General features: G+C 36.4%; 1 pseudogene; it reads left to right on the forward strand.

Annotated features, from left to right (window-relative positions):
- Positions 1-36,911: 36,911 nt before the first annotated feature.
- LOC110341023 lies at positions 36,912-118,035 on the forward strand (annotated as a pseudogene).
- The last annotated feature ends 26,144 nt before the right edge of the window (positions 118,036-144,179 follow it).

Here is a 144,179-nt window from a genome sequence, read left to right on the forward strand (position 1 = left end):
TCAATGCAATCTACCATATAAACAAGCTGAAAAACAAAAATCACATGATCATCTCACTAGATGCTGAAAAAGCCTTTGACAAAATCCAACACCCCTTCATGATAAAGGTCTTGGAGAGATATGGGATAACAGGAACTTACCTAAACATAATAAAAGCTATATACAGCAAGCCAACAGCCAGCATCAAACTAAATGTACAGAAACTCAACGTGATTATGCTAAAATCAGGAAGAAGATAAGGCTGTACACTCTCTCCATACCTTTTCAATATTGTACTTGAAGTTCTAGCTAGAGCCACATGACAACAAAAGGAGATCAAGTGGATATAAATTGGGAAGGAAGCAGTCAAACTTTCACTATTTTCAGATGATATGATAGTTTATATAAGTGACCCAAAGATCTCTACCAGGGAAGTTACAGCTGATTAACTCCTTCAGCAAAGTTGTAGGCTACAAGATCAACTCAAGAAAATCAGTAGCCCTACTATATACAGACGATAAAAGGGCTGGGAAAGAAATCAGAGAAACATCAGGCTTTACAATTATGACAAACAACATAAAATACATTGGGGTAACGCTAACCAAACAAGTGAAAGACCTATATCACAAGAACTTGGAGTCTTTAGAGAAAGAAATTAAAGAAGCCCTCAGAAATGGAAAGATCTCCCATGCTCTTGTATAGATAGGATCAATGTAGTAAAAATGGCAATCCTGCCAAAAGCAATCTACAGATTCAATGCAATCCCCATTAAAATACCAGCACAATTCTTCACAGAACTTGAAAGAACAATAAACAATTTTGTATGGAAAAACTAAAGTCCCAGGATAGGCAAAACAACCTTACTCAACAATGCAACATCTGGAGGCATCACCATCCCTGACCTCAAGCTCTATTATAGAGCTATAGTTCTGAAAACAGTTTGGTATTGGCACAAAAATAGACAGGTGGAACAATGGAATCAAATTGAACACCCTGATATTAACCCATACATTTATGAACATCTGATTTTCGACAAAGAAGCTAAAAATATACAATGGAAAAAATAAAGCATCTTTTTTTGTTATTTTTCGTGGTGGGGTTTCTCTTTATTGTTTTGGAGGCTGGCCTCAAACTCACAGAGATCAGCCTGCCGCCTCTGTCTCCCGAGTGCTGGGATTAAATGCGTGTGGCACCAATGCCCAGCAAGAAAGCATCTTTGATAAATGGTGCTGGCATAACTGGATACTGGCATGTAGAAGAATGCAGATAGATCCATGTCTATTGCCATGAACAAAACTTAAGTCCAAATGGATCAAAAACCTCAACATAAATCCAGCCACACTGAACCTCTTAGAAGAGAAAGTGGATGTTACCCTTGAATGAATTGGTACAGGAGACAGCTTCCTGAACATAAAACCAGCAGCACAAATAGTGAGATCAACAATTAATAAATGGGACCTCCTGAAACTGAGAAGCTTCTGTAAGGCAAAGGACACAGTCGCCAAGGATTTTACATTGCTTTTCAACTCTTAAAGCATATTGCATTTTCCCAGTGCAGCAGACTGAGGGACAGATCCTTTGCCTGTGAACCAATGTGGACTGCTCAGCATCCACATCCAGGCAGAGGTACAGTAATGAGAATTAGATAGTTAAAATAACACCTTTGGGCAAAACGTATTCTTTATAACAATAAATCTCAGCTTGAAGCCATGAAAATAAAAAATAAAGAAGAGAGGAACTGGAACTTAAGATGAAAAGGTAAAATTGTAAAACTTGCTATGTGATAAAATTAAAGAATATGGAAAACACTTCTCTTAGTCCTGGGTAGAGGGATGTGCTGTGGTTGAGTAAATAGCCCAGGTACTATGTACAGTAATCTGTTATAGCAAAAAAGTACCCATAATTTAGTGATTTAAAATGAAATTGTTATGAAAAATATTTATTTTGTATCTGGGTAATGATTCTTGTTACAATATTACCATCTTACTGGGTAATTTTCAAGTCATCTCTGAGGTTATCACCTAGGAACACAGCAAGAAAGGAAAAGTCACCTTAGAAAACTGCACATAGGAGTTTTCATTGCCAAGACTGGAAGCAGCACTCATCTCACACTTTTTGACATATTTGCTTAAATACAGCAATGTAGTCACACCTGCCAGGGCATCTGGGTCTCCCCTCAGCATGGCCAAGAAGACAAGTAACCATGTTTCAGTGAGCAGGTATCCAGCCTTTGCCATGGGCAGCTTCCATTCGTGGGTGACTGATGTTTAGTCATATCTTTAAGGACTAGCAATATCTGTTTATAGTAAGAATTTTTTAGTGAAGCAAGAGTCGTTAGTACAAAGATCAGAGAGAAGAAAGAACGCTGTGATGATTAGCAGAGAGGACACAGGCACTATTGGACAAAAGTGCTGCATGCCATATTTATCTTGTAGCAAATTCATGATGCATGGTGACTGGTGTACCATGGAGCTCAAACCATACCTATCTTTAATGTATTATATCTGTCTATCTGTCTATCTATTTCTATATCCATCTATTTATTTTTGGTTTTTCAAGACAGGATTTCATTGTGCAATAGCCCTCACTGTCCTGGAAGTTACTTTGAAGATCAGCCTGACCTTGAATTCACAGAGATCTGCCTTCCTCGGCTTCTAGCGTGCTGGGATTAAAGGAGTGTGCCACCATGCCCTGTGAAATAATACTTCTTCATAGAGCTGTTTTAGGCATTAATATGTACTTCCTTGGAGTCAGGGATCTTTGGAATGAATCTGGGAACTCTGGGCACAGGGTTAGGAGCCTGGTTTATGAATACCTCAGTGTCAAGTTGCAGTGCCTAAGCTCTGCACATCTGATACACTGTTGATATGTCTCATAAGAGAACCATTTTTCTCTTTTCTTTCCTTGCTAATGTATTTGCTATATTATCCTACACTAACACAATATTTTATACAGGAGCCTTGCTTCTCTTTCTTTCCCACTGTGTATCTGTGTTAGAAACTGTAGGAGTCTCATTTAGAGTTGGTTAAATGTGGTATTTGTACCAGTTTATGGGAAAATTGTTAGTAAAGTAACAAAAATTTTGATACGAAAATATAATGTAAGTACCATTATTTCAAATTCTATTCCCTTCTTCAGAAATTTTATCTGTAACACATTTGAAGACTATCTTTATATGAAAGTATGTTAATAAAGCACTATTAAAAGGACAGTAAGGTGTAATTCAATGTAAGTGCAAGTGTTACTTGTAGTTGTGTTTGAACTTCATATTGAAAGAGCAAAGAGCTTTTTTTAAAAGTATGGTATTTAAAAGAAACATGTTCTGTGCCTAGTGTTATGTTCCCAGAAATAACAATATAATTATTTTAAGAAATTAAAAAATTCATATGACCATTATTATTTGCCCATTTGTTTTTCTCCCCAGCCATTGAACCATGGTGATGCTAGGTTACTCTATGGTACACATATGAGGATCTCATTGAACTTTCTCTTAAAGTATCTACAGTGTTTGTAGTAATACAAAATAAAGAATAGAAAACCATTAATCAAAACAAACTATTTTGTCATTTCCCATAGTACCTTTATGCTAATTTTGGGTGAACAATATCTAAAATTATATTATGAATATATATACGTATATTTAAAGGATTTATTTTGCCCTTCTAATATATTCTTAAACTCCTATATTTCTTGTAGGCAGTCTTGAAGCTCTTCTATTGCTATCTCCACATATTATTATTTCATGGTCACTTATTTTAAGAATGAAACCCATTGCTGGGATGCAGCTCAGTGGTAGAGCAGGTAGAACAAGTCTGAGATCCTATCTTCTGAGTCATGAAGCACAGACAGAAACAATGGGACCAAGACAGAGTGAAAAGATGGCATCTCTAGTAAAACCTACTTGATTGAAGCTTCACATGGATTCCCAAATAGCAAATAAAGCACTATCAGAATAAAGAAGGATTATGTACAGTGAGAAGGTTGTTTAATGCTAAGTTACTAAATTTAGAAATACTAAATGCTGATATATTAAAAGAATAAAATGAATAGTGTTCTTGCAAGGCAAGAAGAAAAGATCAATCTTTGAAAAAAATGGTACAAGCTGGAGCTGATCCTCTGTTTGCTTCTGCTTAATTGACTTAAAACTACTATAAATCAGAATAATTAGAAGAGGCTAAGAAGCTAAAGCCCCCCCCAGTTGGCTTGCAGCACACACAATATTGTCAGAAAATCATGCAAGCAGCTGAGGAAGCCCATCTACTGTGCTGGAAGGCAACATCAATGGGGGTTGTTGGGAATAGTACATCATTAAGCAGAACTAAGAAATAAAATACAGAGATGCAGATGGGCAGGTGCCAACAGGGGCATGGAGATGGGTGGGGAGGGAGAAAGATAAGAGAGGAGGAGGAAAATGAGAGAACGAGGGGGAATGGTATTCATAAACATTAAAATTAAATCTCAGATATAAAAGATGAAGTTGGTTGACACATGAGTTTAGTTGATGAAAAAACAGGCTTTGACTTTACATAGATATCAAGAGATAACATATATATGGTAAGTGTTACAGTTTTCTAAAATAAAATTTTATGCATGGCTTAAGTTCTTTAAATGATTTTTGAGAGATGAGAAATAATATAAACATCTGAGAAGAAAAATAGCAGTCATAGCATCTCACTGTTAGAATTTTCTTTTAAGGCATGGGATCCAGTCCTGGGTATGAAATCCAGGATCAGGATCTCATACATGCCAGACAAGCACTTTAACCACTGATCTAGATCCTCAATGTATGGTTCATTTAATATATATATATATAATAACATATATATATATATATATATATATATATATATATATAGAAAGAGAGAGAGAGAGAGATTCAGTTAAACAAGTGACATGCTGAGAAGGATGTAGTGAAAGGATCGTACTTATCCATTGCTGAGAGAATGGCAAAGTTGTACAGCAACTACAGACGATGAATGGCTGTCCCCCAGTATGCTGGGACTATTTCTGTACCACTCTTGGCATATATCCAACAAACTCTATGTACTACTACAGAGTCACTTGCTCCTTCATGTTCATTGATGCTCTACTCATAATAGCCAGAAATTGGAAACTGCCTAGATAAATGTCAATGAATGGATTACGTAATGGGGAACATTTACACAATTAAATGTGGAATGGAAGGATTAAAGGAGAAGGGGAGGGAATTTGGGGAGGGACAAGTAATAATACAGACTATTTGAGAAGTCAAATGGAAATAACCAAACAAGCCTGGCTTTTGCTAAGACAAAAGTCTGCTTTCCACAAACTGACAGTGGGGCCCCATGGCTGAAAACAATACTCACACAGTGCATTGAGCATGGAGAAGTCAAGCTGGTATCTATATCAAACCCTCACCCATACATTTTAGTCTCTTTGGTGTGGTAAATTATTATGCAAACTACCAAAAGAGAAACATGGACAACGAGAAAGCCACAGAATCTTTGACCGACAATTTGTTTTGTCTGCAAAAAACATTCTAGGGCAATGATGGCAAAGAGTATGTGGAGTAGTCAAACAATATCTGATTTGATCTAAGGCCTACTCCAGTAGAAGGAATCCACACAAGATCCTGCTTTGCCAAACAAGAAGCAGATACTAGGTAGCTGAGAGATCTAGGGAGGGCAAAACCAAACACTACTAGTCTAAAAAATCAATTAAAATGATTGCTAATGATATTCTGCTATACTACCAGATCAGCACCTTATCTAGTCATCATCAGAGAGACTTCTTCTAGCAACAGGTGAGAATGGATGCAGAGACCCATAGAAGACATTATGTTGACAAAGACATTAAATTGGTGGTTTCCATTCCTCAGAGCTCAGGGAATCACATGGAAAAGGAGGTGGAAAGATTATAAGAGCCAGAGAGGGTTGGAAGAGAGCAGTAAGGGCAAGACACTGGATCTGACTTGAGCATTTTAAACTTCAAAGCCTAACCCCTGTGAAGCACTTTCTCCAACAAGGACACATCTCCTGTTAGTGCCACTCTCTATGAGCCTATGGAGTTATTTTTATTCAAACCATCACCTAATCAAAGCATAATGTATCATTAATGTTCATTAATATTATTATAAAATATACTTGAGGCTTTTCAATAATTAAATATCTTTTTCCCTTTTTATTGAAAATATATTTTTTTCTTAAATAATACATCCTGATTACAGTTCCTCCTCCCTTCACTTCTTCCAGTTCCTCCTGGCCTCCTCTCCCGCGAAGATCACTTCCTTCCTTATTCTTTTTTTTCATATTTAAATTTTTTAAATTTTAATTTTAAATAGCTTGTTTTACATGTCAATCCCAGTTCCCTCTCCCTCCCCTCTTCCCTCACTCCCCTTCCCCCTCCCTCCCACCCTATTGCCAAATCCTTCCCCATAGGGGATATCTAGAGTCTGTCATTTTACTCTTGGTAGGGTCCAGGCACTCCCCTAAGAGTCCAGGCTGAGAGAGCATCTCTCTTTGTGCTATAGGCACAGGAAGACAGTTTGTATACCAGGGATAGACACTGATCCACAGCTCAGGGCCCCATAGGTTGCCCAGGCCTTCTCACTGACACTCACATTTAGGGGGGTCCAGATCAGTTCCATGCTGGCCTCCCCACTGTCGGTCTGGTGTCCAAGAGCTCTCCCCTGTTCAGTTCAGCTGTCTCTGCTGGTTTTGCCAGCCCATTCTTTGCCAATTTGCTTATCACTCCTCTCTCTCTGTCACTGGGTTCCTTGGGTTCAGTTCAGTGATTAATTGTGTGTTTGCCTCTGCTTCCATCAGTCACAGGATGAAGGCTCCCGGATGGTTATAGACATCAAGTTCATTATCAGGAATGGTCATTCGAGGTGGTCCCTCCACTATTGCTTAGCTTGCCAATTGGTGTTATCCCTTTAGATCACTCGAGGTCACTCTGTTGCCTGTTCTGTCTTCGAACCTATGATTCCCTCTTCCCCCTATTCTACCACCAAGAAAACAAATAGTCTGCTAAGGGAAAACTAGTAAATAAAATATAAGATGAATGTAAACAGACTCCTTAATTGGTCTAGATAATAAAAGGCTAGAGTCAGATTACAAAAAATTAGCATACTGTAATTGAACAAAAAAGAAACAACAACAAACAAACAAAAGCAAGAAAGAAACCCAAGAAAATACATGAATATAAAGGAGAGAGAGATCTACTTGTTTGAACACTTAGGAATTCCATATACACACTAATATAAAAGGAATAAAACATAGACTGGCAAAAGACAAGGCACACACCTATGCAGACCCTGTTTATGCTGCCTCAGTGTCTGTGAATTCACCTGTAATTTGATCATGCCTTGTTTTCTTGGTGTCCTCTATCCCCTCCTTTACCCTTTCTGACTCCCTTTCCACAGGATTCCCTGAGCTCTAAGGGGTGGGATTTGATGAAGATGTCTCTCATAGGGAGGAGTGTTCCAAATTCTCATTTTCCATGTAATGTCTACTATGAATCTGTATTTGTTTACACCTGCTACAGGAGGAAGCTTCTCTGATGATGGCTATGTGGAGATATGTCTGGGTCTTCAATTCAATTAACTTATATTTTTAATTTGGATAAAAACTGATGGATTTTTGTAAGGCCTTCTAAAACAACCATAGTTTTAGCTAGCCTTCCTCCCCTCCCTCCCTCCAGCAATTTGCCCAATTGAAATATAAACTTCTAATGTTTAGTATTCTGTCCTTCCCTTTCTTTCAAATTGTGTTTATCCTTGTATTCCCTTTTATTATATTTTCACATTGAATGCAAAATTTCCCCAAACATATAATTGAACAAATATAATATGAAAAGCTGCAGGGATACCTGCATTACATGCTTAATTTGATTAACATTTACTTATTGTCTTGCATCCCATGTTTGTAAACCAATTAAAAACGTGATTTAAAAGCAAAAGCAAAAATCATGCTGATTCTATAAGAGACAGATTATTAAATGAAAGTCTCAATACTAGGCATAGGTGACCACCCTATAAATAATTGGTTAGTGGCCTTACCTTTCCATTCTGGATCTTTGGGTTGTTGATGGCTTCTGTTGGAGGGTTCTGATGCTTAAGGCTGCAGTCAACATTGTGTGGACAGCTCTCTGAGTTTGGTGCAAAATGGAGGAATTCTCTCACTCACCGGGTCCTTATTTGCTTGGTGTCTAGGAGCCCGGATGCCTGACTTATCTTAAGTGTGTACTTTGACACAGACACCCTCGGTTGTCCATATGATAATATTGTACTCCATTGTTATGGTAGGTAGGACATTGGTGCCAGATGCATGTTAGGTGGTATCCTAGCCACTGTCTACATGGTACAAATTCTCCTCACCCCGAAGTAAAGGTGAACTGTCTCACTGATGCTGACTCCTGGTATTTATGGCCTTTTGAACTCTGCTTGTGGCTTCTGCTCCCTCCTCCCATGTGGACCAGTGGTCAGTGATTTCCCAGAAGGAAGGAGACCCACAGACTTCTGCTGAGAGAAGCATCATCATGGCATTTAAAAAATTTTAAATTTAATTTAAATTAGACATAAGTTTGCCTCACATGTCAATCCTAGTTCTCTCTCCCTCCCCTCCTCTCCCGATTCCCGTCAACCCTCCCCCAACCCCTCCACCAATCTCTACTCCACTCTCTAAGTAGGGCAAGGCCCTTATTTGGGCTCAGTTCAGTGTTTAGCTGTGGATGTCTGCCTCTGCTTCTTTTAGCCATTGGATGAAGGCTTTAGGATGGCACACAAAGAAGTAGTCAATCATGTTATAGGGAAGGGCATTTAAGGTTGCCTCTCCACTATTGGCTAGATTGCCAGTTGGTGTCATCCTTGTAGGTCTCTGGACATCTCCTTAGGGCCAGATATCTCTTCAAACCTATAATGGTTCCTTCTATTATGGTATCTTTCATCCTTCTCTCCTCTATTCTTTCCCCTATTCAACTTTCCTGCTCCCCCATGTCCTCCTCTCCCCTCCTCTTCACCCACTCTCTTTCTCCCAGTTTTGTAATCCCCCCCACCGTGCTCCCAATACCCTCAGAAGATTCTGTTCTGTTCCCCTTCTCTGGGTTACCATGCATATCTCTCTTAGGGTCCTCCCTTTTTCCTAGACTCTCTGGCTGGGTATTGTAGGCTGGCACTCCAGTTTCAGACCTAAAATCATATATGAGTAAGTACATACCATGTTTGTCTTTTTGTGACTGGGTTACCTCATTCAAGATGGTTTCTTCTAGTGCCATTCATTTGTCGCCAAGTTTCAAGATTCCATTGGTTTTATTTTGTTTTTTTATGATGAGAAGTATTCCATTGTGTAAATGTACCACATTTTCTCTATCCACTCTTCAGTTGATGGGCATCTAAGTTGCTTCCAGGTTTGGGTTATTATAAATAATGCTGCTATGAACATAGTGGAACAGATGTCCTTGTTGTATGAATGTGCATCTTTTGGGTATATGCCTAAGAGTAGAACATCACTGCATTTTGTTTCCTGTGTTGAACTGTGTGTTGTTTGTCTTCCCATCACATGGGGTATTATTCGCAGGCCAGTTAGTGATTGTTTTTCATGTTCACAGTTTCTGTTTAGATCTAACTCACAGCCCTTTGAAATGGTCTCTCGACTCACTCTCCTTTTGTTCCTTTTTTGTAAGTTTCTTTTCATCCTTTGCTTTTGAAACCAGAGTTTTTCTTTAGCACCTACCTTTATCAGTCCATCTATTCCCAACATATGCCATTAAATATTTGGATGGGTTTTTCTGTGCCATCTTTCTATCTCCTAAAATCTCTTATGGAGTTTGAGAAGTCTAGTATCAAGATGGCAACATCTTGTGTGGGCCTTTGAGTTTCATCAGAATAAGGACAGAAGCCATCTATGTCTCATTTGTCCTTTATTTTAGAGCTACTTTACAAATAATTCTTCTATCAACAATATGATTTTAAGAGTAATTACCTTCCCTATCCTGAAAAATGTTACTAATACAGAATCTAGACAGACAATGAGGAAGGTATACATAATATATTTTTGGAACAAGTAAAACAATATTGAGCACACTTGCTTATAGGTTTCTACATTACTTGAATATTGTCATTATTTGATTATCCAACTCTTATATTTCGATTGTGAACAGAATTCATATGTGGTAGTAGACTTGGGAGATGTAGTACATCCAGTGTAAAACATAACACAGTGAAATGCATTGTGTCTGGAAAAAAACATATCAAAATCTTTATTAAGAGGCTAAAACAAGATCTTTTCATAGAAGGAGAGATGGGTCTTGCACAAAGAGTGTTTAGGAGAGAGCTATCAGAAGTGTGACTTAGGTCTAAACCTGGGGTCATGTGAAAGAACAAGTCATATAAATAGTGTGATAACCTCCAAACACACTCATCTTTTCTTATAATTGACTTAACACACAATTTTCTTTTCTAGAACTGTATTGAACTGCAAATTTTGTAAGGGCACAAACTGAGAGACAAACCTAATCAGTAGCTATCTATGAGGAAAGCTAGGAGAAGGACTGAGGGCAATAAGCTAAACACAAGTTATCTGCAAGGCATACAGGGAGGAAAGATGAGGGCAAGTGTAAATGCTGCCTAAACAAAGAGCCCCATAAAACTCTTTTTGAAATAATCAGTCTTGAAATGTTGAGCAATGAACATGCTCCAATATCCCATATAAATCACTCAAGAAACTTTAGCCCTTCTTTCCAATACTCTCTAATCCCAGCACTTGAGAAGCAGAGGCAGGCCTCTGTGAGTTTGAGGCAAGCCTGGTCTACAGAGCTAGTTCCAGAACAGCTAAAGCTATTACACAGTGAAACCCTGCCTCAATAGATGATAGATAGATAGGTAGATAGATAGAATCACCAATTTTCTGGTAATAATATAAAGAAATTTCTGTTGTTTAGGATTTCTTTCTAATCCCCAGCATTTTCTTTTAGTGGTCCAAGAAGGTGAAGCAAAACATTTTATCCAGTATAACCTTTGGAAAGTGCTTATTCATGACTTTTCTAAACTTCATTCAAGTGCTTCAACATTCATTTCATTTGTAGTATACTTTCTTCCAATTTTTATTTAAAAAATCTGCCATAAGTCCTCTTAATCTTATTTTCTGTTCTAGAAATTAAAGTTTTTTAGAAAATGCAAAATGGTTAAAATAATTTGCATCAGGAATGTCTTTCTTAAAATTTCTATTGGAAAAAATTACAATTAATGATATATGCTTACATATGGAATTTGCTTTAAAAATAATCACCAAAAATATGAAGCACTGAACAACTTCATTCAGAGTAAGATGTGGTAAAACCTTGAGGCTATACTATTCCTAAATAATATAAAATAAAATGCATGAAATTAATCATAACCCACAAATATTTATTTTGCAGTAACGTTTTAAGGATCCTTCTAATTCATGCAGTATCTATAGTTAAGATACTAAGCACATGAAAGTTTCTACATACATAAATATAAAAAGCATATTAAGAAACTCTGAGTAGGTCATGATAACATCACATAAAATCAAGGAATGTGGTTAGGGACTAAATTATTAAAAGTGAGACATGATGGCAAGGAAATTCATCAGATTACTAAGATTTGAAAACCTAATTGAGAGCTGAAAATGTAATACTTAAATGAATTAGAGACTATATTGAAAGGAGCAAGTATCTTTGTGCTAATGCCCAGAGAAACCAAATGAACTCCTTGACCTGCACATTTACATGACTTTGTATTAGCACATTTGCAGTGTGCAGAATGTTAATGTACTGGGAGTCAGCTCAGTCTTAAAGTATAAATAAGGAATTTATTTTAAATATCAAACTATTCTTTATCATGTTGAAAAACCGCCACCTCGAGTTTTCCAAGACAATTCTTATTTTCAAGCCTTTATCCAGTCTTGTTGAGTCTATGTACTATATATGTTTTGCTTCTGAAAAATGTCTCCCTTCTTCCTTGTTACTTTGAGAGATACTCTTTCTTCTACAAAACATATGAATATTAATTATTCAGAAAATGAAATTACAGTCTTGCAGCTTTGAAGATACTGATTTTTTTCTCAAAGTGTAATATTCTATCGAACCAATAAGATGACTCATCTAGTAAGAGCCACCATGCTTGACAACCTGAGTTTGAACTCCAAGACCCTCAAAATAGAGAGTGAGAAATGACTCCTCTGGGTTAGTTATCCTCTGAGCTCTACATCTGCAATGTAGCACATAACCAAGAACATCCTCCTCATTATCAATACCATTCACTTTCCACATCGAGAAAAGTATTTTTAGCATATTATAAAATTTATATAGTGGATTTTGCTTAATAATGTAAAATAAAAAACAGAGATAAGTGTAGAATCAAATAGGAGGTAAAGAACATATCAGAATTCATCACATGTAGTAATAATACATAATTTTATAAAATGATTTACTTTATAAGAACAGCAAGTTTTGACTTTACTATATCGAGTTTTGAAAAGTTTTTGTTACAGGAAGATCAGCACAAGACATGTTCAGATATGCTATTCAGTGTTTAACGTGTGTCATACATTATATTTAGCATTCCTTCTAAGAATGCTCTGAGTAAGGTGTTCACATTTTAATCACTATTTTCAATATTTATAGCCCTAAAGATTAATAAATTTAGTATGACAATGTTACAAAACTAGCAAATGGTTTTAAACCAGAACAAGACTCTAGAATAGATCTTAGTATTTCTTTACGTTTTGTGTGGCTTACCAATAATAAACAGTTATATGTATTCACTCATGCCCCCATATTTTCCTCTTGCACATATCATTTTTCAAATTAATTAAAATATGAAACACCTTAGAATATAAGATGCCACATTTCAGGCAGCAATGCGATTAAGGTTAGCCTCACTAGATCTCAGGGCATTACATTCTGAGTAAGTGAAATGAGAGCAAAGCCAAAAATAGCCAGCATTGAATAGTGGTAGTGCTTAATTCAATGACAGCCTTTTATGAATAAAAATAGTAATGAACATTTAATATGTGCACAGTAATTAATTAGAAATTAATAGAGTAGAAGACATAGTGCAGATGCATTACTCATGATACATGAGTATGAGTTCTTATTTCCAAAAGTTCAAAAGACAGTAATGATAACAGTAAACTGGAATTGTCAGTGTTACCATTTCCTTTACGCACATGTCATTTCTTTAATACCATGAGTTCAGATTGCAGAGATGCGTGAGTTGTTAAGAGCACTGGCTTCTCTACAGAGGACCTGGGTTCAATTACCAGCCCTGGTATGTCAGCTCACAATTGTCTGTAACTCCACTTGTAGGGGATCTGATACTTTTACACCAATGCACATAAAATAAAGTTAAATTATTTTTAAAATACCATGACTTCTAGACAGAAACAGATGCGACAGACATACCAAATCAAATTGAATGAATAATTTTGATTAATGAATATGGCACAAGTAGTGAAAACGGAAGACAATATAGACACAACAGAAACAAAAGATAGTATAAAAATCACTTTGATTAGGTGATAATTCTACAGAACTATTTCACGAATGACTAAGTAACTTTTCTCTAATAAGTTAGGTAGCCTTCGACAAGTAACATACTTCCTTGTTTCACATTTCTAGTATACAAAATAGAAAAATATTTGAAATTATTCCTTAGGTTTCATTTGGGCATAGAGTCCTTCCAGACATGATTCATTCTGATACAAGAAACAAGAACAAATGGTGATTTATAGGGGCATAATTTACTCTTGCTCTGTAATCCTGCTACAAATGATTCTTCCAATGTTTGCTGATATTACAAGTGACTCCCACTTTCTATTATTCATCCGGACTTACTATATTCACTGGTCTTTAACTAGAGATAAAGTAGTGTTAACTGCTGGGGCCCACTTTTCAGCTGAAGCTGTCTTACAGGAAGGTAGTCGTGGGTATCTGCTTGCCAAAAAAGGTGATTACATATTAGAAACAGGTCCCATATGAGAAAATTTTAATCGTGACTAGCAACATTATTCAAAGCAAAAAGAGGTGTAGAGACAATGACTTATTGAATAACTGACAGCTGTAGCCTGCTTTCTTGGGACTAGGAGTCAGATTTAGTGATGGCTGAATTCTTCAATAAATCTTTGCAATTTAAGATCACACTGATCATCTCAGCACCATTTATCAATACACAATGCTAAGAAATGTGGGTTAATACTGAGATTAAAGACTTTGCTAATGCAGATACTGGACTGCATAATGTTTGATCCAGGGAATATGGAGAAAATCTATTTAGAATGAATGTGAGCAGAAACATAATGATTCCTGGGCTGTGGCAAACTATATTTGAACAAAATTTTCATTATCTCTAAAATTATAGCAGTCAGTGGGCAAAGGAGCATGATTAGTGATCTTTGTAAGAGAAAACAGGGAAATTTCATTTGCTTCACTGGTACAGTTTGATATTGCCAACCAGAGCTGGAGAACGCTCAACATCATGAAAGTCCTCGATAATACTTACCTTGCTGTCTTTAATGTCAAAGATGATGTCCACTTCTGTCTTTCAGTTTACCTTCTCCAAGATTTTCCACCATCATTCACACTCAAATGAACACAAATCATGATCATCTGTGGTATTCCTTGTTCTCAATGTCCATACTAGGTGGAAGAAATTCATATTTCTTTATTTTTTGTTGTATGAATGCACTGACTATTGTGTACCATGTGAATATTGCTGCAACAGTGACAGAACATGTCCTGGTTCCTTCACTCTGTTCTTCTGCGGAGTCTCTCTTAGCTTTAGATGGGTTTGGAAGCCTGTGGCTTCACATGTGGTTAATGTTCTCAGAATGAGAGCACCATTCCTACCCAGAAACTATATACACGAGACATGAGATTCTACCTGTTCTGTGCTTTTTACTCCTTTGAAAGTTCTCTTGCATCACCCAGCAATGAATTCCCAGTCTCGTCTTTCACACAAGATAATTAACACTGATGCTGGAGTAGCAAGGAAGGAAGGAGAGCTAGAGCACCAGCTGTAATGCAAACTTGCTTTGGTAAAGCAGGGACAGTCCAGTAGCCATCACTTAAGTCACTTGATTCCATTATTATAGAACGATTTACCATAAAAGAAGAGAATCTTGTTGCAGATCATACTTTGGGTTCAGAGACTCTTAATTACAGAGAAATATGCTTCCAGTTTGAAGCCTGCAATTAATGCTACAATGGCACGCTGCCTTGTCAACTTTATTGTGTAGGGAATATTTCCAGAATACAGCAGACTTTCTGGCTGTGTCTTTTGTTTATTACATACTTTATACTTTGACATTTAGAAATTTCTGTTTGCTTGATTTCGGATTGCCATATATTATATAAAAGAAAATTAGAAATGATTATAACTTTCCCCAAATCAGGGGGAACTTCGGTATAGACCTGTGTAACATAAACTAATATATTTGTATGTCTCCATTGCCTTTCTGATTCTGATTTCAAGCAGCAGCCCTGATCATAACCCAGTTCAGCCATTTGGCTTCATGTCCTGACATCATGAGACACATTTGTGGGTAATTTAAATTCTTTGAATATTTAATTGTATCAAAGAGTACTTTAAGATTCTTACTAAGCAGAAAGCAGTGAGACATCATAAAAGTAAGGACATGAAAATGTCAATGATGTAAAGTCCTAGAAATATGTATTACATGGTACTTTTGAGGATGAGTTCAAAGCAAACATGATGATTTATAGTAATGAAACAGGGCACTGCTAATATGTCATTTTTCAGTCAAACACATCATGTGAGGTCGAAATTGAACTTTGAAACTTGTTTAACATTCTGCTACTCTGCTTTATCGAGGCAAAGAACAAAGGGAGAAATATGAACTGCAAAAGAGATGTAATATGATAAAACTGTCATCAGCTAAATATTTCATCTGTCTGCCCTCCACAAGAATGACATTGCTTTTAAAATAGTAATTATTTGGGCAAGATACGTCCCTTATTTCAAAAATTCATTTCATACTTAGTCACATACTGTTCTCAGATAGAGACAATAGCTGGCTTGGCACTGCTTCAGTAATATATCTTTGAAACCTTTTGTTTGTGTCTGGTAGAAACGGTTTGTTGTCATTTCTATGGAGTGCTGAGAGACAAGGCAAAGATTTTTTTGCTTTGTTTTCATCACTGAAGAAAGTATAGTGGGATGATGGATCTGGCTTAAAACTTTTACATTTAAAAATATATCATATTTAATTATCTGCTTTAACTGATCCTTCACCAATACCTTTTTTTGCACTTACGAATATAGTTTTGGCATCTTTCCCCATTATTTAAGGTATCCCAGTGAATAGCTAGTCATTTGTTAAATACGAATTCACTAATAATCCACAGAGTGCCAGACACAGTTTTCTTCATGCAAAATCAGATGTAACTATTAGAAAAAAAGTTGTTAGGTGGCATTAGTAATGGTGAGCAGAAATGACACTTTAAGCTCCTGGGTAAGAGAAAAATCAAAAGCAAAACAGTCCTTGATAAACATTTCCATTTCAGTAGTCAGAAACTACTGAGAAATTTAATTTTTGCCTAATAAATAATACTTGAGATGACAGGAAACAAAGTCCACAAAATTACCCAACGCTCCTAATGACATGCAGCTTTGCAGGAATGAATCATCATAAGGACCCCTCCAAATGAGCTCTGCAGCATGCTCGTAAGCTGTCAAGCTTGTCTTTCAAGGTTGAGCTTTGGCTCAGATGTGGACTCCTGCACTGCAAGACTTAACCTGCTCTGCAGGGCTCAGCTGTCAGTCTATCAGAGCCACACAGCTCTGAGGCACACTTCACTTGGATTGCAGATAGCATACTGTCAGTGGGAGTGTACATTAGATGTTAGACCATAAAAACATTTCATTGTTGGAGTCCAATTTTATAAATGTCTCATCTATTATTTAAGGAACACAAAGAAATAATGATTGCACCCTCCTTCTTCTTGAAAAATACAATTTATTATTTATGCCAGATAAATAAAATGGAAACCTAATGAGCCTTTTTTTTAAACTCAGATTCTCTTTTATTTTATTTTAACTTGACTTTCTACAGTGACACCATCTTTCTTTTTACTGCATTCATTCAATATTCCTTTAAGGAAGGTAGGGATGGACCTAATTTGGAACAGATGAATCAAGGTGAAATTATGTTTGACTTGAGACAACACATTGTCACTTTGAAAGAGGCCTTTGAGTTTTGCCCCTTTAGAATATATAGCTTGATTTTTATTTATTCATTTTTTAAAACAATCTTCTCTCACTTTACATAACAATTCCATTTCAAACTCCCTTCTCTCCTCCTGCCTCTTCTACCTCCCCACACTCCCATCCACTCCTCAGAGAGTGCAAGGCTTCCATCCCATGGGGAGTCAACAAAGTATGGCACATTACTTTGAGGCAAGACCAAGGCCCTCCTCCCTATATCTAGGCTGAGCAAGGTGTCCCTCCAAAGAGAATGGGCTTCAGAAAATCAGTTCAAGCACCAGGAATAAATCCTCATTCCACTCACTGCCAGTTGCCCCACAGACTGCCAAAGCCGCACAACAGTCACCCACAATCAGAGGGCCTCGTTTGGTTCTTAGCAGGTTCCCCCGGTGTCAGTCTGGAGTCAGTGAGTTCCCACTAGCTCAGGTCAACTTTTTCTCTGGGTAACTCATCATGGTTTTGACCCCATTGCTCATAATATCACTCCTCCTTCTCTTTGACTGGACTCCGGATCTCAGCCTACTGGTTAGTTGTGGATCTCTGCGTCTGCTTGATTTACTCACAAGTTTCATGTGTCAAGATCTGCATATGTGTGATTTGCCCTTCTTTGTATATTACCAAGCACATAAATTTCACTTTATTTTACTTGTGTATTACTAAGCACACCCACTGTACTTCATTGTACATGTGTACTTAGCATCATACTCTTTGACAATAACTTGTGTGCTTCCTGAAGATGCTGAAATTCTCTTTTCTACAACCGCTATTATGACTGTGATGAGTGCATTGTTTGACAACCACTGATTGTTAACAATAATCCATGCAAATAAAAAAATGGTACTTTCAATTATAATTGTTTCATAAGCAAGGTGTGTGATTCTGTGAAAATGTGCTATTATTATTTGCATCAGTATGCTACAAAAAGTTTTGGCCTGAAATTTAAAGTCCATAAGAACATAAATAAATCGCATTATTTTCTCTTAAGGCAGAAAGTGAATCTCAAGAAACACGTGAATATAGTATATCATTTTGCACTCAGATGCCAAACTACCATTTAGGCATTTTTCAGATAAAACATTGTTCATTATAAATTCTATTACAAAAGAAAATGTGTTCCTTTATTGTCTTTGAGATCATATACTGTATACAATTATCTGATAAATATTTAAATGAGATAGTTTGATTAATTTGGATAATCATTGCAAAATTAGTATTTCATTTTTTTCTTGGGAAAGGATCCTACTCTGTAGCCCAGGCTGGCTCAGAACTCATCTTATAACCTAATCTGACTTCAAATTAATGATGACTTCATCAATTTTTATGTCTATCCCTTCTGAATACTGGAATTAAAAGAGTAATCCACCTCTTGTCAGGTGGTTAGTTTTCCTTGTGTGACAAGGAGCATTTGACCCCTTGGACTTGACATATACTATACAGGTTCAGTGTCACCAGCCCTGTTTACATTTTAAAGATAGTTTTCTAGGAAAGACTGACAAAATATCACAAGGTGTAGGCACACAATGAGTACAAAACAAAAATATGAGAACTTTAAATTGGGAATTGTTTTGAAATTTCTTTGATGATCTATATAAATTCTTGGTTGCAGTACAGTAGTAGTTCTCCTAAATTTACTGAAACTGGATCTCAGAAAATATTACTCAGTTAAAGAATCTCCCCAACTTCTGCCCTGTCAACAAGATAACAAATAGAGGGACCAGGGATCACATTCAATTTACTGTTCAGATTTATCATTTCCTGTCATGGGGCTCATGTTTTAGCTGATGCCCACAGAGCACTAGGCAAATAGTGTAGCCCTTCAGGTTCAAGTTCCAGTGAGAAGAAGGTAATGAAGTTAACAAGGACCCCAGCTAGTGCCACAGCTTAATCTTATGGTGCCAGAGTCATATCTAGCAGGTATTAGTGTGACTTCCGCACTTTACTCTTATAATTTCCATACCCTTAAATAGACACTTGGGCCTGATTGACACATTTCTCTACTCTTATATGAAAGCTTTTTAAATTGAGCTTAGGAATTTTCAAACATTAATTTCTTTCTTTCAGATCTTTTATGAAGTCCCATCTTTAACCCCACATTCAAGCCTGAGTTGGGAATTACTTTCCATTGCTGATGCAGATTTTTAAATGTTTCAAGAACATGCTAAACGGTTACATTTTGACTATGTATCATTTCTATGCAGACACAAGATCGTTTGCTTTAGCTTGCATGAGCACCAAAGAAACAACATGTATGCCCAGAACTATGATAAATGCTGAGATAAGTCATCTGTTTCTTTTTTGATACACAAAAAATCTTGTAGAGGAGAAATACAAATGACAGCCAATGGGATGTTGAATGTTGAAACAAAAATTTAACATTTGTTTTTAATATCAGGGGGGCTATCGGGGTAAATTAGCTTTACCATGAAAATATCAAACTTGTAGTGCTTCTATTTGGTGAAAGATTCAGAATCTTCTTGGTGAAGTTAAAACAAACTAATCTAAAGAAGTCAAAACAAGCACAAGCTTACTGCAGCTCAACTTAGGTCCACGGAATGGTAGACCATAATTTGAAAAATATGAGCCAGAGGTGGAAGACTTCAAAATCTCATTTATCTTGATATCTTCATATGTGGACTTCTCTGAATAAGAGCTTTTATTAAGTACACTGATTCTTTTCAGGAACATCTTTCTTATGATAAATGTACTAGTCTCCTGGATGTGGTGTAAAGTTGTTCGAAAGACCTCTAGATTTATGCTATCCTGAAAGTTGTTGTGATGTAAGTCAAACTTATGTGCTCATGCCTGGTGAATCTTTGGGCTATTTTAAGTGAGGATGTCCCATAAGGAGAGACACCTTTCTTCAGGAAATCTGCTTATGCTCCAGTGGAGGGGGGGTCCTGCATTCACCAACATATAGGCAGTGCTAATTCGAACCAGTGGACTGTGGAAAGAAGATAGTAATGAAATTAGGAGGGAGATGCAGCTCAGAGTTCTGGGAGAAATTAGAGAGGGGTGTAGTGGGGAGTTCATGCACAAAATTCTAAAATAATGAGTAAGATGAGAAAAGTCTAGATTGTCCTTCTGTTGGTGAAATAAAGGGAAAACAGGAAAAATCCAAGTGACATAGGATGGATTTAATCTTGGGAATTCAACCCTGATTATCCTCAATGGATTAGTGCTCCAAACTTCCACGAACAGCTGTTTAGGAGCCACAAGTGAGCACACCATGACCTTATGCCTAGCCACAGGAACTGCTACTTAGAGTTGCTATTATCGCACATGGAACCCTCTCAGAAAGCTGGCAACATCCCATGAGCACAAATAAACATCAGAGAGATGCCATTTCATAAGCAAGCATAAGCATTTGCGATCACAGTGGTGGGTCTGCTTGTCCACACTTATCTTGATGTTTGTAAGAATTATTATTATAACTCTTTCTTGACTATGCCTTTTCACAGTGACAATCATTATCAAACTACTGTATACATGCATGAAACAGACCTAATTTCCATCATTTATTTACTTCTGGAAAAACAGCTCAGTGAACTTACAACTTCTTGACCATTGGCTCTTTTTCTTAAATTAGTCCCTTCCTCATATTTTCATACTTTTAAACTTCTGTTCCCTTGATATTCTGTCAAGCAGATAGTCTTATCTTCTGTCATAAATATATGGACCTCTGCCTGTGCGTGCATAACAAGTTCTTTGTTCAATATCGTCCTAGCTCTTCATCTTATACTCCATAGGCTCCTATACTATTTGCATATACCTTGTCTCATCTAGTAAAACTCACTTCTGTCTCCCATGGTTTCTACCTATGTGCATCCTTAACAAGCTACAAATTTTCTGGATAAGCCTGGAAATCTACTCTCCATAACTTCACATAAGCAGCCAGGCAGTGATAGAGAAGATATCAAAAGTTGTTTCCCTTCAATCCAGGGAAGATTCCCGAGGATTCCCAGTCGAATTCTCTAGTAGGCCTCCTTTCTTTATCCCTACAGATGATTCTGTGACATGTCTCTTAGCCTACAAAAGATGGCTGTAATATTCATCCTTGCTCTCTCATCATCTACATGCAGCAGAATACAAGCTGGATTATGATAATTATTTAAAAGCTGAACAGCATTTCACTGTACTTCAAACAAAATCCAGATTATTTCTACAGTCTTCTAAGGAACATCATGCCAGTCTTTCTTGCCTATTTAAACTAATGATTCTTTAATTACCTGGGTGTTTTCCTTCTTACTTTTTTGAATATGCTCTGTCTGTCTTTGGGTGCTTTACTCAACCTTAAGTGCACCTTGGCAATATTTTCTCTCTGTGAAACTCATGAATATATTTTCCTTTTCCTTTGTCTTTCAGAAATACTAGTGCTTCTCTGCTAGACTTCCCTTATTCATAGCACTCCTAATACAGTCTTTGACGTTTTAATCTTGTATATCAGTCTCATGCTTATTTCCTATGTATTCTAAACTTAGATGGTATTTGTTCTATTAGTGAAGCTCTAACTTCTTTATGAACTGTCCTCCCCTGCTTTATTAGAAATGAGGGCCAGAAGAGGACTGTTAACTATTTTCCTTTTTATGGGGCTTAGCGGTTTTCTTATCTTTACTTTAGATTTATGCATCATACCACAGCAGGCTGATATATTAAATGCAATTTGCCAGAATGTGCAAGCACGTGCGCTCGCGCGCACACGTGTGTGTGTGTGTGTGTGTTTATGTGTGTGGACCTCTGGTTGAGGTCTATTCTTTTCTTCCCCAATGTAGATTCCAGGGATAGAAGTCAATCTCCAGTTTAGAAGCACTTTACCTGCTCAAGCATCCTGCCTGCCTCAGGCTTTTTACATATGAATTAAACTGTAGACTTTAAAAATTTTGCTATTTCAAAATTTTGTTTATTACAAAATAAATGATGGTGTAATAAAGCTGGAGCTATTTCAATCTTGTTAAGCATTTATGTGTAAGGTAAAACATGTATCATGCACATATTTTATTTACATATACGTAAATGCATATACACACATTTTATATATGTATGACATTCAATCTCATTTCAACAAGTTGTTAAAGCACATGGACTATTCCCTACTTACTTTCAGTTAATTTAGACATCCCCAGAAAATTGAAAGCATTTCTCTCAGTAACACTTAGCTCCTTTCACCCCTTATTGCCAATGACACTGGAAGGTTCAGAGAAAATACATTTCCCCAAATATGACTTGCAGAGGCTTATCTCAACCTTTAGTTTTCTATGAACCTCTGGGTACAATTTACATGGTCCTTAAGTAGAGCAAAATGTTATTTCAATAACATATTAATAATTATCATAAAGAAAACTCTTTCTATGGTAATTTATTGAATGCTTGTTTATAAAATGTAGATACTTTTCTCTACCATAGAAAATCTTAAATTGATATGTGAAGATTTTTTGTCTAGCTTAGGCTCGATTCTTTCATGTGGCCTTGAAACCACTGGATTTTTTAATATATTATAGTACTAACAAGGCAAGATATGTTAGTTTGGCAAGCTAATAAAAACATATCACTAACTATATCTCACAGTTTTCAGTTCTTCAAAAGTATATACAGTACTTACTCTCCTTACTAGGAGACCCAGTCCCCTGCCCCTATCAAGAGGCACACATGGCCCTGATCATCCTAAGTCTTTGTTGTTGCCTGGAAGAGTCATCCAGAACACTCTGCCTGGTTATGTCAGCTCTGTCAGTCATCCTTCAGCTTCAACCTGTGTAGATAATAGACTATAGTTCTAAGGTACCAGGTCTTATTTTTGTTATTGGCTGGTATGCAAAAATAACTAATACTGTTCATTGTTTACTCAGTTTTTAGCTTTCCATTAATTTCCATTATTGGAACCAATTATACTTACTGCCTTCTTAACAAAATGAAAGATGAATGCAAATGGAAGAAAACATGATTCCTTCATTTTTGTCATTAAAAGACACCAAAATCATGTCCTCAAGACAAAAGCACATTTGCAGTCTCATATGAAAGTTTATTATACATCTTATTCCTGTGACATAAGGACTATAATAAACTCATAGGTGGTTATTACATAGATATCAAATGTGTTTGAATTAAAATAGTTAATTGAAAAAGTGCTACATCTTGAAATTTTGACAACTATGTACAATTTTAGGATATATTTATATATATTATACCCCCTTTAAAACTGTATCATTTTTAAATATGTATATGTGTATATAATTCATCTATTATGTGAAATTTTGCAAAAATATATTATTGTGGTTATATATTATTCATGATTTAATAAAGATTGCCTGAAGGATCAGAAGGTAAAGTTCGCTATACTAGTTAGCTACAAAAGCTGGGTAGTGTTGGCATACACCTTTAATTCAGGACTCGGGAGACAGAGGCAGATAGATCTCTCTGGGTTCAATGCCACCTGGGCTAAATGAGAGTGAATCAATCTAAAGGAGAAACATTTAAAAGGAATACATATTTCTAGAAAATTATGTTTTAGCCACAATCATTATTAGCTCTGTATTGTCATAGTTTGCTTTGAAACTCAGTATGATGGTGCACAGCAAGAAGTAGGTGGTTTTGTACCTATTATGTTGTTTCATTAAAAGGGTACTTCTAACTGAAAGAATATGTATCATTAGTTTAATAAAATTATTTATGACTTGAGCAAACATACATTTATGATAAAACAATTGGTAGAAGAGTGTCATAAAATGAAGAAAAATGAATTTCAATGTATCAACTGCCAGCAATGCTAAAGCATTTCAGACCCTTCCCCAATAAATTTTGAGGCACTTTGTCAGACAACAATTAATGTGGATCTTATATTTATTGTTTCTTAAATTTTAATTATGATTGTTTCAGATATATTTCTTCTAAAATTACCTGTCATTGGTTTTTGCAAGTGATTTTTTTCCTTGCTAGAAATAAAATTGTGTTATATTCACCCACAACTTGATTGTATTTTTTTATTTTCTACAACCTTTTTAATTTAGTTTAATTGTAAAATAATTGTATACATATATTGGCTCATATGTGCAAGTAGAATAAATTGTTCTTAGGCTGTATTGATCTTTCACTTTAGTCATTGGATTTTTAATTCTTTCTGAAATAAAATGTACATATTTCTGTGCTTATCAACACTGTATCATAATTTCTAAAGTTTCCTATTCAGCATCATCTACCTATGTATCTATCATCTATCAATCATCTATCTAATATCTATCATCTCTGTATATATTCATTTGCTCTTACTAAGGGATAATTATATTTCACTGTGGTTTTACTTTATATTTTTTCTTTACTGTTAAGTTTGATCATATTCAAAAAGCTATTAAGATTTCCCTGAAAACTGTTGCAAGACGTTATTTTTGGAGTCTTTTTTTCTAATTATGACATGAACTCTTCATATACATCTAACAAAAGCTTGAAGTTTTATAGACTCTGACAGCATGCCTTAGGTTCCCATTTTCTTCTAGTGTGAATGTAAGTGGTTCTAAGACCAAACAGGTTGCCCAACACTTGATGGTGTTCATCAGTGTTAGATTTTTTTATTTGTACTGCCTATTCATCTTTCTTCTGCCAGGTAACATTGACTTTTATAAATATAGCTCTTGTAAGTTTTAATGAATGTCTAAAAATTCAACTTTTCTAAATTTGTTTTCTTCTTCAAGAGGAATGAGAATAATGTGATAAATTTTATTCCTATTAAGACTTTAAATTAATGAGGCAAGTTTTCGCAAAGACTGGCAAAAAAGAAAGGGAAAGAAAAAAGGAAGGAGTTAAGAAAGAGGAGAAAGAAGCAAAAACAACAAAGAAAAATATTTTGATTGACCTTTTCTTAAATCTATTTAAGGAGAAAGGACACACTGTCATTCTGTTGTGATTAATAGTCTTCAGCCACATTCTGTATCTGGTAATTTTCATGGAATGAACATTAATCTAGGTTTATTAACCTCTGAATGCTGTATGACTTAATCAATTAATTACTAGATTTTCTACTTTTGTGATAAAATTATTCTTTTGGAATATAAATTTTCAATCTTTTTAGATGGATCCCAAAAGTTTGAACTTAACAAGCTATTTATGTCTAACTTGTTTTTCTGTTAAGTGTATGTGGATTTTCCTGTGCTGGCAGCCACTCCCAAGTAATCACTCAGAAAGTTAATATTAATTATAAATGTTCAGCCAATAGCTCAGGCTTGTTACTAACTAACTCTTACATTTAAATCAATCCATATTTCTTATCTATGCATTGTCAGATGATTCATACCCTTCCTCTTTTTCCATAAAACATTGTTTTACTTTGAAGGACATATAAATGATTGCACACATGTTGAGTAGCCTTAATAGGTGCTTTAAAAAATACAGATATTTTAACTGCTAGATTTTAATTTTTTATTTAAATTACAATCTTATTTTATATATCCACCCCAGTTCACTCTCCCTTCCATTCTCCCATGCCCCCCCCCACAAAAACCCATACCATCTCTCTTCTGCTCCATAGAAAGTGTAAGGCCTTCTATAGGGAATCATCAAAGACTGACACATCATTTTAAGCAGGACCTATGCCCTCCCTGGTGTGTCTAGGCTGAGAGAGTATCCCTCTATGGGGAATGGGCTCCCATTGTCCATTCATATGCTAGGAATAAATGGTGTACCCTTAACAGGGACCCTATAGACTGCCAGGCCTACTAAGTGACACCCACGTGTCCAAGGCCTATGCAGGTTTTCAAGCTGTCAGTCTGGGATCCACGAACTTCCCTTTGTTCAGATCAGCTGTTTCTGCGGGTTTACCCAGTATGGTCTTTGCTCATCACTCCTCCCAGTCTACAACTGGACTCCAGGAATTTGACTCAGTGCTGAGCTGTGGGTCTCTGATTTTGTTTCCATCAGCTACTAGATGTAGGCTCTATGATGGCATATAAGGTAGCCATCAATCTCATTATAGGGGAAGGGCAGTTAAGATAGCCTTGTGGATACCTGGACATTTCCATAGTGCCAGATTTCTCTTTAAACCTTTAATGGCTCCCTCTATTATGGCATCTCTTTTCTTGCTCTTCTCTGTTCTTCCCCGGATGCAATATTCCTGCTTCTTCATGTTCCTCTTCTCTCCTTCTCTTTCCCTAACTCTCTTGCCCCTCCCCCCATGCTCCCAATTTGCTCAGGAGATCTTGTACCTTTCAGCTTCTCCAGGAGACCATGTATATCCTCTTTATTCCTAACTTCTCTGGCAGTGTGGTTTGTAGGCTGATAATCCTTTGCTCTATTTCTAGCATCGATGTATGAGTAAGTACATATGATATTTTCATTTTGGTGACTGGGTTATCTCACTCAGGGTTGTTTCTTCTAGTTCTATCCATTTACCTTCAAATTTCAAGATTCCAATTTTTTCTGCTGAGTAATACTCCATTGTGTAAATGTACCACATTTTCTTCATCTATTCTTCAGTTGAGGGGAATCTAGGTTGCTTCCAGGTTCTGGCTTTTACAAATAATGCTGCTATGAACATGGTTGAACAGATTTCCTTGTATGAGTATGCATTCTTTGGGTATATGCCCAAGAGTGGAATTGCTGGATCTTGAGGTAGATTGATTCTCATTTCTCTGAGAAACCACCATAAAGATTTCCAATGTGGTCATACAAGTTTGCATTCACACCAGCAATGGAGGAGTGTTTCTCTATCTCCACATCCTCTCCAGAATAGACTGCCATTGGTGGTTTTGATTTTAACCATTCTGTCCAGTGTAAAATGGAATCTCAAAGTTGTTTTAATTTGCATTTCCCTTATGGATAAGGATGTTGAGCACTTCCTTAAGTTACGTTCAGCCATTTTAAATGCCTCTATGGAGAATTCTCTATTTAGTTCTGCACACCACTTTTTAACTGGATATTTTGGTATTTTGGTGGCTAGTTTCTCGATTTCATTGTATGTTTTGGAGTTCAGCCCTCTGTCTGATGTGAAGTTGGTGACTATCTTTTCCCATTCTGTGGGCTGCTGTTTTGTCTTATTGACTATGTCCTTTGTCTTGTAGAAGCTTCTCAGTTTCTGGAGGTCCCATTTATTGTCAATTTCAGTGTCTATGCTCCTGGTGTTATGTTGGTTCCTGTTGCTGCTTTCAGTTCCCAAATAACTCACAGAATGCTATATTCATTACGCAGCCATTTGGCCATTTGCTTGGTATCTTATTGGCTGTCTCTGATTTGGTTATTAACCCATAATTACTAATATATATTTTGTAAGGACTTATCTATTTGAGGACACACACCTAGTCCTACTTATCTTGTTTCCCTATTAGCCAACAGTGCTTTTTTGAAACCAATCATGCACATATTTACAGAATGACATCTCCCAACACTTCTACTTGTTAGCATCCAATTCTGACAGCACCATTTGTTGAAGATGCTTTCTTTCTTCCATTGTATAACTTTAGTTCTTTGTCAAAATCGGGTGTTTGTGGGTTAATGTCAGGGTTTTCAATTTGATTCCATTGGTCTACCTGTCTCTTTTTTGTGCCAATCCAAAGCTGTTCTAAGGACTATAGCTCTACATTAGATCTTGAAGTCAGCAATGGTGACCCCTCCTGAAGTTCCGTCATTGCACACAGTGGTTTTGGCTATCCTGGTTTTTTGTTTTTTGTTTTATAGTTGAGTTTTGTTCTTTCAAGGTCTGTGAAGAATTGTGTAGGGATTTTGATGGGTATTACATTCAATTTGTAGATTGCTGTTTCATATCTTTACTACATGCCCTGCTTCCTTTCTGTTTGCTGGCATCTCCCCTCTGCCCTTCTTCCTATCAATCTCATTTTGACTTTCTCCCCTAACCTTATCCTGCTCAGCCTCTGGACAATCAGCTTATTTATTAAACCAATCATAACAACATAAACTCACACATTATAAAAGAATATTCCACAGTATAGTATTTTTCTTGATTCATGAATCTTTGAAAGTATCTGTTTGTTTCAAATTGAAAGTCGTTTGAGTTTATTTTTAATTCCCTTCTTGACTTTTTACTTCAGACATGTGATTTTAGAGTAGAGTACATCATCTAAATTATATAGATTCATATACATTTTGAGATTTCCTGTCACCATCATTTATGTATATATTCCCTAAAATTATATTGTCTTACATTCAATCAACTTTTTCAGCTTTTTTATTTAGCGCAACTCAGATGCGGGTTACTTTCACTGTCTCATTTTCTAAACCAACCAATAGTTTGCTGAGGTTTTTTTTTTAGTTCCCTGTGCTGATGATGGATTTGTTAACTTTCTTTTAGGTATTGTCAAGAGCTCTTGGTGTATGATAAAAATAGATAAATGAGGTTTGAATTAAAATGTCTTCCTAATCTGTCAAATATTTCATGACTGCATTTTAATCCTATTTATTTATTTATTTTAGGAAAGATGATAGTGACAATATCTCTAATGTTTTAACAGTCTTGCTACAAGGTGATTTGACACATCCCTTTTGATATGTGAGTCTCTATTCTCTGTCCTTGAGTTTGGCAAACATGATTGTTGAGGTAACATTTCTCTGGACTTTCATGATGAGAAAATGACCTAACTGGTCACAGGAAACTGTGTATAAAAGCTAAGTGTTTCTTTTCCAGAAAACATCTATGGTCTAATAGTAGACTAGCCTCAGCAAAGCACATGAATAAAGGTTTTTACATGTGATTTTACCTTCATTTTGAAATGTTGGTTATTGGAACCTATACATGTTAGCCTTGTGTGCTATTTAACTTGTTGACTCACAGAATCTAAAATATTAATGAAATAATAATGCTTAAAGTCTTTTTCCTGAAGTGATGTGTTAGCCATCACTAGATGAGTCCATTAATCTGGTCATATTTAGGCACACCACAACACTCTTGGAAGACTTTACCTTTCTACTACTTAAGACTTATTGCATAGCTATATGTTACCACTGACCATGTAAATTGTCTGGGGACTCTTTATACACTTATACCTGTGTTTCTGCCTGCCTGCCTGTCTTTCTGTCTGTCTACCTATCTATCATCTATCTATCTATATACTTATTCATTCTGACATAAAAACAATCTGGAGCCAGGCCATACAGAACTAAAATGGCATCCCTCGATTACCACAGAACAATGTGCTTGCCTCTTCTCTTGATGTACTTTTGAGCATGTTACTTTAAGTTTTGCCTTCACCTCACATCCACATTCCAGACATCAGAGAGAGAAAATGGCAGGAAGAGCAAAATGGGTCTTCCTTCCAACTGAGTGAACTTCTATTAAAGAGATCTCCTTGAAGCTACAGTTTATGCTTCATTGGCTACACCTACTGCAAGGGAACTTGGAAAATGTAGTTTTAAGTTTGACAAATTGCCATTTGAAAGAAATCAGTATTCAGTTGGCTAAGGAAAGCTAAGAGAATGTATTTGAAGATGTTCCTACTAAGACTGCTTCCTGCAAGTAGTGAATCTTTCTTTTCACTCCAGTTGTGTCTTTACTCTCCCAGTTTGTCTCCTAAAGAGCACACTGCTAAAGTTTACATAACTGCTAAATTTTTATTAATACATTAATATTTATTGTGATTTGATCTATGTCTTAAAACTTATTTAATATTTCTTTTTCCTTTTTCTCACTGGGAATCTTTAAAACTCAAATTGACATGCTTATCAAGAAATAAATATAATCACAATCATTATATCCTTATAATGATAATGTTGCTTTCTTTAATAACAAGATTTTTATCAATCAGGAAGCTGTTTCTGAAGTATGTATCATCTAAAGAAAATGCGGTTTTTCTTTTTATTGTAGGAACACTTCATTCATTTATGATGTGTCTTAATAAGACCCTCCAAAGTTTTCTTCCATATATCCCCTACTTTTTCACTATTCATTCCTAATTTCATGTGTTATTCATTTCTTGTCCATGCACAAAATACACTTTATGTTCATGGGCATAGGGCATTCCTCTATGAGCAACTACTCAGGAGCTGGATCCTTCAAACAGACTGGCTCTCTTTCAGTTGTAAATAGCACTTTCAACAGACTTGGAACTCGTAATCATCTGTGTTTCCTGTGTTGTCTAACTTGATCTTGTACACTTTTTGTGCATGGTGTCACAATTGCTCTAAGTTTGTGTGTGCAAATGTCCTGTTGTGTTCAGTAAACACTGTTTCACTATGGTCATCTACTGCCTTTTGTTCTTAATACATCTCCACCCTCTATTTCTTGATGATCCCTGAGCTTTGGTGTGTGTGTGTGTGTGTATGTGTGTTATAGATGTACAATTTAGGGCTTAGTATATTACAGTCCCTTCTCGATTTCAGGCCAGTTATTCTCTGTTATCAAATATCTTTTTTCTTTTCTTTGTTTTTGTTTATGGAGACAGTTCTTCTGTGTAGCTCTCGCTGTCCTGGAACTCACTCTGTTAACGAGACTGGTTCTAAAGTCACAGAGATTCACATACCTCTGCCTCCCTAATTGGTGGAATTAAAGTTATGTATCACCATCTCCCATCCAAATATATATTTTTAGCTTTTATTTATTTATTTTATTTACATTGTGGCTCTCACATCATGCATCTCCATCCCACTCATTTCCCATTTCTTCATATCCAAATTCTGCTCTTGCAATTCCCACAATAAACAAAATAATATTTAAGAAAAAATAAAGAAAAAGGAACAAATCTCTTCATGGAATTTGTAGTGTGAAACAGTGAGTCATCCAGTAAACCATTTTATCAATAACTTGCAAATTTTTATTGCAAAGCCATTTAATTTTTTCAAGGATACTGGTTTTTGCTACAATATCAATGCTAGCCCTCATTGGGACTCCTCTTGGATATCATTTTGTTGTCCTGTGTTATGGAGTTCCTATATTAGAACGGCAGGACCAACTCCTTCACTTGTTCTGTCATTTCACTGTTGGGGTAGACCCAGTGCTAACCCATGACTACTATATATATATTTCTATAGGATCTTATCTTACTGAGAACAGTAGGCTTCTCCTGCATCAATCACATAGTAACTCTCTACTCTTTACTACACTTCCCAGAATCCTCCTTGACTCCTAGTCCCACCTACCTTGCTTCCCTATTGGCCAACAGAGTTTTATTTATCAACCAATAAGACAAGCATATACATAGAAGGACTTCCCCCATCATCTCCTCTTTTCTGTCTGAATAAAAAGAAAGGTTTTAACTTTAACATAGTCAAATTATATATCACAGAACAGTTATTAATTAAGAACTATAGCTACAATATTCAGTCCATTGACATTTAGCAAGATTTAAAGAAAGTATTTATCATCTATCCTGTGTGAGTCTATGTTCTTATATGTAGCTTATCTTTTGTCATAACTAAGGAAAACTACAATTGTAACTATCTGTCTTCAACTCCATCAAAGACCACAGAAGGATAATATATAAACACTAGAATTGACAGAACTATATTGCTACCTGGACATTTACCCATAGTACCTCTGTTACATTGTGGTATCCATCTTCAGCTCATAGGCCACAGTAAACTGTCCACTTGCCCTGGCAGTTTGTTAGTCAACTTCCTCTGTGTTCTGTAGAATATCTGGCAGACTCTTCCATGAAGCATCAAGTTTAGAGGTCACTTTCCTGTGGGTCCTGCATGTCCAGTCTTTCAAAGAGTAAAGGCAAGAGCACTTTCTTGCCCAAATGGCTAATCTTGATATGTTGAAAGCATACTCCATAACGTGTTTCTTCAAGGCCCACCTTCCTCTCAAACATAATTAGTATGCCAGGGGTAAGTTGTATTTCATTATCATGAAAAACCCTAAAACATTTAAATGCCATATATTCTACAAGTCTTTGAAAGTTTAAAAAATATCCATCTCAAATACATATCTGTATATCTAGAAAACATAACTAACTTAAGTCTATGTTATGACTATCATAGGTGACTATACAACCTGTATTTTATTATGCATTACATTTTAAAAGATGTGTATAAACACAATACTGAAATAAGAGGAGAAGTATACGTATAACAAAATTGAACTTAAGTTTGTATCAATAAGTGAAAATCCATACAAATACAAAGTATTTATTTCTATACCATAATCTTTCTTTTACCTTTATAAAGGTAAAAGATTGGCTGTGACCATTAACCATTTATAGCCAACTCCATTTAAATGAAAACAAAAATTTATAGACAATATTTGGAAATTTGGGTGTTGTTCATTCCAAACTGCTTCCTGCTGGTTGGGTACACTGTCCATACTATGGTAATAATGACAAAACACAGAAACCTGGCCAGATCCTTGTTTTTGTAGTCTGCATGGCTGCATAGTCTCAGCTTTTTTAGATGTTGGATTGCCTGCGACACTGTTTCAGAGGGTCTTGCTTCATTAAACCGTATCAGTATGGAAGAAACCAACAGCTTTTCATTTTCTGTGGAAAGAAAAGCAGAAATCTTTTCCCAAGTAACCTGTCCTTATATTTTTAAATTTAGAAGTGAAAGCATTTTCAAACTAAATAAGTTGGATTAATTCAGCAGCATTGATAATCAAATGCCTTTCACCAGTTTTTGTTCCTTCCCCAGCAATTAAACAATTCAAAGACAACACAATAACATAAAGTATCCAGACTCTGTGTATATATACCATCATTATGTGGCTTTATTATTACTCTATTTCTTTTACTTGTATTTATTTATTTATTTTTTCTCTGAGACTGGGTTTCTCTATGAAAACCTGCCTGCCCCTACTTCTGGAATGCTGGGATTAAAGGCATGCACCACCACTGGCCAGTTACTGTTGAATTGTTAGCAGGACCTCTTCACTTCAAAGAGCACTGCTATTTTTGCCACATATACCATGTTGGTTCTTAAAGGAGTCAGTGAGTTTCTGTTTGTCTTTAGCAAAACAGAGTCCACCTGAGAAAATGCTGCTACCAAGAAGTTGTGCTTGTCTCTGTTCTAAAATGCCTTTTTATATCTTTGTGAAGTTTTTATCTGGAAGTTCTTAGCCCCCCGTTGGGCACCATATTGTTGCGGGATTCCTGCCTGAGTCCCTTTGCCACATTAGCTCCCAAATAATGAACCCTATTAATTACAATCCTGTCAGCCAATATCCAGAGCTTCTCATAGATCTCAGGGAATACGGAGCTATACAGGGTAAGGTTGTCATATAATATTTATTGAGGGAGTAGTCACTTACATGAGAAGCCAAGAACCTGAGGTCAGCAGTCCACTGGTCTCTGTGACTGGACTGGAACACCAAGAGAGCTCATGTCTCCTTTCCCCCAGCTCTTATCTCTCATCCCTATTACATACCTATGACCATGACCAAGCAGGCATGTTCAGCAGTACAGGTGTCTAAGATCTCTCCCTACAATTCCCCTTTTAGGCTAAAGAAAAGATTTAGACTTAAAACAAAACTGAATTATGTCAATATACAAAATATCTCAAACATATTTAAGCATAATACATAGAAAATGATAAGGATATTTATATATCAAACATCATGAATAGAAATAAGACTTTACACAGTATGATGAATTTCAAGAAATAAATTATAAATCACCAGAAATATAATAATCTACCTATATCCCATCCTAAGCATATCTGTTCCATCTAAACCTAAAAGTATCTGAAAGAGATGTCCAAGTCTGAACAGCTCCTTCCAATCCCAACACCACACAATTGAAAACTAACTCTAAACAGGTGTAAATTATCTTGTAATATCAATAGTAGGTAAAGGGAGCTCAGTATTCTCAGAATTACTTCCTGCTGTATTGGGACAATGATAACCTCATGGGATCCTTAAAGAAGAAAATGTTAGCCTAGTGAAAATCTTGAGTAGACTAACTACAACATTTGTACCCAGTCTGTGTTTGGCGGGAGATTCTTGATTGAAGTTCTTATCTTGGTTAAAGTTCTTGTCTGAGGCTCTGTCCAGAATGCAATAAGAAGGTACACCATATCTGTCAATTAGTCTGGAGTTGTCTAGAGCGATGTAGTCTCAAACCGGTTTCAGGGTGGTAATTGTCAATTCCGATGCATCAAGTTGGATCACGTGGAATCGATGAAGTGAGGCCCCATTTTCTTTCTGGAATGTTCGAAGATTGTTGTTAGGAAATTCTTTGTTCACTGTGGAAAACTCAAACAATGTCAACAAAGAAATTTCAATTTTATATGTATTCATACAAGGAAAGGCAACAATATAGAAGATAGAAAATATAAGGGAAATTAGACTTTTAGAGAAAGAACCTAGTATAGACAAATTACAGTCCCTAGATTTTTGTGTTCTTTTGTCTTACATCAATTGGCTTCTTGATATAGTACAGAAACTCTAAAATTTTATTTTAACAACATGTTTGATTCAGAGGAGGAGAGCCATATCTAATTCTAAAGTCAGCCTTGGTTTAAGTGAATTGCAACCTAAAGATTATTAGGAAGTAAAGAGAAATATATTTTTGACAATATAAGTTAAGAGAATTATAAATTGATACCAAATATCAGATTCTTCATTGTTTGATTTTGTTTTTGTTTTTGGCTAGCCATCCTCTCTTTTTTAGATATCTACATGTTCAGTGTCTTCTTGCCTTTTGGAGATGAGTTTTCCTGGTAGGAAAAGAACAAAACACTTCCCTTTCCTTTATGAGGCCTCCTTATACCTTCTGAGATATGACTTCATGGACGAGCTGTCATCTTTCTTCCTCAAGAGGCTTCTTCTGTTCAGACTGATCTTTGATCAATTTTGATGGAATCTACAGCTTTTCTTCTGCAGAAACAAAAGTGAAACCCCTTCCCCAATATAACACATATCCTGGTTTCCAAATTGAGGTCATTAGATCCTTGAAATACACCGGCTGATTTAGTTTAGTGCAGAAGTTTTTTCTGCAGTCCAGTGTCTTTCTGCAGGTGTTTGTCCTTTATCATTACCATTAAGAAAATTTAATATTAATAAAGCATTATGTAATCTGTTTTTGGAGGTCTTTGTTCCCCCAGCTCTTTATGGAGCATTTCTTTTAAAATGTGGTTAGATCTATCAACCACTGCTTGTCCTATGGGATTGTGTGGTATACCAGTTATGTGCTTTATGTTATAATATTTGAAGAACTGTTCCAATTTGCTGAAGACATATTCTGGAGCATAGTCAGATTTTACTTATGCAGGTATACCTATAATTGCCATCACCTCTAATAGATGTGTGATAACAGAATCAGCCTTTTCAGAGCTAAGTGCAGTGGTCCATTGAAACCCTGAAAATGTGTCTAGCATATGGTGCACATATTTTAAACTTCCAAATTCTGGAAAGCAAAACACATCCATTTGCCAAATTTCATTTCTGCATATACCTTTGGGATTACTGCCTGTTGGTAATAGATTTTGACTATGGAACAAACAGGTGGGGCGATTTCTTCTTATTTCCTTGGTTTGTTGACAATTGATAGAAAAATCCAGTTTTAAGCCTTTGCTATTAACATGGTGTTTTTTATGAAATTCTGAAGCTTCTATCATACTTTGTATTAATAAATGATCAATCTCATCATTACCTTGTGCTAGAGGACCTGGCAGACCCTTATGGGATCTAATGGGTGTTTTATATATATATATATATATATATATATATATATATATATATATATATATATATAGGATGAGTTCTATTCCTGATAGTTTCCTGCAGTTGTATAAACAATGAAGTTAATTCCATATCATCAAGAATAAATTCAGCTGTCTCAATGTGTAAAATGACTCTCACTGCATATTGAGAGTTCATAACTATATTGAGAGGCTCCATAAAATCCATAAGTACCATGAGAATATCACACAACTCTGTCTTTTATATATAGTTGTAAGAACTTTGAACTACTTTACTTATATTTCCTGATTTGTAAACTGCTTTTCCTAACTTGTTTGCATCACTGTAGAATGTAGGGACTTTATAGATAGAGACCTTAGGTACTTGTACTGCTGACCATGCTTGCTTGGACATGGTCACGGGTATGTAGTAGGGACAGGAGATAAGGGCTAGGGGAAAGGAAATGTGTGTTCTCTTGGGGTTCTAGTCAAATCACAGAGTCCAGTGGACTGCTGACCTTAGGTTCTCGGCTTCTCATGTAAGTGACCTCTCCTTCAATATATATTATATGACAACTTACCCTGTATATCCCCCCATGTCAGGGCCAGCACTATTGTATAGGCCAAATTTGGTGCAGGATCCACTTTTCTTAGTGTTGCAGCTGTTATCGGGGTTGGCTAGCTCCCTTGTCCATCAATGGTGACAGGGAAACAGGGGAGGACATCCTTCACTTACCCTCACCACCACAGGTTAGATGAGGGGATATGGTCAGTTATCCTATTTTCACACCCCCACAGTCAGCTCATCAAAAATCTTCCAACAGGGTCAGCTCTATTGTGCTGCCCAGGCACGGAGCAGAACCCACTTTCCTGAGTGTTCTAGATGCTGAAGGAAAGGGTTAACTCACTTATTTATCACAGGCATCTCTCCCCGGGGCCACAATACTGCATGACAGATGAGAAGTGGGGCCAGCTCTCCCACATTCACAACTTTGTGGCTGGCTCACATATACCTCTACCAACAGCTCTGTTGTTCTGGCCAGATGAGGTTCAGGGCCTGATATCCTGAGTGCTCTAGTTCATGAGGAACAGAACCATTTGTCCATAGTTTTGCAGCCAGTGAAGATACAGGACTAACTTTTACAAATCTAGGCCTTGGGTAGTATTAGGAACCATGAATATCAACATAGACTATGGCCGCATTAGAGCCATGAACTCAGACATGGACCCTGGCAGCAGCCCAGGCTCAGATATCATCATGGCCCTGGATGATAATCAAGCCACCTATGTCATCATCCACTTTACTGTTTCACCTCTTCAGACATGCCTCTGTAAACAGGACATGAACCATTATGTCTCTCACTTTTTCTCTCTCCCATAACACACCTGAGCATGTGTGTGGATCTTTTTGTCTCAATCTGGCATGGCACTGGGCAGGACTTCCAACAAATATCTTTTGGAAATGATTTTTTGATGAAAATGGATGGATGTAGTTTTCTATGGGTATAACCATAAGTTATTAGTTATCAGTAATACTCTGTGCTTTTAACAGAATAGTAAGACATTCTACTTAGACTTTATGACCTACCTAGTACAGATTCTGGGCTCCATTAACAGAGCTAAAACTGCCTCAAATTCAATAAAAATGGGTTGCTCACTCCAATAATTGTTGTGTGTTGTGTTACTAATGCACCACTAAGCATATCTTGCCAGTACTGTAGCTGGCAGCATAGTACAGAAAGAGAAAATCGCTGGAAATGTAAAATGGTCTTTTATCCAACTGCTATGTAAAACAACTGCTGACTTTTCTCTGATTGTATACATAGCACACTATTAAAACTGGCTGTTACAGATAAAGCTTCCAAGTTGGTACCAGGTAGATTTTTCCATGTTCTATGAGTAAATTATGAATGATAATGAATTTTTTAAGACATAGGGATCAACTTCAGGACCCTGTGGATGCTGTGTAAGCAGTTTATTACTATGGTTATATAGATGTTTTGGTGTTTTTGTTTTTAAAGAAGTTTTCACTACATAGCCCTGTTGGGATTCAACTTGCAGATTCTGTGATTTTGCCTCATGAACATTGGGATTCCAAGTATACACTACCACTTTTAGTAGTGATTGAGTTTTTGAGCCACCATAATATCATATATTTACACTTTCAACTTGTCTTAAAGAATATTATGAAATATTGACAAACTGTCACATTGATTCCTAAAGTAGTAAGAAACAGCTAATGCCAGTGGTGGGTAAGAGTATGCTCACTAGAGGATTGAAGCACCAGGAATGCCTAGTAGCCATAATAATCTTGATCCATGAGGCTGGAAGACTTCTTTTGACTGCAGGAATAAATACTGAATTCTACTCACCCTCCAGAAGAAGGATTATCTGGGGGAAAAGATGATGTAAGGGATAACTTTAATACTGAGTCCCATGCATAAAAACATCAGAAAGTGTTTCCATCGCATTCAATTCTTGCACAGGCAAATTGTGGTTGTTATTCAGTTCCATTATTTCCCTTTAATTATCTTTCCTAAGGATACCAAGGTTAATTCTTGAATTTATCTTATTTCTTTCTTCTTGTATTGAGAGTCACTTTGCTTTATCACTCTTCTCCTCTGTGTCCCAGGATTACAGCAGCTTTTATTTGACTCATGGCAAAGTTGGGTGTGCCTGAAATCACCTGCTGAAAATTGTCAACTAACTTCTGTTGTTGTCTAGTCACACTTCTCAGGAAGACTTTTGCACCAGATCGCAAGCCTCATTTGTTTGTTTGTTTTTGGTTTTGCTTTTTCTTTTTTGCCAGAAAATGGATCGTTTTTCTTTATCAGATTTCCACCTAGTTCAGGCCAGAGTTTAGGGTAAAGTGTTGGTACGTGTAACCACAAGGTTAATCACTAGTCCTTCTAGAGAGGTACTTGATATATATAGTGTGTCTTCACATATTTCTTATGCCTAGATGCTCTTTCATGTTGAGAGTTTTACATTAGTTTAAAAAATTCTCATATATGCACATGATACTCACAGTCAATATCATTTTGATGCTCATTGCTTACTTGAAAACAACTGACTTTTTACTTGTAATCACACAGCACAGTGATGTGTATGAAACTGATGGCTTTTTATGTTTTTAATATATATTTTCTTTTAAAACTCTTCTAAACTCACAAAAGTATGGCAAAGACAGTACAGAATTCATGTGTGCCCCACAGCCAGCTAGTTACAGGATTAACTTTATTAGTATGATATATTTGTCACAATTAAGGACTCCATACCTTATGCTAATTTTAAATAAAGCCTGTAATTTATTTAGGTTTCCTTTTGTCCTACTTTCCTTTTGTGTCACTCAGATCACAGGCAGAATATCATTTTATATTTAGGAGACATATCTTCTCACACTCCGAGTGGGCATGGTTTTCTTTCTCTTCCTTTTTATTTTTTCCATTTAGTGTCTATTTTCGTCTATGTGCTTTGAAATTCATATTGGTAAAGATTCTGAAAATATTTTGTAAATTGGGGTTTAAATAAACTACAAGTAAATAAAATAATAAAAATAAAAATAAAGGTTAAGTACTTATACACATGAAATCATTGTTTTGATGTATACAATACTAATATTCCCATTGTAGTTGTTTTACTTAGCATGTCTACTTAAAATATTTAATGATGAAATAAATCATCATACATTTGGCATATACTTAATTAAACATTAAAAAGTACAAGTTACACTTGTTTAAAGTTCTTTTATAATTTTAAATTTAATTATCTGAAAATTATCAATCATGTTATTAGTCCACACTTGAAATTGGATGCCTGTCAGTGAAATTATTAATGCCAGCCCATTTACTGGCTCATTTACTCTGGATATGCACGATTATGTGTGACATTTAAAAAAGAACACTGTTTTCACGATGATACAATCTATCAGAAGATCAACAAAAGACCTATTTCTTACTGTTTTCCTGACTAAATTCATAGACTGAGAGGAACCAGATGGTAATCAAAAATACACCAGTGGTAGTCTATTTAATTAGTATCTTAAATTGCTTTTCTTTCTACTCCAGAAGAATTTATATTTTATTTTCTTTATTACAGAAAGCAAGAAAATGTAATTCCTTATATTTTATGGCATTTCTACATTTATTTTTATTTTTTTTTAATCATTTTTTATTTTAATTTTAAATAGCTTGTTTCGCATGTCAATCCCAGTTCCCTCTCCCTCCCCTCCTCCCGCACTCCCCTTCCACCCTCCCTCCCACCCTATTGCCAAATCCCTCCACATAGGGGATGTCTAGAGTCTATCATTTCACTCTTGGTAGGGTCAAGGCACTCCCCTAAGAGTCCAGGCTGAGAGAGCATCTCTCTTTGTGCCATAGGCACATGAAGACAGATTGTATACCAGGGATAGACACTGATCCACAGCTCAGAGCCCCATAGGTTGCCCAGGCCTTCTCACTGACACTCACATTTGGGGGGACCAGATCAGTCCCATTCTGGCCTCCCCACTGTCGGTCTGGGGTCCAAGAGCACTCCCCTGTTCAGATCAGCCGTCTCTGCTGGTTTTGCCAGCCCATTCCTTGCCAATTTGCTCATCACTCCTCTCTCTCTGTCACTGGGTTCCTTGGGTTCAGTTCAGTGCTTAGTTGTGTGTTTGCCTCTGCTTCCATCAGTCCCAGGATGAAGGCTCCCGGATAGTTATAGACATCAAGTTCATTATCAGGAATGGGCATTCGAGGTGGTCCTTCCACTATTGCTTAGCTTGCCAATTGATGTTATACCTTTAGATCACTCGAGGTCACTCTGGTGCCTGATCTGTCTTCGATCCTATGATTCCCTCTTCCCCCTATTTTACCCCCACCCCTCATTTGAATTTCACATATATTCTGTAATATAAGCAAAGAAAATGTAAGCTTACCAGGACTCACTCACCTTTGAACACAGTAGAAGCTGATTCATATTAATATGTATATTTGGCTGGCTCATTTAATCACATTTATAAAACACAGAGTCTATATTCCTTTTTTTGCAAACTGTATTCATTCTCTTCCCCTCAAATGCTGGAAAATAGGTGATCTGAAACAGTCATTGGGCAGGAATGCAAAGTTCATATTGAAATATACTTAGCATTTGATAAACTCTTCTGGTTTTACACTCCATTTGGTTCTCACGTTGTGTTATTCATATATTTTACTGAATATATTCATGGTATTTGCTTCATTTTTTCATTGTGATGAAATAATCTGAAAAATTCAACTTTATGGAAGAAATGGATAATTTGACTCCTAATTCTAGGTTACCGAACTTCATTCATGGGGAAGTCAAGGAATAAGCTTGAAAAATTAAAGGAACTAGTCTTACCCACAATTAAACAGAGAGAAAAATGATCTCACCCATGTATTTGGGCTCAGGCCACTCTCTGCAATTATACGGTCTAGGACCAAAGCCATGTACCAAACCCACTATGGTCTGGGATTCCCTACATAAACTAACAGCATCAAGACAATCTGCAATGGACTTGTCCACAGGCCAAGTTAATCTACACAATCCTTCATTGGGATTGTGCTGTGACTCAAAACTGAGTTAAGTTGAAAATTATACATAACCATAACACTGACTTACATAATTTCTAATACATTCCCTTCTGTTTTGCATGTAATGGTTTTACTGCTGGCTATAAATATTGTACATAATCAAATAAGCAAATAAGTAAGACAAACCATAAACCTGTCAAATACTAGAAAAAATACCAAAAAGTGATTATTTTCACGAGAACAACAAAATACATACATATCAGAGAGTACCATACTAACTTCTTTGGTAGAAAGCATGTTAGGATTCTCGTGAGAAAGAACCAAACAGGATAAGAGTCAAAAGTTCGAAGTTACAGTCAAAGTGGGCATTTAGTTCAGTGTTCTTTGAAGAATATTTGGGCACTGATCATATTACCAAGAAATATCTGCATACACTATACTGAGAAAGATTAGAATTCTTCTGAATTAATTGAATGAACTTGGCTAGATACAAAAATCATTGGTTTCTGAACACAAAAGAATTTGTAATTCCTACATTAAATACCTGCCAAGGAAGCATTCTCTAATTGAATTTTATCTGAGTTTTCTGCTTTCCAAAGTAAGTTTGAAGGTTTTGGTAGTAAATTTTCATTCATGTTTTCGACTGCTTTCCTATAGAGGAACCCTTTGTCTTCCAAGGAAAGCTAATGGGCTCCTATGGCAGAGAAAAATATCTTGCACATTCCAAAACTTTCAAGTCCAGGGAATGCTGAAAAAATCCCTTGGCTCAAAGTTGTTACACAGAACAGTATGACATACCACTCCACTCATCATGAGTTTGCCAGTTAAAGGGACTCTTCTCATCAATTTTTCACACATTTTCCTCCCCCATTATTTTTGTCTTGAAGAATTCAAATATTCTAAATTTTGGTTATAATGCCAATTTGCCACAAATTAGAATAACTGGAGTCATAAGCTTCAATTGAAGACTTACCGTGATCTCATTAATTTATACTAAGACCAAGCTCCTGTATGCTCAGCACCATCTAGTAGTGATCCAAACAAAAGCAGGAAGCCACAGAAGGAAGACACTTGCCTGGCCCTCTCTCATATTGCTGTGTTACCTTACCATGTTGTTGATGCAGTTGCTGTTTCCTTCCCCCGATATTATAGCCCGAATTTCCAAGATTCCACTGTTTATTATACACAAGCGCTCTCCAGGAAACTAACAGATTTTAGACACCAGACTGGGATTGCAGAGGTATACAGTCTCCTAATGTAAGCAATTACCGGGTTGTAGGCCTCTCCAATGTGATGCAGCCACCATGGAACCACTCCTACTGCTGAAACCTCAGCCTCAAGGAATGAGCTACTGATGGACGCTCAGCCTCTCTGGTGTGAGGTAACATTGTTTTAATGTAGTCTTTATTGTAATTTAATAAATTATATACTATATGTAAGATAATCATAATGTTCATACATAAAAAAAATATCTTTTTCCATTTGCCACTAACCCAGACTGGATTACAACATAAAGCAGAAGAATCTGATGACTGACTCCAAAGGTGAAATTCTAAATTCACATGTATATGTATTGGACTTAGGAAGAAACCTATAGGAATCTGATAGTGACTAACAAGCTGTCTTAATTAGATATGAACTCAGGATTCAGCTGAATTAAATTTAAGCATTCAAATCAATGATTGCTCTTATTATTTTGAAGAAGAAGGAAAATACTTCATTTTTAATATTGCTGACCTTTTATTCTCAAAGTAAACTTTAACATATGTGATGGAAAAAAGTAGTTCCAAAGTCAACTTCTGGATGGAATGTTAATACTTTTCCACAGTGACATCTTTCTCATTGTTATAAAGCAGACATTATTGCGTTGAGTAGATCTTTGGTGTTCTGGTGACAACATTAATATTAACTGTTCATGCCTACTTACTTTGAAGAGTTTAAAAATTCTAAAATGGAATGAATCCTCATGCCAAGAAATATGATGGGTATTGCTAGTGTAAGTGACTTCTGTATATATAGTTATATATAGTTAATATTCTTGGCTATGTCAAGGTTTTTGATTAGTATATTGCTCAGATGGATAAACTCTCTTTAGATAGGCAAATGATTTGTTCATAATCCCTTCATGATTTCAAAGATGGACTTTGTGATCAAATGTCAGTGAAAATTTCAGATAGATTTGGCTGCATATTTAGCTATCAGCCAATATTTAATATTACAATATAAAGTATTAACATGGAAAATACCTCACACAGAGAAATGGTAATATTTCTTGCTAACAGGTACTGAAAACTATTAATATATTTTCAACAGCCTTAGGCACTGTAAAAGAAAGAGCTAGAAGTGCTGAGAATAACGAGTGGAGAATATCCCATTGCCCACAGACTGCCATTTTTCAAATGCTAAATCTGCATGAGCTATTCTATCTTGTGTCATGAGCTCACACATCTAACAGAGAATGCAGGCAAAAGTTCCTGAGGTTTGAAGGGACACTGGGAATGATGCAATGGTGTTTTACATTGGTTCAGTGACCTCCTTTTAAGAACCATGGTCTGCACAAAAGAGATACAGAGGTTAGTAGCCCCTCTGCATTGCAATGTCATGCCAAAACTCTGCAGGTTAGCCACTGTGACTGACTTTAATTTGGATTTAGTATTCAATTACATTCAGGCAATTTAAATCTCAGTCCATCTTAATTCACTACCCTGCTAATAATTAAACACAATTCTCTAAATATACATTGTTTTTAAAACAAAGAAATAAAATTGTTTAACTTTATTTTCTCTATTCAATTATTTCACATCTTTTCAAGAACAAAATTGACAGAATTCGAGAAACAAAAATATAATGAGTAAGAACATCTACTCAGATTTTACTGCATTAGACCATGTTTTACTGTACATATTTTAGAATATCAAAACACAGTATTTAATGACTTCATATTAGTTTTCTGTATATTTTGAGTCATATCTTATATTTTTAAATGTATAGTGTTTACATACTAATACTAATAAGTTTGAAACCACAATGTAAAATTTTAATACATTTTCCCCTCTCTTTCTGCAGTATTGGGTATTGAACCCTTGACTTCGTGCATGCTACTGAACTATATCCTATTTATCTCCTTACTTTTAGTTCATCTTATCAATGTCCCCCTGTTGGTCTTGAAATCATTCTGTAGATCTAGGTGACCTTAAACTTACCACTATCAAACAGACCTGCACCACCAGGCTCTGATAAATGTTTTCTGTAAGTCAACCTCCAAAAAAAATTGGTTTAGGTATAAGATGCATTTTTATTATAATCTTATATCAGTGCCTATTGATATTATCCAAATGTGTTTTTTATTACAAATTTAATATTAATGTTAAAAATCTTTAGGGAGTTGAGTTATATAGAATTTAATGTTTTGCAAAATAAACAATCATTATTGCAATCATCATTGACCTTTGTTTTATCAATGATGAACTCAAATGTTTATTGTGGGTAACAGTCATTTTTATTTCTTTTTGTCAGATGGTGCTTAGTGTTTTATTATTAGTTGTGACTGATATTTTGATAACATCTTGTGTGACTCTTTTTATATTTCCCTGTGAAGATAAATGTGTAGCTTTTGTTTTCATCCTGACAATTATCATCTTTTGATGGGAAAATAAACACAAATATTTTTGAGATCCTTTCTATAGTTAATTGGCTCCAAAAATCAAGCCAAGATTTTCAGTATTAAAAATTAATAATCACCCCTTAATTTGTTTGTAGTATTTGGGAACTCAGGAAATTTCATATAATTTTCACCCTTTAATTGTGGCTTAATTTTTGTACTTACTTTTAAAGTTCTCTATTCCTCTTTTTCTCTCCTTCTCTGTCTCTCTCTGTCTATATTTCTGTCTTTATATGTCTTTATATTTGTCTCTCTCTTTCTTGGTGTGTGGTTATGTGCTATTTGTGATATTATTAACTGTCTTTATTAGTCCAGAAATAGTTTGGTTGAAATGAAACTGAATAGTAGAACATGTTTTCAGATATCCTATGATTTCGTTTATTCTAGTATTTTGGTTTTTAAAGACAGATAGAAAGCTTTCTTATTTCTTATGTATTACATTGTATTACAATAGCTTCCTTTTTATTACAGCACCAAACAATGACTTCCCATTAATTTTGAAGCACTTACTAGTTTGTATTATGTTTGAATGTGTGCATTAAATTGAGAGATCTCAAAAGAGACAACACAAATAACTAAGAAATACTTAAAGAAATGTTCAACATCCTTAGTCATCAGAGAATTGCAAATCATAACTGATCTGAGATTTCATCTTTATTCAATCAGACTAGCCCAGATCATAAAACAAATGATAGTGGTGATGATTTGGGGTCAGGGGAACATTCATTCATTGTTTGTGGGAGTGAAAACTTTTGTATCCATACTGCGGTAATCAGAGTGGTGTTTCCGCAGGAAGATGGGAACAGATTTTCCTGAAGATCTATAAATAACATTCTTGGGCATATACCCAAAGGACTTTATACCCAACTACAGAGAAGCTAGCTCAATCATGTTCATTGTTACTCTATTCATAATAGCCTAAAGCTGTAAACAGCATGGATGTCCACCAACACATGAATGGATAAGGAAAATGTGATTTATATATACAATAGAATATTGCTGTACTGTTTCAAAAACTCATGAAATGGACAGGTAAATGGATGGTGGTAGAAAAAAAGTCATCCTGAATGAAATAAACCAGACCCAAAAAGATAAATATTGTATGTTTTTGCCTACATGTAGATCTGTGCTATTAATCTTTGATAAGCAAATTATAATTCATAGAACAATAGAGGTTAAGTATAGAGTAATGGAATAGAGGGGAGAGAATTATCTCCATAGAAGGATAAACAGAATAGCTAGCTATGCATGGATGGGGTCAGCAGAATTGAAATTGGAATATCAAATGGAAAAGGTAAAGGAAGAGGAATGTAAAGGAAGGAATACAACACCCAGAAATGAACAATGTACACAGACTAAGAGACCTGGAAAGTCAGTACTAAATAGGATGTCTCCATAAAATCAACTCCATTAGAGGTCAGTGGACTCTGTCAAAGAGGAGACAGAAAGAATGTAAGACCCAGTGGGAAGGGATGACACCAGGAAATAATGTCTTCAAGTCAGCAAAACTGACGGACATATGAACTCACAGAGACTGAGGTAGCATGCACTTGGCTTACACAGTTAGTTCTAAGGCACATGGTGTCTTGGGACTAAGAGAGAAAGTGCATAGTCTACTTTCTATCCTCCTTAGGTATAAGTAGGGCTCTGTATAAGAATAAATGGACAATAAATATACACAGATATGAACAGAAAAGACAATTAAATAAATATAATACATATAAACATATTTGAACATGTTTGTCAGTGTTGGAGGCTGACTGAGACTTGTGGCAATATCAATCAGGAGGTTGGATCATGTGTTAACTAAGGCACTACTTGAATTCTCAATACTTACCTATTTACTGACCTACATGTATCTTGATGGAAGGCTAGACAATTTAATTCAGATACTCCAGAAGAATAAATAGCACTAATATAAATGAATAGGCTTTCCCTCTGTGTCTGTTCTTTAGAATTAGGTTCAGCTTTATCTTTGTTAGTGACAAGTGCAGTGTATCTCAGTTATTGTCTTCTGTTTATACCATCTTTGTCCCTTCTAGAGGCATCTGTCATACTGTATTCAGTTCACTGTGCATTCTGATAATGCTCTGAGCTAGCTGTAGGGTATCTGCTTAGGAATGACTAGAGGTAGTCCCAGTAGAGACCAGTGACAGCAGAGAGAATAAGCAAAACGACCCACAGAGGTACAGGCTTCCAACAATTCTGCAGAAGTGTGAAGAATTATAGTAGAAAATAAAGCACCTCATGCTGAGACTGGCTCCAAGCTTCCCCGGAGAACCTTTCACTTAGACAATCTCTTTCATCCTGTGAACACAGTGTTCTATCTGAGGGAGTTTAAGTTTCATATTAACAAATTGGCTTAATTATTTTTAGCCAAACTGTTAACTACCTGCAGCGACTTTAGGTAGAAAGCCAAACAAGTTTACGTTTATCTTTTAGAATGAAATTGCACAAAGCTGTTAAAATCAGAATTGAGTTTTCACTAGGAAGAAGCATGGGTACCTCTTTGGGAGAGGTTGCAGGCAGGTAGGGTCCTTCCAGGCAACCCCTGCTTATAGGAAAAGAAGTAAGAAATTTCAGCTTGCTCACAGTAACAGCCTTTATTGACTGTGAAAGATCTTTTGCCATTACCTTGTTTAAATTTCTAATCTGGTATTCATCAAACAGAAGCATTGAGGTGTGCTAATTGAGATGTGTTCTTCCAAACTCCTCAGAGCATATAGATATGAATGTTTTATTATAAACATCCAGAGCAAAAACAATCAATGTGGCAGTTCGTATTTTTTTCCCATTCCCTATAGTGATTTTCATTTACAACGTAATTTCTTTTACAATGTAAGCATGTCTGATCTACTATATTCAGTGACCTAATTGCCAAAATATTAAAAGTCCTAAAATTCTAAAATATTTTACCCATGATTATTGACTAGCAGTTCATAAACTTAGTCATTACCATTTTGCATCACTAATTTAACAAGAAGGTCTTGAGACTCAGCACACTTTTGTCATCAACATCACATTGCATATTGTATATGACTTTGCTCTGGTATCGCAACTCAGGCCAGATTTTCAGTTCAGTTACTTCCTTCTATTGTTCTATAGTACATAATGACAATTTATTTGTCTGCTGTGAAAATTGACAATTCCCATTAAACAGAGCTTAGTTGAAATTCTTCCATCTGTTTTCAGATTAGGAGAGAAGATTCTGGAAGAATTAATGGTCGCTACCTGACAGTTACATTTTTCTTACGAAGATGACTTTCTTTCATGGTTGTAATCTGACTGAACTGTAGCTAGCCCTTTTCCATCTTTCTTTCTAGGATCACATTCTTTAGAAAATTTGCAATTTTCTCTGTTCCGTAGAGATGTTAATTTTTTTCTAGACTCTCATCAATTTTAATATCTAGGATAGTCTTTATCAGGGACCAGAAGCCTCTCCTTTGAAAATTGAGGATCAAGAAAGACAGCTATCTCCTAGTTCCTAGCAGGGTAGAAGCCTAACTTTTATAATGGATAAGTTTTCAGTGCCAATGACAGCAATCAGAAATGACAGGTGGCCTAATAATATAACAACCTCACCCCTAACTTCCTGTAGTACTTTTCCATTAGCTAGCCCAGAATTTAAAGTTTTCTTGTTTAATGAGCATTCTTCCTGCCAGTCTTGTCCCAGAGCCATGTCAATCTCAAATAGCACACAGGACACTATATTAATTATGAAGCTGTTGGTGTTTGGTTATGGTTTCTTAATGGCTAGCTCTGATTTAATTATTAACCCATAACCCATATCTTACCGAGGACACCAGCCTCATGTGTCCTCTCTTCCTGGGATTACATGGCAACTCTCTCTTTTGATTACATTTCTCAGAATCCTCCTTGACTCCTACTCCCACCTATCTTGCTTCTCTATTGGCCAACAGTGCTTTATTTATCAACCAATAAGACAATCATATACACAGAAGGACTTCCCCCATCATTCTTGTTTGGTGATCTGGTGCCTATTCAGTTAGCATTTTCCTGTAAATGTAGTAGTCTTGAATCAATTCTTCTTTGCCAGTTACTCCATTTGCTACCATCATACTTTGGCCTGGTAAATTTTGACTATTTTGATTATGAGAGACACAGATTATAAACAAGCAATACAAGATGTTTCCTATTTGGCTTGTTTTGCATTTGAGAAGAAAAATTACATGTAATTTTTACAGTATTGAATAATGGTAGTGAAAGAATAACAGACATATTACCTTTGTTCCTTTAAGACTTAATTTTTTACAGAGGATCATCAAACTTTCATTAAGTATATTAAAGGATATATCAAATGCAAATATGATTTAATCTATATAACTATCCAGGAATCAATCAATCAATCTCTGTGTGTATGTGTGTGTGTGTGTGTGTGTCTCCATGTATATATCTTGAAATACATCACAGAAAAAAATTCCAAGGTCATAGAGAAAAATTGTATGGAACTAATTGAACGGAATGAATTCAGTTGGACAATTAACTTTTTAAAATGTTTTTCTGACTGTTTCTGCTCCCATTTTTACCAAGCATTTAAAATTTTGATAAATTGTTAGAAAAGAGGCCATAAATATTGCCACTTTGTTAGACTGTCATTTAAGCATTTCATGTTAGAGATGCAGAACATGGGCTCTGAGACTTAGATTGGAACACAATGTCCATGAGCATTTTATTGGTTGAATATCTATTTTCTTGTACATTTTATGGCTATATTTATAGTTTGAATACTGCTTACTATGCCTTTTTTGACAGGGCTGGTTTTGAATTTTCTTGTATTAACTAACATGGGAAAGCTTCAGATAGTTTCTTCATCCCTATATTCGCCGTACAATGTGTTCCTTCGGGGAATGATTTTTGCTTTACCGAGTTACTTTAAGATTCCCCTGAGGCTTGTTTGAAATCCTATTTGGCTTCATATTTTGATATTTTTAGTGAATAGCATTATTCAATGCAGTGGCCTGCAGTGTCATATGTATGCAGATGACACTCAGATATTCTTTTCTGTCCCTGCAGACCTATGAAGCTGCTTGATGTTTTGCATAATTGTCTGTGTGATATTCAAACATGGATGTCTTCAAATTTTTGTGAATTTAGTACAGATAAAATTGAACCTCTACTGATTGGTTCTCTAGGATAAATTTTTGATATGCAATCTATGCTGATAACCTTAAATAACTGATTTCTTTTGCTCTAAAATCCACACTTTGGCCTTAGAATTATTAAGAAGTACCCACCTCCCCATATGCTATTAGCTACACAATTTCATTCTCTCCCTTTGTACTCACCCTGTGCAAATTTGTCACATAATGCTTTTCAGATTTCAGCGGAGTCTCTGTCACAATTTACAACCTCTGACCTCCACCTTGCATTCCCAGTCCTTTTCTAAAAAGTCACAAATCTTTCCACACCCTTCTGTTCATCTCCAATTTCTATTCTTTTATGCAGGAGGACTGCACATTTACTATTAGCTTGTACGGTTTAACTAAAAAGCATATTTGTTTGATATAGTTTTAAATATTTATCATGTCTTCACTTCTATGAAGTCCCTATTGCCCCATGAGATGGCCACATGAAGCATACTTCATAAATGTAATTGAGTTGATTGATAAGTCATCAGAAAAGTTCTCAGACAGTACCATTGTACAATAAGAAGGACAGTTAATGAATCCACAATGACTCTGAGCTGTAGATAAATATGTATCTAACAGTTCCTTTTCCTGTGAAGCCAAAAATTGTACAACTCTTTCTCTACAGCATTAAATAAATGGGGTAAGAAGAAAATTCCTATGAAATGGTTTCAATTCATTAGTCTGGTAAAGTTTAGGTACCACTTTGACTAAAAGTGTCATCTTTTCAGCCTTTTAAAGAAATGGGGCTTTACATTCCTGTTTGATGGCCTGAAAAAGTTGAATTAGAAGAGTCTGTGTTAAATAGAAAAATGCATTTAATTGATAGACCATAACGCGGACATATCTGAAAGTAATGTATGCTTTGGCAGACACAGTTGTGTAATTTTCAAATCTTTTCACGGTGCCCTGATAAAGGTTGAGCACCACAAAGATATAGCTTGTTAGAAATGTTTCTAAAAATGGTAAGAAGCGGGTTCAGAAACGGTTTGCAGAGTCCTCACATGACTTCTCTTCCATGATTTCCTACGGGAATCACTAAAGACTGTCTGAGATTGGCAATATTGCCCAAGACTGGTATGTGATATGTGATGTTATTATTGTAGCTAGTTGAATGTATAAAAAATGTTCTCAGTATGACAAATAAGTTCTATTTTCTTTGTAAGAATGCTGGTATATTTATTTATATTTTATGTATTTGAGTGTAAGAGTACTACATACATTCAGGAGCCACAGAAGCTTAGCACTGGGTGTTTGATATCCTGATGCTAGAGTTACAGAAGGCTGTTAGCTACCATGTGGGGGTATATAACTTAACTGGGTCTTTTCCAAGAGCAGCAAGTTCTTTCAACCACCCAGACATTCCTCCAAACACATGTTTTATTTTTCAATTAATAATCCTGACCATTCAACTTTAGAAAATTTTCAGCAAATTAGGCTCTGTTCCTCATTGTCCCTGAGATTTACTTATAAAACATAAACATTTACAGATTCTGTCTAGCTTGATAAGCATGGTTAACAACCACACTTGTGTTCCATGTTCCAAAATTGTAGCCAAGAGCAAGTGCTCACATTCTGTCATCAGCAACTGTCATGCCACATCCCACATGAAGATCTCTGGCATCTGCCTTGTAAGAAGTAATAAATTACCAAATCTTATTCCTTTCAGTTCTATACATCTTCTTCTCCCAACAGTCATTTCTGAGGTCCAACAATGTCATCTACTGATCACATAAAATTTTAAACATTCTTAATTGTTATAACTATCAAAGAGTTCAAAACAAAAAAAATTATGTTGTTCAGCCTCAGAAAGCGTCATCCATAGAAAGTCTGCTATCTTTCCTCTTTTGTGCCATGGCATAGCTTCTCCTGAAAAATTAGATTATAATCCCAAAGTAGCAGAGGTATGATATATTGAGAATATTTTATATTCTGTAGTAACATGATTAATAAATGATATTAGTGTGTTATAAGCAAAAATTTGAAAGGTCAACTTCACAACTCAAATGATAGCTAGTATGATGAGGAAGTCAAGATATTTTTTCAACTATTATTTATTGACTTCACAAATCAGTCCTCTGGGCATAGAATAAAATAAATAATGCTTCTTGCATTTCTATATATGTGTGGTGAGTCACCATGTCCATATATGTGTAGGGGGAATGCACATGCCTGTGTGTGCATCTGTGTGGAGATCTGGGTTTGTTGTTCAATGTATTCTTACATCCTTCTCTACGTTTCAGATAGAGGCATGATCTTTTGCTGTACTTGGGACTTGGTATTTTGGCTACTTTGGGTAGGCAGCTTGCTCCCATAACTTTCTATGTCTGTTTCTGGTATATTAAGACTAGAGGTCTACTGTCATAGTTACTTGGCTTTTATGTGGATTCTGGGGATCTGAAAGCCACTACCAATACTTGTGCAGCAAGTGCTTACATACTGAGCCACCTTCCCAGCTTGAGAACCAAGATTTCATTATCATAGTGTTCATACACAGGATGAAATTAGGGTTTGAATTTTACTAAAGAGGCTCAAAGCCCTCAGGTTTTTCACTCTTGGTTAGTCCTTTATAATTAAAATTGGAAGAGGCACAAGTGTATGCGCGCGCGCGCGCACACACACACACACACACACTCTCTCTCTCTCTCTCTCTCTCTCTCTATCTATCTATCAATTCTATACTTAAGTTGCCCCTCACCCAAAATCGTCTAGATGAAGAGAATGCTCTCATTATCTTTCCCCTGCCTTTTCATGAACTGGTACTCTTTCCCAATCTCCTTTTATCACTGTTATCCTCACACCATAATCCAAAGCCAGAGCATATTATTTGTTGTCCTCATTAGCCATACTGTAGTTTTCTCCTGAGTCTTTCTGATGGTGGTTTCAATTGGGAACCCTTAAATGTATCTTCTTCTTTACCTTAATTTCCACACTGCTACTAATTATTTTGTTATCACGAGTGGACACTCTCATTTCCCATAGCTGAGTCAGATGCCACTTACAATATATTTTCTAGACCACTTATCTTAATTAACACCTAATCTAAATTGCTATTAAATTTTAAACTGCCAAGGAAGGAAGGTGTGTTACTTCATAATGCAACGGCACTATGAACTAGTAAAGTATGTACATTTGGGTTCCAAAACAGATCCCTTAAGACTTATGTGATGTCCTGATTGGAGGATCTGAAACATCACCCTCTTATCCCTTGATAATTTATGAGTTAGGACTATCACTTGTTTTAATGATATGACACTTGAGGGTTTATAGATCTGGGGATGTTACCAGAAGAATCAAAACTTATTTATAAAGTTGTACTCTCTTCCCTCTAGGAAGAAAAAAGTGGCTGAGGACAGAGTCAGTAAGCAGTCAAGCCTCAATGATAAATCCTTTGGACTTCGGGTGTAGACAGCTTCTGATGTACTAGACACATGGAAGTCCACTTTAGGTGGTATCCTAGGAGAGGGCATTGAACTCATATGACTCCCAATATATTATTTTCTGTATTTATTTTGAGTGATTGTCCAACTATATCTTTTGTTGTGTCCTTTATGATGAATGTGTAAGTTGGAATAAACTTTATTTAAACTCTATAAACTATCATATCAAATTAATTTAAATTGTAGCAGGGATCAGAGGAAACCAACTTTATATCTGGGAACTGAGAAGTATGAAGTGTAGTCTGAAATGAGAAAATGATGCAGGACAGTCTTCAATCTGTGGAGGCAGTTATTAAATGCAAGTAGAAGGCTTCAGAATTGATTTGAGTTTTCATAAGCATTTGCTATCTGCTGGAAAACTGGTTGATAGAACAAAATTCTCACACGTTTTAGGGATCTAATGTATCATGTGGAGTGTGGAATGTATTGAGAAGATAAACTCTTCATTTTATGTCCTAAACATATTAAACATTGATCAATATATGTTCTTAGGTAACTGTTTAGCTTATTGTGGGGGGTTCTAAGTTTATAAATTTATCAAGATGACCCACAAAAGAACTTTAGCTCTACCAATTTGGTAATGTCGCCTGGGAGATTTTCGCCTATAATCCATCTAAGATATAAAGCATTTAATCTGTGTTCTGGTTCTTTGTATTTTAATTCTGGATAATCCTCTAATTTAGGATTGTTCAACTTTCAGTGATATAAACCAAAAATGATATATTATCTTTGTCCATACTCTCTTTATATAGTTACCAAGAGCCTCCTTTACTGCTTTGTTACAGGGTAACAGATTTCTTCTTAGTATTTACTGACTTTAGCCAAGCTTTAATAAAGTATAACCTTTATAATAAATGACACGTTTAAAATCATAAATAGAAGCAGGTATGGTAATGCACTTCTAAGTACTGAAAGTACTTACGTAGGAAGATTAGGATTTCAAATGTTCCTTGTATGAATAGTAAGTTCAAGGACAGTCTGGGCTATGAGATACTATGTCTTGGAAATTAATAAATAAAATAAAATAGAATGAGACAGATAATCAGAGATATGAGAGGAACAATTAGGCAAACATTGTATGCATTTTCTTATATGTAGATAATAGCTTTGAGCCAATGATAACCAAGCTACAAATGGTAAAATCACAGAGGTTATGTATAGGTAAGGGGCTGGGAGAAGGTGTGGGGCAGGTTAATGTCCCTAGGCTACCTGGGAAATGGAAATAGAAAAGATAGTATTGATGTGTAGGGAACTGGAATGTGAGGATCAATTGGAGAGGGACAGGGAAGAGAAGTATGAGAGATGGAATAAAAGAAGAGAAAGTTAAAATTAAGGGCCATTTGAGGGATAGCATGGAAATCAATACTATAGAAGCTTCCTAAAATTTATACGTATCTGAAGGCGATTTAAATAAAATCTCCAAAGAACAGGGAAGACAGAACACCAACCAGACATTACTTGTCACCAAGTGAAAGTTCGACTACAAGGAATGGGTTATGTCTAATTGAGTTGTTGGTCAAAAGAGTCCCATAGGAATTCCCCACACAACCTAGGCTATTTCTAAGACTATAGATTGAACATGGAAAAGTCAAGGTGACACCTACATCAAAACTCTGAAAGTAATTCTATGTGCTAAGAAAGGAGAAACATAAACACAAACCTAGCCACAGATCCTTTGATCTACAATAGTGTCCTTCCTGCAAAATATGATGGTTAAATGCTGGCAGAAAATTTGTAGGAGTAACCAACCAATTACTGATTTGGCTCAAGGCCCACTCCACAAGATGGAACCTATGCCCTTCACTGTTTGGTAAGCAGAACCTGATATCAGATAGCCCAGAGACCTGGGGTAAAACTAAATACTATTATTCTAAAAAGTATCAATAATAAAAACAAAAATATAGAAACATAATGACAATCTACTATGATCATGGATCATGCTTTTTTCAGCCATCTTCAGAGAAGCTCCCTCTTGCAACATGTGGGAACAAATACAAAGGACCCACAGGCAGACATTTTGCAGTAAGTGAGAGACCTTGCAACACTCAGCCCTAAATGGGATAGCTCTATAAAATCCCTTCCCTCAGGTCTCAGGTAACCCCACCACAGGAAGAGACGGAAAATGTCTAAGAGCCTGCAGGTATGGAGGATACCAATCAAACAAGACCCCCTAGATCAACATGATTGAGGCACATATGAACTTAGAGAATCTGAGGCAGGTTGAACAGGGCTTTCATTGATCTGTACCAGTTGGGGACCTAGAACTGAAAATAGAAGTGAACACAGGTACTCATCCCTAACCTGGAATTAATATCAAATAGATAACATTTTCAAATGAAAGTTTAGTTTTCTGCAAAGGAGTCTCACTGGGGACACAAACTACATTTAAGGCTAAACTCCATATATAAAAGTAGATGGCATCAGAAAATTAACTAAATGCATATTTGGAAGTTTCTTGTTTCATAATATTGTGTCTTTTTACTTTACAAGTCTTTTGGTTATAAATTATAGCATTATGGCACCCAGTTTAGTATTTTATGGGATTCCTGAGTGTGAACCAGTGGGAATATGATCATTGTGCCTTCTCTTGGGCTATTTTCCTTCTATTTGTTTGTTTTGTTCAATTCTGATATGTTAATTTTATTTATATCATATTAATTTTATTATATTTTATTTTGTTTATTATTATTCTATACACATTTATTTTCTAAGGAGAGACAAAAGAGGGTGGATCTCATGGAAAGGGAGGTAGGGAGGAGCTGGTGGGTATAAAAGGGAAAGAAATCATTGTCAGACATATTATTGAGGAAAAGAATTCATTTTCAATAAAAAGAAAAAGTTAAAACCCCTCACTATATGAAATGACAGACTATGGACACCCCCATGGAGGGCCTCACCCTCCCTGGGGGAATGAGGGGATAACGGGGGAGGGGGTGGGGGAGGGCACGGGAGGAGGGGAGGGAATGGGAGGGGGACCTGGAACTGACTTGTGAAGCAACCACGTTTCTTATCTAAACTTAAACTGGAAAATAAAAAAAAAAAACCTTCACTATATGCCCTCTACACTGAAATAATACTTCTATATAAAAACTGTGTCTTTCAACAAACCAAGAACACCAAACTGCTATGGGCAATGAAAAACAAGTTAAAAGAGTTTTTAGCATGTTTGGGATGATATCAGAGAACCATGTGTACATATGTGTGACTATGGCATAAGTCACTTATGCTATCCATAAAAAGTAAAGTTATGAAATGTCTGAAAGTGTAAGTGAACCACTGGTAGGTGCATTAAAAATTCAAAGTTTCAGAGACTTAGTGCAACATTATAAACTGGATGAATCACTCAAACCATTATACACTTTGGAAATGATATCAATTGACTGGCAATGTGAGCCAGGTTTCCACAGACATTGTTTCCTATCCTTTCGTATCTACTCACTGCATTTTTCTGTTTCCTAGTTGCTTTTTGTGAATTTGAAAAATCAGATATGAAATGGTAAGGTGGTTTGAAAGAAAATGGCTCCCTTAGGTCCACAGGAAGTGGCACTCTTAGGAGGCGAGGCCTTACTGGAGTAGGTGTGGCTTTCTTGGGGAAATGTGTTACTAGCCAGTGGGGATTGAAGTCTCAGGAGCTCAAGATATAACCAACGTGGCACACAGTCTACTTCTGTTGCCTGCATGTCAAGATGTTTAACTCTCAGCTACCTCTCCAGCATCACGTCACCATGCTTCTCACCATGACAATGGGCTAAACCTCTAAACTATAAGCCAGTCTCATTTAAATATTTTCGTTATAAGTGCTGTCATGGTCATGGTGTCTCTTCATGGTAATAGAAACCCCAAGACAGATGGAGAACTTGAAAAGTTAGAAAAGAAAACAAAATAGAAAAGATGGCATGAAGGAAGAAAGAGATGGAGGGAAGGAAAAGGTAAAGGAAGAGGAAGAATAAAAAGAAGGAGGGAGGGAGAAGGAATGAAATAAGGAAGGAAGGTAGGAAGGAAGGGAGGGAGGGAGGGAAGGAGGGAGGGAGGAAAGCGGGGATAAAGGAAAGAAACCTTTCCAACCATTCAGGGGACTTAATGGCATTTTACTTTGAGCTACTATCTTACAAATGCCTCTGTCAGTGTTTTATGATAGAACAATTTGCATCCTAGAAATTAAGGAATGCTTTAATATCATTTAAAGCACACAGAGGAAAACCAATTTCAATATACCCTTTACATGGTATTTCAAGCTAGCAGATAACAAACTTGTTGTCATATTACTGATGCATTAAGGGACTACTGCATTTACAGTTGCTCATTTAGAAAATTACAATATGAAACAGAAAATGAATGAATTATTGTATTATCACCAAGAGAAAATTGTACATATGAAACTAAGAATATTGTAGAATGGCCCAAATATTTTGGCCATGTGCTATTATATTTTTCCTATTGTGATTAAAGGTAAAAAGAGTCTGATATTGTAATAATCTCTTATGATAAAATTAAGAGGGAAAGGGCAAATCAAAACTAAATCACCGGTTAGAAAACTCTTTAAATTCCGTTGCTTCTGATTGGAATTATGAAGGTGAATGAAAACACCTGCCCAGCGGTACTTTAGTGCGGATTCCTGGCACACAGCACAATTTGCATTTTTTCTTATCCAGTCAGGCAACTGGAGCACATTTCATGTCTCATTTCCATTTTCATGCCTGTGAACAAACAGGCTCTACCAGTTACACACGGGAACACGATGTCTCATGCATATAAAACATGCACTGAAAGACAGAAGTTTTGATGAAAACTTGGAAAACAAATATTCATCTCATTGGAATACAATTTGTGAACTTTTCAGCACTTTCATGAAAACCCAAAACTATTTGAGAAGAATAAATGAGCAATTTCACACAACTCTAGTTTGCTTCCTCTTGTTTCCTATTTTGTTCTGTTATGCATGATAGAGAATCTTGGAAAAAAATAACTTATATACTGACCCGGCTCTTTCTAAAAGTGGTTTTGTCATTCTTCAGGTTCTTAAAGAACAATAAAAAAGTGAAGATTAAGGAGATTTGTGTTGAGAAAAATAAAAGTTGAAAGGCACAAAAAAAAGTCAGGGAAGCCAGATATGGCAGATACTGTTAGACACTCAACACCTAATTAACAGTTCTAAATAGAACCTCAATAAAAAGACATAGTCACCTTAAGGGTCTAAAAAGGGTAAGATCAGGAAATAATTATTAAAAAGAGCTCTTAAGATTTACAAAGGAGGCTTATTGCCTGTAGAATCTAGTATTGGTAAGAGCCTTAGTTGATATAATATGTAAGCCAGCATTGAAAATGAAAATTCTGGGGGCTGGAGAGATGGCTCAGTGTTTAAGAGCACTGAATGCTCTTACCCAGGTCCTCAGTTCAATTCCCTGCAACTATATGGTAGCTCACAACCATCTGTAATGAAATCTGAGGTCTTCTTCTGGCCAGCAGGTGTACATACAGACAGAACACTGCATGCATAATAAATAAATAAATAAATAAATGAAAATACATTATCCTAATGAAATTTCAGACTATATTCAGAACTAAGTGGTGATATAGGTATCAATACATATGAAAAAGATATTTTTCTCTTTTTCCTTTTTTTTATTTAAATTATAAACAAGCTTGTTTTAAGTATCAATCCCAGTTCTCTTTCCTTCCCCTCATCCCCTGCCCCCCACCAACACCCTATCCCATTATCTTTCTGCTTCCCAGAGAGGCTGAGGCCTTCCATGGGGGATCTTCAAAGTCTGTCATATCATTTGGAGCAGGGTCTAGATCCTCCCCTGTGTGTCTAGGCAGAGAGAATATTCCTCTATATGGAGTGGGCTCCCAAAGTCCATTCCTGTTCTAGGGATAAATACTGATCCACTACCAGAGGCCCCATAGATTAACCAGAACTCCAAACTGACTGCCTCATTCAGGGGGTCTGGAACAGTCCTATGCAGGTTTCTCAGGTATCAGTCTGGGGTCCATGTGCTTCCCCTTGTTCAGCTCAGCTGTTTCTGTGGGTTTCTATAGCCTGGTCTTGATCCCATTGCTCATCACTCCTCCCTCTCTACATCTCTACAACTCGATTCTAGAGTTCAGCTCAGTGTTTATCTGTGGGTGTCTGCTTCTGCTTCCATCAGCTACCAGATGAAGGTTCTAGGATGGTATTTAAGGTATTCATTTACCTCATTATAGGCGATGGGCATTTAAGGTAGCCTCTCACCTATTGCTTAGATAGTTGGGGTTAACCTTGTAGATATCTGGACATTTCCCCAGTACCAGATTTCTCTTTAAACCTATAATGGCTCCCTCTATTATGGTATCTTTTCTCTTGCTTTCCTCTGTTTTTCCCCTGACTTGATCTTCCTGCTCTCTCATGTCCACCTCTCCTCTCCTCTCCTCCCCATCTCTTTCTACTAACTCCATCTATCTTCCCATAATCCCAATCCACTAAAGGAGATCCTGTCCCCTTCCCCTTCTCCGGTGTACCATGTATGTCTCTCTTAGTGTACACACTGCTTCCCAGCCTCTCTGGTGCTATGAATGTAGGCTGGCAATACCCTACTCCATGCCTAAAATGCATTTATGAGTGAGTACATACCATGTTTGTCTTTTTATGACTGGGTTACCTTGCTCAGGATGGTTTCTTCTAGTGCCATATTTTTGCTTTCAAATTTTAAGATTCCATTGTTTTTTCATTCAGCTGAGTAGTACTCCATTGTGTAAATGTACCACATCTTCTCCAACCACTCTCCAGTTGACGGCCATCAAGGTTGTTTCCAGGTTATGGCTTTTACAAATAATCCTGCTATGCACATGGTTGAAGAGATGTCCTTGTATGAATGTGGAACTTTTGGGTAAGAGTGGAATTGCTTGATCTTGAGGTAGACTGATTCCCCTTTTCTTGAGGAATCTCCATACTGTTTTTCCAAAATGGTTGTACACCTTTGCACTTCCACCAGCAGTGGAGGAATGTTCACCTTCTCCACATCTTCTCCAGCATAAACTGTCATTGGTGTTTTTGATTTTATCCATTCTGCCAGGAGTAAGATGGTATCTCAGAGTTGTTTTGTATTGCAATTCCTGATGGATAAGAATGTTGAGCACTGTCTTATGTGTCTTTCAGCAATTTTAGATTCCTCTATTGAGAATTCTCTATAAGTTCTGAACACCACTTTTTAATTGGATTATTGAGTTCTTTGTAAATTTTGGAAATCAGCCCTCTGTCAGATGTGGGGCTTTCAATCTTTTCCCATTCTGTGTGCTTTGTCGTTTTTGTCTTGTTGACTGTGTCCTTTGCCTTACAGAAGCTTCTCATTTTCAGAAGGTCCCATTTATTAATTGCAGATCTCAGGGTCTGTGCTACTGGTGTTATGTTCAGGAAGTAGTCTCCTATACAAATTCATTCATGGGTAACAGCTACTTTCTATTCTAAGAGGTCAATTGTGACTGGATTTATGTTGAAGTCTTTGATCCATTTGGACTTAAGTTTTGTGCATGTTAATAGACATGGATCTTCTACATGCCAGCATCCAGTTGTGCCAGCAGCATCTATTGAAGATTCTTTCTGTTTTCCATTGCATAATTTTAGCTTCTTTATCAAAAATCAGGTGTTTGTAGGTGTGTGGGTTCATATCAGGGTTTTCAGTTCATATACTTGATATAAATACTCATCCACTGCCAGAGGCTCCATTGATTTCCCAGGCCTTCTAACTGACACCCACCATCAGGGGTTCTGATTAATTCCTATGCTCATTTCCCAGGTATCAGTCTGGGTTACATGATCGCCCCCTTGTTCAGGTCAGCTCAGAAACCTACTTTTAAATTATTTTCATTCACTTTTGTTTTTCCTGAGAAGTGAAATTAGAAGTTTCTAGAGGACTTGGAAGTTAACTTTTGTTTTCTCCTGCGAATAACAGAATAAAGAATTGGTTGAGAAGAACTACAGCTGACAGTCTATCCGGTGAATATTAAAGGGAGAATTTTTCTCCTTATCACTCTTTTATTTCTAAATCATGATTGGCTCTGATAATATTTCAGTGCTCAAGGTCTACACTAAATTCCATATTCATCAAATCCATTTTAAATCAGATTCTGGTATTCTATGAATGGATGACAAAAGATTATTTAATGCTCAGTTGGCAGAATAATAATGCTTAGGGACTATTTTGAAGAAAGTTGTATTTGTCTTTTATTATAGTATGGATGACTTCACATGCATCTAAATACATGGATTGGTGATAATGTTTTGAGAGGCTGTAGCTGTTTAGTGGGTGGGGTTGCAATGGAGTGAGTAGATTGTGGTATGGCCTTGAGATTTACAGTGCAAACCTATTTCCTCATCTTCACATCTTCTCTCTTCTGCTGGCCAGTGAGAATATGTAGATTTCTACTGTCTTGTGGCTGCTTGATACTGTTGCATATAAGGATGGAGTGGAGCCCTCAAGCTGACTTAAATGAACATTATCAGCCTTAACTTGATTCTTGTCTGATACTCGTCATAGTGACAGGAAAAGTAACTAATGTTTCCTTATATTCCACTTTCAACCACAGAGGAAGGAAAGAATAAAATTTGTAAGTTGGTATGAAAGTGTTATAAGAGTATTAATGATATGGCAATATATACAATGTATCATGTTCCAATGGGTTTTTAAGTTTGTGGAAATGCATAGCGCTCCACTACTTCATATATGTATGGAATGTGAATTGGTTTTGGTAAGTTACATGGAAAATATGATTTAAGAGATGAAATACTACTCCTGGGAATAGGATATTTTATGATGTTAATGATTTTCAAATATATTGTTACATGAATGTAGCATAAGAATTGCTATAATGATCAGTCCTTCCAGACCCTCCTGCATCCCCAGCTTCAGGTGAGCTTGGATCTCCCTGGGGCAACTCCCCATCCCCCACCCATCACACATCCCCTCAATATTCCAGGGACCTGATCCTGGCATCCAGAGGACCCACCCACATAGGAAAGGCATCAGTCCTTCCAGACCCCAAACTCCTGTGACCCCAGGATCAGGTGAGGTTGGGTATCCCTGAGGCAACTCCCAATCCACCAACCATCATCCATACCCTCAATTTTCTGGAGCCTGCTCCTGGCATCTAGAGTACCCACCCACACAGGAAAGGCATCAACCCTTCCACGTACCAACCTCCAGCAACCCCAGCTTCAGCTTCAGCTTCAGGAAAGAAGGAAATCAGTGGAGATATCCTTCACTGCACCCACTGGAAGAAGAGATAGGAAGAAGACAGAATAAGTGGTCACTCAGCAATAGAAAGGCCAACATGACTCCACCAGCATCTAGAGACCCAATGCCAGCAAGACCTGAAAAGCACTACATAGACAAAGCAGAAGAGACAGACCTTAAAAAATATTTTATGAAGATGTTAGATACCCTCAAAGGGGAAACAAGGAAATCCCTTAAAGAAATAGAAGGAAAAAAAAAACAAAAATACATGAAATTGGGGAAAAGGTGAACCAAAAAATTCAAGAAAGAAACAAATCTCTCAAAGAATCTAAAGAGTACCAAGAAAAACAAAACAACCAAACAAATGAAGTAAACAACTCAAACAGCTGAAGGATTGAAAGCTGAAACAGAAACAATAAAGAAAACACAGAATGAGGGGATGCTGGAAATATAAAACCTGGGTAAATGATCAGGAACTGCAGATGCAAGTATCACCAATAGAATACAAGAGATAGAAGAGAGAATCTCAGGTGTTGAAGACTCATTAGATGATATACAGTTATCAGTCAAAGAAAATCTCAAAACCAACAAATACCTAACACAAAATATCCAGGAAATATCAGACACTGTGAAGAAGCCAAACATGACAATAATAGGTATAGAAGAAGGCGAAGAAATACAGCTCAAAAATAAAGAAATCACATTCAAAAAAGTGGAGGGACCACCTCGAATGCCCATTCCTGATAATGAACTTGATGTCTATAACCATCCGGGAGCCTTCATCCTGTGACTGATGGAAGCAGAGGCAAACACACAACTAATCACTGAACTGAACCCAAGGAACCCAGTGACAGAGAGAGAGGAGTGATGAGCAAATTGGCAAAGAATGGGCTGGCAAAACCAGCAGAGACAGCTGATCTGAACAGAGGAGTGCTCTTGGACCCCAGACCGACAGTGGGGAGGCCAGCATGGGACTGACCTGGACCCCCCAAATGTGAGTGTCAGTGAGAAGTCCTGGGCAACCTATGGGGCCCTGAGCTGTGGATCAGTGTCTATCCCTGGTATACAAACTGTCTTCATGTGCCTATAGCACAAAGAGAGATGCTCTCTCAGCCTGGACTCTTAGGGGAGAGCCTTGACCCTACCAAGAGTAAAATGACAGACTCTAGATATCCCCTAGGTGGAAGGATTTGGCAATAGGGTGGGAGGGAGGGGGGAAGGGGAGTGCAGGAAGAGGGGAGGGAGAGGGAACTGGGATTGACATGTAAAACAAGCTACTTAAAATTAAAATAAAAAAATTAAAAAAAATCAAAGAAGAAAACTTCCCTAACCTAAAGAAGGATATGCCTATGAAAATACAAGAATCTAACAGAACACCAAATAGGCTGGATGAGAAAAAGAAGTCCCCTCACCACATAATAGTCAAAACATCAAATAAAGAGAAAATATTAAGAACAGCTAAAGAAAAAGGCCAAGTAACATATAAAGGCAGACCTATCTGAATTACACACAAATACAAAGGCATCCACATTCGTAAAAAAATACTACTAACACTTGAATCACATATAAAGCCCCACACAGAACCATAAAAAGCCCAGGTCCAGATGGCCACAGTGCAGAATTCTACCAGAAATTCATGCCAGAAAAAGACACAACTAAGAAAGACAACTTCAGACCAATATCCCTCATGAACATTGATGCAAAAATAATAAAATACTGGCAAATCGGATCCAAGAACACATCAAAACAATCATTCACCATGATCAAGTAGGATTCATCCCAAAGATGCAGGATGGTTCAACATAGGAAAATCCATCAATGTAATCCACCATATAAACAAGCTGAAAAACAAAAATCACATAATCATCTCACTAGAAATAATAAAAGCCTTTGAGAAAATCCAACACTCCTTCATGATATAGGTCTTGGAGAGATCTGGGATAACAGGAACATACTTAAACATAATAAAAGCTATATACAGTAAACCAACAGCCAACATCAAACTAAATGGTCAGAAACTCAATGCAATTCCCCTAAAATCAAGAACAAAACAAGGCTGTCCACTCTCTCCATACCTTTTAAACATTGTACTTGAAGTTCTAGTTATTGCCATACAAAAGGGATCAAGGGGATACAAATTGGAAAGGAAGAGGTCAAACTTTCACTGTTAGCAGATGATATGATAGTTTACCTAAATGACCCAAAGAACTCTACTAGGGAACACTTACAGATGATTAACAACTACAGTAAAGTGGCAGGCTACAAGATCAACTCAAGAAAATGAGTAGCCCTACTATATACAGATGATAAAAGGTTTGAGAAAGAAATCAGAGAATCATCACCCTTTACAATTGCCACAAATAACATAAACTATCTTGGGGGTAACGCTAACCAAACAAGTGAAACACCTGTATCACAAGAACTTTGAATCTTTAAAGAAAGAAATTAAAGAAGCCCTCAGAAAATGGAAAGATCTCCCATGCTCTTGGATAGGTAGGATCAATGTAGTAAAAATGGCAATCCTGCCAAAAGCAATCTACAAATTCAATGCAATCCCCATTAAAATCCCAGCACAATTCTTCACAGACCTTGAAAGAACAATAACCAACTTTGTATGGAAAAACAAAAGACCCACGATAGCCAAAACAACCCTGTTCAACAAGGCAACATCCAGAGGCATCACCATCCCTGACTTCAAGCTCTATTATAGAGCTATAGTCCTGAAAACAGGTTGGTATTGGCACAAAAATAGACAGGTAGACCAATGGAATCGAATTGAAAACCCTGATTTTAACCCACACACCTATGAACATCTGAACTTTGACAAAGAAGTTAAAATATACAATGGAATAAAGAAAGCATCTTCAGCAAATGGCGCTGGCATAACTGGAGGCTGGAATGTAGAAGACTGCAGATAGAACCATGTCTATTGCCATGCACAAAACTTAAGTCCAAATGGATCAAAGACCTCAACATAAATCCAGCCACACTGAACCTCTTAGAAGAGAAATTGGGTACCCTTGAACAAATTGGTGCAGGAGACAGCTTCCTGAACATAACACCAGTAGCACAAAACTGAGATCAACAATTATCAAATGGGACCTCCTGAAACTAAGAAGCTTCTGTAAGGCAAAGGACACAGTCAACAAGACAAAAAGGCAGTCAACAGAATGGGAAAAGATATTATCTAACCCCACATCTGACAGAGGGCTGATCTCCAAAATTTACATAGAACTCAAGAAGCAAGTCTCCAAAACACCAAAGGATCCAATTAAAAAGTGGGCTGCAGAACTAAATAGAGAATTTTCGATAGAGGAGTCCAAAATGGCTGAGAGGCACTTGAGAAAGTTCTCAATATCCTTAGCCATCCGGGAAATGCAAATCAAAACAAGTCTGAGATGCCATCTCACTCCTGTCAGAATGGCTAAAATCAAAAACACCAACAACAATTTATGCTGGAGAGGATGTGGTAAAAGGGGAACACTCCTCCATTGCTGGTGGGAGTGCTAACTGGTTCAGCCACTGTTGAAATCAGTATGTAGATTCCTCAGAAAAATGGGAATCAATCTACCACAAGATCCAGCAATTCCATTCTTAGGCATATATCCAAATGATACAAATTCATTCAACAAAGACATCTGTTCCACTATGTTTATAGCAGAATTATTTGTAATAGCCAGAACCTAGAAGCAACCTAGATGTCCCTCAGCAGAAAAAACAATGGAATCTTCAAATTTGCAGGTAAATGGATGGTACTACAAGAAACCATCCTGAATGAGGTAACCCAGTCACAAAAAGACCAACATCGTATGTACTCACTCATATATGGATTTTAGACATGGATCAGGATAATGCCAGTCTGCACTTCCACTGACACAGAGTCTGGGATACAGGAAAGAAACTAAGAGAGATATGCATGGTACTCCGAAAAGAGGAATAAAGCAAGATCTCCTGAGCAGATTGGGAACACGGCAAGGGGTAGAGGGGAGTGGGACCTAGGAAGAAGAGACGGGGAGAAGATGAAGAGAGAGTATATCATGGGGGAACAGGAAGGTTGAGTGGGGGGTAGAATAGGGGGAGAACAGGATGAGAAATACCATAATAGAGGGAGTCATATGTTAGAAGACAGATCTGGCAACAGGTAGACCTCTAGTGATCTAAAGGGATGACACCAACTAGCAAGTTAAGCAATAGTGGAACGACCACCTTAAATGCCCATTCCTGATAATGAATTTGACGTTTACACTATATGCCATCCTAGAATCTTCATCCATTGAATGATGGAAGCAGAGGCAAACACCCACAGTTAAACACTGAACTTAACCCATGGAAACCAGTGACACAGAGAGAGGAGCGATGACCAAATTGGCAAAGAATGGGCTGGCAAAACCAGCAGAGACAGCTGATCTGAACAAGGGGGAGCTCTTGGACTCCAGACCAACAGCTTGGAGGCCAGCATGGGACTGATCCAGACCCCTTGAGTATGAGAGTCAGTAAGGAGGCCTGGGCAACCTATGGGGCCCTGGGCAGTAGATCAGTGTTTATCCCTGGCATACAAACGGACTTCGTGTGTCCATAACACAAACAGGGATGCTCTCTCAGCCTGGACTCTTAGGGCAGTGCCTGGACCCTGCCCTGAGTGAAATGACAGACTCTGGATATCCCCTATGTGGAAGGAAGTTGGATCGGGTGGGAGTCTGAGGGGGGGGATGGTGGAGGGGGTTGCGGGAGAAGGGGAAGGAGAGGAAACTGGGATTGACATGTGAAGAAAGCTATTTAAAATTAAAATAATTAATTTTAAGAATTGCTATTATATGGCACAAATTCCATTCCATGGAGACCATGTTTTCCTGTAGTTTAAACAGTAATAGTAAGCTTTTCAAACGTTTAAATTAGTAAGTAATCACCACGGGGATGCTGTAAGAGCTGGCTATCTTAATTTTTCATGTTTAAGCACAGGAGCACAGAAGGTTCACTGACTTGTTTGGACTATTTGGTAGACCATGTCAAATCTGAACACTAAAACCAGTCTGATGGGATCAGAATTTTAGGTCTTACTAATTTTGCTCTTTTACTTCTGGCAGATTTAGTCTTAGTAGAATTTTCTTCGATTATGTTAATTAAACAATTGTGAGATATTTGAGAAGACAGTGTTTTTCTGTTTCTATGCATATGTACATTGTATATGCAGTATTTGGGTTTACACACGTGCATGAAGGTATAAATTCAGCTGTGTGCCAGTGTGATAGAAGCCTGATATTTTAATTTCTGGTCTTCCTCAGTCACTTTCTAATGTATATGTTGAGGCAGTGTTTCTGAATGAATTCCGACTTCACTGATTCTCCTTCTCTGGATATCCAGCTTGCTCTGGGGGATTCTCTGCTGCTGCTCTCATGTGCTGGGATTACATGTGGGACAGTGTGCCCCATCATGCTTTATAAGAGGGTTATCAGGACTCAAACACTGATCACAACACTTCTGCTTCAAGTGTTTTACCTGGTATGATATATCCCTAGCAATCTTAATTACATTTTTAGATGACTTTAACCAAATTTTCTAAGCAAAGCTATTTTATGTCTGTCAACAAAGAGCATAACAAATGCCATCATTATGTAATATATAATATAATCTGTTTCATCACCTACACTGCACCATTTAAATCACATTAAGTTATTATAACACACTGGCTGTGATAAGGCCTTTGGACACTGTTATAAGATTCATTGAATGAAACAGACATATTACATGGATCTTTGTTAAACCTTAATTACATAATGACATTTTCAACCTTATATCAAACTCTGTCCTGTTAGATTACAAAATTTACAAGACATATCATGAATGAATCTGTATTTCACAACTCTGATAACTGTCAGGAACCTCTTTAGGTCACTATTTTATTCTTGGCAAAGATCAATATTAGTCACTTACTGTGCTTTTTGTGGGTGGAAATAGAAAGGAGGTCATTGATGAACATAACTCAAAGTCTCATACTGTGTATATAAGTATTTGGGAGTGACAGCAGGTAAACTTAACTTAGCTTCATCTGAAAAGGAGAAAGGCAGAATTAGCCATTTCAAAAGCCTGGATTGTCTTCTAGACATTTTAATGACTCACTTAGATGAATGTAAATTTGCACTGGGTTTCAGAATGTTTGAGTGATCTCAAGAACTTGTGTAGGAAGCATCTGTCTGCATGTAATATGGGTGCTTCCTAAAATATTGAGAGTGGAATGGGATATACTGAGCAACAATTATTTGGTTGTTTTCAAAGGTGTCAAAATGAAGGAAACTCAAACCACCATAGATAAAAACAGTTAAGATGAAGAATTTAGTCATTGTAGAACATGTGGTGTCTAAACTTGACACATGAAATGCTGTTTTTCATTTTCTTCCTCTAGGATATGTCTACATGCTTGATAGAAGATAACGATTCATGTTATGCCAATGAGAATTAAAAGTAGTCTTACTTATTACAGTACAGTCAATGTAATAACCACTTAGGCATACAGGTCTGATACAGAGTGGCCACTCAAGGTTCATGTGGATTTAAATGAATAATGAAATACATTTATGTATGATATGATGATGAGTGCTTGATTTACTTTTCACAACTATTATATATGGAGAAAATGCTAATGTTGTGTAAGTGCTGTGAGGAAGTGTATGTTTTTTTCTGATTCTACAAACAAAAACTCAGCGTCATATTTTGCATGTTAATGAAATCTTCATCAATTCATTTTCCATTATGTCATTCCAACTCAGCTTCTGTTTGGCATTCTCTGTTTTTGTTAGTTTCCTTCCTTTTTCAAAATGAAATATATATATATATGTATATATGTGTGTGTACAAACATACATATATATATATATATATCCTATTTATTTGAAAGAAACTTCATTCTTATACTAGTATGGTATCTTATTATATGCCCTCTAAAACTTCTAGAAAAAGACAATAATTTAGTTTTCTATATATTTATGATCATACAACTGAGACAGAAGGCAACTAATTATGGAGGAAACAGAAAACCGCTAACAGAATATTTTCAAATCCTTAATACAATCAAATTCAAAACATGGCAACACAAAATATAGTATAAACAGCTATGTAAAGGAGATTCTACATAAATTATAAAAGGAATACCTCGAGGACTATCAGGGAGCCAAATGTAAAAGGAAATGCTGCTGGCAGAAACAACTGAGCTCTGAATTGACATGGGTGCTGCTGCAAAGCTGCCTGTGGAGAAACAGCTACAATATGAAGACAGAAATACATAAGCAATGTGGTTAACATTTTCAGACAGTGGTTACCTGGACAATCATTGCAAAAGTAGTTTTGGTATGAGGAGTGACTCAAATCATCTCTGGCTCTTTCTTCTGTCTGGGTGTGTAGTAAAATTGATTTAAGATAAAAAAAATCCCAACATATATCTTCCAACACACTTTAAATTAGTTCAAAGTGCTATTGTCTATGTGAAAACTATTGTCTGTGTGTGCGTATACACACACACACATACAAACATATGCACACAGAAAGAGAGAGAGAGAGAGAGAGACAGAGAGAGAGATTGATAGATGGATAGATGATCTTGTGTGAAGGTCTATGTATCTATATTTTGAATAACTCTTATATAAACTGTAGTCATTTTTTGATGATGGACTGTGATTGGTGATTGGTTGAAAAGTATTACCCAAAACATCTAATCCCTAGTTACTGTGGATCTTAACACTTTATGGCAACAGAACTCCTTTGTCAAAGGTGATTTAACAATATTGAGATAAGACGATATACTGGACTGTGTTCTTGGTAGCGCTGCAAAACAGTTATCCTTATAAGAGAGAGGCAGAGGGACAGTTTACTGTGGCATCGATCCCATTACAATAAGGGTCCACCCTCAGCAGAGATACTGATTAGAAATGATACTCTCTGCTGAATTCGATGATGGAGGAAAGGGATGGGAATCCACAGACCCAGACGAGGAAGCAGGAAATACAATACATCAATCCCACCACTTCCATTTCAGCTTCACTGGATTTGCTCCAGATTTCTGAAGCTGTAAGAAAATAAATGTTCATTGCTCTAAGGCACTGAGCTTGTGGTAATTTGTTACAGCAGCCATAGGAAACTAATACAACACTCATAAATATTGTCAAGATAATTAAAACTCGTCTAAGAAGACTGCCTAAATTAAGAAAATCCACAACAGCAACTCAGCAGCATTGGTTCACAGTAGACTCATTGCAGCAGATTATATAAGATCAACTTCTGTTTTACTAATCAACAAATCAGACACAGTCAAATGCAGGGAGCTCCTGCATCACACCTTTCCAATCACAGGTGATGGTTAGAGCAAACACTAGATTGTATTGTCACAACAACAGGCTAATTCTCTAATTTTCAGAAGGGTAGATAAGATCCATGTCCTAGCTTACTCACACAGAAAGGACACAGATGAGCCTTGCCTTCCTCTGCTTTTTGTAGCATTCAGGTCATCAGTGAATTTATATTCACCTCATTAGAAAAACTAACATCTCTTAATGGGGCCACCAATTCAAATTTTAAACCATCTAGAAATGACATTTGTTTTGATTACATGTGACTCTATGAACATGACATACAAAAATAAACATTCTATGAAATGTACTTATTCCTTTTGGATGTGGAAACCCAATTTTCTGACAACTTTCATGGTGGTATTCGGCAGCCATACACACTTGTTGAAAATCATCTCACTATCTACACAAAGATGTCTTTCTGTTTTCTGTATTCCACTTTGTTCAAGTGTAACAGTCGTCTTCTCTTTGAGCCAGTAAGACCCTGTCATGGTGTTTTGTTTTATCAAACACTTTGAGCCTACACATGCTAGTATTTCATCTTTGTTCTTAGTTTTAAAGATTATTTGGCTATTTAAGGACCCTTCGTATTCTGTTCGAACAATAAGATTATTTTTCAATTTCTGAAAAATGCTGGCTTTGCTTTCTTTCTTTAGAAGTGGCTGTGCACATACAAGAGAGACATTCTTCCACTGAAATTTATTCCCAGCCTTTTCAGATTCTCCATACCTCATACTTTCCTTCCTGTCTTCTTCTTTCCTTCCCTTTCTTCCTTAGATTGGGACTTTTGAGAAACAACTGTGTGTATTAGCTTTAACTAGTGTTTATGACCTTCAGGCAGTGGGGCCCATTCTCAGCCTGAACACTGGGAACTCTCTGGAGTATTTACTGCCTCCTTATCTCTTGCAATTTGCCTGGGAAAGCGCACTCTCACTGTGACACACGCATTTTATTTTTATCAGTCTCTAACTCTGGCAGTCATTTTGTATCTAAACTAATCTGTCCTTCAGCTATCCCAGTGTCACTCTGTACTCTACCGTTGGACTAACTGGTCACATGGTCTCATTTTTAAATTAAACTTTTTTTTATAATTCTCCACGATGTCCACATCATGCATGTCAATCACATTCATTTTCCTATCCATATTGGCCCTCTCTGACTTCACAACCCCCCAACCAAAATAAACTAAAATGTAAGAGAAAAAAAAGGAAAAATCAGCTCATCACGGAACCAATAGCGTGACACAGTGAATCACTCAGTAAACCCTTTCACCCACACATCTTTACTGGCAAGTGTTCATTGCAAAGACATTTGTTTGGTGTGAGTCCCCTGGTTTCTGCTACACTATCAAAGCTGGGTCCTCACTGGTTCTCCTCTTGGATTTCCTGTTTTTACTTTGTGCTGTGGAGATCCTGCAGCTTTGGGTTTGTAAACTTCATGTGCTTCAGCAGATCATAGATGGAGTGGATATTGAAGAAGGTGAACTCGTAAGTCTGGTTTTGGGCCTGAGGAACTGCAGGATTAGTCAGTCCAGCAGATCTCCATGTCCTCATCACCAAGGTGAGCTCTCCAGAATTGCCCTGGCTAGTTTACCCAGTGAGCAAGGATCAGGGCCAGTTTTCCTGTTTTTGCTCTGCTGTTGCCTAGGCAAGGTTCAGGGGCAACTCTCCTAAGTCCTCCAGCTGGTGAAGGGTAGGGGCAGCTCTCCCACTGTTATGACCTCAGGGCCAGCTCTCTCACATACCACAGGCAACAAGGGTCAGTGAGGTGGGCATCTTTCACCTGTCCGCACCACCATATGGCAGATGAGGGTCAGGGCCAAGTCTCCCATGCTCATATTCACAAGCCAGCTTGTAAGATCCAAAGTTATATTTTAAGTTTTAATTCTTATGCTTTATAGTTCCATGAAAAAAATGCCTCTGATCTACAATCCCCTTGCCCAAGGACAGAGAGTTCCTGAAAGGCTGGAGCCTATAGTTTATGGGAGATAACAAACTACACAGTTTTCACTCCCCTAAACAAGTTTGTTTGACCCATATACAGGATGCAGATGTATTTGGTCACATGTGGGTGGGAGGTACATAGGCAGGAAATATGTCAGGATATATACTTGTCACTGGTTGGACCTGACCGGAAATGCTATATAACTCATGGGTCTTCCTTTTTAAGCTCTTGCCTTACTTGATTCTGGACCACTTCCCCAGGAACCTTGCTATGGACCTGGTCAGAGCCCATCCACCTGGCCAGCATTTAATTAAATCTTGCTTCAAATTTGGTTTTAACATGTGGGTGTGGTCTTATTCTCACCATTGGGATGAACGGGTTCACCTGCAACACTGGCAGTAGGGTCAGCTCTACTGTGATTCTCAGACAACCAGCAGGGCCTGACTTGTGTAGTTCTGCAGCTGGTAAGAGGGAGAGTCAGCAAGTGTCAAGGAGTAAGGAGGAGCATGTCTCACCCCCCCGTTCCTCTGCATGATAGACGAGTATTGGAGATGTCTCTTCCATGCTCACAAAGGCAGGCTTACCCACACCTCTGCCAGCAGGGTTGCTCTACTGTGCTTCTCAGGAGAAGTGCAGGGACTGTGCCACTGAGTGCTGCAACTGGTGAGGGCGAGGGGCAGCTCTACTGGTCATATGATATCAGGGCCAGCTCTCCCACCTACCCCAGGTGTATAGGCATGGGTAAAAGGCATCCCTCCCCTAACCCATGCCACCTTATGACAGATGATGGGCATGGTCAGATCTCTTATGCTCACATTTTTGGGCCAGCTCACCCCCACCCTGTCAACAGGGTCAGCATTGCTCTACTGCCCAGGTGAGGTATGGGGCCTGCTTTCCAAGTTTGTCACTGGTAAAGCGGATGATCAGCTCCCTTGCTAGCTGGAGGCAGTAGGGGCGAGAGCTGAGGGCATCTTTCCCTCACCCTCACCACTATACAGCAGGAGGGGAAGGCAGTATCAACTATGCCCCTCTCATACTCTCAGGGTTGACTTACCCATGCCAGTCTCCAGAATCAACTCCATTGCTCTGCTCAGACAAAGCACAGGACATGTTCTCCTAAGTGCTGCAGCTGGTGAGGGGGTGGGATAGGTCCCCCACCTGCTGCAGATGGGGGGAAGGGGAGGAATCTTTCCCTCATCACAAGGCAGGTGTGACCAGTTCTGCCATTCTCACACCTCCAGGGCCAGCTCACCCAGGCCCTTTTGAAACATGGCCATCTCTATTGCTACCCAGGCAAGGTGTAGGACTCTCTCTCCTGTGTGCTTCAGACAATAAGGGACAGAACTGGTGTCTGCAGTGTTGGAGTCAGTGAGGGAGCAGAGCCAATTCTGTACAACCCTATCCTCTGGGCCTTGGGTGGTATCAGGAAACATGAACATCAATACAGACCACGGCTCAATTTGGCCAGGAATCCAGACTTGAGGCCCGGCAGCAGCCCAGGCTCAGACATTACTATAGCACTGATGGCTAGCAAGCCAACCATGTCAGCCCACTCCTCACCGTTTTCACCTCTTCAGATATGGCTCTGTCACAGGACATGAACCATTCTCTCTCTTCCATTCCACACCATGCATTTGTTCAACATAATAGTGCTGGTCTGTCTGGAAGCCCAAGGCATGGGTGCACCTGTGACTTTTACTTGGAGGCCATGACAGGCCATCCTGGACCTGAGTGTGGGTCTCCTTGTTAGGCTCAGTCTATAAAGGGGCTGGGAAGCACCCTGCTTCCTCCTTTGTTTCTATCATTAGGCTAGTCCAAGGGAATTCACTTTCAGTCTCACCGATTCTTGCTTAGAGGATAGGGCACACACACTTATAACTAACATGAGATTTCTGCCTTTTGACTGGGACCTTTCCTGATTTACAGAGGTTCTATGAACTCCTCATGAATATGCTTCAATTCATGTGCTAACCCTATGAGCCCATGTGAGAAAAAATGACCTGGTGTCCTGGCTACCTGTGTTAGAATGTATGTATTTTAGAAAGAATGATGCTTTTTAGGAAGGTTCAACCCTTCCCCCACAGTTGATGATTAGATAAAACAGTAAATGTATATCTTTAACAAAGACTCCTTTAATTTTTTTCATTTTTGATTTTATATTTTTTCTTTTACAAAATTTTTATTTATTTAAATTAGAAACAAACTTGCTTCACATGTCAATGTCACCACCCTCTCCCTCCCCTTCTCCCCCATCAACTGCCCCAGTGCCCCCATTCCAATACCCACTCCACTCTCCAGGGAGGTTGGGGCCCTTCATGGGGGAACCTCCAAAGACTGTCATATCATCCAGGCAGGGCCTAGGCTCTCCCCCATGTGTCCAGGCTGAGAGAGAATCCATCCATAGGGAATGGGCTCCCAAAGTCCATTCTGATGCCAGGGATAAAAACTGATCTGATATTGGAGGCTCCAAAGCTTGCTGAGGCCTCCTCACTGATACCTACATTTAGGGAGTCTGCATTAGTCCCATGCTGGCCTTCCAACCATCAGTCTGGGATCCATGGCCAATCCCTTGTATTGGTTAGCTATTTCTGTGGGCTTCACCCACCCGGTCATGACCCCTTTGCTCATCACTCCTCCCTCATTGCAACAGGTTTCCAGGAATTCAGTTCAGTGTTTAGCTGGGGGTGTCTGCCTCTGCTTCCATCAGCCAGTGGATGGAGACTCTCGGATGGCACATAAAGTAGTCCTCAGTCTCATTATCGAGGAAGGGCTTTTAAGGTAGCCTCTCCACTATTGCTTACATTTCCAGTTGGTGTCATCCTTGTAGATCTCTGGAATTCTCATTAGTGCCAGCTCTCTCCTCAAACCTATAATGCTCTCCTCTATTCTTCCCTCGACTCAACGTTCCTGCTCCCTCATGTCCTTCTCTCCCCTTCTCTTCTCCCCCTCACTTTATCCTAGCTCCCTCTCCCCTCCCCTTATGTTCCCAGTCCACTCAGGAGTTTCTGTCCATTCCCCTTCTCTAGGGTACCATGCATGTCTCTCTTAGGGTACTCTCATTCCCAGACTCTCTGGCAATGAGATTGCAGAGTGGTACTCCCCTACTTCATGTCTAAAGTCCATACATGAGTGAGTACATACCATGTTGTGCTTTTGTAACTGGGTTACCTCACTCAGGATGGTTTCTTCTAGTGCCATCCATTTGCCTGTAAATTTCAAGATTCCATTGCTTTTTTCTGCTGAGTAGTACTCCATTGTGTAAATGTACCACATTTTATCCACTCTTCAGATGAGGGGCATCTAGGTTGCTTCCAGATTCTGGCAACTAAAAATAATGCTGCTATGAAAATGGTGGAAGAGATGTCCTTGTTGTATGAATATGCATCTTTTGGGTATATGCCTAAGAGTGGAATTGCTGGATCTTTTGGTAGACCCTTATTTTCCTGAGGAATCTCCACACTGATTTCCAAAGTGGCTATACAAGTTGGCACTCATCTTTAAATTTGTTAGGAAACCTATACCGTGTGTTTTTCCATTTGAAAACTTACTCCTTCACTTAGTGTGAATATGGATCCAATAGAATTGTGCCAGACTTAACAGATATCAGGAACTCAATGTGATCATCTGTGGAAAAAATTCCTGCTGAACAAATGTTTATGCAGTGATTTTCCTCAGCTTTGTCTTCTGAGAAAACGAGTACAGACATTTAGTAGTTTCATTTATGGTCACCTCTTTTGTTAGATTATGGATACTTAACATACAGGAAATGCTGAAACATTAGGTATTCTGAAGATCTTCTGTTGTAACTACAGAGATTTCTGCTTTATCTGATCTAAAATAACAGTGCTTCTGCACAAACTCAAAAAAGGCAAATCTTAGTTTAGGGACAGTCTGAATTCTGCAATGATTTACTTATAGCCTTCCCTCCCCTTTCTATGCATGAAGCAGCCAATAGAGATGAGAGCCCTATGAGTACATATGGACATTTTTTGAAGTTTATACAATTATAAAGAGCCATTTGGACTTAATATGGTTTGTTCTATGTATTGTGAGATTTTACTTAAATCAGGAAAAAATGAAATGAAATAGTTTGCTGGGTACACTTAATTTTATAATGAAACTTGTTTAAAATGACAATTTGAAAAATACCATATTTAAATAAATTTAATTTGGAAAGTGCCAGCTTATATGTTATCTCTATCAATAAAGTCAAGCCACAGAATTATGATCTAAAATTTTAGAAGAAAAATGCTCCGTGCAATTTTTTCTAAGTCAATTTATGACTAAATCTTTGTGCTATATTTTATAATATGCTTACTGAAAACATTTCTCTTCTAATTTAATTATTAAATATTTACAAGTGGCAGTGCTAATTGTTTACTTGAAGGAAGCTATTTCATAAACATTACATAGTACTTTGCAGGCTTTTGCATAAATTAATCTGAAACCTATTTTTCCAGTCCCCCGAAATAATGTTTAACACACCCTAAGCGAAGGTTGTTTAGAGTAAAATTAATCAAATTCAAAGTACTAATGGGAATGTATCCTTTATCTACAGAGAGAAGAATTGCTGCCAAGTGGTAACACAGCTGCCACAGAGAGACTCACCAGTGCTGGTAAGGTCCTCTATGACATAGGCAATGTATTCCTTCCCTCAAGTGCAGTCCTTGCAGAAGTCTTAGATGTTTCTTCCTTTACACTTTGTGCTTTAAAGCTTGAAATTTAGCAATTTCCCAATTTTTATTTTAAAAACTCTTAGCATTTCTCTTAGTCCTCTTTCACCTGCTATTATTCAGGCCTAGACACACATATTGAATTCCTGTAATAGCTTCTTGATTAGTTTTTGTCCCAGCTTTCCCCTGCCATTATTCCTGCATCCACCATCAGAGAAACATTTCTAAATAACTGCTTTCAATATGCTTCTCTTCGTACAAAAAGTTCCTTGGGTTTTCCTTGTGGGATATAATCCAAATTCCTGTGCCTGGCAGGGAATCTCTACTACCAGCTGACCATGTTTGCTCATTCTGCTAATATTTATTGAGGGTTCATTGTGTATTTAGCCTTTTCAGTGTGATACAGCTACAAATATCTTGAAATATTTCACTTTCCTTTTGGAGACTTGTAAAAATATTTAAGGAAAGTTAAATAGCATAGTCAGGTATAAATTTAAGATTTTTAAAAAGGCAGTATGCCTGTGTATGTTCTATACATCAGTAATATATTTGAAAAACATCATGTATTCAATAGTATTAATAAAACGTGTCTTATACTGTATAATGTACATGTGTATTATTTATGCTTTATTTTAATCTTACTGAGTAATTATTAGAAATATAGACCCACCAGCATAAAAAAGAAATGGAAAAATTTCCAAAATAATTATAATATTTTTGTGTCATAATTCTGAGTGATATAAATTAATCCAAGTATATCAGATTTATTAGTTATTATTTTATCTGTTGAAGAAATGTGATGAATTCATTTTTCTAGTTCTATAACTATGTACATTATATGCATACTCTATACAATATGATTACTAATCCTGGACATATTTGACTTTGTCTTACCTTCTCATCTCCTGAAAATGTTTGGAATCCATGACAGAGTTCTGAAGCAGATATGTTTCTGGAAATGAGATGCACCCCTTTGGATCTGACTGCATCTCATCTGCAAGAACATATCTTGCTTTACAGGTGAAGAGAAGTGTAAATTCATCCATGAAAGCTCCTTCTTTCTGATACCTTTCGTATTAGACTCTGAATGTCTAAATAAAATACTCTATTTGTTAAGTTAGTGAATAATCTGTGCATTTTTATTGTTATCTTATTATTTTTTCAATATCCTGACCATTCTCGTGTGTGCAGGGAAACTCAGTATTAAATAAAAAATCCTGTGCCAGTTGTTACATTATCATTTTTGTCTCTGTAAAGATACTAAGCTCACATCTACCATAGCCCTCTTGGGTCTTCAATTCTTTGATTTGGAGCTAGTTTGTTTGTTTATTGATTTTTCTCATGTAAATAGGAACTAAAGCATTTAAGAAAGGAGACTGTCTTAGCTTTTTCCATTTCTTTTCCCATAAGGTAGATGAAATAATTCATATCTTCTCAATAAATACAATCTAAGTTAATAGATGAAGGAATGGACACTGTAATGCTATATTAGTGGAAGAGTTATTGTATGTTGTAAGTTTTGTACAGTTGTGTGTTGGGAGCAGTTGGAGCACATTTTTGACATGTATGTGTGTTTTCTATGCTGATGCCAGAATGACACAGCTTTTCCTTGTGGATACAAGCTTCCCTTCTCCCAAATGTGTTGCTGAATATTATTTTAAGGTGTGTGACTTTTGTTTATATTGTATTTGTTTAACTCAGAGAAGCTGTGATTCTTTGCTTGTCTAAAACACCTGGTGGTCCTAATAAAGCGCTGACTGGCCAATAGTGAGGCAGGAACAAGGATAGGCAGGGCTGGCAGGCAGAGAGTATAAATAGAATGAGAAAGGAGGAAAGAGATCAACAAGAGAACAAGGAGAGGAGGACACCAGGGGTCAGCCACCCAGCCAGCCACAGAGCAATAGTTGAAAGTACAGTATACAGAAATAGGGAAAGATAAAAGCCCAGAGAGAAAAGGTAATTGAAACAATTTAAGAGAAGCTTGTAAGAAAGAAGCCAAGCAAAGACAGAGGACTTATTAAGTAAGAATAAGCATTCATATGAGATTTATCTGGGAGTTAGGTGGCAAGCCCTCCCAAAAGAGAATAAAAAAACTTTCTGCATAATAACATACAACGTGGGATTCACATGTCCATTCAGAGCCTGAGAAAGCAGAAAAAGAGTCAAGGCTTCTTTGAAAGGTACTGTTGTTCACCCAGCAAGGCTAAATAGAAACGAGAAACCTAAGCAAGCTAAGTAAAAACCACTTGGGGCAATACAGGTATGGGCTTCCATAGCTAGGAAAGTTTAATGCAGTTCTCAGTCATGAACCTCTGACCTGGCTGCAAGATTTAGGCTTGACTTACCTGCCCGAACTAGAGAGTGGGTAGAGACAGCCTATTATGTGCAAGGAGGATCCAGGTGTACATTCTAAAGTTGGCTGGTGTGATCTAAAAAGATGAGAGATACACAGTAAAAAATGTCCTGACGGATAGACCTGCAAACGGGTTCTAGTGTGTTTTGCAATATGTGTAGGCTTAAGAAATAAAGAAAATGGGTATAGAAAGGTATAGAGAGAGTTTAAAAATAATAAAGTCTTTAAAGAGAGTAAAAGTAACATGAAAGAAAAAAATACATAATGATGGGAAATACACAGTGACTCCGGATCCTGTGTAGTATTGTGTTGATTTTGAATGTTTTGATTGCTGAAAAGCAAGGGATAGCTTATAAGAGACATGGGATTGAAATAGGGACTGTGGAAATAAACCAGCCTAGATATTTTCAGAATGCCTTAACTTTAAAAAAAGTAAAAAAAATGTATTTGTCAAATGGAAATAAAAAATGCTTTGGAGAAGCAGTTTTGTTTTTGTCTCGGCAGGAAATAGGAGGCTGTGGATTCATTCCAGGTTGACAGACTGGTTTTATCATGAAAGACCACCTGAAACTTTTCAGGTGATATATATCAGCAAGGGTTATAGCTGGTCTTTCTGAGACTTGGTCATTACCTCAGAAATTTCTCAGGGGCTCTAAAGATACTTTACCCAAATTCAGCAGGAAGCAGTGAAAACTATGCCCACATTCCCGGGGTGGGTTTTGGTAATTTTACATTCGCATGGATTTGGGTATATGGTTACAAATTCAAAGTAAATTTTATTACACTGTGTATATGTTTTCTACTCTTCTTTAAAGTACTTTTGTATATTGAACATATTTATGGGAATTTTTGTTACAACATATTGTATACATGTTTCAACTCTTGTTTAAAGATTTTGTGTATTTGATACCAATTTAAGATGTTTTTTATTACAATATATTGCATATATGTTTCTGCTCTTTAAGGTATTATCCTAGACAGTTCATTTCAAAGTGTAACATAAAATTCCAATTTTTAAATGCTATTATTATGAGCTATTTTAGATAATCAAGAAACACAGGCCAGTATTTAGTCATTTATAATTATCAAATTTGTAGATATGTTAGGTGTGCTTCCCAGATCTGTTTCCAGAGATATATTTTAGATAGATGGTCTTCAAACCTTTCAAAGAAGTACATAATATGACATTTAAAATGTTTTGTTAACTTAGGGTTTTTCATTACAGTGAGACAAATCTGCCCCTCGAAGTACCAATTTACTTCAGAGATGATGAGCATTTAAGACAATTCCTTATGGAGTTTGCTTTCATTGTGGAAAGGTTAACCATTGCGCAAAGAAATATTTTTGCCTTTGACTACTGACAATGTTATGCACAAACTGGACATGCATGACCCACAGCCAAGTGACTGATGAACTTGGCCAAAACAAAGCAGAATGGTCCTTCAGGGTTCCTGCTCATAGAAAAAGAGTCTGTCAGGCATTCTGCAGGACACAGAGGAAAGTGACTGTCAAACTGCCGATATTGGCAGGACAATCTTTCAAATTTCCTGATTCATTGAAAAGACTGCCAGATATTCTAGACCTGTAGGTTGAAAATGGATGCCCCAATGTTGCAAAGGAAATTTCAGGAACTGTCCAGGCAGTCAGATGTCTCTATCATTTCTAAACATTTTTGTAAGTCATTTGCAATGCATTTTTTGTTTACTTAAGTAATATTAATTCCTTCTGGTGCCTTTGATGGTAGTGAAGACTAGATAGTTATAGTAGCAGTTTTCCAAGGTAGAAAGTAAGTTAGGTGTAAGACTTTGAATTCGCTAAGATAGGATAGATAATGCATTATGTTCTCTGAAAATGTTAACTACAAATGGACAGAATAGTATAAATTAATTCTTGATAACTCCTTTTGTATATAGTTTTAGTTTGTTAAAGTTAAAAACTTTCCTTTTATTTAAACAAAGGGGGGTAATAGTGTAGAAATTATTTTAAGGTGTGTGGTTTTTGTTTATGCTGTGTTTGTTTAACTCATTGAAGCTATGGTTCTTTTTTTTTTTTGTCTAAACCACCTGGTAGTTCTAATAAAAAGCTGACCTGCTAAGTGAGTCAGGAACAAGGATAGGCGGGGCCGGCAGGCAGAGAGTAGAAATAGGAGGAGAAATGAGGCAAGAGAACTAGGAGAGCACAAGGAGAGGAAGACATGGGGAACCAGCCACCCAGCCAGCCACAGAGTAAGAGTGAAGGGAAGGTATATAGAAATAGAGAAAGATAAAAGCCCAGAGGAAAAATGTAGTCAGGATAATTTAAGTAAAGAGAATCTGGCAAGAAACAAGCCAAGCTAAGGCTGAGCATTCATAGCTAAGAATAAAACTCCTTGTGTGAGTTCTTTGGGAGCTGGGTGATGGGCCCCTCAAAAAGACCAAGAAGCGAAAAGAACAAAAGAGCCCAAAGAGCAAAAACTTCATACTACACAAATGTTTTCTCAGGATGATTGCCTTGAAACTCTTTTCTTTTTCAGAATATATGGTTTCTTCTTATGTCACATTTCTTCTGATAATACCTCTGTTACTCCTCAAAGATAGCTACTTTATTACATATTTTGAATCACACTCTAAGACATGTCTTTTCACTGCCACTCTCCTGTAGTCTGTGTAATTTCCATGGACCTATTTATTTCTGAGGGACGGGTATTCTAGATACCTTGGTATATCCATGTTAATTTAAGTTTTCCTTAAAATAGTTCCGATAATCTTTTAAAAATCTCTGTAGCGTTCCCCAGATCTGCAGTTAAAGCTCCTGAATCCCACCCTATTGTATTTTTTTGTTATGTTACCCTGCTCTTTAAGATCTGCCAAGCATTTATCCCTTGGCTCTGTGTCACATATGATCCCTCTTGTTACATAGGCCATTTTTCATGCCATTTTGCATGACATAAACATATAGACATGTTTCTGAACTATATTTTGTATTCCAATCTTTATTTTCATTTCAGTCCACTTAAACTGCCTCCTGGATTCCTTCTTCACATCATTCTTTCATTTTCTGCTTATCATGTCTTCTAAAGGCATCCTCTTTGAAAATTCTTACTATCTATGGTGCAGTTTACATTACATTCCTATTAAAAGTACATTGGTTTCCTTTCTGAAAGAACGATATCTTGCCCAGCCTCGATATGAGTGCTTTGCCATGTCTTATTATATCTCGTTTGTCCTTTTCAGCTCTTGAATCTTGCACCCTACTTTTTGAAGAGGGAACATAGGGTGAGTGGATCCTGGGGGGAAGGAGGGTGAGAGTTGCAAGGAGGGGTGGTGGCAGAGGCTGTATTGGGTGACATAACAATCTACTTTGAATAATGTGTTTGATATTTTTTAGATTATTTATTTTTTGTATGTATTTGTGTATATGTGAATGTAGGCCATGCGTGCTTTTCTCTTCAGAAGCCGGTAAAGGATGTTGGATTCCCTGGATCTTGAGTTACGGGCAGTTAAGAGCTGCCTGACCTGTACACTTAAAACTCCATGAAGGTCTTGTCCTTGTTATGTTGTGCATTGCTGTAATAAAACACTTTGACCAAACACAGCTTGAGAAGAAGAGGGTTTATTTCAGCTTACATGTCTCAATCACAGGCCATGATTGCACAGGAATGCAGGGAAGGGAATTAAGGCAGGAATCTGGAAGCAGAAAAAGATGTTATGTGCAAACACTGCCTACTGGTTTTCTTCCCTTTGCTTGCACAGCCTATTTTCTTACACCACCCAGGATGACTCAGCCAGGAGTGGTACAGCTCTCAGTGAGCTGCACTCTCCCATATGAACAATCAGTTAAGAAAATGCCCTACGGACTTCTCTATTGGCTATCTTGCAGAGGAATTGTATCAATAGTTCCTTTCCCCAATTTGCGTTTGTTTGTGTCGAATGACAAAATCAGCCAGCAGTACTCTATATGAGCAAGAAGAACTTTTAATTGCTGGGCCATCTTTTCAACCCCCAGGTTCCATACTTATATTTCCAGTTGTTTCCTTTAGAATCTCTAAAATGTTTGTTGTAATAATTAAATTTTCTTGTAGTTCATGTACAAGGCTAATCAGAAACCTTAAGTGAGGGAAATGTTTTCATGCAAGTATAACCAAAACTATTAATTAACAGTGGCTTATCCATAATCTATAAATACAACATACTTTCAATTAGGAAATAATCAAGATATATATCATGATGTAAAATTCAAGGAAACTAAAATATGCAAATATTTACATTTTTGAATGACCCAAGTACACATCAGTATGTTCCAAAAACCAAAGTCCTAATCTTAATTTTTAAAGTAGTATTTTAAGAAATACTTGGATAACTTTTTAATAACCTGATATAATTATGAAATTCTATTTTATAATATGCCATTTATAATTTGAATTGCAAACACATAGAATTAATGTTCTTTCAAGTAGCAAGGTCTCTTGTTATATAATGAGTTGTTTGATAGCTTTTTATATACCCAATTTATTAAAAGTATCTTAATTAACAGGAACATTTAAATACCTACAATATGAAAATTTTAAAGTATATCGTACTTGAACGATCTCTTCCATGGGTATTTATGTCTACACTGGTGATTATCAATTCCAGTTGTCAATAGAAATTTAATGCATTTATAATAATCCAAAAGATTATTCTCCATTTTATAGAATGACCTATCAAGTAAATATCTGTTCACAGTATACACTTCTGAATCATATCACAAGTTGTTTGAACGTGTGCATAGAAGCTTCACTGATATCAAGCAATGTTGCACAGAAACAGGTTTCAGTAGCTCTTGGAATTAATAGAAGTCAGACTAAACCTCTTTTACAACGTGTTTTGTATTTCAAGTTCTGCTGCAGCATTCTGATAATCACAATCATATTTTTTTATTCAAGAATAGAAAAATGAAGTTATTGTCACCATCTCCATCACTGTCCTGTGTTCTCCTATATTACTGGTTTCATTGAAAAGAGTAAATATTTTGATGTCTGTGTTGGCTTGAACACTCATAATTTGGAATTGAAGATGAGAACATTTCATGAAAATCAATTCAATGCAGCTTTCCTGTCCATCCTACAAGTGAAAAGCAATGAGCTAGAGAAACCTGTGATTTTGGTAGTTTCAATATAGTTAATTTTGACACAACAATTTTAAACACCACGGTATAGAAAAGTTTTGTGTTTTGAAAGACTAAATATACTAAATTATTATGCTTAAAAGTTTATATTTTATGTCTAATAAAGTGAAAACTCTGAATCAGTCTTACTGAGGGTATATAAATAGAATACAATTGTACGCATATTTTAATGAGAATGAAATGTAAATATGCCAGATAAGCATTATTCTGAGTGGGTGAGGGAAAAAAAGCGAACTGAATTTGCTCTAATTTTGTCTGTTCTTTGGCAGATAAACAAAACCTAAATGTATACAGATATCTCTCTTTGCTGAGCAATTTCGCTGCAGCCTATAATTGCACGGCTATTAGTGATAAATTCTGATTTACAGCTTAATTGGCCAGAAGTGAGTATAGCCTCAAGGTCATTGCAATAAAGATAGCAGAAAGTTTAGAGAGGCACATAAGTTAAGCAAGAGCCTGTGGGTTTCAGTGAAGGGAGATCTGTTTAAAATATAGAATACAACATGGGCCTATATTGTGGAGTGCTGGCTCCATACAGGCAACACAAAAGGTCAATCTGAAGTGCTCACAGAGGCTCTACAATAAAATATTTTATATTTAACAACACCATTTTCCTGCTTTTTCCCTACAAGGGAAACCAATAATTACATGACGCCTAAAGGGATTAAAAATGGACCAATTAAAGCGTCCAGGAAAGCTAAGCCTCAGAAGAAGTACAGCAGAAAATTGAAGAAAATAGAAGGGAGAATTTCAGAAACTAGAGTTGCTAACATAGCAGAAGTTGCTTTGGGGGCAACTAGATATTTATTCACAAAACAGGGGAAGGCTTACGCTATACGGTGTGGCTCTGTGGGTTATAGAAGAGGCAAGGACAGAGACCTTCACAGAGGATCTTCAATGTTCTTTTTTTCAAATGTAGTTTGAAATCTGTAAAAGACATCTTTTTTTTTACATGAAAACAGAAAAAAGGAGTGTTTTTTTATTTTATTTTCCAGTTTAAATTTAGATAAGACACAAGGTTGCTTCACAAGTCAGTTCCAGGTCCCTCTACCTTTCCCTCCCCTCCTCCCGTGCCCTCCCCCCAACCCCTCCCCCCCCCGTTATCCCCTCATTCCCCCAGGGAGGGTGAGGCCCTCCATGGGGGTGTCCATAGTCTGTCATTTCATATAGGGCAGGGCCTAGACCCTTCCCCAAGAGTTTAGGGTGAGAGTGCACCTCACATTGTTCTATGGGAGTCCAAAGTCCATGTGTATACTTGGGATGGGTACTGATCTGCTGCCCAAGGCTCAATAGATTCCCTAGGCCTTCTCACTGACACCCAGATTCAGGGGGTCTTGATCAGTCCCATGCTGGATTCCCAGGCTGATGCCTGGGATTCAAGAGTTAACCTTTGTCTGGTCAGCTGTTTCTGGGGGTTAAACCAGCACAGTCTTAATCCCTTTGATCATCAGCCCTCCCTCTCTGTTTACTGGCTTTCTTGAGTTCAGCTCAGTACTTAACCAGGGGGAGTCTGCCTCTTCTTCGATCAGCCAGTAAATGAAGTTTCTGTTTCCCAGACTCTCTGGCCATAGGATTGTAGGCTGGCACTCCCCAGATCTATGTCTAAAATCCATATATGAGAGAGTACATGCCATGTTTCTCTTTTTGTGACTGGGTTACCTCACTCAGGATGGTTTCTTCTAGTGTCATCCATTTGCCTGAGAATCTCATGATTCCATTATTTTTTCTGCTGAATAGTACTCCATTGTGTAGATGTACCACATTTTCTCTATCTACTCTTCGGGTGAGGGACATCTAGGTTGCTTCCAAGTTCTGGCTATTACAAATAAAGCTGCTATGAACATAGTGGAACAGATGAATGGGCATCTTTTGGATATATGTCTAAGACTGGAGTTGCTGGGTCTTGTGGTAGGTTTATTCCCATTTTTCTGAGGAATCTCCATACTGATTTCAACAGTGGCTGAAACAGTTGGCACTCCCACCAGCAATGAAGGAGTGTCCCCCTTTCACCACATCCTCTCCAACTTAAATTGTCATTGGTGTTTTTGATTTTAGCCATTCTGACAGGAGTGAGATGGTATCTCAGAGTTGTTTTGATTTGCATTTCCCAGATGGCTAAGGATGTTGAGCACTTTCTCAAGTGCCTCTCAGCCATTTTAGACTCCTCTATTGAAAACTCTCTATTTAGTTCTGCAGCCAACTTTTTAATTGGGTCCTTTGATGTTTTGGAGACTTGCTTCTTGAGTTCTTAAGTAAATTTTGGAGATGAACCCTCTGTCAGATGTGGGATTAGTGAATATTTTTTCCCATTCTGTGGGCTGCCTTTTTGTCTTGCTGACTGTGTCCTTTGCCTTACAGAAGCTTCTCAGTTTCAGTAGGTCCCATTTATTAATTGTTGATCTCACTGTCTGTGTTACTGGTGTTATGTTCAGGAAGCTGTCTCCTGTACCAATTCGTTCAAGTGTACCACCCACTTTCTCTTCTAAGAGGTTCAGTGTGGCTGGATTTATGTTGAGGTCTTTGATCCATTTGGACTTAAGTTTTGTGCATAGCAATAGACATGGTTCTATCTGCAGTCTTCTACATGCCAGTCTCAAGTTATGCCAGCACCATTTGTTGAAGATGCTTTCTTTATTCCATTGTATACTTTTAGCTTCTTTTTCAAAGGTCAGATGTTCGTACGTGTGTGGGTTAATACCCGGGTTTTCAATTCGATTCCATTGGTCTACCTGTCTATTTTTCTGCCAATACCAAGCTGTTTTCAGGACTATAGCTCTATAATAAAGCTTGAGGTCAGGGATGGTGATGCCTCCGGACGTTGCCTTGTTGAACAGGTTTTTTTTGGCTATCCTGGGTCTTTTGTTTTTCCATACAAAATTGGTTATTGTTCTTTCAAGGTCTGTGAAGAATTGTGCTGGGATTTTAATGGGAATTGCATTGAATCTGTAGATTGCTTTTGGCAGGATTGTCATTTTTACTACATTGATCCTACCTATCCAAGAGCATGGGAGATCTTTCCATTTTCTGAGGGCTTCTTTAATTTCTTTCTTTAAAGATTCAAAGTTCTTACGATACAGGTCTTTCACTTGTTTGGTTAGCGTTACCCCAAGGTATTTTATGTTGTTTGTGGCAATTGTAAAGGGTGATGTTTCTCTGATTTCTCTTTCAGCCCTTTTATCATCTGTATATAGTAGGGCTACTGATTTTCTTGAGTTGATCTTGTAGCCTGCCACTTTGCTGAAGGTGTTAATCAGCTGTAAGCGTTCCCTGGTAGAGTTCTTTGGGTCATTGATGTAAACTATCATATCGTCTGCAAACAGTGAAAGTTTGACCTCTTCCTTCCCAATTTGTATCCCCTTGATCCCCCTTTGTTGTCATATGGCAATAGCTAGAACTTCAAGTACCATGTTGAAAAGGTATGGAGAGAGTGGACAGTCTTGTTTTGTTCCTGATTTTAGAGGAATTGCGTTGAGTTTCTGTCCATTTAGTTTGATGTTGGCTGTTGGTTTACTGTATATAGCTTTTATTATGTTTAAGTATGTCCCTGTTATCCCAGATCTCTCCAAGACCTTTATCATGAAGGGGTGTTGGATTTTGTCAAAGGCTTTTTCAGCATCTAGTGAGATGATCATGTGATTTTTGTTTTTCAGCTTGTTTATATGGTGGATTACGTTGATGGATTTTCGTATGTTGAACTATCCCTGCATCCCTGGGATGAAACCAACTTGATCATAGTGAATGATTGTTTCGATGTGTTCTTGGATCGGATTTGCCAGTATTTTACTGAGTATTTTTACATCAATGTTCATGAGGGATATTGGTCTGAAGTTCAATTTCTTAGTTGTATCTTTGTGTGGCTTGGGGATCAAGGTTATTGAAGCCTCATAGAAAGAGTTTGGCAAAGACCCTTCTGCTTCTATTGTGTGGAACACTTTGAGAAGAATTGGTATAAGCTGTTCTTTGAATTTCTGGTAGAATTCTGCACTGAGGCCATCTGGACCTGGACTTTTTTTGGATTTTTGATGACTGTTTCTATTTCCATAGGGGTTATAGATCTATTTAAATTACTTATCTGTTCTTGATTTAGTTTTGGCAAGTGATAGCTATTCAGGAAGTCATCCATTTCCTTTAAATTTTTGAATTTTGTGGAGTACAGGTTTTCAAAGTATGACCTAATGATTCTCTGGATTTCCTCAGAGTCTGTTGTTATGTCCCCCTTTTCATTTCTGATTTTGTTAATTTGCGTGTTCACTCTCTGCTGTTTGGTAAGTTTGGACAAAGGTTTGTCTATCTTGTTGATTTTCTCAAAGAACCAACTCTTCGTTGCATTGATTCTTTGTATTGTTTTCCTGGTTTCTACTTTATTGATTTCAGTCCTCAATTTGATTATTTCCTGGCGTCTACTCCTCCTGGGGGAGTTTGCTTCTTTGTGTTCTAGAGCTTTCAGCTGTGATGTTAATTCTCTGGTATAACTGTTCTCCTGTTTCTTCATGTGAGCACTTAGTGCTATGAAATTCCCCCGTAGCACTGCTTTCAAAGTGTCCCATAGGTTTGAGTATGTTGTGTCTCCATTCTCATTGAATTCGAGGAAACCTTTAATTTCTTTTTTATTTCCTCTTTGACCCAGGGATGGTGCAGTTGAGCATTATTCAATTTCCATGAGTTTGTAGGTTTTCTGCAATTTGTGTTGTTGTTGAATTCTAATTTTAAAGCATGGTGGTCTGATAAGATGCATGGAGTTATTCCAATTTTTTTGTAGCTGCTGAGGTTTGATATGTTGCCAAGTATGTGGTCGATTTTTGAGAAGGTTCCATGTGGTGGTGAGAAGAAGGTATATTCTTTTTTATGTGGATGAAATGTTCTATAGATATCTGTTAATCCCAGTTGGGTCATTACTTCTATTAGACCCTTTTCTTCTTTGTTGAGTTTCTGTCTGGTATTCCTGTCTAGTGGTGAGAGTGGTGTGTTGAAATCTCCCACTATAACTGTGTGGTGCTTTAGATAAGATTTAAGTTCTAATAATATTTGTTTAACGAATGTGGATGCCTTTGTATTTGGGGCATAGATCTTCAGGATAGACACTTCATCTTGGTGGGTTTCACCTGTGATGAGTATGTAATGACCTCCTTCATCTCTTTTGATTGATTTTATTTTAAAGTCCAGTTTGTTAGATATTAGGATTGCTACCCCTGCTTGTTTCTTGGCTCCATTTGATTGAAAAAAGTTTTCCCAACCTTTAACTCTCAGGTAATGTCTGTCTTTGAGGGTGAGGTATGTTACTTGTATGCAGCAGCAGAAGGAAGGGTTCTGTCTTCGAATCCATTCTGCTAGTCTGTGACTTTTTATGGGTGAGTTAAGGCCATTAATATTGAGGGATATTAATGACCATTGATTGCTCATCCTTCCTCGATTTGCAATGGTTGTTGTTGGTGGAATTATGTGTGGAATTTCACCCCTTTGTTCTTTTGGCTGTTGGTAGAGAGGGATTCTCTAATGCCTATGTTTTTCTGGTTGTAGTTAGCTTCCTTGGGTTGGAGTTTTCCTTCCAAAATTTTTGTAGGGCTGGGTTAGTGGACACATATTGCTTGAATCTAGTTTTATCATGGAATATCTTGTTTTCTCCGTCTATAGTGATTGAGAGCTTTGCCGGGTATAGTAGTCTGGGCTGGCATCCGTGGTCTCTTAGTGTAAGTAGAATATCTATCCAGGACCTTCTGGCTTTCAGAGTTTCCATGGAGAAATCAGGTGTAATTCTGATAGGTCTGCCTTTATATGTTACTTGACCTTTTTCCTTAGCTGCTCTTAATATTCTTTCTTTATTCTGTATGTTTGGGGTCTTGATTATTATGTGGCGAGGGGATTTTTTTTTTGTGGTCCACTCTATTTGGTGTTCTGTAGACTTCTTGTACCTTCATTGGCATGCCTTTCTTAAGGTTGGGAAAGTTTTCTTCTATGATTTTGTTGAATATGCCTTCTGCCCCTTTGAGGTGGATTTCTTCTCCTTCGTGTATACCTGTTATTATTAGGTTTGGTCTTTTCATGGTGTCCCGTATTTCCTGGATGTTTTGTGTTAAGGATTTGTTGGATTTAAGGTTTTCTTTGGTTGATAAATCCATTTCTCCTAGTGTATCTTCAACACTTGAGTTTCTCTCTTCCATCTCTTCTATTCTGTTGGCAATGCTTGTATCAGTAGTGCCTGACTGTCCAGCTTTTCTATTTTCTGCCTTTCTTCAGATTGTGTTTTCTTTAATGTCTCTATTTCAGTTTTGAACCCTTGCAGTGTTTGCATTGCTTCTTGCAATTTTCTGTTTATCTTTTCGTCCATTTGTTGCCTTTTATGAATTTTTTGGTTTGTTCTTTCTTCCATTTCCTGCATTTTTTGGTTTGCTTTTTGTTCCTTTTCTCGCATTTTGTGCTTTGCTTCTTCTTCCATTTCCTGCCTTTTTTGGTTTGTTTCTTCTTCCAGTTTTTTCATTTTTTGCTTTGTTTTTTCTACCATTTCTTGCATTTTTTGCTTCATTTCTTCTTCCATTTCCTGCCTTTTTTGGTTTGTTTCTTCTTCCAATTATTGCATTTTTTGCTTCATTTCTTCTTCCATTTCTTGCATATTTTGGTTTGTTTTTCTTCCAATTCTTTGAGGGATTTTCCTATATCCTCTTTTAGGGCCTCTATCATTTTCATGAAAGTGCTTTTAAGGTTGTTCTCTTCTGATTCGTTCGCATTGGAATGTTGGGGTCTTGCTGGTATGGAGTCTCTAGACTCTCATATTTGTTTTTCTCTTGCTGACTGTGTTTTTGTATTGTCTCTTTCCCATCTCTTCTTCTAGTGGGTGCAGAAAGAGCCCCTTACTGCTCTGGGGACCAGAGTTCCCTTTTGGTGGGTGCTAGCAAGTCCAATAATCTGGTGGTTCTTCTATTCCTTGTCCAAATGCTGGTCCCATGGGTGTAGAAGAAGAACAGGAATCTGGGGCACTTAGCCTCCTACCTGGTCCCCTGGACCCTATGCTGGGTCCTGTTGTACCTGATCCGGAACAGCTACTCTCCTGGTCTCCCTGGCTCCTCTGGTTTCCTGGTCTTGTTTGTGGGAGAGAAGACCTGGAGTCTGGGGTGCTTGGCTCCCGCGGGGATTGGGAGCTCTGTGCAGTTCCCAGGCGATCTGCAGGCATTGGAACACAGGCCGGGAAGCCGGCCTGTTTACCTTATGCTGCCGGAGGAACCGCTGCTTCCCTGGACACCCAGCCTCTTCTGGTTTCCTGGTCTCGTTGGTGGGAAAAAGGAGTGTTTTTAATTGATCCATAAAGATCTGACTGCTAATTGATAACTAGTTGATGTTATTTGAGGTATTATTTGTAAAAGAGAATAGTATGCAAAATTATATGAGTAAAAGTCTAAAATGAGCTAAACCCTAGAGAAAGGAATAAAGTGAGAGGCTGTAAGCATTTTCAACTGCCAATAGTTGAGAAATATCCTTAAAGCTAACAAAATTTTCAGTATTAATAGCTGTGCTGTCACCAGATATTCCAGCATATTTGCCTCCATAAAGCAGGGAGAGTAAAACTTCTTGAAAACCACAAAATCATCACTTGCTAAATCAAAGACTCTCAAGTAGCCTGTTTTCATTGGTTTTATATAATTTTCATTCTTACCAAGAGTGACAGGGAAAGGATACCAATGTCTCAAACAGACAAATCTTGGGGTCACTGAGTGAAGACCAAGAGTACATTGAAAGAAAGTGGGTATTGACAAGAATATCTGATAGAAAGTCCCAAGTGATGAGGTTCTCACTCTTGCACATACACAGACCACAGAAAAAATGTCACAGGAAAAGAGGAAAATATATATTAGATAAATTATCCGGAAAGAAGGTTTGGGATTCTTTTGAGGCTTGAATTGCCTTGCTTTGTCTATACACTATTCTCCCTTGAGGTTCTAGTAAGTCTATTGTATTAGGAATTTATAAGAGATTATTCTTAGATTTCTGTTTTCCCCTTCTGGTGCTCTTTTTCATCATAAGCACTAGCTGTTAGGGGCTCAAGAGAGTCACAAAATCCCATTGTAAGTAAATCTAGAGGCCCATTGCAGACAAATACATGCAAGACACACATGCAACAAAAGATAGTTACCCCTGCACAGACATCACTGGGACAAAAGCCTAGACACTGCTATTATTTTGGAGAGCTGGGGAAGACTCCATAGGTCTTTATTGCCATCTAACATCAGAAATTTAGGAATGAAACAAGACAGAAAGGAAACAGTTAAGAAATAGAGGTAAACCATACCAAAGCAGAGGAGGAAGATGGATAGATGAGACCCCCAAGAAAGTTTTCAGAAACAAAGTAATAATGAGTAAATAGTTGTATTAAATAATGAAACTATACCAGATAAAGCAGATTATTTGAACAACCTCAATAAAAAGTCTGTTTATGTTAGGCATATGGAAGTTTTATAATGCCAGCTTTCCTCAGAGAGGGGTGTTAAGGTGAAGCTTTTTCCTTGAGAGATGCCGTTCTGCCCGCCTTGTTCCAGAGCCGCTTTCCCGCCAGCCTGGTTCTAGAGCCGTCTCAGTCCCAAATAAACACACAGGAGGCTATATGAATTATGAAGCTGTTGGCCTTGCTTGTTTCTAACTGGCCAGCTCTGACTTAAGTAATTACCCCATAATTGTTAATCTAAGTATGTTTCTTACCGGAGAATAGTTCCCGGCGTCCTACCCCCATGGCGTCACATGTTGACTCTCTTGTGTTTCCCCTTCCCAGAATCCTCCTCGACTCCTAGTCCCTCCTATCTAGGTTTTCTATTGGCCAGACAGTACTTTATTGACAAATGCACAGGCAAATAATAGGACTTCCCCAACATCTCCTCTTTTCTGTTTAAACAAAAGAAAGGTCTTAATTTTAACATAGTCAAATTGTATATGACAGAACAGTTATCAAGTAAGAACATAGTTACAATATTTTAGCAATATTTAAAGAAAATATCATCCATCCCATCCTTGTGAGTCCAAAGTCCTATATGTAGCTTATCTTTTATCATAACTAAGGAAAACTATAATTATAACTATCTGTCTTCAACTCCATCAAAGACCACAGAAGGATAATATATAAACACTAGGATTGACAAAGATATCTTGCTACCTGGACAGTCACCCAAAGTTCCTCTGTAACGTTGGGGCATCCATCTTCAGCCCATAGGCCACAATGTGTCTGGAACACTTCTCAGCAAAGCAGGAAATTTCAAACTGTCCATCTGCGCTGGCAGTCTGTCAGTCATTTTTCTTTGTCCTGTAGAAAGTCTCTTAGACTCTTTCATGAAGCAGGAACCCTGTAAGACTGAGTTTAGAAGTCACTTTCCTGTGGGTCCTGCATGTCCAGTTTATACAGTAACAGTCAGTCTAGGCAAGAGCAGTTTCTTGACCAAATGGCTAATCTTGCCATGTTGAAAGCAAGCTCCATAACCAGTTTCTTTGATGCCCATCTTCCTCTCAGACATAATTGGTGCTGCCCGGAGCAGACATTTCTCATTGTCAAGAAAAACCCTAAACCATTTTAAATGCCATTTTTCTGAAGGTCTTTGAGAGGTTTGAAGACTATCTATCTGTCTCAAATACATTTCTATATATCTAGAAAACCTAACTTACCTAACTATAAATTCTGACTATTATAAGTAACTATCTATTATCTGTATTTAATTATGCATTACATTTTAAAAGAACAGTATAAGTACAATACTTAGCCAAGAGGAGAAATATACTTATCACAAAATTGACCTTGAATTTGTATCAAATGAAAAACAATACCCATACCATAATTCCCCTTTTTACCATTAAAAGGAGATTGGTTGTGATCATTAACCAATTATAAACAATCCCATTTAAATGAAAACAAAGATTTATAAACAGGATGGGAATTGGGACGTCGCTCATTCCAAACTGCTTCCTGCTGGAAGGGGGCGCTGTTCATACCATGGGGATCATGACAAAACTCGGAAACCTGTATCAGTCCGTATTTTCGGGGCCTGTAAAACTGCATCATCTTAGCTGTTTCGATTGTTGGAACACCTGGTCCACTGCTTCCGGGAGTCTTGGTTCGTTGAACCACAGAAGTCTGGAAGGAATCCTCAGCCTTTCATTTTCTATGGAAACATAAACTAAAACTCCTTTTCCGAGTAACATATCCTTATACTTAAATTTTGAAGTCAAGGCATTTTCAAAAGATAGAAGTTGGATTAATTTAGCAGCATTTATAATCAAGTGTACTTTAGTAGCAGTTCCTTCCCGAGCAAGCAAAAAACTGAAAAACACAATAGCATACAGTATCCAGACTCTCTGTATATTTTCCATCTTTACGTGGCTTATTTATTTATCTATTATTACTTTATTTCTTTCACTCTTATTTATTTTTCTCTGAGACAGGGTTTCTCTTTGGAAATCTTCCTGCCTCTGCCTCTGGAGTAAATCCTACCAGCGTGAGCCACCACAACACCGGCTTTTGTATTTATATACCACTTTGCTGTTTTATTTTCTCTCTTAATCTCACGTATATTTTTAAACACACTGTAAACCTTTAGAGATTTTCTTCATTCAAGTCTGACTTTACTGTAAATATTTATGTTTTTCTGGCCACGTGTCTTATCTGTTAAAACTGCATCTGTTTTAAACTGCCGTTTCAAGATGGCGGGCGTAAGCGTGATTCAAGCTTACTGCCTCAGTCCATGCTGACATCCAGCAAAAGCTGCCACTTCCAGCTGTACGTACACCCCTTTAAATCATTAGCAGAGTCTCTTAAAACAACCTTGCTGTTGTTTTTTTTTTTTCTTTTTATGCCGAGTCAGGAAGACTCCGGTAAATGAGCCACGTGAATCTCGGCTTGTCGATAGCAAAACAGAGCACACCTGAGAAAAATGCTGCTACCAATAATCTGTGCTTCTCTCTGTTCTTCTGTTTTTAAAATTCCTTTAAAGGTTTTGTTGTTTTGCATGGAAATTCAATCCCGCTCCTGACAACCATTCTGTTAAGAGAAGCTTTTTCTTTGAGAGATGCCTTTCTGCCCGCCTGGTTCCAGAGCTGCTTTCCCGCCAGCCTGGTTCTAGAGCCGTCTCAGTCCCAAATAAACACACAGGAGGCTATATGAATTATGAAGCTGTTGGCCTTGCTTGTTTCTAACTGGCCAGCTCTGACTTAAGTAATTACCCCATAATTGTTAATCTAAGTATGTTTCTTACCGGAGAATAGTTCCCGGCGTCCTACCCCCATGGCGTCACATGTTGACTCTCTTGTGTTTCCCCTTCCCAGAATCCTCCTCGACTCCTAGTCCCTCCTATCTAGGTTTTCTATTGGCCAGACAGTACTTTATTGACAAATGCACAGGCAAATAACAGGACTTCCCCAACAAGGGGAATGGATGGTGATGATAAAGGAATGTATAGTTTCAAAATATATCCTGTTTCCTGACACCCATATGGATTTCTGTGCCATTATCCTTTCTCAGAATTTGAATAGAGGCTCATATGCAGCATGAACTCCTAATAGTTGCATTTAAATGAAGACCCTATAATGCACCAGCTGTGTGACATTGAGATTGGAATTTAATCTCTTTGAGACTTATTTCCTCCCCTTTTCCATGGAGTCCATAATATCTAGGCATTTAGAGTATTTTAAGATCTTTTATTATTCAAAAATTCTGTGAGTTAGAAAATACTCTCTTCTCATTTTTAATGAGCAGAGTCATCTTCTTCCCCAAGAATTTACACTTTCCCATTTTCAGGAGGTTGTGGTAGCAGTGGTAAGAGTACTACTCTGTCTTGAGTATATTACATGTGACTTTCAAGGCTCTATGTATGGAAAATTGAATCCTCAATGTGGCAATACTGGGAGCTTCTTGGATCATTCTGTGCAGTTTCTTCTGAAGGTAAAGCTGTAGAATTTTCATAAGAATTGTCATACCAACAAGAAACTTGAACACCTCCCTTGCTAATATGACCATTTTCTCTGAAAGAAATAGACTCACATGTGCAGTGAGTCCATACTAGTAGTTGAATGTTGAGTGATTTAGTCTGACCTGGTATAAAAAAAGAGAGAACAGAGCTTCTACATTTGCAAACTAGAAACAACAACCAAGAGTACAGGGTTAATGTTGATGCTTTAAATTGATTGGTAAGATATCATGCAGTAAAAAGTTTGGATAATGCTGTCAAAAGGAGACTAGGTAAGGGTTGTCTTGCAGGTTACAGTGATCCTTAAGGAAAATTCCTGAAACAGATGTTGGACTGGTGTTAGCCCGTATACTCCAAGACATTAAGTTTTTATTTTCTTTCGCTTGCTCTCACAGCACTCATTAAACCACATACAGAGCAGTGAAGGATGTGATGGTTTCTCTTATGGACACCTAAGAAGTTTATGGAACCTGGCCTTTGCAGGAATGGAGGCTTTGAAGAGCATGTACCTCACTGCTGTATCCATTTGGAAATGCAGAGTTTGCTGTGTTTGGGTGGGAGGAGAAAAGAGTAGCTCCACCCAGCTTCTGAGATAGTTTGCAACACTGTCCACATTACAGAGATGAAACTTTTCATGGTGATGTCTTAAAAGACAAAGGAAAAGACAGAAAGGATGAAAAAGAGGGGCTGTCAAGACATCTCAGTCATTTAGGACACTTGTTACCAAGCCTGACTACCTGAATTTGATACCTGGCATCCATATAATGGTAGAAGAGAAGCAACTCCTGAAAGTGTCCTCTAATCTCCACAAGCACTTTGCAACACACATCTGCTTTGTTACATGAACATACAGATGCCTCAATAAATGATTTTAGAAATTATAAAATTGTAATAGGGGCAGCAAGATGGCTCAGACATACAGGCCTAAATTTGATCATTAGAATCCATGAAAAGGTGGAAGGATAGAGCCAATTCCACAAGTTTGTGTCTCCTGACTTCCATATACCGCCCCTGCTGTGGCATTTACACCACCTCCATACATCATGTGCACTTACTTGTGAATACATGTATGATTCCCAGAAACAAAAAAGACAAGGCGAGAAAGAAAGGATGAGGATAGAGGAAGAAAGGCAAACAGAAATACTCACAAATGATAATATTTTAACAGCTCAAGGAATAATTTTGAGTGCTTTCTTAAATTCAATTTTCTTTTTAAAAGAAAAAGTGCAGATATGAATGGATTTATATAAGACCTTGATAAAAAATCAGTTGTATGATCATGATCTCTGTTACTAACAACAAAGCTAGCAGAATGTGTCATAGCATGGAATTAATATGCAGAGAAAACCTAATTATGAAGCAAGCAATTTCCACTTAGGTTTTTAAAAGACCAGTGAGCTTACAAAGGTGAGGGAGTTGTTACTTGTCTGTAACAGTAATTCCTAATGGGTACCCAGGTCAATCTCACTTAAGCATTTTCATTGAACTCTAGAGGAATTATCATGGTCAGTGAACGTACTAATTTATTCTTGAGATGTGTTTAAAGTTCATTCACTTTAAGAGATTGGAAATTTAAAAGTTGATTTTAATTTCTCAAAGAAATTTTAGAGTTTCACTTGGGAATTGGAGTTGAGGATAGAAATTAGACTTCTATTTTAAATGTTCAAAGTTCCCAAGCATTTTACTTACTGTCCTAGAAAATCTTCAGGGTATATTGCTCAAAGTTGCTCATTCCTCTTCTTTAAACAAATGTGACTACTCTGGACTAGGAAATTACTCAGTGGTCAGAAGCCATTATTGCTCTTACAAAAGTTCACATTTGGTTCTCCTACCAACATGGTGCCTCACAAACATCCTCAGTTCCAGATCCAGGGGATGTAATATAATCTTCTGCTTCAAAGAGTTCCTGCATGCACATGGTGGTGCACATACAAACTCTCAGAAATACATACGCATACACATAAGGTAAAGTAATAAACATTAAAAGAATGGAACCATTTCATACACAATAAAGAAGTTATCTTAGGAATTAGCACGTTTTGGGTTTTTTTTGTAAATTATACCTATTTTTGGTGGCCAGTTCAAGGTTAACAAAATAAAGCTCACTCCACCTGAAAGCTCATCAAATAACATACAGTAAAATAAATCCAAACATTGTTTATAAATGGTTACTTCTTGTTTATCAAAAAATTGATACTTTATTTGGCACAGACTGACATAGTCATTAAGTCAATGCAATACAAACCTTGAGAAATTTTCTTTATTTTTTATAAGTATATATTCTTTTGACAAAATTATGGATTGCATCATAATATTTCATACATATTTACCAGTTAGGGAACTCTTCTGATTTTAAACATGTACTCAACATTACACGGGTGTTTTCTGAGTGCATAAAGAGAAACCTGCTCCAGGGAGGTTGACCCTATATCCATTTCTCGCAGTTGTTTGCCTTTGACTCTTTCCCTAGGTTGTAGTTTATGCTCCATGATTCAGTTCTTTGTGGAATCTGGTGCATAAATTTGTGCATATTCCATATTCTCTTAAGACAGAGTACAGAATTCTCTTCTCCAAATTGTGGATATATAACACTGGTGACATACGAGGAAGTTAAAGTGAATTTTTAGATATATTTAAATTTTTGTCCATGTGAGCATAGCCTAGCCCTCACAGAGGTCAGAAGAGAACATTGGATGCCTAGAACTGGAGTTATAGACCATTGTGAACCACCATGAGGACCCTGGGAACCAAAGCAAGGTCCCCTGAAAGAGCAATACATACCTTCATTGTTGAGACATCTCTCCATTCTTGAGGAAGGGTTGTAGATGGTGGTTCAATTGTGCATTTACTTAACTGAGGATCACAATGGAGCAGAGCTGAATAGATGGCTTAACTTGATGAATTAATGGAACTTTCAATTTGTCTCAGGTACTGCACAAGACACTTTCCCCACATTACCTAGACTTATCATCATGCTTTGTAAGAGTGATTAAAACTATTATATGCTTATTCTTAGTACACATTTTTGTTGTCCTACTTGCTTTCTACATGTATCAGCTATATTTATTAATAAATGACAGGGTCTATGTACACAAAACTAATCTTGAACTTGTCATGTGTTCCAAGCTGACTTCCAACACATGATTCTTCTGCTGCATCTCCTAGGTGCTGATGTGTATGCTACCCTCCATAGTCGCCACTCGGTTTTGCTTTTCAGTCATCTTATTTATGTTTTAATTCTAATAGCCACAAAATACCTGTAACTACTTAAATAATAATATTCTATAGTGTTTTACTTTCTAAAACCTACCTTTTACATCAGCATAAATATGAATATCTAAGAATCAATGCACTTGTTATAGTTCTTTTGATCAAATATTAAATGAATTAAATAAAAATAGACAAAGTTATCACATAAATTTCAATTATTATGAAAGGTAAATACAAGGCACACTTTATATATTTTCTAAAATCTGCTCCTGTGTAACTAGTGTCATACATCCTCAGTTTTAGAAAGACCATTTTATAATGTTTTCAATCATAGGCTTTGTGAAGCATGGGTTGTTAAAGTTAAATCTTTCCTTTTTAATTAGACAGAAAAGAGGAGATTTGGGGAGATGGTCTTCTGTATGCTGTGAACATATGTTTATCTTATTAATTGATGAGTAAATGCTGATTTTCCACTAGCCAGACAGAAAGTATAGGCAGGGTTACCAGACGAGGAGAATTTAGGATAGAGGAAGGCAGAGAGGGAGATGCCATGTAGCTGCCATGGAAATAACATATCAGAACCTTGCTGGTAAATCATAGCTTCATGGCAATACAGAGTTTAGTACAAATGGGTTAACAATTAAGAGAGAGCTAGACAATAAGAAGCCTGAGCCATTGGCCAAACAGTTTATAATTAATATAATTTGGGACTAATGGGCTGCAGGGCCTGGTAGAACATGGGTCAAAGGAGAAGGGCTCAATTTTCCAGCAGATTTAAAAGAAATTTGAATTTCAGAAAGCACTAAAAACTATTCCTTGAGGTGTTAAAAATATTAACATTTGCATTTCTGAGTTTCTGCCATTTTAGTTTCTATATGTATCTTCTATACAGTTGAATATTATTTATAAACATATAGTAATAAGAGACACATTAAGAACTTTACTGATTAGATTGAAAGAGTAGATTTAAGGTTTTATACACAAAGCTTAGCTCTGCCCCTTTCCTTACTTTATCCTTAGCTTTGAGGCTTTGGCTTCAGTTGAGAAAACTTGGCTGAATGTGTGTTGTGTCATTAGGCTTGAAAAGTCCATAGTCTTGGTTCCCAGAGTAATTCAGCAAAAAGATATGAACATAACCAATAACTTATCCAAATTTAATTGCATAAGTATTTCATGAAATAAAAAGGGAAAAAGGCAAAAGCAAAGATCCAGATTATTTTCATTTTTGAAATTCATATGTATCAGATATAGAATGCATCACTGGATATAAACATGACTAGACCTGAATTTGTTTGACCAAAATGTCTGATTTGAACTGACATGAGTCTATTTATATACTCCATCCTACTTAGTATATCTATACATATATGATATATAATTGTTTTCCTATAATATACTGCCCCATGTCTTTCTTGATAAACTGTGTATTATCAATGTAGAATCAAATAATTATAAGTTTGAGACCCAGATATAGTTTCAAAGATTTCCTGTATAGGTTTTTGGAGTTGCAGTGAACATCCCATATGATTTGTAAGAATATATTTTTGATTATGATGATTATGATTAAAACAACTACAGTTAATAAAAACCCATTGAATTAAAATTCAGTGTACCTTTCTATGTGATTTTCTAAGAGACTATGAAAATGCAAATACTTTTATGTGTGGCAAGACCATATTATATATTAGCTCATCGCATAATATATCACATATCAGGAAATATATATATATATATATATAGTGTGTGTGTCTGATATATATTACATATATTTTTATCTATCAAGTAAACATTTTATTTTATTAGGTGTGTAAGACTTTTTCACCTACATGTACGTCTGTGCATCATGTGTATGCCTAGTTCCCACAGAGATCAGAAAAGGGCATTGGATCTCCTAGAACTGTCACACACAATTGTGAGCTGCCATAGTGGTGCAAAAATTTGAGACAGGGTCTGTGGAAGAGCAGTTGGTACTGTTCATCACTAAGCCCCCTAACTCTCTAGCTCCTGAATTTATTCTTAAACTCTTTTCTAAATGGAAGTCTGAGATGTATTCAATTAATAACTACTATTGATTCTCTGATGACATTTAAAAATTATTATATGTGGATGTGAGCTGTGAATATGTCTGTGTGTACTTGAGATGTATGTTCATTTGTAGGTTCACGCGTTCACAGAAGCACATGTGTGTTAGAACCCATGGAGACTAGAGTCAATATCAAGGGGCTTCCTTATTCGCTTCCACCTTGTTTTTTGATACAGGGTCACTCATTATACCTGTGGTTCCCTATGCTTGCTGGGGACCAAGCCTAAGGAGACTTTTGACCCCACCTTCCCTGTGCTGGAATGATAGGCTTACACGACTACATCTGGCCTTTACGTGGTTCCTAGGGTTCCAAATGGTTTTTTTCATACACAAAAAGCAAGCTCTTTCCTTGCAGATTTATCTCCCCAGTTCAAAAGTTACTTTTTAAATAAAAATCTGCAAAGCAGATCAGGATTTAGGATTGAATGATACATAGCTGTACATTGATAGTTTTGATAAATGGAAGTTCCTTTCATACACAAGGGCATTCTTACAAGTACCCACACTTTTTGCTGAGATGGGAGACCTAAAATAACAAGTGCATGGCCTTGTCTCAGCAGACAAAAATGAACCATCAGTGACACACATGAGTTAAGTTACTATTGAGGGATAACTTTAAAAGGGATGACATGACATATAATAGCAGTTATCAGTGAAATGGAAAACTCTGGCGATCCAGGCAGATTTTGTGCTAAGAATGGTAACATAATTAGGGGGAAAAATGAAGGCAGTTCTGTATGTACTCACTGACACCACCATTGAGCCAGCTTCTAAGAAGAAAAATAAGGCCAAATGAATGTTTCTGTGTAGAGAGCCAAAGAGAGGGAAGAGTTGAACATGTTCGCCTATTCTTAAATATTTAAAGTAATTAAGAAATTTATCAGTGAAAGGATGTAAATTCTTTGAGATTCAGTACTCTTGCGTTTTTAAGCAATGTAGAAACATATGCGACAAATAGTATCAATATAGTCCACCCTCGTCACACATGTGCCAGTCCATCTAGACTCAAATGAAAGCTGAAGTACTGATGTTCATAGCTCACTGGAGGGCATGCACACCAACATGTCTAGAGAAAGTTGTGACCACTGAAAGTGCTCTTAGCTTGAGGCTGTTTGGGGGCATTTTTTTATAAGTCAGACAAGCAGAGCTGAAGTGGCTATTTTTTACAGTAGGAGTATCAACAAGGTCATTTTGAAGACATTAGTCTACCTTTCTGTAATTTATTTATAAATTCACAATGTGACTATTTATATACATATTCATTTATTTTACTTTCTTATTATAATCTGTGTGTGACCCTCAGAGACTCCTTGGTTCATTGTCTTAGCCAAGGATATAACCCTAATATCTTAGTCAAAAAGTGACTTTTCTCAAGATGGAAAGTCTATAAAATCACATTGAGATGCTCTGAATATTAATTTTATCCATAGTTCCTGTTTAAGAAGACATGCCTGGACAAATGCAGCCATCCAGAAGTGTGATTACTTAGGGAAGCTGAAGGAATAGGTTCAGCTAGTAGAAAGTATCAGCAGAAATTGCAATGTGCTGCAGAGCTAACTCACTCATCTTTTTATATATATATATCAACCTGATTTTAATTCCTAGGACACATGTAAAGATAAAATCAAAACTAAAATCCTGGTGTGTCAGTATGCTCTTGCAAAATAGGAACAGGGAATTTGGAGAAGTGTGGACCCTAGGCTCAGGGAACAGCCAGAATAGACTCTTTGTTGAATGTCAGACCATTGAGACCATTGAAGCAAGATATGTGTGATGGAGCGATGGGAGATGGAGTAATGGTTCAGTGGTTATGAGTCTTGGCACTCTTTGCACAGGACAAGGCTTTGGTTCCCAAAACCAGCACAATAACTCATAACCTTTGCTGACTCCCACATCTGTCCTCCAGAGACACCAGGCATACAAGTAGAATATATATATATATATATATATATATATATATATATATATATATATATATGAAGACTAAGCATTCACACACATAAAATAAAGCAAAATAGAAGAAAAGAAACAAGATGAACAAAGCCTAAAAAAAGCAATATCTGAAATTGATGACAGCTCCCCACAGGCAAACATATACACATGTACACACCATACACAAACACACACATACATGTAGATGCAACATACAACTCAAAAGTCATGGAAGTAGTATTCCTGACCCCTTTTGTGGATGTTACTTCTTTCTCTGTGGACATGGGGCTCAATGGGTACTCACAGCCATATTACATTTGAGCATTTAGTTCCTTAATTGCTTTGCGGTTCACCACAAGCAGAAAAGGCTTCAGTGAAAAGGACACTGGGAAATTTACTGTTGCATGCTTTACATTTGTATTGCATTTGGGTTTTGATTAGTTAAATTCATTTTGCAGTTGATACAGTTAATGGGAGTATTTTCTTGATAATCAGTTGTGAACTGCTCAATTTACAGTTTCATATCTTAAAAATATTAGACAAATAAAGGAGTTATTGTGGGTAGACACATTCCATTTAGTAAATTATACCATACAGCACGCTAAAAGATTTTATTGTTGCCTATAGCCATATACTGTTAAAGTATCTTTCTTAACTCTTCCATGCTAAAAATTAAATGTTAACACTTACGTATTTACTACTAATGAAATGACAATTACTGCATTTTCCATAAGGAAAAATTCCATTTGCCAATATTCAGATTTATGTTGTTGAAAAATTATTAATTCGTGGTCATTTAATTATCTCACATATGGCTACAGAAAACTAAAGGTCAAGATTTAAAAAGTGAGGTTCCTTGCATTCATTACTCATTTTCAAATTAAAGCTAATTATAGAAAACTTTCCAATTTATAGAAAAAATCCTATATAATACAGTTTCTTTGTGGTCAAGTCTCATTTCAATCATGAGTACATTGGTATATTGATAAAATGCATGAAATAATGTATATATTACTAAGAATAATCCATGTTTTATTCATATTTCTTAGTGTTTATCTGATACCAACTTTTGCTCCAAAATTTCATTCAAAATACCATCTCATGTTTAATTATTTTGACCCTCAGCTTGCTCTTGTTTGGCACATTAAAGATTACCCTTTCAGTTTATTATTTTTTTGTCAGTTAAAGAAAGTATTCATGTTTCCACCAGGTAGCTGAAAACATAAGCAATTTCTTCTTGTTCTCTAAATTTGAACCAGGACACAAGCAAAATTCATATCTAAAAGAACACATAGAGAAACACATGAGCCAGACAGTTGTGGCTCATGCTTTAAATCCCAGCACTTGGGAGGCAGAGGAAGGCAGATCTCTGTGAGACTGAAACCAAAGGGGAAAAAAGAAAGAAAAGAGAAAAAGAAAACCACATGAACACCTAAATATATACATATCACTTATTACTGATCTTTTACATCCCTTAGATCAAGTGTGTTAATAACTCACCCTTCACTGTGACAAGCCTCAGGCATCTGAAATCATTCCAGCTATATATCTGGAAAGTCCATATGGGAAATATCTTTTGATAATTAATGTAGTACTGCTACTCATCCCATTAATATGTGTGTCTTCATGATAATTATGAAGAAACTTCAAGCAAAGTATATTCTAAAAGTTGGTGCTTAATGCAAATAAAAATGTGATTTTTTTTACAGGACTAGCCCCTGGAGTATTGATACAAGGACTTTCTTATATCTCTCTGCCTAAAATTTGAAGCTTATTTTAGAATTTTAATTGGATGGAAGAGCATTTGGGACAAGAGCTCGATTAAGATATCCATTAAAAATATTAATAAGTTTGAATAATCAAGCAAGACTTCAGAATAAAGATATCTAAAATGGGGCAAATGAAAGAGATAAGTAAATTCCACAATTACCCTTCAACTACTCTAATGAACAAAATAGATAAACTACATATCCTTCTTTTACACTCTGAACAGTGCTATTATGTTAGGCTCATCCATTTGTGATGAGTTTGATTTTTTGACAGAGATAAATAATATTACTTTTGCAGATTCATGTATGTTTAAAAAGGTGCTATTGACTATTGTAGATTAAACTCAGAAGTTCTAGACGCCAAAGGGGGAAAAAAACAAAGACCTAGATATTTATGTCCATTTCGTTTTCCAAACTCTGGATCATAGTCATACCTGCAAAAGTTAAATCCCCAAATAACTCTGAAAGAAATCACAAGGCATTAACCTTGTGTTTGGATGGTAGTGAAGTGAAATGGAAATAAGATCATTAACTGGACAAAAATATTTATATCCATAAAAACAGTAATTAGTAAGGAAGCTTCATGGAAATAATACTTCCATTTATGTAACAGTTATCATTAAGAAAATGCAGCAAGAGAAATTATTTGCAGGTGATATTTCTCTCAATATTATTGAGTGAAGATTACACAATGAATTAAAATCTATTAACAATGATAAAAAAAACAAGAAAATTGAATGTTCAGAAAAAGTGTTCCGTGCTCATTTGGAATTTGCTTTCTAAAATGAGGCTGCAGAAAGGCATGTGTACTACATTCATTTCAGCACATCTACAATTTTAAAGTAAGCCTGAAAAAACCAAGTAGGTTCAACCATGTAGCCTGGAGTTGGTGGCACGCACCTTTATCTCAGCATTTGGGAAGCAGGAGCAAGCATGTCTATGTGAGCTCCAGGCCAGCCTGATCTATAGAGGGAGGGCCAAGACAGGCTCCAAAGCTACACAGAGCAACTCTATCTTGAAAAACAAAATACAACAAACAAACAAAAAAAAGAACTAACATGTAAAGCAATGTAAATTCAACCTTACTCGTGGACTAATAAAATGGAAAAATCACACTGACAATTGTTTCATGGCTTCTTGTGAATTTGCACATATATTGACCATTCCAACCAGGAACTTGAGATAAATGAAAAGACATATTCACAAAAGACTTATAAACAGTCTTACTGATAATGGTTTAAACTTAAAATAAACTACATCACTATTAGGAGGAGAATGGATAATCAAATAATGGATAGCCAAAATTTGAACTATTATATTTACATTCCCCATACACCCCAAGGAAATCATGCACATATTCTCTCATATTACTTTTCAATACTTTCTGAAAGTATTTTTTCCTGGAACAGGTAGGAAATCATCCTTATCTTCGTATTTTTATCTGCACACTTTAACTGCATGAAGATAAGTATACTTGTAGAGGTTTTATTCAATTGTCCTATAATAATATTTTTTTCTGAGGTGTAGTCCTGTCATAACATTAATTGGTTGGTCTGCATATATTTGGCTCCTTTTAATTTAATTGCAGGTACAATCTTGAAAGATTACACATGAAAATTATTTGTTCAAACTTGTTCCACTTTATTTGTAAGTATTCCAAAACAGAACTATTTATTAACCACTCTAGTCTCACTCTGGTTTCATTTCAATAGCTATGTCCTGTTGGGTTATTGGGCACTTTGAATCTGTCTGTAAAATAGTCTCTATGAGCTGAGGGAAGAGATTCAGAACATGAAACTCACTGAAATACACTGAAAATTCTCGGAGCTTAGGAGATGATCAGTCAGTCATCGGCAGGTATGAACAAAGAATAAAATTTTTAATATAATTTATTGAAAAAAATAAGGAATGTGCTTTTTCCCCCTCTCACCTAGAAGCCTCATTCAACTTTTCGTCTTGTATGGGACATATATATATATATATCTCCTCTGTGATATTTTGTATTATTTAGCAAATCTCATCCCCCCTGCTTCCCATTGTAAGTAGAACTATATACTGGTGCTTGACAGATGCATATTCATGTGACAAACCTGGCCACAGGAATGACAATACAACATGGGAAAAAGTAGTGAATGTCCTTGCTCGGTTTTACTCACCTTCCTGAGAAGAGAAATCCTCTAAGTAGCTTTCATTTTTAGCGTTGGCTGCAGGTGAAATAAATGGAGGAGCTCAATTAGCAGCCTTAAATGACAAACAAACAACAACCTAATTTGTTGTTGTTATCCCAGGTGGGTGCAACCAGTAGCCTATACACTGCACATAGCTGTGCATGTAGCCCAAAACATTCAGAGATAACAACATGTCTCATTGTCAAAAAGTTGAATACCCCTGTGGGTGTTGAGTTTTAATGTGAAGGCCTACCTAGCATTGTTGTAAGCAATTGTCAACTACCTTATCTCCAAAGACTCTGGTTACTCAAAACAATTCACTTTCCCAAATTGCCTCGATTTGCTTTGCTAATGAAATATATGATAAAGAAATATAAATGTGACTTAGTCTTGGTTGTTGATATAACACTGCCTTTGAGGTTTTTTCTACCCTAGAAATTCTTGAGTTGTTCTTCATCTTTTCCCATTGTTTTAGGTATTATCTGTTTCTGTTTAAGTCACTCACACTTGAAGCTCCAGAAAATGAACATTTACCTCACACATTTTAGACCTTTGATTCCTGGTCTACAATCTATATGAAATTGTGTCATCTCAGCTCTATTTCCCTTTATCTTTAATTGAAAGTTATTTGGTATGGTTGTTGTCATCAATAAAATCAATATGTAGATATTGAAGGGAAGGCCCTCTCACAAAGCCTCAACCTGAGATAAAAACAAACAGCCAAAACAACAATAACAAAAAAATAACAACAAAAACCCTCTTGGCAGCTAAGAAATGCTGAGAGTGAGAGAAGTAAGAGAGGAAGGCTTGCCTGTTGAAAGCACACCAATTGGCAGACCTAAAAACATACACGTGTTTTTAGTGCTAATTTTCCTTTTCCCAGCAGGTATTACTTAAATATTATCTTTTGGATTAGATGTGGGCATTCTAAATATGGTGATTTTTTTTCTCACACAATTTTTCAAAAACAGTTCTACTGCTTTTTGAGACAAAATATCCTATATTTCATGCTGAAGTTGAACTCCTGACCTTCTTGTCTCCACTTTCCATGTGTTAGACTTCCAAAAGTGCATCACTACATCCATGTTATGAGTTGCCAGAGATGGAAGCCAGGCCTTCATTAACACTAAGAAAGCATTCTCTCCAATTGGGTTCCACCTCCAGGTGTAGCTGCATAATCTATGGCATTTAAGGGTATGCATTCCCTGTCATTATACTATCATTTTCTAACTTATAACATAACATGTGCCTGATCTCTAGAGCATTGCATTCAGATAGTGATCTAGGAATTTTCTTTCAATATCTGTATGACAAGGATTTGTATAAGGACTGCTGATCATAAATATCTCTCAGCAATGCTCTACCATGCTATTCATACAGAAGCTGACTCAGGGGCATGCAATGAAAGAACATTGATAAGGCTTTATATCTTTAACAGTTTTTTATTTTGATGTTGCAACAGTGGCAGTTGAAAGGATTAAAGAAGAAATGTGCAACAAAGGGTTAGGCATTTGAATACTAGGTCCTCAGTTGGTGGTACTGTATGGAGATATTTTAAAGGTACAAACTTGCTCGAAGTGAATGGGGTAGTCTTTGGGAGTTCATAATTGTTTCTTGCTTCCAGTTTACTCACCCAGCTTCATGCTTTAGGTAAAAGAAATAATCTCTCACCTTTCTATTCCTGCTGCCAGGCCTGCCACTTGTGCCATGTCTTTGCCCCACCATAATGGGTTCCTCTTTTGGAAAAGTAATTGAAAATAAAATTCTTCTTTAGTTGCCTTTGATCATAGTGTTATCTTATAGTAACTGAAAGTTAACTACCTGATTAAGAAGTAAGAGTCTAAAATGCTTTTTAAAATAACCATATATTCTATTAATTTCACTTGTAATACTGATTCCCTATTATTGAAAAGAAATAAGAAATCTTTATTTTCACTCCCAAAAGAACTTCTACAGTTACAGTATTTAAATTCAGATAAAAATTGATGGCAGTAGGAGGAGTTAGAACTTTTGACCCATTGATTATGACCCTCCAGAAAGAGCAACAAAGGTGAAATTAATTGTTTACCATTTCTGTTGGTGACCTTGGAGAAAAACTAATGCAGCAAATTATTTTCCTATATTTCTGTGCTTTTAAATATCTAAGTTGTGACAACACTGCAAAACTTAAAGTATGCATGAAGCAGAACTTTGAATGACATGAGAATTAATTTTTTACCAATGAATAAGTCAGCATCAATGTCATAGTCACTGGCCCCTTCAGATCCACTCCAGATTCTGGTGATTACAAGTCATTCTCACAAAGGAGCACAGGACTTTTATGGCTCCCATTGAATTACATAAAACAAAGTGTGGAAAAGAGAATATTTATAGAAATGACCCCTGCAAAAAATATTCAGTATGACTGTAAAAGATTCATCTAAGCAAATTAGATAATTCATCGCTACTTTTAATAATTGTTCTTCCAGGAGAAATGATACATTGGATAATACTTCTGAAATAATTTAGAATTAAAGACACATGGTGAAAAGCAATATACATTCAAGAAATCATTCTGATATCCCAAAGTCCACGGGCTTTCGGAGGTTTCTAAAGGTAATTAAATAAGTAGATATGTGTCACCCGCATACTTTCCAAATTTATTTTAGTCAGCAATTTCATTAGTAGGTTTATGTGTTGAAGTTCTACATTTCATCTTTGCTTATTTAAAAAATAGCAAATATAGGCATAAAATCTGTATTCTTCCCATGCATACAAAGTGACTGAAGATCACACATTGTGTAGTGGAAACTTACTTGTCTCTTCACAGTATTTCTATAACTCAGGAAGGCACGTGTTGGTCTGGAAAGGCTAAGATCTGGAGTACCTGGCCTGCCCTGAGCACTTCCCTTGGAAAGCAGGTATGTCACCTCTTTCCCAAGTTACTCCTGTTATTCAATATGGATCACCTCCTGCTATGAATCAGTTAAATGACAGAGCTGTATTAATATGGAAGCACAAATCTTTCCTGAGTTGCCTGTATACTCATCAGTGATATGGGTGTATGCTCCTTCCTCCAAACAGACTTACTGGTGGCATGAGTTTTTCCTAGTACACGAAGAATTTTGAAAGGTAGAGAAGTTTTAGTTCCTGATACCACGTCTACACAGCCACTTTGAGTTGTCAGTGTCAGAACAGTGACTATATGGTCTCCTTAAAACACAGGGAAGTAACTCAGTGACAATCAAAATGGAACAAGGTTTATTGATTGGCAGCTTTTGAATTTTCCTCTTTGTTCTCTAATACCCTACAGGCATAAAGTATTTGTGTCAGTTGTGCATTCTTATTATACCCATGGATGGAAAACAGATGAATACATACATTATTTTGTTACATCAGATCTGTAACCAGAACACTCTTTTCAGGAAACTATATCTTTACCTCTTTCAACTTTGAAAAGAAAAAGCTGTGAGAATTCTGAAGCTGTAATAAAAGAAAGGGGGGGGGCAGGATGAGAAAGAGAGAGGGAAAACCACCACCACCTCCCAAACCAGATCCCTTAATTTTGACTGCATCACAAACTAGAATGATGAGGAATAATGTGTGAGGCAGGCTCCTACCAGCAGGGTATGAACTTTCACCCCCAATTCTACTCCCGCGGAAAGCTATAAATGTTTTATTAACCCAGGAAGCTTTTTCATTTAAGCTAAATAGGAAAAATAATAATCATATTACCATTTACATTAGGTTCATGAGTTCAAATTATATTTGCTGGTTTTGATCAAAATTAAAAATATAGTGAACAGCAACATATGCAATAATAGTTTCATAGGTTTCTAAGTGTTAAAATTTTTTACGTGAAATAAACTACCTATTATGTAGTATTTAATAGGATGTAGAAAATTTAAAAGAACAATATGAAAAATTTACTTCTAATATTAACCACGTCATAATGATTTTTTTCAGTTACCTAAGTTGAATCATGTTAAATATAGCTCTTTCATGTTTTCATTTAACATTAATATGTATGAGTTTTAAAATGCTAAAACCTTCAAAATGTTTAATGAATACAAAATTTCCTGTAATATACATCATGAATATTTCATTTAATTTTCCTTTTTTGTATATTTTGAGTATTTTCTGATTTTGGTATTATGAACATTGATTTGGCTACAGATGGAATTCTAAGGCTCAATTATGTGAAAATTTATATTGATTAATCTTTTGTAAATAAAATGTATATTTTTGACATGGAAAATCATATACTTATAAAATTGTGGCTTCCTTATTTCCTCCCCTCTCAATTGGGACAAATATTGTCAGTACTGTTAGCCAATTTATTCATTCAAACCATTATGTACTTAAGCTTCTTTCACTATTTCTTAATTTTATATTTAAGTCATCAATTATTATTTTCATTATGGAAAAGGATATACTATCTTTCTACAGCATTAGCCTTCCCACAGCATCCACAAGTAAGCGTTGACTTTCCACTGCAGAACTCTTCCCACAGCAACCAGCTCATCCTCCAAACACATGCAGAATATTAGGTTAGTAATTTCATGACTTCCTGATAAAGGTACATTAAAAGTTGTGTTTCTGCAACTTATTTTCATCTCTGAATTTTTTTAGAATATCAGATATTCTCATTTCTACAAAACTCAAAAATAATACAGGCATGTACAGTTTTGTCTAGTGCTGAAAGAACTGTATGCATCTATCTATTTATTTTGGCTTTTCGAGACAGGATTTCTCTGTATTGCTTTGGAGGCTGTCCTAGAGCTCACACTGTAGATCAGGCTGGCTTCGAACTCTCAAAGATCTGCCTGCCTCTGCCTCCTGAGTGCTGGGATTAAAGGCATATGCCACCAACGCCTGGCTGTGTGCCCTTTATTAACCCAATAATTTTTTAAAATTTATTTTAATTAAATAGTAATTGTTTTTTCTCATATGATCTATGTTTTCTTCTAGAATTCCCAGTATTAAATCTTTTAGCTGTTTCTTTGTGCTTACTCAGTTTTATTCTCCTGTATTCTAAACATTTAATTATTTTTAAAATTTCAGTTTATTTTGAAATTGGAGAAGATCTACTTCTGCCCTCCATTTAAAAGAGCATTTTATTCTTGAACAAAGCAGTAATGATACCTTTTATCTATCTGTAAAACCACATGGTATAAAAATATACAATTTTCATTCACCCTGATTGCTTTCTGTTTAAGTTTCATCCTTATTTCTCTCTCAGTTCACTGTTGTAGCATGTGCTTTGTATAGAGGAATGGTGGTGGTGGTGGTAATGACTTCAAAACTTTGTAACTTTTTTTGTTGTTGGAAATGAAAGTGTGCTATCTGTTTATCCCAGTGCTATGGAAGGTGATGCTATAGGATGAGCACAGTGATGCATAGGGATTCAGCAAATAGAATAGTTTGAGGCCGGGCTGCACCGACAGCCTCCAAAGCAATACAGAGAAACCCTGTCTCGTAAAAACCAAAAAGAAAAAAGAAAAAAGAATTTTTTTCTGCTTAATTCTGGTGTGCGTATTGTCTAGAGACCTTTTTATGATTTCTGTAGAATAAAATTCTACTGTTTACTAGAGTGTGAATGGTTGGGATGTTTATTAGAGTGCACATAAAATGTGATGGGTCTTTGCTTAAGAATGGTTATACCTGCTTCTTAAAAAATTTCCAACTTGTGTTAGTTACACCCATTTCTAAATATGCATATTCAGTAATTATAGGAAATATTGTGAATTTGCTTTTGTTTATCTAAGCTTTCAAAGAATTTCCATTTTCCAAAGTATGATTATTTTTCTTTTTATTGTTCTTCTTGTCTTTGTGTATCATTGCTTAATGATTCTGGTTTTCATTTTCCAAAGCAAGACTGATACTTGCCATCTATATTCCTACCAAGAATACAAAACCTCAGTTGAATATAATTTTGTGCCAACTTATTTTCTAGAAATACTGTACCAGCTCATGGTCTTAGTACTATCTGGGTGCTTCTGATTATTTATTTCACACCACTGCTAAAAGGAAACCTGACACTAGCTTAACGAATTTCATTTAGTAACAAAACTTTCTAAAATGTCACAACATTCCAGACCAAACCTGGGTCAGAATGACCCTTTGTCCAATGTTTCAAGCTAATTTTACAACACAAAAGAAACAGAATAGCAGTTTACCTGATTTGTAAGATCTGACCTTTGATTCACAGGAGCACAATTTTGGATCCTTCAGTCTATACATTCACGAAACTCACTTAGATACAGGTATGACATGCTTGCTTACTTAGTAAATTTATTGTTCACTTTTACTGTATATAATGACTTATTTGGGAAAAAATCTTTTAAATATAAAAGTTGCTTTAGAATTACATATTCTGTTACAATATTATAATGGCAGCAACAAAAGGTTTTATTAATGCTGACAATATGATATGGACACATAAATTTGAAACTAGAAGAACTGTAGAAATAAAAATAACACACTCTTGATAAACTTGTGAAAGAGTGATTGTAGCAAGAAGCATTTGGTGAATCTGAGTACACCACAAATAATTCATCGGCCTTCAGTACAGCCACAAGTGATGAGCATGCCATTTTTATCCCTTGTTATTTTGAACGAAGTGGCCACATACAGTTTAAAACCACTTAAGGGAAATTAAATTAATTCACTAACTTTTATAATAGAATTAGCTTAGCTGTGATCTTGTCACCAATGGGTCTTATAAAAAGAATTCATATAGATTTTAATGTGGACCTCATAATGGGCATAACTTTAAAATTAATCTGTTATTATTTCTTGTATTTGGACTTGCCACTAATTATATAAATAGAAAATGTTCCAACCCTATTTTGTTTTTGTATCTAATTAAATGCAATTCAATATCATTTCCATGAACATTCTTGGTATTTGATTTAAAGAATTTTAAAAGGGAGATTAAGCGTCCTACATGGATAAAGATGGTTTTTGAGCAAAATAAGAAGTGGGCAAAATCTTAAAATTGCTATCTTTTTGGACATATAGTGAAATATACTATATATGTATGCTATTTACAAATACTCCTATGATTTAATGCATTTCAGTTTGAGGTCCTGTTGATTTTATAGTGTTCATCTTATAGCTTACAAATTTTTAGGATTTCAGTTTGTTTTCAACTGTGGTCCCTCCTTCTAAAGTGAAGAGAGAATTAAGCAAGACTTTTGAATGCCTCATTTGTTTTGTGCATTTTTCACTAGATGTGATGGGAATATTCTAAAGAAAGAATGGAACAATTTGTCATTCTAATTAGGCCATTGTAGAACTTAATTTGCTGAACTGTAATCACCATGTTTTTCAGCTTCTTTCAATGCACATTTCAAGTTAAGAGACAAAAACTGCAGTGAAGAGACTAAGCAATTGACAGTTAGGAACATCTGTGGATTAAAAAGTTTGGTGTGCCGAGCTGAAGTTAGCCTTGCAATAAATATGCAACTTCAAGCCCAGACCATGACACTTGCCATCCTGCATATTTCTAGTAAAGGAATGCAGCATTTCTTTAACAGGCAATGAATACAACTGAGTCTATTGTGAAAATAATATCCAGAGAGTCTACTTCATAAAAATCCTCCAGGCTCTTGTCACATACACAGTGAAAACAAGATCTAGACCTTTATATGAAATCCTCCCTAATACAAGGAGAGCAGACAAGAAAGAAACTAAAACATTTAATGTGACAAGTAAAAATATCTGTGTATAAGTGGTATATTGTAACTGAAACTAAAGTTTTCTAGTTTGTATAAAGGACAAGACTATTCCCATCTAAATTTTGAGGTCATTTGTACCTTGAGAATATAGTAAAATAGGAAATTGACAGTAAAACCAATTCAAGGCAGGCAAAATGATCCTGTGGGTAAAGGATATTGCCACCAAGGTTGATAACCTGAGTTCCATCCCCATGACTTACAGGCTGGAAGGAAGGAAGCAACACCTGAAAATTGTCCTCTGACATCTACATATGTATCATGACACATGCATCATTATATATTCTTCAACCACAAAATGCTTAGCTGTAATATAATTGGGGAAAGAGCTTGAAACAGTATCTTAAATTATTTAGGGTAAGTGCAAATGGAATAATCTGATTATTACAACTGTCCACTTTTATTGAAGCATTGTTTACATTACTTTTTCTTCAAGCATATTCTTTGTGTGTGGGGTGTGTCCATACATGTACAAATGTGTGTGAGAGTGAGAATGCAGGCATGTGTGTGGAAGTCACAGGCAAACATCAGTGGCATTCCTCCAGAACTAGCTGCCTAGTTTGAGAACCAAGGCTCACACATTTAGTTAGGCTATTTGGTCAGTGAACCCTAAAGTTTTCATTGTGCCCATCTCTGCAGCTATTGGATTATGGACAATTGCCACCGTGCCTAGCTTTTTACATGGTCAGTATGATCAAACTTGAGCACTCATGTTTCAATATGTTAAGATTAAGCTATCCCTGACCTCAAGATAATTCTATAGGTTATTTTATTTCAGAAGATGCTTTTGGGGGATAAGAAATTTTTATAAAATATTATGGAAATTTGAAATAGAATAAAGCTTGCTTTGAGAGTGTGATGTATATTAGACTTAGAGAATTCCTATGGCAATAAAAATGCTACTTTGGTTGCAAATGGCATCCGCCAATATCCTAATGAGTCAATATATCATGAAACATAATTTGAAATTACTGATCTGATCATTTCTAGCTAACTATATGTACAGCATCTCCAGGTATTTATATAATTCACATTTTAATACTTAATAAATTATTTTGAATATAATATCAGAATGAAGTCTAAAAACCAGAAGGAAGACAAACAAGATTGCTAAAGAGAATTCATAATACTTTTTTCTGTAGAGTTATGCTTGGGATAGAAGGTAAATAAATTTCCTGGCAAGTTTTAAGATTAAAAAGAAGGCATAACAAATACAAATTATTTGTCACACTGAGATTTGGCATTTTGAATGAGAGAATATGACCTCTGAGTTATTGACAAGGATTTAAGAACTTTGAGTATTTTCTGTCTGTTCAATGAAATACACACAAGTCCTGATGGTGCAGTTATGTTTGACACAAATGCAAATTTGCTTGTAAACATCAGAATTTGAATGTATAATATAGACAATGAAAGGCAAGGAGGAAACTTATCTATGAAAAAACCAAACCAAACAAAGACAAAAAACCCCAAAGTACTATCACAAAGAATACAGGACTGAGATTCTAATGTCTAGGACAATAGGAAAAGCTGACCTGCTATCTATGCATCTGCAGAACAGAAATTGGTGTTTGTCATAAGAATCTGAGATATCGATGGTGTAATCCCAAAAATCTGAAAGGTATTGCAGCTGTGTTGTCTGTGCCAGATCTTCAGCTGCACCTTTGTTAAGGCCAACAATACTTCAATTAACATTCCCAGGATTGTGAAATTATAACACTGCTTGAGGATATCCCCAACCTGTAGTTGGTAAATGAGCTCATCTACAGGCTCAGCTATGGCTAAATCAGAAAGAAGCGATTGGACTTGACAGAAAATGCCTCGATTGCGGAATAATCTGCATGCAGGATGAGATCTGTAAAGACATAAAATGTTCAAGGAAGCAAATAACTTCTTGTGGCTCTTCAAATTGTCTTCTCCACGATGTGGAATGAAAAAACAAAACAAAACAGAAAAACAACAACAAAAAACTTCTCATTTTGTGGAATTTGGAGATTCTGGCAATACAGAAGACCAGATAAACAGGCTTATTAGACAGATAGACTGAAGTGTCACCGTTGGTATTTTTGTTATATGGTCAGTTAAAAAGCAATAACAGCTTGTCAAATTAAAACACAAAAGAGAGACAAACAGTATTGAAAAAGATGTTAACTTTCTTATTTGCTTAATAATTTAGTACTTCAGTGAGAAAAATCAAGATTTTCTTTCCAAGTGAATAAAAGTTGACATATGAATATGTGTATTTTCTTAATACAACTAACATTGTGTAGAATAATAGTTTATAAATTAAAGAAGACAAAATGTACCCTGCTCAGTTTTATATGATCCTATTTGTGGGACTTTCAATATAAACACAGACATTTTGTTTTTAAAAAGGGTCTCAAATTATGTATCAAATTAATTTTATGATTTTTGGAGGACACTGAAAGTAAATTTTATGTTGTTGACAAATTATATAATGTGCACATCTGCCAACAAGATGTTTAATCAATGTTTTGGTGTATGGTCAAATTGTTCCAAACACTGATGCATTTATTCTATTAAAATTCTTTTGCAGGTATTTTGTTCTATCTCAGGGTAGTGCATTGTCTGTAATTTCCCTAACCTGCTGCAACATTAAACTAAGCAAGTGGTTTACATGTCTGCTAACAACTACTTCGGGCACAGCCTCTTCAACTAGGTAAGAAGGGGTTTGGAGACTTCAAACTCTACTTTTAAAAAAAATCTCAAAAATCTTTAAGCTGTTACAGCATAACACTCCACAGTGAAAAGCAGAGGACTGTCTACAAATCTATGACTGAAAAATATATCATTTGACAGAAAATAGGTCACATTTTCGTCTTTAGTTTATATTCATTATACACAAGACATGAGCAAAATCTGCTTTTAGAAATTATGTTTCAAGGAAATCTTTGAGGCTCACAAAGAGAATAGTGTGTCTACATGATACTGCAGTATTAATCAACTAGTTAGAAATTCACTGTTGTTTATTTATCTATTCTTTAAATACCAGTAATTGAGACTCTTTTTTCATAAGAAGAGACAAAAAGTGTCACTAAACTTAGTTCACTATGATTTTCAGATATTATTCATCAGAAACAAAGTGGTTGCTTCTTATTTCTCATTTCTCTTTTCTTTTACCTTTTTTCTCCTCTCTCCTTACGAATGACTCTCTTTTCCTTTCTTTTGTTCCCTCTACACACACACACACACACAAAAATAAATAGAAAATGCAACTATATAAAATTACAAAAGAAACACACACACTCAGAGACACACATATACACAAATGTAAAATGTAAAAACACAAAGCCAGCAACCACAACATACAAGACTACATGAAACATTCTGATCAATGATGAACTGTAGTTCAAAGGTGCATTAAGAGACAATGACTGAAAATTTCCTTTGATCTAGTGACATTCTAGTCATTATAGAGCTACTGTGAGATGCATTCTTTACATGTTTCTGATTATGATTGACTAATCAGACCTAATGTGATGTCGTCTGTATAACCATATGACTACACAGTGTGTATGACAAAATATAAAACAGAATTCTCAAGAATAAAGGATCAGCCTTTATGTACTTATTCATGCTAAAATTTTCTTGTAATTTTAATGTGTATTCCTTCTACTTAAAAACTGTTCATTGTAAAACCATGTGCCATGGTAAACTGAGTTTCATTAAACATCTCTTAATAAGGTGTCACCCGATTGTATCAAATACAATGTTGATTTGTGGATAGTTTAACATTCAGATTTCTGTAAGTGTATTCTAATGTTCACAGAACTACAAAATCATGTACTAATACATTTCTGAGAAAGCACTCCAATTTGCATTCTTAGTGTGCTATTTTATAGCTTTTGGAATTTTGACTAAGTTAGCTTGAGCCTACTGATAAAAGAGTGCCTTTATAAAGTCTGATGAAATATAACTCTTAGAAATCATTAGCTTTCAATTCTACAAATATTTATATGCAATGACAACAAAACACATGGTGCATTTTATTATTTTTATTTGTGAGGGTTTATTATGTACCATGGACTGCAGGATATAAAACAAATAATAAATAAAGAAAGAAAGAAATGAAAGAAATAAAACAAAATATAGGAAAGTTTAAAAAAGAAAAGAAAGATTCTTAGTTCTAGAACCCTAATTTTGAATAAGGAGATGGACATTAAATAAAATACATAATGGGACTGAGTAGATTAAAAAATAATCTAATCATTTCCCCCTAAATGCTGCTGCATATTGACCTCTGGGCTGTACACTGACCATGATAAAGCTTTCCAAAGGCCCCTGCAAGGCAATCAAATGTACATCATTACAGTTTAAACAAGATTTTTTTGACGCAAAGACAACTTTGGTTTTTCTGAACATTCATCTGATAATGGATTGCTAAAAGTGAATGATGAGAGTGTGGTTATCTGGTGCCTTTATGAAAAGTCTACCACATGCTGGAGATTTATTCCCAAATTACCAGATGCATGCATGCTCTTATAAATCATCATTCTTTTAAGATATTCTGGGTATTTAAACATTGACAAAGTTTGAGTTTACAAATTTGTAAGAAACTAGAATTGCATGGTTATTAAATGAGTAGAAGGTCTATATGATCCTAGATCTAAGAAGCAGCAGAGTTAGACTCCTATCACTACATTCAAGAATTTTGAATAAGAATAAGGAAAAGAGAAACTCTAGATGTTCTTCAGCTTAGAAAAAAGGATCTTTAAAGCTAAATTCATTTGCATTATAAGGAGAAAATAAAGAAATGATTGTTTAAATAGTACATATAAAAATCCAAGGCATTAATGGACACCTAGATGTTTTCATCTCAAGAACGGAAAAGGGATTTAATCAGTCCTAAATTTATGGACATGGATCCTCCTTATCTAATAACAAAGGATTTACAAACAAAAGAGAATATGACTCATAATAAAACATAACTTTACAAGACAGGTGTCACATTTTTTTATAAAATAGCACAATTTGAATACATGTTATGTAAGTAATTTTTGTTAAAAGCCATAAGGGAGGTGCCATGCCAATTATTTTCTGCCGAACAGAGGAAACTAATTTCAGTTAAGACACAAGCTGGATGATATTACTATTGTCTTGATGCAAGCTTATTAGCTATTTCTTACAAAAGTTGGAGCTTAGAAAATGCTGATCAGACAAAATGAAGAGGCATGTAGCCAGAGAATAAAAAAAATACCAGCAACAAATTAACTAAAGAGAACCTTTACACCAGAAATATTGGCAAATGTCCCTAGTGTAAAACTAAGAATGCTTTCTTAGTAATGAATTTGAATATGTCTTAAGACAAATATATAAAGAGATAGCATATGAAACAATTCTGTTTTTAGAGATAAATATTTGAAAAGTTCTTTTTTGTTTTCATAAATTTTATTTAAATTGGAAACAATCTTGTTTTACTTATCAATCCCTATTCCCTCTCCCTCCCATCCTTCCATGCCCCCCCACTGAGCCCTCTATCCTATTCCTCATCCACTCCCTAGGTCTTCCATAAGGGATCATCAAAATCTGTGAACTTATTTGAGGTAGGGTCTAGGCCCTACCCTGTGTATCTAGGCTAAGAGAGTATCCCTCCCATGGGAAATGTGCTCCCGAAGTCGGATCATGCACTAGGGATTCATTCCGGATCATGCACTAGGGATTCATCCCGGTTCCACTACCAGAGGCCCTGTAGACTTCCCAGTGATCCTAGGTGACACCCACATTCAGGGGTCTGGTTTGGTCCTATGTAGGCTGTCGTACTGGGGTCCATGAGTTCCCATTTTCTCAGGTCAACTATTTCTGCTGTTTTTCCCAGCGTGGTCTTGACACCGTTGTTGGTCACTCCTCCCTCTCTGAAACTGGATTCCAGGATTTTGGCGCAGTGCTTAGCTGTGGATCTCTGCTTCTGCTTCCATCAGTTATTGGATGAAGACTCTAGGATGGCATATAAGGTATCATCATTCTCATTATTAGGCAAGGGCATTTAAGGTAGCCTCTCCACTATTACTTAGTTCCTAGTTGGGGGGTCATCCTTGTGGATCCCTGTACAATTCCCCAGTGCCAGATTTCTCTTTACACCTATAGTGGCTCTCTCTATTGCTGTGTCTATTGTTCTCCCCTATTCCTCTCCCACTCAATCTTCCTGATCCATTTGAGAATTAGGGTATATAGAAAAACTCTTCTAGATGTTAAAGCTATACAAACATATAATTAATTTCAAGCTTTGCAGTAATTGAGAAAGGACATAATGAAGATCATTGACTAGAAACTACTGATGGACTAATATAAAACTCTTGATTCTGAAAGAAAATTATAAAGATTGGAGGAACAGTATAAAGTAACTGTTTAACAGGTGGCAAGATAAGCAAGCAGGCAAAAGAGCAACAGGTAGCACAGGTTGTCTGTGAGTATATCCTGGCTCCCATGCCTGACAAAGGTAACCCGAAAAGTCCTGTGTGGATCTTTGAAAACTTTGATCCTGGAGCATTTACTGTATTTGTAATTCAACATGAGAACATGAAATTCAGGTTGCTACAAGGTGGCACAGAAAGGAGGTTACAAAAATCAGACACTGGGATTTGAGGGATAGCATGATAGAGCAGGAGCTACAGATGTCTCAACTGGATTCTTGTAATTCCTTAATTCCAAACTCTCATAACAAGTGAGGACAGTCTCATAACTCCATGAAGGGATTCACTACCAATAAATGATTACTGTAAAACTTTCAGGTTCCGTCACATTTAGAGAAGTCACAGTTGAGCACACAAAATGTTAGGTCTTTTGACTATACATGATAGTCAGTAGAGATTGAGAAATGTCAAATATTAAATATAGGGCCAAACTATTCTTCTGACAAAGGGCAGTTTATGTTTTAGAATCTAGAATCCAGAGGCTGCAAAGATAACCTCAAAAGTTGTTGAAATAAAATGAGTTGGAAAATAAGACACAATGCCTTGTGGAAGAAAAGAAATCAAAATATATTTTATAAGATATATAAAATGTAATCAAGTTTTTATACACACTACATGACAAAAATTTATATTGTAATAATACATGGAAAAACATTTAGTGTTATGAAAACGCAGAAATGACAGAACATTCAAAAAGAAGTGATTAACTTTAAAACAGTTTATACCTTCAAGAATTCTGAAAATATGAACATAATCAAAACGGAAACTAAAACTGGACAAGATACATAAACATAATGCATAAAGCTGAAATACAAAATGTGACATGAATGTTTACTTTATGATAATATTTATCAAATTGCAAGTTATGAGGAAAATTCAAAATAATGATCATTGATGAAAGATGGCAGACTATTCTAATTAAATTGCAAATGTAGAAGTTATAATAGACAAAACAATGGCATGTAGAACACTAAAAATAATCTACAATCATTTTAAATCAGATTTGTAGAGAAAGTAAATCTGAAAGAATGGAGAGAAAAAGTATTGAAGGTAAGTAAACAAACTAGATATTTTCAAGTCTGTTGAAAACACTAATCTGACATTATTAACATAAATGTTATTAGAGAATATACAGAAAAATATCATGGTATATTGTAATAAATCCACTGAAAATAATGACAAAAAACAGCACTTAATAAAAGAAAGAGCCAGAAGGGGGCAAAGTGCTAAAACTTACACTCATTATGCCAGAAAGTTAAGTATAAATATTAGAGATAACTCATATTTTTAAAAGTGCACAAGAAAAATAGAATGATTTCATCCTTAAAATTCTATTCAATTAGGATATAACCATGATTAAATACTCGTTAAACAAAGATTATTTTTTAATTAATCCATTGGATCATTATTTTTATTGACTTATTTTATGAAAGTTTCCCTACATAGACCAGTCTGAGCTAACATTTGTGGAGATCTTTGTGCCTGTGTCACAAGTGCTGATATTACAGGCTCTAAGACCATAACTTGCTTTCAGAACATTTTAAAATCTACATATAATTTCTTAGAGAATCTTTTAAAAACTTGTCTACTGTTCATACAATTGTAAATATAAACTATTTCTTAGAAAACTAAGAAACAGTGTATGAAATAGTGCACTAATCACCATTCCTGGTAAGTGTAGCTATCACCCCTCATCAAAGAGGCCTCTGTAGAGAAAATGGAGTCCATAATGGAAAAAAAATTACAAAAGGCAGAGTCCAATGGGGAAAATGTAGCTCCAACCTACGCAGTTACTTCAAAACTTGTGCATCTATGACTCAGTGAACATCACAAGAGACTGAAAGATTTTATGAACCAGACAAAGAAGTCTGCGAAATTGTCTCTCATAGAAATGGCTGCATAAACAAAGTCTGAATAATTGCAGTATCAATGGATATGTTAACATGTGAAGTAGGAAATTTCATGGAGTCTCACCACTAGACAAAGAAATACAAACAACTACTGACTCATAAGAGAAGAATTAACTGTCAAAGGGATGTCAACCAATCTTTATTGGATGTCTAGTAGTCATCCCTGAAACCATATAAACACAAGCAGCAAAAATGGATTCAGTAAGTTATAATTATATATTTCTCCATATATGTGTGTGTGCAGCAATAATAATAAAAAGGTAAATATAAACTTGTGAGTTTGGAGACATTGAAAAGGTTGGAGGTAGACTGCCTGGGAGCAGTTGGAAAGAGGAAAGGAAATAGGAAAAGTGATGTAATTCTATTTCAATTAAAAACATATATATACAGCTATATATTTTTTAATTGAACATATATAGCAAGACACATAAAGACGTGAAAGTATAATTTATTCACTTTAAATTTTATTTTAATATTTTGTTAAAGAAATAATTGTCAAGAATAAACACATCCATCTTTTAAATGATAAATAACATTTTGAACTTAAAAATAAAGAAATAATAATATATTATCATGTTTACAACTGTATTAAATTTATAACAATGTTACAAAAGACAGAAAAAGGAAAAACAGTTGTAAATTATAGCCATTTTGGCACTAAATTATAGGCTGAATAAATATAAAATACATGAAATAGAACAATATAATTTGAAGTTCCACTGTCCTTACTTAAAAGTATAGGCTGTATATTCAAGAATTTTTCCATTTAAATAAAAAGGCAAATTGACTTACCAGAAGAGATAAAATGATAACTAAAAATTTCAAATATATGGTGCTCAAAAAGTTATTAAAGAATACTTGTCACTAAAATGAAACAAATGCGTAATTATTTATTTAAAATAAATTATGTTAGCAAATATAGATGACTCGAATATGTCAATAGAATACTCAGAACATTTGTGTTCTGACAGCAGTGGTGTATGCCTCTAATCTTAGCTACTTAGGAACCCGACATAGGAAATTATACATTCAAGTCCAATCTATGAATGTATTGAGAATGTGTCTCAATAAATATATTGTAAAATAAACACAGAAAGATGTTATCAAATGAGATTTGAAAATGATAATAAGTAGTCTGTTAGACATCAGTAATATAAATGAAAACTTTTAATTAAATAATGGCAAACAACACAACATGTAAAGACTAGTTATAAGAAATAAGGATTTGCTAGAAAACTTCAAAATAAAGAGAAGAAAGAAAGAAATCATAAGGCAGAAAAATGTAGAGGTTGCTGAGAAAAGGATATATGTAATTTGGGATAACCATTTCTTTTAGTGTTGACCTTACTTTCTCTAACTGAAATCTTTCTTCAGTTGTCCATGTTTCCTAATTCCCAACCTTATAACAATGGGTCATTTCTTATGCTTTATTACTTCACACTCTCCCTTTATTTAAGAGTTATGTGAAACAAGCTGGTACACTATATTTTGATTAGTTTGATTGGAAAAAAATCCTAATAAAGATTAGTTTCTATGCACAATTTCTTCTAGTCAACCAAAAGTCATCTCCCAAGGTTGTTTTTTCTATGATTATAATGCTCTTAGACACTAAAATAAAATCCAAATGAAGCTTGAGTTTAGTTGAAATCACTTCAAAAAATTTTTTTGGTTTTATGAGAAAGGGTTTCTCTGTATTGTTTTGGATGCTGTCGGTCCAGCCAGGCCTCGAACTCACAGAGATCTGCCTGCCTCTGCCTCCGAGTGCTGGGATTAAAGGTGTGCACCACCACCACCAGGCTCATTTCAAAATTTTAAATGGAGAAATTTCAAAATGTGTAAGCCCTGTATTAAGAAGAAAAAAATTTTCATGAAGGAAAATCTTTTGGATGAAGCATAATAAATCTTTAAAATTATATTGTTATAAAGACAAAAATTTAGTTTGAATATTTGCAATAGTAGTCCATTTAATTAGGAAAATAGCAAAAAAAAAAATTATGGCTTGAATGTGAAACCGTGTGAGATGTATCCTCAGTCATATAAAATATGCAAAGTTGGACAAATATGCCATGTAGTTTCTGAATAATAATGGTACATATTTTCTGTAGTAATTGTCTTCCAATTAAAAGTAATTGTAGGACTTAACAAATATCATTTTATTATAGGAAAATATATTAAACTATATTATGACTTCCTAAGCTTTTTGGCCTCATGCCATAATGCATATCATTATTTACTTCTTTAAAACAATCAGTTCAGATGGTAGTCAAGTAATAAACAATGATTTGTTCTTCTCAGCGAATGAACTGATAGCTCAGGATCTTGAAGAGTACATTTTCCCTTATCTCTATGCCAATTGTGAAGCACCTTTAACTTCTCAGAGAAACACAAGGAAAATAAGCCCCTCTAGCATTGCCCAGGTTTGAACATAATTCATAATTCAATATTAAAAGTCTTAATGGTTATCTACACCTTACCTTTCAGAAGTCTAGAATATTTCTTTGGCAACAGGCCATATGCACTTAATTACTTTGAGAATTTGGTGAGATTTTTGTCACAAAAATTAATTATGAGGTAAATTTTGGCTGTGTTTGCTTCGTTTGTTATTTTCTTGGAGTTTAATTGCAATACAATTATTTAGGAAATTCCCAAGTGCTCAAATACAGACATAAAGTGTCTATTTTGCTTGTCTAACAAACTCTAAACATCATAATTTTCAGAGCACTCTGATGCACACAAAGGGTTCAAGTTTAACTGGTAAATAAAGTGCCTCAATAACTAACTGAAGTAGGTATCATTAACCTTGATTGCCACTGGTTACATCAAAGCACACTCAACTAATTGTCTGTGCTGATTTATGTACCTCTTCAGTGACAGAAGCATAATGAAAACCACATACCTGATTCTTGGTGAGTTACCATGATTCCATTCAAGGACCTTATAGACATAATAGGTGAATACAACATAGTGACCTTTTGTACCCGTGGTATTAAGATGCCAATATTATCCAATCAGCAAAGAAAAACCTGATTCATCTATGTGAGGCAAAATGCCATGGCAACAGCTAGCTTCTCACTCTAGCAAACTTGAAATCCTTTTGGAAAGGCATTATCTATAGGCTGTTCCCTCTTCTTTGTTAAAGCTCTTTTCTATCTGTACAAGTGGATGTTAGATGATCTTCGCAAGCGATAAAGAGAGAGAAGGCAGTATAGAAATATGTATAGTGCTAGTCTCCCATTAGCAGCAGAGAAGCCGAGGAAAAGGAAATGGCAGAGACAACCTGCCACAAATAATAAGGAGATTCTGATGAAAAGGATAAATGTCAAGAAGCTCTGGTTGTATTGAGTGAAAAAAATTTCCCGAGAGGAGAAAATTAAATTTAATAAAGATAGCACCACTGCAAATGGTGCCTAGATAATCAGAAAGTGAAGTAGCTAAGTGATTGGAGGGCAGAATAAGTGGAAAATAATCAGTGGGAAAAGAGACAAAAGGAATAATCCTCAGTCAATTTTCTTTTGGCAAGACTATTAAAAATAAATTAAAGACACAAATGGCTTTCAAAACCAATGGGAATGAAAAGAGAAATTTATAGAATCATTGATTTTTTTGGGAAAAGCTGGACCTTTTTAAATTGATCTAAAATAAGGTAACTGAAACATTACCTAGTGATAATATGTTGTACCTGATATCACTCATAGTGTAATAATTTAGATATGTAATTATATTGGCTCAATATATAAATCAATGCTTCCAAATGTATACATTTGCATTAAGTGTGACTTGTTATAGTACATACTATAAATTTCAAAAGCTTTTAAATTTATTGTTTAAATGATTCATTTTTCAAAATATGAGATCATTTGTCAGTTGAACTCAACGTTTCATTATTGAAATGGATTGCAAAATATTAATAGGTTTTCAAACTTATTTTGGGAGTTTCCTTAGTATTTACTGTTGTGTTTATCTATTTGTGGTTTTAAGGATGGTCTAGCCTTGTGTTTCAAATATTACAAAATACTCTCACAATTGCACCTGTTATTTTAGCATGTATGTAAAAATTTTGATTCATGTTCATGTAATTTCACATGAATGTCAAAATTTACTTAACTCCTCAAAACTATGGTTCATTATTTTAGTTTCCTCTAATGTAGTATCCTGCACAATTTTTTCTGGTTAGTAATCAATAGGCAAGTGCTACTGATTTGTTGAATACTGAGATGAGTTTGCCTACAATAATTATGTAGGCAAAATACACATCCCATAAATTCATAAAAACATTGCTGCTACCAGGAGACAAAAGAGTATTGTTGTATTGAGACTTAAAATTTCATGTATTCTCTGAGTCAAGGCATCATCTCAATCAAAAGACATACTTGTACAAACTGTTTCCATCAGATGCATGTTGGTTCCTAAAATATGAAATACGAATTACAGACATTTTCTTGTAACAGGAATTAGGGCAAGCTATATGATCTCCAGAGTCATTGGCAGTAGCCATTTTATAAAATCTTCATTATTCTCCCTTTGAACTGTGCTGTCTAAGATCACCTCAGGTGGCTATTTTCCTATTCCTTCAATAACAATTTGCTCAGCCACAGTGGTTTGTGTGGCCTGTGGTTCTAGCAGAATCCCTTGTGCAACGCCCTATTCCAGAAGGAACAGTGCTTGTATCATAAGGAAATCCATGTCATTAATTTATTATAATTAACTAAAAATACCACTATCTCAGAATTTTCACAACAGACCATTCATACAATAATAACAATTACTAAAAATGGGACAAACAGTAAACAAAATCAACAACAAAAATGATACATGTAATGGGACTTTCAAAAAATGGATATTTCTCTCAAGGTTTTGTTTCTATTTTTGGGTCTCTCTCTCTGTCTCTCTGTCTCTGTCCCTCTCTCTCTCTCTCTCTCTCTCTCTCTCTCTCTCTCTCTCTCTCTCTCTCTCTCTGTGTGTGTGTGTGTGTGTGTGTGTGTGTAATTCTTTATGGAAATTAGTGAGAGGTAATCTGAATTTTGACTGTGTAGTTCCTGCATTGCCTTGCTGGTGTGTTTTGACTCTGCAGTGCTATCAAAACCAGATGTGTCAGAGATGTGACTGCCTGCCAGAGGTGATAACAGGAAGCCATAGCACCTTTAGCAGGTGGGTCATGGTGATGTAGGTGAAATCATGGGTCATGTGAACATATCTTGGCAAGTGATTATGGGGACTGTACCTTTTTCTGTTTCTTTCCCAAAAGCCTCCTCCTTCACACACTCACTCTGTCACAGGCCCAAGGTCACAGAGCCTCACAAGCAGGAAGGTAAACCCTGAAACAGTAATGACAATGCAGATTTCCCTTTATCAAGTTGGTTTTCTCCAGTATATCACAGTCATATCAACTAACTTGACAGTCATGTTCTTAGATACTGGGTAGACGTTTTTCTACAGTCAACATGAGCAGTTTTTTTCAGTATAATAACCAAGAAATAATTAATCATTTGCAAATAGCCCTTTATAGTAGTTTTCTTTCTGTCTCTTTATAGTATGTGAAGATATCCTAAGAATTATGAAACTATTTCCAAAACTTTCAAATCCTTCCAAATTTTTAAATGTCAATTTGCCTAATGTGATTATTATGATAAAATTCCAAGCTATTTTTGAATACAAGATATTAATCTAATTTCTCTCATTTCTATTTAATAGAATTTCTTTAGTTGGGATTTATTGTATGAAAGAGGAATAAAAGGAAAGTAGGGAGGAAAATATTGCATGAAATTATTCTTCCTACTAGAAAATTATCATCTTTCACATTTATCTTTTTAATTTTTTAAATTTAAATTAAAACCAATATTTTTTACATGCCAATCCCAGTTCCCTCTCTCTCCTGTCCTCCCATGCCATGCCACCCACCTTCCCCCCATCTCAACCCTCTTCCACTCCCCAGGGAGGATGAGGCCTCCCATGGGTTATCATCAACGTATGTCACATCATTTGGGGCAGTACTGTATCAGAATGAGTGTAGGAAAATCTACTGGAATATTAAGCAACATCCATGAAGAAAACTATGGCAACTTGCATACAGACTCACAACCACTCATTGTGCAGATAATAAGAGATTGCCAAGTGCTTAGGTATGAATGTACCATCAATATAATATGCTTTGTCCCTGGACTCAGTGATCATTACATTCAAGGGGATAGAAAGACTGAAAGATCCAGAGGTGGTGGATCTAAGCAAACAGGACCATTGAACACATGAATTCATAGAACCTGTGATTATAATCACATTTGCATAAGATGAAGGCAACAGAAATCACTGCATGATGGGTGAGAGATTCACAAACATATACTTCAGCTAAAGAGCTGTATGTAACTAATGGCCACTGGTGGAGGAAAACTAATTCTCCTGACATATTCTTAATATAATCATATATATATTTATATATATGTCATTATAAAACAAAACAAAAAAATACTTGTCATCACATTAATTATGAGTCTATATATTTCTGCATAGTTGACTATGCTTCACCAATATTATTGTACACATAATGTATATATTGATTTGATAAAAATCATACAATAACATAAACATATTAAAATACTTAGGCAAATGTTCTATTGTATTTGTGAAATTAATATACCCAGTGCATTCATAGTCAATCAGGAATGTCTGACAAGAAAATACTCAAAGAAATAAGTGAAATTGCATATAATTATGATTCTGTCTGCACCTAGACAAAACAGACTTCTGTTTTTCTTTTAGTGACACAGTTCGGCTTCTTTTTCTTAAATGCTTCAGCTCATAAAACTGATATATTAACTGTTTTTCTCCAGATTCTGATGTTAGGAGGACCTGTTTAAACTCATGCCCAGAATACCAACAGATCACAGGAAGTTTGTATCTTACCATGTTAATACCTATCATGCAATCTATGTTGCTCTGTAGATTCCGTCTTGGTTTTAATTGTTAATGGTTTTTTTTTTTGGGGGGGGGGAAGGAGTTCTAGACAGGGTTACTCTGTAGCTTTGGAGGCTGTCCTGGAATGAGCTCTTGTAGACCAGGCTGGTCTCGAACTCACAGAGATCAGCCTGCCTCTGCCTCCCGAGTGCTGGGATTCAAGGCATGTGCCACCATCGCCCGGATGTTGTTTTTTATTGTTGTTTGTTTGTTTTTAAATTCACTTACCCAACATTTATTCAGCACTATCTATATTCACATCCTTTTGCTGTTCAATGCTACAGATAATTCTTGCAGGGCTTTAAAATTATTACATTGAACTTGTAATCCCAATACAATGTATTGGTAGGTGGTATTTCACAGAGGCATCAGTAAGATCTGGAGTGTTCCATTTTTTCTTCAGCAAAGTGAAGGCATGGCAAGAAAAAAGCAAGCTATGAACTCTCCTAGATTATCTTTTTTCTCTTAATCTTGCATGTTACCAGCATCCTGAACTCTGACAAACAAATTTCTTTTATTTCTAAGTCACACATTCTAAGATTTTGTTACGGCAGTGATGATGCTTAGGATTTCATAATAAATATTTCTTGTTGTTGCCCTTTGTGAGCTTTATGTTGTTCTCAGCTCTTCTTATTTTCTGCATTGATCTGTAGTTTGCTTTGACTGGGAGCCTATGATGGTCACTGTATATTATTAATAGATGGAAATCTTTAGCTTCTGCAGTTTTTAGGAGAGGAGAATACTGACATAAGGTGGGAAAAACAAAAAAAAACCACACTGACTAAAGTTCATCTGTTATATTTATGAAAATGAATGTGCCAAGTATATTCACAGTCAATCAGGAGAAAGTGACAAGAAAATACATTCTCAAAGTAAGTGAAATTGTAGATAATTATTACTGTCTCTATTCCTGTGGGTAGAAAAATAGAAGTCATAGACTTATACAATCATTTTCGATGATACTTGAGTGGTTCAAAGAGCCCTGTAATCTTCATTTTCCATAGATATGATACAGTCACCTGCCTATTCATCTCCGAGATTCTTCTCTAATGTCTTAGTCTTTGCTTTCAAAATCTTATGGAGTGAATAAATAATTTAATTCATGGTATAGCATCACTACTTAAGAGACAAAAGAATAAGTTTCTGGTTGTTTATTGTATTTAAGGAAATTAATTCAAATAAATGTGTCACTGATGAATTTACAATTAAAATTAGTTTGAAGAAAGTTATACTTACTTTTCAAAACAATTAAAACTAAAAGAATTCTCTTGCTGCTCTTCTTATATATATTTTATAATTAAATCTGCATGTCTATGCATATAAATGATAGGCTGGGTTACTGAAACTATATTGTTTGGAAGAGATGGTGATCCCATGCCTGAGAAAATTAACACACAAGATAGGTAGAAATCTTTGTAATACAAAATTCTAGGGCAATGAGACCAGTGTTGAGGTGCTTTACAAATAAGAAAATCATGCTTTTTGTCCCATTTGCAAGCAGTTGCAATTTCTGGCTGTTGGAACAGGTCTGTCTCAAAGTGTAAGCAGACTGACTAACCAGAAAACATAATAGCTTAGAAAATGATTTATTTCACATTATTCTCCTCAAAATGAACACAAAACAAGATAAAACAATCAAGGGAGGAATTGCTGCCTTTCTCTGTGATTTGGCCAGTCTGCTACTTTCAACCTCCTTTCTTTTATAATTCAGACTGAATTATGTTTGACTGGCTCAGTGCCTGCTTTGTGAGGTAATTTCTCAATGCACATTCTGAGGTCTCCTTGACTCACTCTTTGAGCCTTATTTTATCACTTGGGGTGACTACTTACATTGCCAGCATGGAAGTTTCATGCCTTCGAAAACCATTTGGCCAACTGAAATACAACATAAATTCTCTTCCCTCCTTCTCCCTTCTGCTCTCCTCCCTTCTGCTCTCCTCCCCTCCCCTTCTATCTTCTTCCCATTTTTTCCCATTTGCTTTTTTTTGAAGCAGACTTAATGGGCATTGTCATTCCAGTAATTCGTTATATTTTCTCTGGCATTTTTAAAAGTCTGAAGTCCTACGTATGTTGATAACAATTTTGAGTAAAGATTCACTATTTCTTATAAGGACAGCTGTTACAATCCAAAAAAGTAGAAACCTGCTGTATTGCGACCTTTGGAAATGTAATGCTTTTACTCTTTGAGAGTTTCATACATGGATATACTATACTGTGATCATAATTACCTAGCATAGCTTCTCCCTCTAACTCCTCTAAGATTCCCACTCCCATTTCACCCACCTACTTTTTCTTTCTCCCCTCCCTACTCTTTCTTCCTTATAACCTTGGATGTCCAAACTGTGTTGTCCACACACTCCTGGATACAGGGCCATTTACTTCACAGTGGTCACTCTGTCAGAGTCCACACCCTTAAAAAAACTGACACTTCCTCCTCACTCAGAAGCCATCGGCTATAAATAGCTCTTTTGTTAGCCAAGATTGCTCCTGAGTCCCTTCTGCAGTCCATGCAAGTATGTTAACTAGTTTGATCTTGTCCAAGGGAAGCAAAAGGAAGCAGCTCTGTTCATAAGTGCGGAAATTCTTTTATGTCCAGAAGAAACTCTTTGCCCCCGCCTTTGACCTTTTTAAAACTATAAAGCAAATTCACAGCACTGGTCTGTGTGATTTGTTGAAAATCAGTTCATTATTACTCTGCATTGAAAATGCATATACCTTATTATCTTTAAAATTCTTGGCTAATTTAATAATGTCTTACAGTTCGAGAATAAATATCAGATGCATAGAGCCCAAATTGCCACTCTTTCAATAATTCAATAATCTTTTCACTGAAAATACATCAATTGATAAAGTCCTGCTTTTGGTTTAGAGTCGCCAGCATTTGACTAACACAGTGACTGGCAGAAAGCTATCAACTCAGCTCTTTTCAATTAAACAAAAATCTTCCATATCTCATATTATTTTGTGGTATGATTTTTTACATATACAGATATTATCATGAATAAAATGAGAATGTATATTACTTTATTATCTATGATTACTATTATCAGCTTGTGATGAATTCTAGTATTGGTTATTTCTAATTCTTCTCTATATTTACACATATTCAACATTTGATCATAATTTGAAACATTTCATCTATATTTCACACAAATTAAATAAAATGGATTCAAATACCTTTCATAATTTAAACTTAATATTGCATATTAGCTCATTTAATATAGGTAGGACAATATAGGTTTAGCTATATCTAATTTCAAGAAACTCATTAAAATACATATTTTGAATTCTTCAAGTATGTATCAGAATAATTATATGTTTTATTGTCCTTACCTCTGTCATCACAGAAAGAAACGAGTGGTTATTAAAATAGTATCAAGAAGAAATAACGGAAATTAATAAGACAGTGTGGTCTATGTTATAGCTTATATAGTGAAGACACATTTTGCATAAGATGAATAATTTTCAATTAAGATATAATCAATTGGAACTGAGTTCTAAACATCAATGTTCAATATCAATATGAAGAAGAACATATTAATCATCCACATATTTATTGCTCAGCACCATGCAAAGTAATTTACCACATATGTTGAAAGATTAACGACTCATATCTTTAACCTTCATCTACAATAAATTTATGAATTTGAACTAATGAACATTTGAACAAGTGAGAAATACACTTTCAAGTTACTCACTTGTCAACAAACAAGTCAAGCAACTGCAATTTCCTATCTTACTCACATTTCCTTATTATCCTTGACAAGCATTTTCCCTGACTTGTAAGGATGAAATTGTATTAGCTTACATTGAGATAGCTGTTTAGTAGTCCCTAGTCTCTGGTTGCGCCATATCAGCTTTCATTGGCTTCAAGTAAGTGGTTGCATTAGTTTCCCACTGCTACTATAACAAATAATAAACAATGCTTATTGCAACACAAGTTTTACTTTCTCACCGTTTTGGAAATCAGAATTTTAAATTGTCTCACTGAGTGGAAATCGAAGCTTCACCAAGACTGCCTACCATGAGGAACTCCAAGGACTGAGTGAACATCTTACTCTTAGAAGCTGCAAGCTGTCTCTTGGTTCCTTTCTCTTAACTCAGCCACACTTGCAATTTCCTTTCTGATTCCCTTAGATTCTTTTTCAAAATGACTCCTATTGTTGTATTATGTCATATACAGGGGCAACCAAGGGAAAGTGTTTCAATTCAAGGTCATTATTTAGCTTTAATCGATAAAGTTCATCTTGATGTATAAAGTAATATTTAGGTGACAGGCTTTGGGGTATCATTGGTCAGAGTACACACAAGGGTCTTAGAAATTTACTCAACATCATTCAACAATAATTGCTTCTCTTCTCATGTAAGAGGCAGAAGTTACATTGAAAGCTAATTTTGCTTTTTATCCAATTCTGACTTTCAGTTTAGCTAACTCACATCTTATGATGGTTGAAATGGGTAATAAGCTGCCTCATTATCTTGTTACTGTTAACATTTTTATGGTAATTTAAATCTCATGATACATTTCTTTGTAAAGTACATTGAGATTGAAGGAATGTAAAGCTTTCTGTAGTCACCATTTTGTTCTAAATGAAAACTGTGCAACAATGTATGGATATGATTTTCTGAGCCCATGATTCCCAGAGTGACTCCAACCATGGACAAGGATTATTTGACATCTTTCATCCATGGACACACAGTGTTAAAGCCAATCAGAGCTTTTGATAAGCTGGTGCCTTTGTATATAAAAGATGAATTTCAAAATTCTCAGTAGGTTTACAGAGAAGATCTCATAACTTATTTCTTTGATTGATATCATCTTATTCATATCTATATATTCCATGCCCTAATGTATGGAATGAGGTTTTTCCTTCAATTATGTCATATTTTTGTATAGCATTGTTGGTTATGATACATACTCCATCAGTTACTTTTATGAAAACACATAATCTTCATTCCAGATATGCTCATGACAGAGAGGTCCAGATATGTAAACCTAGAGTTAGAACCACATATAGGGTAACCTGCTCTAAAGTACTTACCTTAGGAATGATTAAAAGAAGCAAAGAAATCAGTTGATTCCTCCCAGAATCATGTTTGGTAAATAAAATGATCATTGATATCAATAATGAAAATATTATAGTGTATTGTCAATATTCCCCTGAAGACCTCTAAGACAAACACTTCAGTCATGAGTAAGAATAGGGAAACTGTCAATCTCTGGACAATCACCCCATTTCCTCTCCTTATTGCTATGACTATCATTATTTAAACGTTTGAATATTTATATGCCAGTAGGGTTTGCTACTAATGTCTTGATTTATGCTAAGGCACCAGGAATTTTACTTATCATTAGTTTTAGACCATCAGTATAGATGCCAACTTGGGGAGAAAGACAAATAATGAGTTGTTATTATTATCAAAATAACTTTACCACATGCCTCCCTACCTGCAGAAACACTCCTGCAGATTCTCAGGAGACAGTAGACACATTTTGTTGCAAAATTTTAAATCTAAAATATATCTAACCCTCTAAGGTATATGCTTTAATTAGCACTATTTGAATATTTTTCTGACTGGAAAGTCTTTTTGAAATGCTTCCAGCAAAATTGTCATAAGTTAAACCTTCCTGGAATGAACTTGGGTGGCTTCTGTGTTTGCTTAAGTCTTGTTCCTTGAGTATAGTTTACCACAAGGATTTGCACTTTGCAAACTGGAATAGGGCTTTAGAATTTTTTTTAAATTTTGCTTTTTAACAACTATTAGGCTGTGTTTTAAAAACTCCAAGTATAAAAGAGCTCAAATGTAAGTATTTTGAGGACCTCCATCATTAATCAAACAGGATTACAATTTGTTTAGCATTCCTACAAGGAGCTTGCAGTGTTTCTATAATATACACCACTTCAGAGATTCAAGTAAGAGCTGAGCAGTCTCTCTCTTTTGATCCTGGCATTAAATTACATTGACAATCATTTTCGAGAAGAGAGTTTTTTATCACTGCATGCTTTGTCAATGTTGCAGTTGGATAGTAAGGTTTAGACTCATTTCAGCTGAAGAATTATACAGCAGCATAATCTTTTTGAATGAAACATCCAGGTATATGCTGATAAATTGTTTCTTTTTTCATATATGCTACTCAACATTTAATCCTTTATAAAATACTTCTAAAAGAGACTTTATTGTACTGTGAAGAATAAAAGTCAATGCATCATCTTTAGTTAAAATTCTTTTTTTATTTTGTGAGTCTCTTTGCACATTTGTAATGTAAGTGATGTAGATAACTTCTTAAGTTTGATTCAACTGTTAAGAAACAGGAAAAGTATTCTCAACACATTTTAACATTGGTTACCCACAATATATTGTCAAGAGAATTGCTGAGCATTTTGGAAAGATGCTGGTACTACCCAGGTGGATTTGGATAGATTATATTTCAAAACCAAGAAAATAACTTTATTTCATTTTTGGTTTTTCAAGGTAGGTTTTTCTGTGTAATAGCCCTGGATGACTTAGAATTTGCTTTGCTCACCAGGCTGGCTTCAAACTAATAAAGAACCACCTGCTTCTGCCTCCCGAGTACTGTGATCAAAGTTGTGCACCACCACACTTGGCTTAGAAATAAAGATTTTGAATTAATGATTTTTGAAATATTTTGCTTATAGAATTCTTGATGCTTCTTTTTTGTTTTTTTGTTTTGTTTTGTCTTTGAGACAGGATTTCTCTGTGACTTTGGAGGTTGTCTTGGAACACTGGTCTTGAACTCACAGAGATCTGCTTGTCTCTGCCTCCTGAGTGTTGGGATTAAAGTCGTGTGCCACCACCGCTCAGCTCTTCTTGATGTGTCTTAAGGATAATTAATTAATTAATTTACTTATTTATTTATTTATTTATTTTGTTTTTCGAGACAGGGTTTCTCTGTGCAGCTTTGGAGCCTATCCTGGCACTCATTCTGTAGACCAGACTAGGCTCGAATTCACAGAGTTCCACCTGCTTCTGCCTTGCAAGTGATGGGCTTAAAGGCATGCACCACTAGCATCTGTTCAAGGAAAATTTTTAAATATAGCATATACTTAATTTTTAAAGGATAGAGAAAGTGTATTTTCCTTTGGTAATTCTAATATATAAATTTTTATGCTGTGTTTACATGGCATTTGGAAAATATAGTTAATATTGTATTTGATATTGCAAATAAACACTACATCTTTGATTTGATAGTATGGACTAGACTAATCAACTTTGTTTCCTAATTGTAAATGGGGTCAAGATTGGCACTCAAATATACTTGTTATATTAGAGCACCAGTGATCAGCCTTGTGTTGCAACCCCTATGGCAAACCTCTATATCCAAAAATATTTGTTATGTTTCATGACTAGCAAAATTACACTTATGAAGTAACAACTAAAATATTTTTATGGTTGGTGGTCACTTCAATAGCAGGATCACAGCATTAGGGAGTCACTCTACTAGAGTTTACTAGGTGTCCTCAAATTCTCTAATTGTAAAGCTAGGCTTTCACCCAGGCAGGAAGATAAAGATATCAGCATCATGGGTAAAAATCAGACAGTATACATTCACATATTGTTCAAATTTGTGAAGCTCCAAGGGCTGGGTCTTTCTTTAGTTCCCTGATAGAATCTCTTTCTCTATTGGTGTGGGCTTTAAAAATAATATTAGCTCATTATCGTGGCAAGTTAGAAGCAAGCAAAAGACTGACACGCATACTTTGGAAGGCAGAGTCCCAAAATCATATGAAAATATGGCTAAGTGATCAATGTGGTTTGGACCTATCTTTTTTTTTCAGACACATAAATCAATACATTCTTCATTTTAGGTCAGCTTTTGCAAGGATCACTTTCTAAAAGTCAGCTTTTCAACCGATAAATCATCAAAAGACAAAGGTGTTTGAGACAGATGAATTCGGGCAGAAGAAATGAAGTGGAAAACAGATAAAATGAGAGCACTTATTGGCTAAGTCAGAGCTGCAAATTCCAATGCAGTATCTCTTGAGGCCTGTATTAATGAAACAGGCATTAGGTGGATTAACAAATATGACTCAGGTGACTGTTCACATGTGTGAAGGAAAGGCTGTCAACATGAGATCATTTCATTTTTCAAGAAGTCTTCAGAAGGTTAAATGTAGCGCTTAAGGATGATGTTTGGCAAACTAACTTACAGGCATGAAGGAATAATTAAGTGAAACACAATTATTTATGAAAATGATGGCACAAATTATGGGATTTAATGAAGGCCAGTTCTCTTCTTTCACTCATAGTTGATTAGGGGATGCATGGATCATAGGACTGATAGTTAAAGGGACTAGAAAATAAGTAAGCTAGAGTTAACAAATGGCTACCTTGGGAAACTACAGAAAACAGGAGATGACAGAATTGAGCACTAGCATGAAAATAAGAAAAAGACATCACACAAATAAAGGGAAATATCAAGGGGCAATTGTGGAAAATTGTTGGTTGTTCATGTATTAAAACAATTAATAGCCCATCTCTTCCTCCTGGCAGAAGACACCCAGATCTGCTTATATCTCAAAGCCTGGGCTGGTGGGCACCACTATAATGAGCAAGTATGTGGTGGAGGGAGGGAAGAAAAAGAGAAAGAGAAATAGTGGCGTGTGTACTGTGGAGAGTAGCAGAACTGGAGACATGACAATATGATGACTAGGCTTATGAGAGTCACCTGTGTTGCCACCTAAGGCCATTGCAATGTCTAGCCCATGCTGCCACCAAGAGCCATGGCTGGGTCCAAGGTCCTACCACAAGCCAGGGTCTATGTTGATGTCTTTGGCCCATGTTGTTACCATTATCTGTGCTGTTGACTGAAGCTTGTTGATGTCTGCCAGGTGCCATACTGATCTGAGTAGTCTGCTATGCTGCCTCCTGAGTCTCTGCTACTGCCAAAGGCTATCTCTGAGACTGCTGATGTCTATGCTCAGTATTGCTATTAAAGGCTTGTAGATATTTGTGGGTTGGGCTTTTGCCTGAAACTGTGTTGATGTCTAAGAGCCATCCTGAGCTGGCCTTTTCCTATTTAGCTGCCTCTGGTGCATAGTATGGGAGAGCTGCTCTGCCTTTCACTGGCTACTTGCCCAGAAGAGACCTGGTCTGACCAACTCAGCTTCCACCCAGGCCTAGATTCAGGGCTTTGAGGTGGCCTGCCTCAACATCTACCCCAACTATGAGCTTCTGGAGTATATGAACCATAGCCACAGAATCTCTACGACTCTAGGCAACAGCTGGGTATCAAGAGGAGTCTCTGTAAAGATTCAGTATTAGCAATGTAGCAAAATCCAGAAGCCTTGAGGCAGACCAGTGACTCACTGAAATGAACATTTGCAAGTTAAAGCTTTTTGGTATACTGCATGACACACTGGAACTCCCAATGCCACTGCAACAGAAAATGAAACATCAAGGCTGTCTGTCATTGAGATGCAGGTACTTTTAAAATGTGAGATAATGAAAAAGAGGAAACACTTCAAAACAACGTCAGGGTTAGTGACTGCTGATGGATACATATTTCATCCTGTCACCATTCTCTGTAAATTAGAACACTTAGTATATTAGTCACTGTTCTATTGCCATGAAGAGACACCATGACCAAGGCTAGTCTTACAACAGAAAGCATTTAATTGTGGGCTTGCTTACAGTTTCAGAGTTTTAGTCAATTGTATTCTGGAGAAGAGTGTGGAGGCACACAAATCATTGGACAGCAGCTGCTCCACAGGCAGAGAGAGAAGCTGTAGCTGGGTTTGGGTTTGGAAACCATAACAGGTACTCCCAGTGATACACTTTCTCCAACCAGGCCACACCTCTCAATTCTACTAATTTTGTCAAAGATTTCCATTCCCTGATGACTACACATTAAAATATATGAGCCAACCATGCCATTCGTATTCAAATAGCCACATTAGGCAAATATTTGAGGAGATGTGGTATGGTATGATAACAGAATGTTGAGTACCATAAAACGTTTGCATTAAAAATAAACAAGTCTTCAAATGGGATACATGAGAGGAAAGTAGTCATGTTTCAGATATAGATTCTGTTTCTTAAGTAAAAGTGTGGACAGACTTTTGAATGTGCCTGGTGTTAGAAAGGTTAATTTTTTTTTTTTGGAATACTGACTGCATTTGGCTATGATGAAATGATTGACAGTGGGATTCAGACATGTGATAACAGCACGTGAACTACACATGGAGGAGGGTGCGCTATCAGCAATCCAAGAAAGATCAGAATGCTAATCACTGTGAGAAAAATAACAGGTGTAAGAACTATTTTGGGATTTCATTTTGTGCTTTGTAGAATGTCTATAAACAGTCCCAATTCTCCATTACTCTCTGGAAATGTGTCTTTATAATGTGCCTCTACCTTTGCTTCCATCCAAAGATATCTTTTTGCTTCTTGCATCTGAGGAAGCTTCATATTTCAAGTATTCATAAGATTAAACCCAGAGAAAAAAAACAGTAGTGTGTGTAGTTATTCATGTTGAATTTCAAAATAAGTGTGATACTGACCAAGTGCATGGGGACTTCTGAATCCATAGCCACAGACATGAGAAACTTGCCCAGGCCCTTCCCAACAGAGCCATGTATCCTACACCTGGGCTCATGGTGACTGTTCCTTGCAGGATGTTGGCAGAGATTATGGATTCTCATTATACAACCAAGTTATATATGTAAATGGCATGGTATATCTCTGTTGGCGTTTAGTATAGAGCATTTCACAATGCATTTTTTCATTATTTTTATTACATTTTTTAAGAAAAGAGTTTGCTATCATATCAATCCCAGCTCCCTCTCCCTCCCCTCCTCATGTAACCTCCAACCATCCCCCCAGCCTCTCATCCTATAACCACTTCCTTCCACATAGGGGATATCCAGAGTCTGTCATTTTGCTCACGGAAGAGTCCAGGCCCTCCCCCAACAGTCTAGACTCAGAGAACATCCCTCTTTGTGTTATGGATACACGAAGGCCATTTGTATGCCAGGGATAAATACTGATCTACTGCCCAGGGCCCCATATGTTACCAAGGCCTCCTCACTGACTCTCACAGTCAGGGTTTTTGGATCAGTCCCATGCTAGCCTACCAGCTGTCGCTCTAGCTCCCCCTTGTTCAGGTCAGCTGCCTCTGCTGGTTTCACCAACCCATTATTTGCCCATTTGATCATCACTCCTTTCTCTCTGTCACTGGGTCCCAGGGTTCAGTTCAGTGTTTAACTATAGGTGTTTGCCTCTGCTTCCATCAGTCACTGGATGAAGGTTCTAGAATGGCACATAAGGTAGTCATCAAATTCATTATCGGGGATGAGCATTTAAGGTAGTCTCTCCACTATTGCTTAGCTTTGCCAGTTGGTGTAATCCTTGTAGATCAGTAGAGGTCTCACTGGTACCGGATCTCTCTTCAAACCTATGACACCCTCTATTATGGTATTTCTCATCCTGTTCTCCCCCCAACTCAACATTCCTGCTCACCCATGACTTACTCTCTCCTCTTCTCCCTGTTTCTTCCCAGATCCCATTCCCTCCCACCCCTGCCATACTCCCACTCTGTTCAGGAGATCGTGGCTCATTCCTCTTCGATGGAGAACCATGAATATCTCTCTTAGATTCTTTCCTGGTTCCCAGATTCTCTGTCAGTGGAATTGCAGACTGGCAGTCCCCTGATCCATGTCTAAAATGCATGAATGAGTGAGTACATCTTTTGGATATATGCCTAAGAGTGGAATTGCTGGGTCTTGTGGTAGACTGACTCCCATTTTCCTGAGGAATCTCCATACTGATTTCCAAAGTGGCTACACAAGTTGGCACTCCCACCAGCAGTGGAGGAGTGACCCCTCTCTACACATCCTCTCCAGCATAAATTGTCCTTGGTGTTTTTTTTTTTATTTTAGTGATACTGACAGGGGTGAAATGGTATCTCAGAGTTGTTTTGATTTGCATTTCTCAGCTAAGGATGCTGAGCATTTTCTCAAGTGTCTCTAGTCACTTTATACTCCACTATTGAGAATTCTCTATTTAATTTTGTAACCCACTTTTTAATTGCATCCTTTGGTGTTTTGGAGACTTGTTTTTTGAATTCTTTTAATAATGGAGATCAGCCCTCTCTCAGATATAGGGCTAGTGAATAACTTTTCCCATTCATTGAACTGTTAACTATGTCCTTTGCCTTACATAAGCTTCTTAGTTTCAGAATGTACCATTTGCTAATTGTCGATCTTAGTGTCTGTGCTACTGGTGTTATTTACAGGAAGCAGTCTCCTGTACCAATTCATGGAAGAGTATCTCCCACTTTCTCTTCTAAGAGTTTCAGTGTGGCTCAATTTATGCTAATGTCTGTGATCCATTTGGACTTAAGTTTTGTGCAAGGTGATGTTTATGGCTACTGTAAAGTTTGATGTTTCTCTGATTTCTTTCTCAGCCACTTTATCAGCTACTGTTTTTTTTTTTTTTGAGTTAACCTTGTATCCTGCCACTTTGCTGAAGGTGTTTATCAATTCTAGGAATTCCCATGTGGAGTTTTTTGGGTCACTTATTTAAACAATCATATCATCTGCAAATAGTGAAAGTTTGACTTCTTCTTTTCAAATTCGTATCCCCTTGGTCTACCTTTGTCGTCTTTTTACTTTAGCTAGAACTTCAAGTACAAGATTGAAGAGATATGGAGACAGTGAACAACCTTGTCTTGTTTCTGATTTTAGATGAAGTGTGTTGAGTTTCTCTCCCTTTAGTTTGATGTTAGCTGTTGGTTTGCTGTATATTGCTCTTATTATGTTCAAGTATGCTCCTGTTATCCCTGATCTCCTTAGGACCTTTATCATGAAGGTGTGTTGGATTTTGTCAAAGGCTTTTTCAGCATTTAGTGAGATGATCATGTGGTTTTTCCTTTGCATTTT

Source organism: Mesocricetus auratus, unplaced genomic scaffold, assembly GCF_017639785.1.
Source record: "Mesocricetus auratus isolate SY011 unplaced genomic scaffold, BCM_Maur_2.0 Super-Scaffold_2245, whole genome shotgun sequence".
NCBI lineage: Eukaryota > Metazoa > Chordata > Mammalia > Rodentia > Cricetidae > Mesocricetus > Mesocricetus auratus.